The 102,147-nt window shown below is 41.4% G+C and overlaps 4 protein-coding genes and 1 long non-coding RNA gene across 7 annotated transcripts in view; all 5 read right to left on the bottom strand.

Moving 5' to 3' along the window:
* Positions 1-779: 779 nt before the first annotated feature.
* LOC146621016 (L-serine dehydratase/L-threonine deaminase-like) lies at positions 780-2,888 on the bottom strand. Its single transcript, XM_085368059.1, has 8 exons — positions 2,875-2,888; positions 2,600-2,756; positions 2,419-2,458; positions 2,193-2,332; positions 1,891-1,982; positions 1,275-1,502; positions 1,057-1,181; positions 780-973 (listed from the first exon to the last, which is right to left on the bottom strand). The coding sequence occupies exons 1-8, from the start codon at positions 2,886-2,888 to the stop codon at positions 780-782; spliced, it is 990 nt and encodes a 329-aa protein (XP_085224185.1).
* A 3,477-nt stretch (positions 2,889-6,365) lies between these two features.
* On the bottom strand, positions 6,366-44,151 carry hectd4 (HECT domain containing E3 ubiquitin protein ligase 4). 2 transcript variants are annotated; one of them, XM_085367175.1, is made up of 76 exons: positions 43,484-44,151; positions 39,865-40,418; positions 37,695-37,784; positions 37,481-37,608; positions 36,680-36,788; positions 35,449-35,587; positions 35,053-35,223; positions 34,755-34,953; positions 34,502-34,663; positions 34,012-34,125; positions 33,782-33,922; positions 33,463-33,698; positions 33,226-33,368; positions 33,051-33,121; positions 32,849-32,954; positions 32,640-32,760; positions 32,419-32,547; positions 31,945-32,069; positions 31,423-31,576; positions 31,221-31,324; positions 30,879-31,077; positions 30,632-30,751; positions 30,442-30,546; positions 30,172-30,335; positions 29,777-30,022; positions 29,351-29,543; positions 28,837-28,941; positions 28,615-28,707; positions 28,369-28,537; positions 27,529-27,664; positions 27,292-27,436; positions 27,010-27,176; positions 26,681-26,827; positions 26,405-26,589; positions 26,129-26,282; positions 24,888-25,168; positions 24,572-24,758; positions 24,392-24,473; positions 24,077-24,279; positions 23,784-23,919; positions 23,514-23,696; positions 23,218-23,382; positions 22,959-23,128; positions 22,610-22,725; positions 22,412-22,515; positions 22,158-22,319; positions 21,848-21,996; positions 21,629-21,708; positions 21,171-21,334; positions 20,818-21,055; positions 20,573-20,709; positions 20,360-20,486; positions 19,795-19,932; positions 19,205-19,341; positions 18,962-19,122; positions 18,698-18,879; positions 18,399-18,604; positions 18,171-18,301; positions 17,836-18,041; positions 17,549-17,728; positions 15,819-17,212; positions 15,518-15,725; positions 15,215-15,438; positions 14,654-14,799; positions 14,459-14,562; positions 13,590-13,713; positions 12,775-12,965; positions 12,523-12,669; positions 12,305-12,424; positions 10,517-10,672; positions 9,725-9,828; positions 9,312-9,533; positions 9,055-9,221; positions 8,702-8,897; positions 7,686-7,908; positions 6,366-7,428 (listed from the first exon to the last, which is right to left on the bottom strand). In XM_085367175.1, exons 1-76 carry the CDS (start codon positions 43,628-43,630, stop codon positions 7,292-7,294), a joined length of 13,359 nt encoding a protein of 4,452 aa, XP_085223301.1. In that variant the 5' UTR covers positions 43,631-44,151; the 3' UTR covers positions 6,366-7,291. The 2 variants fall into 2 exon arrangements, with proteins under 2 accessions (XP_085223301.1, XP_085223302.1); XM_085367176.1 differs by having other exon boundaries at positions 34,761-34,953.
* Positions 44,152-45,341: 1,190 nt separating this feature from the next.
* LOC146621014 (uncharacterized) lies at positions 45,342-58,356 on the bottom strand. The gene is made up of 7 exons (XM_085368058.1): positions 57,864-58,356; positions 50,559-50,691; positions 49,786-49,920; positions 48,470-49,425; positions 47,729-47,858; positions 45,771-45,890; positions 45,342-45,618 (listed from the first exon to the last, which is right to left on the bottom strand). Exons 1-7 carry the CDS (start codon positions 58,354-58,356, stop codon positions 45,441-45,443), a joined length of 2,145 nt encoding a protein of 714 aa, XP_085224184.1. The 3' UTR covers positions 45,342-45,440.
* A 2,655-nt stretch (positions 58,357-61,011) lies between these two features.
* LOC146621013 (rabphilin-3A-like) lies at positions 61,012-67,265 on the bottom strand. Of its 2 annotated transcripts, XM_085368056.1 has the most exons (18): positions 67,192-67,265; positions 67,061-67,072; positions 66,774-66,899; positions 66,536-66,665; positions 66,320-66,403; positions 66,060-66,228; positions 65,834-65,878; positions 65,033-65,215; positions 64,761-64,943; positions 63,283-63,362; positions 63,065-63,139; positions 62,733-62,842; positions 62,465-62,591; positions 62,318-62,374; positions 62,056-62,210; positions 61,895-61,976; positions 61,236-61,332; positions 61,012-61,142 (listed from the first exon to the last, which is right to left on the bottom strand). In XM_085368056.1, the coding sequence occupies exons 1-18, from the start codon at positions 67,263-67,265 to the stop codon at positions 61,012-61,014; spliced, it is 1,920 nt and encodes a 639-aa protein (XP_085224182.1). The 2 variants fall into 2 exon arrangements, with proteins under 2 accessions (XP_085224182.1, XP_085224183.1); XM_085368057.1 differs by lacking the exon at positions 65,834-65,878.
* A 13,006-nt stretch (positions 67,266-80,271) lies between these two features.
* Positions 80,272-102,147, bottom strand: part of LOC146621011 (uncharacterized) — a 38,925-nt gene continuing 17,049 nt past the window's right edge. Inside the window, exon 3 of the long non-coding RNA XR_014906612.1 lies at positions 80,272-80,560. This is a non-coding gene — a long non-coding RNA (uncharacterized LOC146621011). The remainder of the gene's footprint in view (positions 80,561-102,147) is intronic.

The raw sequence follows: 102,147 nt of genomic DNA, 5'->3' as shown, positions 1-102,147 counted from the left end.
AGTTCTTCTTTTTTAATCCTCTACTTGTTCAGCTTGCTTAAAATTTTTAAGGAAATGCTGCACACCATGCTGTGATGTTCCAGATTTTGGGCTAATAGCTCTTTGGGAATCAGCTTGTTGGTGCAAGAAAATATATATTTTATGCCAATCAAACTGTTGATTAACTCTCGAGAGCTATTGCTCAAGACAGTTTTTTAAATTACAATAAATAAATAAATAAATACAGTGGCTTTTTGCAAGTAAAATACAAAGAAATCAAAGGTGGCTCAAGACTTTTGGCCAATACGGTAAATTGAAGAACTTGTTAGTTTTAAGACAAAGAACAGAACTATAGTTTAAAATAAAGAATAGTCTGAAATTTGGTTATTTTTAAGGCCAATAACTAATAAATAATTAGACCTGGTTTTTTTTTTCCACATATTTTATGGTGAACAGTTACACACTGAGTGAACTGTTTTACGTCAAATGGAGTTTTGTGCCTCTTTACTAAATTTTCATGTTGGTGCCTAACATACAGTCAGTATACACCACATATATACCATATGTAACGGCCCTACAAACAAAACATACTAAATACAAATCAAATGCAGCTTAAATGTGGGTTAAATTATTGTTTTTCAGACAGACCTTATAAACAGAAACACAATTAATAAACATATCCCATCTTTATTAAGTGCTACATACAAGTACTTATAATATATTACAGAGAGTAAAATAGGGTTTAGGGTTTGTGAGCAGGTGGGGAAAAGGAAGAAAGGTCAGGAAAACTCAGGGTGAAGTTAAATAATGCCAAGCTGCTTTTTCAACTTGTTCAGTTGCTCCAAGCTGATGTTGTTGCCGCCACACACCACAATGATCACAGGGCCCAGGTGCTGCGGCAGCTTGCGCTCATCCCTCAGCCTTTTGATAATGCCACTGTACACCGCTGCCAGAGCAGCACCACAGGCAGGCTCCACCAGGATCTTCTCATCATCTGCAGAGGCAGAATATCAGGAGAGATCTGTGATCAGATCGGTCATTTCAAATCTGTTGTTTGTCTCTTCAGGTTGTACTCACCCACAAAGCGTTCAACAGCTTTCACAGCCTCCTGGTCTGTGACTACTTCTGACAGAATCGGGTGTTCTTGTGACAGTTTCATTGTCTGCGCTGAGACCTTTGCCACGCCCAGTGTGGTTGCAACACTGTAGAGTATAATACAAGGCCGCTGTTCACCACCAGTCCAAACATTTGTTGACACCCTTATTTTTTTTAGTTAATTAGCTAATCAGCAGTACCTTGTAATCGCAGGTAAAGTCACATGCTCTCCAGCCTCCATGGCTGCATGGAGGCTATGTGCACCCATAGTTTCCATGGCTACAACAGGGACGTCAGCCCAGTTGGCGCGACGCAGTCCCTCCACCACCCCATTCAGCAGGCCCCCGCCTCCCACTGACAGCACTATCGCTCCTGGCTTCTCCTTCAGGTCGTGCTCCAGCTCCTTCACCAGAGATGTGTGGCCTTCCCTTTGTACACAAACGCAAGCTGTCAGTTTCTAGAAACTCAGCACTGATTTTGCTTTAATGCACAGCAATATAGGAAATCTCTGCATGGTGCAGCCTGGTTTATAAAGCTTGGTTGTGGCATATGATTATCAAATGCCAATAATATACCAAGTAACCCATAATTTCAATAATTTATGGTTAAGCTTAACACTTTGAATGTGACATCTCAAACAAATTAGTTATCTGACAACCTCCCCCAGAATAGCTGTGATAACATACATCTTGCCACATCATCTCATTTACTCCTTGCAACTGCTCTGTTCATGCATGATAAGACAGGTGTCACAGTAACAGAAGGCTAATGTAAACACAGTCATAGCTCCGAGGATGCCAACTGAAGCCATCTTACCAGATGAGGGGATCATCAAAGGGAGGGATGTATATCCAGCCAGCGTTGTTTGCCACAAGCTCCTGTCCGTATGCAATGCCTTCATCTACATTCTGTGGAAAAGAAAACATACAAATGATCTGGTATATCTCTCCCCCCCCCAGTTCCCTTCAATCAATGAAAACCATTTAATAGTCATCTTGTATTCTAAATGTAACCTGTGGGTTAATAAAATGAAGCATATTCATTCAGAATCTACCACCCTCGTACATTCATTTGTTCTGGGAAAAAGTAAAAAAGTGACTGAGGAACATTTAACTAACCTTGCCATGAATGATCACAGTGGCTCCCTCATCCCTCATTTTCTCCACTGTTATGTTCGGTGTGACGTTTGGGACAATGATAGTTGCAGGAACCCCGAGCTTGCGGGCAGAATAAGCTGCTGCCATGCCGGCATTTCCTCCTATTGAAACAAACAAACAAACAAACAATTAAATTAGACACACTGAATGCATCAATATGGTAAAGTAGAGACTGTTGTATTCTCACCTGAACAGCAGACAAATCGCTCATATCCTCGCTCTGCCAGCTACAAGGAAACCCATAACAAACATGTCAACACAGAATTCATGAGCCAGTAAACTGACCCTTGCCGGTTCCTTTCACTCCCAACAAGATCCTCTTTCAAATGCAGGGGAAATCAAATCATTGCCAGATAGGAATTACTCACCGTTTTGCACAGGTGACCGAGGCCCCTGATCTTGAAGGATCCTGTCGGTTGCGACGAATCCAGCTTGAGGTAAATAGAGGTCCCGGCCAGTTTGGTCAGGGCAAGGCTCTCCCTCACTGGAGTGGCCACGTGAAGATCCTGCTGGGTCTTCATTTCACTTTGGACCAAAGGGCAAGCAAAAAGATCAAAAATTTAAAACATCAACCTAAAAAAATTACAAAATATCAATTCACAATGCGGTCATTTATACGAGAAGAACACAGGTTTCAGCTCACCTAGTTGTAGACATGTTTCCCTGAATATTACAGATCCTGTGGATCCTTATTCTTGTGTCTCTTTATCACTAAAATTTGTCAAATTTATGTAGCACTTGTCTGTGGACTTGACAAACCAAACCCATTTCTCAACCAATCAGCATTGCTCATTCAGACCAGACTCCTCCCAGTCATGATGAGGATGAGACAACCCAAAAGTGAATGACTTTCTGATTGCAAGCACAATTTTTGTGAAATGTGCTTATTATTATGTAATTATTATAACAATCTGAGAACCAAATCATAGAAAAAACACAACCTCCTGCTTAGTACTGATACAGTTGGGAAAGAATATTAAAAAAAAAAATGTCCACAAAGTAGATGTTATTAAAAACAGTTCCCCGTTATTAGATGCCTAGTTTCATCTTGTTCTTGTTTTATTTGAATCTACCCATGATGGATTTACTTTCTCTCTCCCATCTAAAGGAGTTGGACACAGTGCTGGCATCCCCAATCACCAACAAACAAAGGCAGGCACTGAGTGTGAGTCATTGTGTCACAACTGAATTTCCAAAAAACTGTCTGAAGACATGGTTACAAAACACAGTCATCATCACCCATTTTTCTTGACAGCCATCGAGGGGCCAATGGCGCGATATGGCAGCCTCGCTTCTGTCAGTCTGCCCCAGGGCAGCTGTGGCTACAACCGTAGCTTGCCTCCACCAGTGTGTGAATGAATAGTGGCATTGTAAAGCGCTTTGGGTGCCTTGAAAAGCGCTATATAAATCCAATCCATTATTATTAGTAATTGTCAGTCTCTCCACCTTTTCATTGTGAGCAGGAGTTTGGCTCAGTGAGATGAGTAGCTGCCTTGAGACCCAAAGGGCCAGGTTCGAATCCTGCTCATGGGGTTTTTTTTTGTTTTTGTTTTTTTAAAAAAACTTTTTCAGCTTTTTTCAGCAGAAATCTTCAGCGTTAAGGCATCCACACAGCATTTTCGCAGGAAATGCAAATTTTTCTAGTTAAGCAACTTAACACTCACCTACGAATCATTCAAGCACCTAACCAGTGTTGTGTGTTTACATAACAGACAGCTTAGCAAAAAAACTATTTTGAATTGTATGGTTAGGCACTTTGTTACTAGCAGCTGATTTTCCCCATTTGTAAGAAAAATGCCAAAGACAACACAGTTCGGCATAAAATAGCATTTTAAGGTTTAAGCTAATAACTTGGGATATCTGGGCATGGAGTGCAGTGTGCACACCATGCTACTGCACGTGTATACAGTGCATATTATATATGTATTATATTTGGTTTGTAAATTGCTTTGGTATAATATTTCAAAAACAGCATTTAAGCTAAGTTAATTTGGAGTTTAGCTACTTATTATGTTTCCATTACACCGCATTTACACTCTGGTCTCCTTAAGTGAGTAATAATTGAGTTCCTGGTGGTGTCAGAGAGCCCCTTTGACCGCATGTTGTCCATTCACAGCAAAATCTTCCAAATACAAGCACCACACTTCAAATCAACTCCAGGCCTTTGATCTGCTTAACTGATAACAACATGATAAAGGGATTGCCCACACCTGTCCAATAAAGAGCCTTTTAGTCGATTGTCCAGTTACTTCTGGTCCCCTTTAAAAAGGGTGGCACATGTTAAGGAGCTAAAACTCCTAAACCCTTTATCCAGTTTTACTGTAAATACTCTTAAATGACAGCTTAAAGTTTACATTTACACATTATGTCCATGTCCATTATATAACTATTACTGGAATATGTTTCAGTAAACATAAGTAAACAAGTAAAAAAATAAAAATAAACATGTGTCAGTGTTCAAATATATATAGACCTAACTGTATGTCTTAAATTTGACCTAGAAATTTCAGCAAAGCAGTATAAAAGCTCAGTAAGCACTGACAGCACACAAAGTCTTTTGGTCTCTTCCTCAATTACACACATTGCTCAAGACAGTTTTCTTTGAATAGAACACACAATGAAACAGAATCCAACTATTGAGTCAGTTTTACTGTTTTACTGGCAGTTACTTAACTGCCAGTAAAACATACAAAGCATGTTTTAAAATAGACAAACCATGACGTCATGATGAGAACTAATTGTCAAAAGAGACTGGTAACAGTCACATTCACCAAGTCACATCACCAGCACTGGCTGGTCAAGTATGAAAATGTGAGGGTTCCTGTGACCAATAACTTAAAGACCAATTAGTTAAAATGATAATTAGATCAAGAGCAAAAAAACAAAACAAAACAAAAACACAACAACAAAGAGTATTTGTACATGAAGACATTTCTTTATTGTGACACAAATCTCAAATGCCATCTGATTCTTTACATCTGTATAATCCATTTTTAGATATGTTAAGTTTCCGATGTGCAGAGGTAAGACAGTAAAAGTTAAGTTAATGCAACCATAAATAATTGTAATAAATATCAAGTAAATGTACAGCACACATTTTATCGTAACACCTCCTTGTATGGATATGTCCGTTTTATAACCTTTCCTACCCCTCCCAAGAAGGAGTAGTAGAAGAGAGAGCGTCCCTGTTAGCAGCGGTGTATCACCCTTCAAAAGGAACTGAACCAAAAACCAAAAAATTTGCAAGCAATCAACAACCCAATTAGTCAAATTGCAATTTTCGCTGTGTTTTTCAGTACTATCCAAGTAAAATGGCGATTTTACTCACACAAGAAAAACATGTTTCACCATGAGTAGAAGAAATTGAATCCATCTGAGTACAAGACAAAGGTGATAATAATATTATTGGTATTTCCAAAAAATTCATAAAAAATAACAACACAACAAACTGGATATCCAACAGACATCAGCTAGTTTGCTCATTTTAGAATCTTTTCTTGGAAGAGTAGTGCAAACCGAAAACCAAAAGTTATAAGGTGAAGTGAATTAGCAATTAATAAAAATTGCCAAACATAACTTTAGTCTATTTACATTTTTTTTCCCATCCTATTTATTTATTTTATTTTATTGTTTTTTAAACACAGCTAAACATTTGGTTATGGGTAATTTGACCAAAAGAAAAAGAAAAGAAAAAAGCAGAATGCTGTTCATTTCTCATTAAAGAAAACTATGAAAAGGCAGAACTCAATTTAACCCGCTGCCCCTTCCTCGGTGTACGTGTGAAGATCACGTATATTGGGAACAGGAAACAAGGACATTCACATTCAGTAGAAGTTATTACACAAACAATGTGGAAGAGCAGCAGCTCATGGGTTCCCTTCCTGCTTTCACAATGCAACATAGGTTTCACAATTTGTAATGCAACTTTATAAAAAAACCCCAAAAAAACCAAAAAAAACAGAGCAGGCTTCGATTACCATCGTCCAATCTACCTGACCCCTCGTTCTGCCACAGCTACTAAGGTATTAAAAAAAACAAAAAAAAAACAAAAGAGAAAAAATAAAATAAAAGTATCTATCTATTCATAAACTAATAGATTAATATGACTTTTTACATGACTTAAATACCCTCCCTTCAGAGACTTGGATAAAATGTAATCAGTTTATATAGGCATAAGTTAGTTTGTCCATTAGGAGTTCATTTTTATTTAAAACAGGCAGTAAACTACATAATATCCTGTACAGCACTTGTTCACACCTTCTGCCTGCTTATACTTGACAGGTTCCAAGACTAGACAGCAATACAAATTTCTTTTCTTTTTTTGGGGGGGGAGAGTCATTGTACCTTAAACTCAAAAGCCATGATCATCATCTGATTTTCACACACAGCATTACCCTCTTGAGAGAGGCTCCTACAGCAAAGGCATGTTTCTGAACATCACCCCCACAGAGGGGTGACAGAGGGAGGCAGCTAGGTTAAGCGTTAGGAGAGTAAATGTTTGTTTTGTGCCATAATGGCAATGCCAAATCCAGCGAGTCAGACCGAGATTACAGTGCTAAAATGTTAAGCAATCGTGAATTCAATTAAATTCAAAGTGCTGATCTCAAAGTTAGCCCGTAACGCTGCTAAATTCACAGAATTTGACTGAACCTTGTTAATCCTTCTGTTAAAGGAAAGGGGAGGAAAAGGTGAACAAAAAGTCTCACAGTTGGTTCACTTCAGCGTCGTCCTCAAACTCCGTGTCAGTGCCAATTCAGAATATCTTCCCTGAATTCCCTTGAAAAAAAAAATAAAATACAATAACAAGAAGAAAAAAAAAAGCAAAACAAATCAAAATAATGAAACGTACAATTTGTGTAAACTGCAATATAAAGCAGGGATAAACAAAGCATTGCCACTGAAAATGTAATAAAATTAACTTTGTGACTTGTCAATGCAGCAGAGCATAAGGTCTGTCTCAGAGGAAAGTCCAGGAACTTGGGGATGAAGGGAGAAAAGGGGTCACGGGTGAGGGCGAGGTTTGGGGCACATGGGGGGGAATATTCGGTTGTCAAGTCTTCTCAGCCGCTGAGTGGGTCCTCGCGGTAGTGGATGGCGTAGCGCAGTTTCTCCAGCATCACGTCCAAAGAAGTATACTGGGGCAGTTTCACCATGAACATACAGGTCTCCACCCGGATGTAGCGAGAGTCTGGCTGACCTAAAGGAGAAACAGGAGTTCATAACCCAGCACTTCTCTCCCAGTTATGCATGTTTGCCAGTTGTTAATGAACCAGAAGCCCAATGACGTGCTACGTAGCAGGTGCTATAATAAGCTGCCAGCTATGCAGGTGTACAGTAAATGACAGCAAGCCTGAGATTTTGAATGTGTGTCTGTAATTTAACATTTTAGAGTTTGCTCAAGTTTGCAAGAGAAGCTGAGATGATTCGGGGCCTTGCTTAACCCTCAGATCTTACCTGCTGCTCCATCAGGAGGGGCGATCTTCATGGGGTATGGGGGAACATGAGCGGTGTCAGGCCCCCCATCCTTGCAGGGGCACGTGAATGGGATGCGCTCCTGATTGCATGCAAACTTGATGAACTTGCAGAGCTCCTCCTGAGTGAACATCTCCAGGGCGGTCCAGAAGAACTCGATGTGCTGGTCAGTCTCCATCAGGCCCACCTGATACATTGTATGAGCCTACGAGGGAACCGAGCACATGCTGAAATTAAATACTAACCCGTGACAACACGAGGTGAGTGAAATCTCTCTGTATTTCATATATTTAGCATGAATCAATAGCAGAATAAAATAAATAAATAAACTGCCTAGCCCGACAAAGAAACTTTAATGACAAGTGACACAGACATATCACTTTCACACAAATATATGTTTCACCTCAGTGTTAATTTTAATAGCAAGCTTTGATTTAGTTTTAGGCATGTTTTAATGTTTTAATAATTTAGGCATCTAAATTCTTCTCATTTTAGTTGACTATGTATCAAAAGGTTCTTGTAGACTAAATTTGAGGTTGATTTATTTGACTAAAATATAAAGTGTATTTACCAGCTAGAGTTGCTCACACAGTTTACGGCGTAGTTTCATGTGTGCCAAATGTGTCCATGCGTCTACTCCTCCCTGTCTTCCAAGTGTTGACATTTTGCTCCTTGTTTCACATTTTTATGAGAAACAAGGAGCCGAACTCTCCTGCTTTCTTCAAGGCAGCAGATCAAATGTGCACCTCTAACCTTACTGCACAACTAGATTACTTCTGACTGGATCACTTCCAAACTGGCCCGCCTTTATACACAACTTTTTTAGTTCTGATTGGATCTTATTTCTCCAGAATTTTCTCATCTTGCTTTCATTTGTTAAGAAAATGTCAGTACATTTTATTTTAGTTATCATCTTCTTTGCGTGTCAGACAAGAAAAAAAAACGTTGACGTGAACTATGATGACAATTATTGGTCAACAAAATTAACACTGCTTTACCTTCAGGAACTCCAAGTTGATGTAAGGCAGGCCGCAGGTGCGCAGCTCAATCTCTATAGGGCTGAGCATGGTAAGCAGCTGCAGGGGAATGATGGATCCGAGCCCTGCACGCACCGCTGTCATGCACTCCACATTCTGCAGCTCCCTCAGACGAAGGCTCCGCACCGCCCGTGCATACACATCCTTGTTCTGCCAGCTTTGCAGACAGATACAAGTACACAGGATATCCAGAATGAAATCACACCCTAATGTTCTGTGGCATTTGGCTATAAAGACAACTTACGCCGAATTAAGATAACTGCAAACGGGAACGGGAACAACAACAAAAATGCGATCAGTGGGATGATTTGTACCTGACAATGAGGCTCCGCCCTCCCTGACAAAGCTCCACTTCTTCACCAGTCATAGTGACATAGGTAAAGGTGCAGCAGGGACGGCTGGGGGAGTCTGGGCTTTCTCCTGAGTGGTGCTGGGAGGAAATTTCAGCACACAGGGCCTCTAGCTCTGTCTCGTCAGTCACCTTCAGCATAGGAGGGAAAAGGTAAATTTGAGGTCACTAGAGTCATGTTGGTAGCATCTAAAGGTGCTACAAACACTAATATACACTTACATTTTCAAATTTCTTGACATAGTTGTAGGTAAGCACATCAGCTTCTTGCAGGTCCTGCTCTGAGTCGAGAGGCTCACCAACTAGGCCCTTCCAAAATGAGCCCAGTAAGTCCAAAGGAAGTGGCACATCTGCACGTATGGCTATGCCTAGTAGTTGGCCAAAAAAGTGCAGCAACTGTTCCTCTGCATAGCTGATAGGGCATGGAGTGAGGATATATTTCCCCTGAGAACAGCACAAATACAGATACGAATTATATTACTCCTAACACAGCAGTTTGCATCATGTGTGATAAAACACATTTCAGTTAGTATCTAGCACACAGTCGGATATGAATGAATTTTTGGGGAAAACAAATAGAGCAAAAAAGACAAAAAAAGCAGAAAACATGGTAGGTAATAGAAAATAAATATTACCTTATTACGATTGGCTGCAGCACTGGGACAGGGGAGCAGCAGGGAAAGTGCAGAACTCTGCAACTCCTTACACACCTGCCACAGGAAGTGTCTAAAAGAGCCACCTGCACACATTGATCACAGCCAGTTAGAACAGGAAGGGGGCAAATACTATTCACAGGGCTGTACATTGATTCAAAGTGCACATACAAACAAACTTTGAAAGAATTTTAGTTCAATACAAATAGACCCGGAATCTGTGCTGCAGGCTTCTGCTTATGTGATTAACTATTGCAGTATGAGAACTCCTTTTACACATGGTGCTTATTTACCCCTTCTTAAAGCCAGTTTTGTTGTTTTATTTTGGTAGAAATGTCCTTCCTTTTTTTAGGTTCCGGTATTATTTTTTTTATAACAAAAAATATTGTGAAATATAGTGAAACATGGAAACTTCTATCAAAACGAAACAGAAAACCTACATTGGCCTGTAATGTCTTGAAAGTGGTCAATTTATTTTATGGCCTGACAGTGTAATTAAGTAACTGCAAATGCCACATTTACATGATGTTAGTCTCTTTACTTCTTCCTGTATTACAGAAAAACAAAATGAGCAGAGCAGAATAAATCTAAGTATATCCAGTGCTTAGATTCTCAACCGATTAAAAGTTCATATATTTTGCCATTGATTTTGTATTTTGCTTTTAATACTGGTTAGTTAGTTGTACCAGTTATTTGGAAGTTTATGAATTAAAATAAATCTCAAGCGCAAGAATCAAAGGCAGTACAGAAGTATTGTGAGGGAGAAATTCTTACTCGTGCCATGAACTTCCTCTCCAGTGAAGCGGATGTTAAAGGCGTAGGTTGGGTCTCCTCCACTGGCGAGTTTCACACAAAGCTGGGATGACGGCACACACGACAGCTGGCGTGCTGCCTGGCAGAAGTACGTGTTCTCTGATGACCTGATCTCACCTGAGGCAGACGCACCCAATCAGAAAAAAAAGCACGTTTGACAAGATACCTTGAAAGTATGAAGAGTATTAGGGCCACATTAAGAAAAAAAATAATTATTGATCATTTTGAGAAAAAAACCCCCCAAAATGTGCAGATTACAAACTGATGCAGCCTCTGCAAGATGCTTTGTGTAGATGAGTTACTGAAACAAATTGATTAGCTGCTACATCCCACTAAACATTGGATGTTAGATAGATGCTCAGACCATGTCTATATTGGGTCTGTTGTTTTTGCAAGCAATCGACATCTATACGACGTCCAAACAAGGTCCACAATTTGGACGCCAAACCATGACCCACCTTGGAGGTTAATATAATGCTCAATATATGAACTTTGGACAGGATAATTACTTTGGGCGTCACGTGGACATCTGTGACAGGTGCCGGAAATTTACATGATTAAGAAATGTAGTATTTTTAATTACAAATTTAAACATTATTGTTATCAACATAAACAATATGTTTAAATAAAGATTATTTAAAAACATCCCTCATTACTTATGTGTTATTCTATTGATTTATTCAGTACATGTTGGTATTTTTTTTTAATGTTAAAATGCAAAATAATTATGGTTAAAGTATTTTTGAAAACTTTTGAAATTCCTTTTAAAAAGAGCACAATTGTATTTAAAAAGTTTAAAAGAGCATTTTCTTTATATATGCTCCATATTTACAAGTAATCCCGTTTTATTTGTGAAGAGGTTTGTAAGAGGAAGTGAGTGTGTTTGTATTCAGTAGCAAGACAAGAAGTTGCAACAGAAAGTATGAGAAGTTTATGCAATTGTGTATAAACTGGACTACTCTGCTCAACAGTATTTGTTTATTCGCACATTTTGCAAACTGTCTGTGAGAAGCTCGGGACATTTCTGCTCCAAATCCACCGTGCAGCTGCTCACTTTTGTTTTAGCTCAGGAGCCCACGCCATCTGAAGATGTCCACTAATCGCTCTGTATTCCTTCACACATAACTGTTTCTGTACAGAAAACATGCCCTCCACCATCTGGAAACATGGGACTATAGAGCCCATAGAAGCAGCCTAAAAACAGTCTAAAATGAGTCGAAGATGTCTTCAACAACCACATTTTAGACGTTCAGTAGACGTTGAAAAAACAAAAACAACATTGCCTGGCGTTACAAAACAACCCCTTCAGTGGATCAAACATATAAACATATGACATATAAAAGACAACAGTCCGATGTCACTTGCGCAGTGGGACTGTATCTTGTGATACAATATACACGCTCTTCAAAGTTTGTGGGTTTTTTTCCTTCTGACCAGATGTTGCTTTCTGCACCATCGTTTCAAGATCCTTATTACCACACTCTGTTTATGTGCTAAAAGAGAAATCGTTTTCTTGTAACTAAAACCGATTTTGAAATATAATGTCACTAACTTAGCTACACAAGCCATTATATGGAGGATATAGCAGCTGTGGCAATTTGCCTTGAAAATATTTTAATCTCCACATTTCTACATTTTTTTCTCAAAATGATCAATAATAATTTTTTCTTAATGTGGCCCTAATGCTCCGTTAAGTGATATAGAACTTTGAAAAACTAAAAAACGTGAACCAGTGAAAGGAATACCCACCTCCCACAATCTCTAGAGGGTCCAGTGTAATCTCTGGAGCGGCATGGTCAGCTGTCCGCTGCACTGTGGCATTCAGTACTCTGTTCATCACAGTGACCTTAGTGTCATAAAAGATTAGGCCTGCAAATAGAACAAGCGGTGAGTCATTTCAACAAAGCAAGCTTTCCAGATAGGTTACACAAACTACAACGCGAGATGTGTGCTCAGATCCCGCTCACCTTTGGCCTCACTCAACAGAGCTGCAATGCTGTTTTGATACGTATGTGTTTGTCTCAGTTCCACCAACGGCAGGAAGAAACTCTCCAGGCTGTTGTTGAGCGATTGCAGCAAAGCAAAGCGTAGGCGTAAACTCTCCACAGGCACATCTGAAAATATTGACATTTATACAAAAAGTTATGTATAGCTGACAAAACCCCCCCGAGGTTTCAAACTTTTCAGTGAAACTCCAAAAGTGCTGGCAGTTTACATACTGAGCAAGCAGGCCACACGAGGATCAGCAGCATCACTGGGGTCCAGGTAGACTTCATGGGGGTGCAACCGGGATGGTGTGATAGCCAGGTGACGGCACAGTCTGTTGATGTACTGTACCAATGCCACATCCATTTCTAAGCTCCACTTTCTACAAGCCTTCTGTGCATGGCGAGTGTCTATACAGGTGCACCTGGCAGAGGAGCACGGGAGTTCTTAAATAAAGAGCTCTGAGCTCATTAAAAACATTAAAGAGCAGAAACATTATCAGATAGAGACAAGACACTCAAAGAATCCTTAATACAAACTGATCCCTAAGAGCCAATCAACTGCCAAACCAGGGGGAAAAAAAAAAAAAAAAAAAAAGACATGAAACAACTCACACACTCGCCTTCTTAAAGGCAAGCAGAAACTCAGCAGCCATATAGAAATATCTGTGGGCAGTTATTTTTGATAGAAAGAAAAAAACAAAACAACCAAAAAACCTTCAGTTTAAATAATCACCAAAATGTTTACTACATCCGTAGAATCAGTCGACTCTGATAAAAATGGGACTTTGCCCCAAAATAAGGCTTATGAAGCTTTTTTCCCCCACTAGAAATTCTACATATATCATCATCTTTGCAGTTAGTAATAAGACATAATATATGCATTTATTATTGTTTTTATAAAGGTTAAAAACTTCTAATTAGGGCAGAATTACTTAAAACAAAAGAAAACTGACAACATGTTAAGTGTGTGTGTGTGTGTGTGTGTGTGTGTGTGTGTGTGTGTGTGTGTGTGTGTGTGTTTTCAAACAAGGCTGTTCAAATCTCACCTCTCAAAGTGAAGATCATAACCACAAGCCAAAATTGCCCTCCAGACACTGCGGATGTCCTGCTTGGCTCGGTCAACAGCAAATTTATGGAAGCCTTCTAGTGTCAAGTACTTCTCCTCTGGGACTAAAGAAACCATTCACAGCAGGTTGCATTTCATTTACAAATACATGGATCAGCTACTGATATGGAAAATTCTCACTTTTATGATAATGGACTGGCGGTGTGTCAACAGACAAAAGTGCCTTTAAATGCAATTGTGTGGATGTCTTAAATTCTCTGGTAACCTACTTACATTAATTTCAATGTTGTGCTGCTTCATCCTACTTTCCTACAATTCAGATACAAATATTATACTTTTTCTTCTCTACAGTTTCAGCTGTTAATTAGTTTTCAGATGAAACTTAATGAAAAGGTTTATTAAGATACTAACAAAACAAAACACCCGCGCAAAACATTGCTTTTAATGATTTTGACATATGACAAAGTGTCTCGTGTCTGGTTTTGGGTGCCCTCATGAAATGACGCAACTATGGAAAAAAAAAAAAAGAAGCAAAAATGAAACTGCTATCATTTTGATGTTCAATTTCCATCAGGTTCCCTAAAATTTATCTCATGACACAGCACAAATGTTTTCACTTTTTCGTGTCCTTTGTTTTTATTTCACTTTTACTTGCGAAGGAACATTTGAAACTCATGGATAAGCCTGGATAAGTTCACAGCTTAGGAATGTGAATATTTCTTCACCACACATTTAGTTCTGTGGTAGTTAGGTAGTTAATTCAAAGGTTGTTTTAATCCTTTGCAAATCTTTGTGTTAGCTAAAAATTCATAGATGTGTGGAGTCAAAGTGGGAGTGTTTATTACAAACCTTCGGTTTTCTTCGCAGGAGATTTTTCCACATCTTTTTCTTCAGGTCTGGATTTCTCAGGAGATTTCGGCTTTAGCACTGTTTTCTTCTCACTCAGTGCGGTTCTGAGAGATGAGCACATTTTAATTCAGTTATCATGGCAGTGTGTTTATGCCTCTATACATGTAGTTACCGTTCAAAAAGTGAGTGACGTACCTGACACTGTTAAGCACAGACTTTTCCTTAGTGGGAGGTTTGGTGATGGGCCTCTTGGTGCTTACTACCTTGCCTTGATGCTGCTCTTTTCCTGCCTTGCTGTACTTGTTCTTATTTGGCTTAGGAGTGCCATACTTTCTTAGAATCTAAAAAAATAAAACATTTTGTAAGTTGTTGTGTACAAAAGTTGAAAAGTTGTTTTAAAACAAAAAGGTCAATTAAATTAAATTACAGTTAAATTATTATTATTATTTTTTTTGAATTATAGTAATCCATCTATCCATTTTCTTCAATTTTTCGAATTCAGGTTAGGGGCATTTAACCTGGCCCCACTAATTCAATGTCTTTGAACTGTGGGAGGAATCAGAGAACCTGAAGAGAACCACGCTGACACGGGGAGAACATACAAACTCCACACAGAAAAGGTCCTGATTTAATTCAAACTCAGGGCCTTCTCTCTGTGAGGTGACAGTCCAAACTAAAACCGAGCCAGACTAACAAATTTTTGATTTAACTATATCAAAGAATTCACAAGTTTACTGTTGAGCACTTGTTTAATACCTGAGTAAGTTGGTCCTCAAGTACTTTCTTGGGAGGTCGAACATTGGTGAAGAAAGTATGCAGTAGGTTGCCTGGTGTCTGAGAGTTGATCTGCTCCTTGCTGAGGTAAATGTCAGACACTTTAACAGGCTTGGCTGGCGTGAGGCTGAGCATCTGCTCCGAGTGGACACAGCTCTTAAAAATATCTGTGAGGACATCTCGGGCTCCAGGTACAAGCTTGTCACCTTCAAACAGAAGAATTTTAATTTAGACAAAGTAAGAAAACTAAAAGCAGCAAATATGTGATTGTAGTTAAGTGACAACCTTTGATTGTTTTCTCCAAGAAGTAGTCTTCAAGGGCAGAGCTTCCCTGTGTGTCAAACAGGCTTTGGTTAACACTGGAAGCCGTGAGGATCTCCTCATTGGTCAGCTCCATTAGTTCTTCTTCACCTTCCAGGCTGGACAAGCCAATCAGGTCACTGCTGTTGAAAAGACTGGCACGAATTTTTTCCACTTTGGCTCGAGAACGCACCTATAGTCACCAAAAGAGAAATTTTCCTTACATTTTCAACATCTTAAGCACAAAATCAATCAGATGGAATAATAACGATTTGAATCAGCTCACCTCAATGACAGCGTAACCCTTGATGGGTCTGGCCATGACTGCATTGCTCTCTAATGAGGTGACTGTGTGCATAGAGCCCCCATCTGACGCGGATGGCGTTTCTGCACTGTCGACAGGTTCCCCTAAGCTGCCGAGACTCCCAAGACTCCCTGTGCTACACAGGGAGGTATCTAGACTCTCCTGACTAGAAACTGTCTGTGACTCTTGGAGTCCCTGCTGGGGGTATGTAATGGCAGAAGCTGCAGCCGCAGGAGTGAGAGGTGGGACAGCTAAAAGCTCCTGATCGACGGAAAGTTCACTGGCAGTGCGGGAGACCCCCTGAGAGGAGCTGCAGATAGAGGTCTGGCTGGTAGAAGCTGAAGCACTCACACTCATAGCTGGAGTTACACTACTGGAGCTGTCGGGACTCTCGGGACCTCCGTTGTTTGCAAAGGGGCGCTCAGGTTCAGGACACACTTTACCATCCTGAAGGCTTGCAACACCAGTCCCAGGTTTTTTCTTGGGGTCCTCCTCCTGGAGAGGAATGAAGACTTCATCTTTAAAGAGCCCCCCATGTGCGTTGCAAGCCCTTCGGATAGCATTACGGACAACAGCCTCCTCCAGGTGCGTGGGAATACCTGAGAGCACCAGCAGGCGACTGTGAGCAGTGGGTCCAACCAGAGCCTGGCAGGCGTCCGTTACTGCATCGCTGGTTACGCTTAAGCCCTGTGGGTCCTTGTTGGCAAGGTGTCGTAAGATCATCAGCAGAGTAAGGCAGCGGTGGAACCACAGCATGTCCTCAGGTTTACTACCTGCCATGTTCAGCAGGGCACTGTCACTCTCTGACAGCCTTGCACCTCCACTGCCCCGTTTACCAGACACTGCTGCCACTGCAGCTGCTGCTCTCTCACGCTTCATCTTCACCTTCTTACGCTTTGATAGCAAACTGGGGCTCTGCGGTGTCTGGCCTGGGGATGATGATGAGGATGAAGAAGAATCACTAAGGTTAGGGGCACTGGTGGAGGACAGCGCTCCCACTGAAGAGCCGCCAACATTGAGAGGAAGTGTCACCTCTGCAACAGCCAGACACACTTCCATCAGGGCATGAAAGTATGTGGAGAATCGACTCTGCTCCGCACCCAGGGCCAATGCAATGCCTCCGGATGAGGACCCCCCTGCTCCAGCCCCTCCAGCAGTCCATCCCTGAGTTTCCCGGTCATAGAGCTTTCGGAGTTCTGTCTGCAGGGCCATGAGCACTGCGAGGCAGGGGTTAAGCAAAAGAGCAATTGAACTTGATAGACCAGTAGGGCTCTTGCGCTGCTCCAATTGGTGGATCTTCCGCAAAAGTTCCGCTAACAAGTGAAAGATGAGTTCTTTGATGGAGGGAGCCAGATCAGTTGTCCAAACCAAACCACCTAAGAACAACGACCAAGAAAATAATCAAAATTGGGATCTTGGGAAATCTTTATGCACCTAAATGTCTCGTGACTTATAGCTTAGGTTCGTAAGCTTTGAGTTGTTACTTCTAACTAAAAGGACATTAAAATGAATAATAAAAATTTAAAACTAAATATCACAATTTAGGATTTTGAAATCTTTTTTTGAAATCTCACAATTTAGGATTTAATGGGTGAAATCTACATTTGTGTGTTTAATGTAATACTACAACTGCTATATGACAGGGATACAGAAATATGGCAATGAAATACAACATGCACATTAAATGGTGTCACAATGGATATTCCTCCTACCAAGTAGTTCTACCACTTGTAGCAGCACAGATGAGGGAACTGTGTCCAGCTCATCCTCTGATCGTTCACTGCTCTCTCCCAGCTTCCATGTTAGCAGCTGTTCAGCAAATGCCATGGCTAATGGAAACTCCAGTGGCAAGGAGTGCAACACCAGCACAGCACCAGGAGGGGGGGACACCCCTACAATTAAGACAAAGGGATACTTCATTACATTTAATGGGTACAGAGTTTATTCACAAAACAGCTAAAGCAGCGTATATAAATTCCCTTTGGAATTAGATACTAACCAAGCTTGATGTGCACTTTATCAGTAGGGATCATAACAGAAGGATATTGATTGGTGGTAGGTGGGGGAATAAGGCCTGTGTTGGTAGGTGAAGCATCCAGAGGATAACACACAGCCTCCATCAGATTCAGCTGGCCATTTCTCCGCACCTTGTGACCCAGGCCATACACCATGACTCGAGCCCAAGGGGCCTTGTACAGACTTGAGCTAATGGAGTAGAAAAGATTAAGATGTCATTTTTGCTATCAATTTGATTTTGTTTTTAAGTTTTCTCTCCTATGTTTTTTATTTATTTATTTTATTAAAGCTGTTATTTAATAAACCACTATAACTCACTCTTTACGACAGCCTAGCTGGCTTTCTTTGCAGGACACGATCACAAATGCAGCTCCTGGAAAGCTGACATCCATGCTTACTTTGGATTCTGACACTGGGAACTCCTCAGATGTAAACTGCTCTGGTGCATTCTGTCAAGAATCACCCCAATTGTAAGAGTTGTAACAGCTTGTAAACATGCACCCTGAGATACATGTATTAAATTAATAACAGATTGGCAGAACATACCTGTAGAAAGCAGCATATCTGCTTTGTAAGCTCAAGTAAGCTTTCTTCTCCTTGATGCAAGGCACGGGTGATGGCCACTGTCAACCACTCCCGGATTGGCTGAGCGTTGCCCTGGTAAAACAGGTCTGTGGGGGAGCAACTTTGGCCCTCAAGGTTGTGCAATACTGACTGAGCCAGCAGAACAGAACTTGAACTGATCGTGCCATCTGCAGGAAGAAAAAAATTGTCACATTTACCACTAATAGAATATGCACATGGTATTAAGGTGTTTCATTATAATATCGTATAGCCACACTCACCAGGGAGGGGTGGAGCCAGCAGCTGGTTAGATAGAAGCTGCAAGTGTTCCAAGGTGATGTCACGGATAGCAGGTATGTGGAAGAGACGAGTGAAGGTGTGCGGATTCTTGGGGGCAAAGATGTTGAGCAAGGCCATGCGACAGTATAATCTGGCCAGTGCACTCTCACAGCGAAGAAGTTCCCTAAAATAAAGCAGAGCTGCATGAATGATTCTGTGCAGCATGTAGACGTGTCATATTTATCCTCATTGGATTCACATGTTACCTGTGAATCTGAATGTTGCTACTGTCTAATGAGACCAAGCCATTAGCCGCAGTACGGCGAGATCCAGCAGGTGGGCGTTCCAGCATTTCAATTGGATACCAGTACCTGACAAGCACACCCTCACTACGCAGGTATGTCTCCACCTGTACCAGTTCATTCACCTTAACAAAGCAAACAGTTTGTTCATCAGCATCTTTGTTGTTAAGATAGAAAACGCTTATAATGGTAAATGAGTATACTTACAGAGTCCACATCCAGCACAACACCATGCAAACCAAAAGTTTTTAACATGCCCCTGATGGCAAATTTCGGCAGTGCTGTTCCCCCTGTTGTGCTGTTGGTATTGTTGCTGTCAGGACATCGGATGACCACAGTCAAGCCTGTGTTGAAACAGTACATCACCACGAGGATCATTTAAATGACATCACATCATATTACAGTGGTCCCTCACTATAATGCAGTTCACCTTTCCTGGCCTCGCTGTTTTGTGGATTTTTTTTGTGCAATTTTGCATGGTTTTTTTGTTTGTTTTTTTTAACAGCACATTGTGTTTGTGTCCTGATTGGCTGTAGACCACTGTCAATCAATCTCATGCCGTGTCTCCTGGGTACTTTGCAGACTTCACCTATCACGGGTTATTTTTAGAACGCAACTCCTGTGATAAACGAGGGACCACTGTATATACATTTGATTTTTTTTCCCCACTGGAAATTACAATAAGGTCATTCAAGCCTAGTGGCAGCAAGTGAAAAGTAACTATGTGCAATATTAGTACAGATGTCTAAAGACTTTGTTTTGTGTGCTTCATGAAATAATGTTATTTCCTTTCATACCTTTGCGGACTTTGTCGATAGTGAACTTGTTGGCCTCATCCTTGATATCCTCAATAGTTGGGAGGTAGAGATCTCGAGGAATGCCACCATTCTCTTCATACAGAAATTCCACTGTCTGCCTCGCAATGTCAACCATACCTGAAACCAGAAACAGCGTCTCAGCTCTACGTACAGGTAGACAGTCTGGTAAGTGATTAATTTTATAACTTCAGACATCTATTTAATGAGGGTTGATGACAAGAATCCCATCATCAAATCATGAAGCACATTAAAGCATGTAGTATTAAAACTGAGGTCTGATTTGATTTGATACTTAATTCCTTGGTCTATGAGTGAACCTAAATTATCAGCAATAAACCTTAAGGCGGTTAAATAAACATGTACAAAACGTTCTTCCTATTATGACATTATTTTGACTTTTAGACGCAATTAACGCTCCATTTAGTTTTCAAAAACATCTTAAGGGTCATAAAGTTAAAGCAGCACAGGTTAAGTGTTTATTGTCATGGAAAGCTGCAGTGGCACGCAAGATTTTTTTGGCCATGTTGTAATATAAGTTATTTACCCAGCTGCAGAGCTCCTTTGATTTGGTCCAGGCCCGATTTCCTCTCAGCCTCGTTACGGAACCGTCTACGAATTGTGGGGAACACTTTTGTCTCCCATGCCTTCACCAGAAGGGCATAGTGGTCCTCCTGAAGTCAAATCAAAATTCAGTCATGAAATACTTAAGCTTAAAACTTTTTCCAACACAATTTTGAGCATTGCAGACTTTTCTTACTCTTGGAACATCATCATCATCCTCATCATCACTCTCATCATCAGCAATAGGGGGAGGATGTGGGTCGGGTCCAGAGGTGACCAGATTCTCATAGCTCAGCTCCACCTTATAAAGGCAGGACTGGTCACTGTTGTACTCTGCAAAAGCCAAATATTCAAAGGTTACTAGGCTATGAGGCAAAAATACAAATCGACAAGGAAGAAAAAAAATTATTGAAAAGGAATGCGAGATGACAAGAGACATACGCTGCTGAGCAACTGCAACAGCTGCAATCCGACAAGGGGGTCCATGAGAACCAGAGTCCGAAGTAACACTAGCGCCTGCATCATTATCGCTGTCTGAGGCCATAGCAAAGGGCAGTGCTTCAAAATTTGCACTGATTTCTTCTGCAAGGTCTACACACAAGTCAGCAGCATTTCTGTGTGCTTGGCCTTCAGCAAATGCAAAAGGCCGGCTTCCAAAGTTGGCACGTATCTTTGAGTTCTGCAAAGGAATATAGAGAAAGTCAATATATAAATATATACATGCATATAAATAATCCAGTACATTTTCCTAGAGCAGTTCAAATATAAATGAGCCCTTTTTAGCAGAAACCCACCTTCTTTTGAATGTGTACCAGGGGCCACATTCCACCAGCTACATCGTCAAGAATGGGACTAAGCCGCTGACCACAATAGGTAAAATACACCCTGCCTTTAGGGGCCTGACCAGGTGGAGGTGGAGTGCCCTCAGAACGCTCCCATCCAATTCCAGCTACATCACCTGTGTTCATGCAGATGGAACATCCACATCTCAGTAATGGCTTGATGTGAACAGGTCATGACACATTTTAAAACATGCTAACATAGGAAACAGCTCAAGTTAGATTAAGTTAAGAAAGCAAGATATGCTTTTCAATCAGCTTTTTGAAAGAGCAGCCTGGTAAGCAACATTGCATGTAAAACGTTTATTTCAAATCCATAACAGACTGCCGTATGGATTTCCAAGCTGTGTAAATCAAACAAAAGAAATGATCGATTGAATATGGAAAGAAAGATATTTTGGCTACTGTCTCACCAGGAAGTAGAGCCACATCCAGCCTGACACTCTTCCATTGCAGCAGACTGGAGCCATTATAATGCACTGCCCTACCATTACTGACACACACAGACAGAGAGGAGACAAGCACACAGAGACAGCATGACAAAAAAAAAGAGTAAAGCAGTCAGCAATCAAGTAAGAGAAACAGAGCAGAGGAAATCCAAAGGGAGTATCTTCGCTTTAATAGCTACATACTTATGGAACAAACATGTGCCAACAGGGTTGGTCCATGCTCCATCCCTTTTCTCTGCTTCAGGTGCAAAACCAAAAGACACAATTGGCCCACTGTCCTCCTCTGAGTCTCCATAGGAGACAATTTCTATCTCCCAGTAAAACGATGGTGCCTGCAAGGACAAAGATAGAAAAGTTTAAACTATGGACAGGCTCCAAGTAAATAATTATAAATAAATAAATTATAAGTGAATAATTATATTTCATACTAATCGTTGATATTTGTTCAAACAAACTAAAATACTGCAGGAGTGGATTCCTCTGATGTGCCCACCTGAACTGGTACGGGAGAGGTTGCGTAGATGAAAGTGCCTCTGGGAAGCCCTCCTCCAGCACTTGGATCAGCCAAGAAGGTGACAGAGGTCAGACGGGATGAAAACATGCAGGCACGGACTGGAGGGAAAACTCTGGATGGACACCAAGTAATCTCCTTTGGCTGTTAAGACAAGCAGATCAAAGGTGAAAAGACAGAAGGAGCCCAAAATAACCTCTATGTATTTATTTGTCTATGTATTTAGGAGCCCCTACCTGACGTCTGTCCGTCTGCAGTGGTGGAGGTGGTGGACGAGCACAGTCCCGATACAGCATTCTTACTCTCTCACATTGAGCTTCAACCATGCCAAGGCGCTCTCCTGCACAAGATGACAGAAATGTGTCAGACACACAGTTGCTAAACTGGTATGGTGCTGAGAAGTACCAGCTGATGACATATCTGTATATGCTCACCAGGGCTGCACTCCTGGGCAACCAGGTTGAGAACCTCAACAGCAGCCGGACACTGCTGAATGAACTCTTCACAGAAGGAGCTGTCCTCTAGAAGTTGGGCCATCACCAGACACGCCCTGACAAAAAACAAACAAAAACAACAACATCATCACATCATATCACATAATGATGCTCCAGTCTGAAGGGGTTTACATTTTAAATATAAGATAGTTTCCCCTTATAATGCAAGTATGAGACTCAGACTAAAAAGTTCAAAAGTTGATTCCAAATTCAAACCCCAAGATATTTTGACACAGACCTGACCAATCAGACAAAATGCACAAGGTTACCTGCATTACTATTTACTCACCTAGTTCTGATTTCAGCCAGCAAGCGCACTGCAGCCATTACCGGGCTGGAGCCATCTCCGGTAGCTGGTAAAGAAGTGTGAATAGAGAGACTGCCCTCCTGTGGCAGAAGCATAGACTGCACAGCTTGTACCACCTTCTCTGTGATTGATAGCTTATAGAGAGGAAGAGCCTGTTGTGGGGAGAGCCAAAAGTGACAATCAGATTGCCACTTTTGGCCTATAATAAGAACTGTACATAACCTATTGTTGGAATTCTTACCTCAGATCTGGGAGTGCAGAGGCGTGATATTGGTACTGTCAGGATATCTGAAGCTTTGCAAGCTTTCCTATACTCGCAAGACGGAAACTTCACAGTAGCGATGCCCTCCTGCTCATTTATAGACATAACTATACCCACACTCCCCAGCACTCCTTTACCTACCACCTGCAGAGCAAAGGAAGCACGATAAAAAATGACAGTAGTTCATTTTTTCAGTGGTTTCAATGGATTGGATCACACCATCTTGATAAATATATGCAATAATAATGTGTGGTATCTTTGATATATGAACTAACCTGAACCTCAGAACCAATCTTGATAGTTTCTTTAAAGCCTCCAAGAGCACAGAGTGCAGCAACAGCCTGTCTGCCAATGGCCTGCAGTTTAGCCAGTTTTCTGCCACTGCTGCTGCCGTTCTCCAGAATACTCTCAGCATACTTGCCCAGCTGAGGGATAAACATTAGCGCCCGGGAGAGAACCTGCAAAACAGCCATGAGAAACACTATCAGCAAACAATATCAAGTATAATCATTGATATGGAGGTAAGAAACAGGATAATGCTTTACTTTCTCAGCAGTGCTTGTCCAGATCTGAGCAGTGTTGGACTCAGGAGCAGTGAGCAGACTATGAAGCAGGGCTATGACCTCTGCAGCCATGCTGTTGGCAACATGGCCACTGATAAATGGGCGTACCGGGTCTGACCTAATTAAGGCAGATTTTAAGAAGAAATGTTACAACCAAAGATCAGAATATGTATCTGCAACATACACCTACAACCTGGCAGTATCCACTTGCAAATATGACTGCAAATATTAAATGATTCATTTTGTATAAAATGTCTAAATCACAGAAACAGCACCTGGCCAACTCGGCATTCCTGTCTCTGCAAACAGCAGTCTGAGCAGTTTTCTTCTTGTCGCCAGCAGTAATGCCCCCAGCAGTCTCTTGGGCTAAAGTCTCCACAGGTGGACCAACGCTCACTATCAGACCAGACTGGGCCCACTTGTTGGCTTTCCTCAGGGCAGCAGATGCTTCTTCTGTAATCACCTCACAGCATCCACTCTAAATAACATTTAAAATAGGACAGAGATAAAGATGGCAGTTACAAAAAACAAAACAAAAAAAACAAAAAAACAGGCACTTTATGGTTCTGGTTTAGTTATTTTTAAGTTACCTTTGTCATGTCTCTGTCCATCTTTACAACTTTTTCCATGTTTGCTCCAGTGCCCAGTCGAAAGGGACGCCCCTCAGAGCTGCTACATTTTGGAAAGAGTGGAGAAACAGTAAAGTCAGAAACACCCAGAGTAAGCTTGCAAATGTAAACCCAAAACAAAGATATGAGGTGAAATCATACCTAAGGAGTGGTTGTAAAACCTCATGAGATGACTGGTCCTCTCTCTTGTGGATAAAAATCGAAAGCTTGCCATCAACTGCCTCTCCCTCCTCCCCAACATCATCAGACTTGAGAGCTCCTTTGGAACTGGCACGAGAGAGACTTGTGTCTGGCTCAGAGGAGCTGGGTGAGAGAAGAGTCTGACAGCCTGGCAAATAGAATATAGGAATAAGAAGGAGAAGACAATTTTATAACCATCCAGTATAGTTGCTTTACCATTTTTGCCTTTATTCAGATGGTGGACAGCATTTAGAGGTTCTAGGTAAGAGAGACAAACCTGGTACTACATAGTCTGCCAGCTTGGCTAGCAGCAAGGCAGCAATGCGCGAGGCTGGATCATTGGCATCTTGTTGCTCAGCATCTAGCGTGTTAATGGAGTAGCTCCACGAGGGCAGAGCCACATTACCGCAGTCCTCCACACTCATGAGCGGCAGGGCAGCACGACACAGCTGCAGGATGATAAGTACTAGCTTTGGTGAGGGCCTCTGGTCGAGCAGAAGAGACAAGAGCTTGGAGACACAAGCTGGCTGGCTCAGGATGGCTTTCCCTATGTGGCTCCTAAAACATAAACATACACTGTATGAATTGTCGGTGTTGCGATATACAAAAACAGGTGATAATTAATAACCAAAAAAAAGTGTTAGAAAAACAAAAACATGATAATACATGGCGCACAATCCAAGGCCAATATAGCTATAGAGTCAGTCTCAATACCAGTTTTTTATGCCTCTCCTCTCTTTCAGTAACTACTACATTTCAGCCTCAGATCATCTAAGGTAAGGTGACCATTATTACCAGCATTCATTTTTCTACTGTTGTAGCTACTTCTCTCACACACTTGGAGACTCACTTCGATAAACAAAACCACAAAGTGAACTGGAGTTTTTTTTCTCTCTGTCTCTCACATGCTCTTGTTTGGCTGTTATTACAGTATGCTGTAGAACTGCAAGAACTGCAGGGAGGCTGACTGTTGAGGACTTAATTCTTGGTATAGTTGCTGATTTGTTATTAACTCTTTCTGTGGCTTCTCAGCTTCTCTCTGCACCATGAGTTACCGCTAGCTGTTCCATTAGAGTGCACTACTCAATCATTGGCTTCGAGTCCCAGGTGTGTCTGGTATTGCAGCTGGCTTAATAAGTCACTGCAGATTGGTGCCCTAATATAGCAATGTGATATTTAGAGTTCTGTGTATATCAGTAATATTTATTCACTTTGCTTTTGTCCCTAAGAAAAAATAAATTACATTTTAATATCCTCAATATATATTATGAATTTTATTATATTTTATTAGATTTATTACAGTCTTTATCTCATTTTATATCCCAGTTATAATCACCATGATCCAGCAGATGTCCATGCTAAAAATCTTGATCCACCAAAAGCTAAGATAAATAAACTTAAGTTTTTCAGTGTTTCTACACATCATGGTTTCTCATCATTTCTTTTAGCTACTACATTATGACAGTGCTACCATGAACACCCAAAACACACAGAAAAATTACATGAGATAAACTTTACCTGGAAAGATCATTGAGCAGACTGAGCACATCCTGTAACGCATCATTGCCGGCTGCCTGATTCCCACAGCATTCTGTGGCTCTTGCCAGGTGATTGGTCAGCAGGCTGGATACCTGTCTTGCCAGACCTGAATGAACTGCATCTGTAGATCCACCTTTGAAGAGTAAAAGCAAAGACTGTTAATCCATCATCACAATAATCATAATATTTCATCTTACAGCATGAAAAAAAAAGCCTTTTAGGAATTTGATCAAAGTATCTACAAACTTTTCATACCTTCCACCTTCTCCCACTCAATACATCGGTTGGCCAGCACCTGAAAGGCTGCCCAAGCCATGGTGGCCACCTTCTGTTTTTTGGTCTGCTTTTCATTTGAACTGCATTCCCTCTGCCCACTTAAGCTGCACAGGCTATCCATAAGCTGAACCAGCCCACTGCGAACGAGGCACTGCTCCTCACTCCTATGATAACACAAGTAAAAAATTAGGGTAAGCAATCAAGGCCTTGGTTGCAGGAATATTAAACGAGATAAGTTAAAATAGGTTTGCTTGCCTGGTGTAAGGGATTGTGCAAAGTAAGCCAATACTGTTGGCACAAGCAATTGGGTAGCGTGCACATAGTGACACTACAGACGTCATGGTCTCCCCAAAGGCCTCCTGCACCTGCTCTACCATTCCCCCACAGGTCAGCTCCTCAATCCTGCACAGATGGCACACAAACAAAAAGTTAAAAAAAAAAAACACAATTCCAAATGTTTGTTTATAGTTTAACCTGACAGCTCAAAATCATAACTACAAGAATATATATATTCTTATATTTCATCAGTGTGCATAATCAGAGTACACTCAAATTTACATTTGCTGTTCCTCCTCTAGTCTTACCTTGGTCCACCTTGCAGTACCATAGTGACAGGTCCTACTAGGTGGGTGACTCCACCAACTCTAACAGCAGCAGTGAGCAACTCCCTCATATGAACAAGCGCCTGCTTTCGTGTGCTGCCTCGCCGCCAACGTGTCTGCGCAGCAGACAGGAAACTACTGCTTGAGACCTACAGACAAAAGAGCTACAAATTACCTTAATGCAAATCAGAATTCCATCCATTTATTTGAATGCATCTATGCCAAACAATAAATTTAAAGCACTGGCAAGAGTGAAAAACCTACAGCCTGATCAGGTGTAGTTCCAATAAAGGCAAAGAGTTGTCCCAGCAGCACACTGTATGTTGGCTTGTCTCGGCTGTCCTCTATGGCCAAAGACTGCAGCAGGGTAAATGAGCTGCTGCGATGACTAGTAGGGTGGTGTCGCCTTCTGAAGATAAAAAGGTTTGCAAATACAGTCAAACACTCCTTATTCCTATAAGTTACTTGCATTCTTTTTATCTAATACAGACAGAAGAATACCTTTGTGGCGCATGTGTAAACTCCAAGTCTTGGTTAGCAATCATCTCCAAGTCAGAAGGTGCAGACATGCTACGCAAGAAGACTGGCTGCTTCACCATGGGGATCACCGTCTTGGCATCAGACACAGACTGAGAGGCTGAGAAAAAACAGAAGAAGAACTGGGTGAAAATCAAACTTTAACAGTTACTGACATCTAATTACACAGAAACACAGATACCTATAAAAACTTTGCTTTTTTTTCTCCAATGGAGAAACATCCCAAGTCTGAGTTACATAACAGTAGCCATATGCTTAAATCTTAATATTTCAGGAGCGTAGATGATTTTAATCACAGGTCTAAAACATCTATTTAAAGCCGTGGTTTCCAAATAGTGGTCAGTGAGTTGCATAACCATATGTTATTACTGCATTATACTTCACAAACACTTCTGGGTGACTTATTAAATTTCAGGTGCAGTACTTTGAATGTACTTGTTTTCAAAGGATAATAAAAAGCCATCACACACTGGGTATGAACCAGCGGCAGCAAGACAGTTGGTTAGATTGTATGAAAAGCTTTGAAAAGGCAATACATGTAAGGCATATGCTAGTGCAGTCAACACTCATGCAAAAAAAAAATAAAATCTGATAAGATGCTTGACTCAAATAGCCTGAACGTGTCTTTGTCTGACAGTATAATCAAAAGTTATACTCTCGTTGATGTGCCTTGGGCACAACAAAAATTTGAAAACCACGAGTTCAAAGAAAGAAATCTTTAATTTCAGTCCTGCTAACCAGCAAAGCATCACTTGGAAACAACACCTGTAACAAAAGATGGCAGACAAACAGATACGCATTTACCTGGGCCTGGTGTGCCAGCAGGTGTGCTGGTTAGACTTCTGCAATGTGGAGCGATGGTGACATGGAGCAGTAGCTCAGTGCGGTTCATTAGACTTTTCACCAGAGTTTTAGTTTTAGCAAGAGGGCTGCTACTTCTGATGTGTTTACTGTTCACCTCCTGAAAGAACTTCTCCCTGTTATTGCAAATAAATACTGTTAGAAAACGAACTGACCTGTAAAAGTGTAAATGAGCTACATAATTAATACTTGCCTCAAAGCAAGGACAACATTTTCCAAATCACTAAAATCAAGTGGGACCTCCTTCAGTGAGCAGAGTAATTCCAATTCCTTCATTTTGTTCTGGTGATGTTAAAAAAAAGAAAAAAAACGAGAGACATAAAACCAAAAAGACACAAAAAGAACAGACTTAAATAACTGAGATCTTATCATTGGTTGATTACAGAAATTAGTGTATCTGTGGCAGTCTACCTCAAAGAAGTGGTAGTCGTGAAAAAATGGCGTGTTGTTCTCCAGTTTTCCTTGTTGGGCCTCCTCTACCTCATTCTGCCATTTCTGTTCCAATTCTGCTACACTCTGAAAGCAACACAGGAAATGATTAGACACAGTATTAGTCTTCCACTCTTTTTTGTCTTAAGGTCTGTCTGTTTATTTATTTATAGGTACTCTTTCTTTTTAGAAAGATTAGATATTCTTATTTCTTTTTTGTAGGTACTCTTTAACATTAACTTTATTTGAACTTAAACAATTGATTGATTGATTGATTGATTGACTGATTGATAATACTTTATTCATCCCGAGGAAAATTGGCTTAATAAATTAACCCAATAAATTAAACTACTCAAATAAAGAATTCTAATCTTAACCTCTTATTTAATAGCATGAACAAAAACTGAAAATACAACAATATCTTTCACTTGTTGCAAGCATAATTAATCGATAAAATACTGTTTTCAAAAAACCTTGATGGTCAGCATAAACTTACCTGCAGCTGCCGCTCCATAGCATTAATCTTCTTAAAGGTCTCAGCCATGATCTTACAGAGCAGGTCATATTCCTCTGTGTGATCCTCGCGGTATTGGTAGTTGACGAGTGACTGAAGCGCATCCACCAGGCTCAAATGTTTGATCACGCAAGATACTATTACCTCTTCCATAACATCTGGTCTTATCACCTCCCTTACAAAAAACAAAGAACAAGCTAAAAATTATTGTGAAGTGAATTAACATGAACAAAAACCTTGATATTAATATCAACTCTGTTGTGACTCTTGACTTTCCTTCAGAATATATAAAAACCAGAAGCCCTAAATTTGTGGGGTGTTTGTCTCAACCATTTAGGGAGAGTGACAAATCCATGTACAGTATATAGATGCCATACTCTGTCAAGACTGAAAGAATTAATTTCTTACTTTATGCTTGGGCGGAATTGTGGTCGAGCCCTTCCGGACACTTCTCGAAGCCTAGACATGATGCCCGGAGGAAGGCGAATTCGGGGCAAGTCAAAGTAGGTCCCTGGCATAAGGCCTGGAGGTGGGATGAGCACGTCAGCTGGGTAAGTGAACTCCCGATCCTCCTCAATAGTGAGTGGCAGAGGTGAAGGACTGGGCGTGAGGGCTGGAGAGATGGCACCATTTGCTTCCACCTGCCACTGACACCTAGAGGGAAATTTCTTTTTACTCATTTTAGGCTGCTAGCAGCTCAGCTGTGACTCAACTAGATACCGAAGAAGAATATGTAGTAATCCTTACATGTGCATCACATTTAGTTACTATTAATGGGACACATTTTATTTTAGCTCCGTTACCTTTGCAGCAGCTTTGAGCAGAGCAAATCATGGCAGGCCTCCTCCTCTTTTGTCACCTCTGGCCCATTATACAGAATGCGGAGCATTGAGCAGGCCAGCACTGACAGCCCCAGCGCAAGGTCTGCCAGAAAGGGGAGACCTCCAGAGACATCTTCTGATGACTCCTGTAAAAACAAAAAAAGATATACAGGATCTTCAGACTACTTCAAAAAGTAAAAATAAATAAATAAATTATATAGAGAGAGATGTTGACGACATTTGAATTGTTACCTGAGCTCTGACAGTGCAGGAGAACCCCCACATGGCTTTATCAGGGGTATTATGTTCACGTCCACTTCTCATCTCAAAAGAAAATGTCACTGTGTCTCCTTCAACCTAAAGCAGAACACAGAGCAAAATGTAGCTCTTCAAACTATCTATGAACATCTATCAATGAATAATTCATACTTGCTTTTATTACCTTCACAAGGTCTTTGGGCCATCCTGTTCCCAGGACACTGCGACTGCCATAACCCAGAGTGTTTCCTCCATACTCTGCTACTTTACGACTATTGGTGTTGGGACCGGCATAGATAACCAACTATAATAATAGAGAATGTATTTGTTTAAAAAAAATCCACAATACCATTCTTCAGAAACTGAACAAAAAGATGTCTAAAGGTGAAGTATGATTGTGTCTCCAGCTCGTACACAGGAAGAGTCATTACCTTGTCATAATCATACTGTGATGAGCAGCGAGAATCAAAGCGAAGGTACAGGCACCGGGCTCCTGGGATGTGTACGGTCTCCTTGAATTTGTAATTGTCCCTTACAGGATGCACAGTCTCTACTGTTTTCCCAGCAGCCCATGGAGCAGGGATCTTCAGTCCTGTCAGGAAGCCAGGCTCTTCACGTTCATCAAGAATTCTATGATACAAATAAGTTAGTCATTTTAAAAATTGAGCTTAAGACACAGCCGGTGCCATGAAGAAAATCACCTCTTCAAAATATTTATTATGCAGAATAACACTCCCTGGCTTAATTCTTATGGTGAAATCTAGAAAACTCACTTGTCATCAGCAGTGCATGTCTTTGCTCCCTGGCCCAGAGAGCCACCAGCAGGCAGAGACTCTTCAGTAAAAAGCGGAGACTGAGTCTTTAGTAACAAGGCAGTCTGAAAAACAGAGTGGAAAAAAGCAACTTAATAACAGCTGCTTTTTCTACTCAAGGAAATATACAAGAACCATCTCCTCCTTGACTGACAAAACTGACCTGGCTGGTATAGAGCACCAACTGCACCAACTGAGGCATGAGGGCATCAGCGAGGGTGAGGGTTTGCAGGTTTGGGTGCATCAGAGAGGTGAGCAACACCGGCAGCAGGTGCCCAAGCATAGTGGCCTTGGTAATCTGTTCCAAGCCTTTCAACCTTAACAAAATGAAGATAAAAAACAAGTGAAAATTTTAGTTTTGCTGTTAGCAGAAAAAAAAAAACAAGATGAGAAGAGGAAAGTCTGGCACAGTGATTCTAAGAACCTGCTTTAATAAATACCACCTCCCTCACTGTTCCATTTTGTTTTAACAAGATCAGCATTAATCAGGTTCAGTTAAATCTTCTTTCATGGTGATATAGTACACAAGACCCAACAAAGCGAATTTCATGTCTAGTTTAATTTCTGACAGGTACATTCTGGTCTTACAGTGATACAAACTGGCTTCAAATGTCTTCGTGCAATGTTCCAACATAAGTGGTAAAAAGATTTTAAAGGAATCAAGCAAACGTATTTAAAAGTTCACCTGGTTTCTCTGTCAGCTATGTCGCTGTTAATCAGAGCAGTGGTGACCTGCTGTAGGGTTTCCAATACTTCATCACATCCCACCAGGATTTTGGTTGCTAAGGACAGGATGCTGCTTTGCAGCTCCTGAGGATGACACAGAGTAGGCCCACACTTACGTAACACTGCTTCCAAGATTTTCAGTAATTACATTCACTCAATATGTAACTATTAATACATACTCCATGCCAACAGATTAAAAACAAACTCTAGATTGTTCTGTTTCATTGCTGTCATCAGTAACCTTGAGTATGAACACACCGTTTTTCAACAAATAATAAATGACATCACAAAAAACTGCACTGCGCACAAACTCTTCAGCATTACCCTTAAAGAACTTCAAAAGCCATTGCTTCATTTGGTGTGTTGGTCTCTCATTGACACACACACAGACTCCACTTTCAAAAAGGTAGGGGTATTTAAAGGGGATGTTTACCTGTACCTTCATTGTTTCCCCTTGTAGGGAATTGTCACTGTCATCACTATCATCCGGACGGATAAGAATGGTATTACTGAGGAGGTGGTTCTGAACAGCCATGAGGTAGCGCAGACTAGGTGAGACCACCTAGAGAGAAGGGAAACCATCTTAAATTGTATGAATGCAATCTTCCAGTCTGGATTGATAGCATTTAAGTGCTGCTGAATTGATATTCATACTGGCACAGTGGAGAGCAGTTTCTGGAAGTCATCTCGGGCGACAGTCTGACATTTGGTGATGAGGAGGCAGGATTCTCGGACTACAGTCTTGAGGATACAATGCAGCAGCTCATCATTCAATCTGTAAAAGAAGACAGATTTCCACAACTTTAAACAAACACAGATCTAAAGAGAAAAGATAGTATTGTTGCCACAAGGCTGCCACTTGCCTGTAGTGGTCATCCTCTTCACTTCCAAATCTATTCTTCTGCAACTGTTCTGCCAAATTTGTAAGGATGACATCCCGAAGTTGAGACAATCCACTGTTTCTTTCACCTGAATATTAAAGGTAAAAAACATACACCATGTGAGAAATAATGAGAATAAAATACAGGAGGTGTCACTTAAATTAAAGCCTGAGCTGTCAATCACCTTCGGTTAGAACCAGTTTCAGTAGTTTGTTGAGTTCAGCCTCCCCCTGATACAAAATATTGAGGCCTGAGCTACAGAGAAGAGGTAAAAAAAAAAAAAAAAAAAAGGTTCATTAAAATGAAATCATGATCACAAATCCAACTATTACTTCTGTCTTTGAGTAATTGTAACTTACCTAATAGCCAAGCAGACTTCTCTCTGAATTTCTGCTCCTATCTGGTCCACTGAAGCCATGAGCAGCTGCCACAGTAGGAGTCCTGCACGGCGCACACTCTCCCTATTCTGCTCTGACTGAGGATTGAAAAACCTAAACACTACCTGTAAATGGTAGAAAATATACACAACAACGTTAGAATCACACAGAAAATGCTAAAGGTTTTTTTGGCAAAATTCAGCTGCACCCAAAAATCACCTGAAACACAACTAAGATACAGTGGATGATGCAGGTGTCACCATTGACCATGGCCTTTTCCATAATGTCACAGATGCTGCTGAAGTGACGGGCCTCAATGGGGTGTTGTTTTCCCAGTAAGGCCCCCAAGGGCAAACTGTTGCTGCTGGCTGCCAGCAAGTTGAGCTGGTGGATACACATAGCACCTACATGATGAAGCAGCTGGTTGATCACCTCGCCAGTGGCCACAGTCTCCTCTGTTAAAGGACAAATTATGCAGATCTGTCACTTTTATGATTTAATCTTATAAAACAAGCCACTTGTTGTTTACATCACCTACCTTTGGGTTCTTTGATGACGTGGCTGACACCGAGTCTATGGCACACATGATGAAAGGCTTGGTTCCCGGGGTTGCACCACTGATCTATGTAATCACTGGAGCAGGTCCAGATCAAGTTGTTCAGTGCATCATAACACGCTCCTTCAAAGAATGCAGAAGTAAAAGTTATGTAGTGCGTGACTATTTGCCGCACGTAAGTAGAAGTAAAATGTGACAAGTTTTCAGCTCACCTAGCCCTGCCACCTGGGCTCCCCTGCCTAAAGAACTGCCAGGAGCATCAATGAGGTCTGCGCGACTGCTGAACTGACCATCAGCCAGGTTAAAGACCAGACTGGAGGCCAAAACTGAACGAAAAACATAAGAGCAATAGTTAATAAACTCATGACTTAAATTATGATACAAAGCAGTGGGGGGTGGGGCATTCCCAAAATTCTCATTAACCATTAACATTAACTCATTAACCCATCAAGATGTTACTATTTTAAATGCTGTGTATTCACCAGCAATTAGCCACTGTCATAAATGATGCTTAATACTTATTTGGAACATCAGATTTAATCAGATTTATACAGAATATCTACAGGCAGCTAGTAAGCTTAGTGTCAGACTTTCTAAAATTAAAAATAAAATAAATAAAAAGTAACCAAAAAACAAGTGACAAAAAACTCAACATAATCAGGATTTAGCAGTGAGCCTGTGCATGTGTTTGCATGCGCTTACTTTTAAGTGAGGAGAGGCTGCTGGTACCTCCAAACAAGGAGCGTGTGGCAGAGCTCCCAGATACACCAGGAGGTGAAACCAGCATTACCAGATAGGTGCCACAAACATACATCGGGGTCCTTCTCAGAGTCTTTAGAGGGAGTCCACAGCTAGTATTGACCGCTACAAAAGGATTCAACAAAATATTTTAAAAACCACATCATCCAAATGAATCACAGCATGTATGAACTTTGGATATTTATAGTTTCTCTACCATTACCAGACTGCTCCTCTTTGACAGTGTTGGTGATTGCAGAGCCTGTGAGAGCAGCCAATGTGGCAGAATGGGAGGCCCGGAAGCGTGACATTCGACTTAAGAGAAGTTCATTCAAGCACTTGGAGGACTCGCCTTCTTTGCGAGTAAGGATAACCCTCTCCTGCAAGATGTCTGCAACACACAACCCTGTCTGTGTCTGCACCATGTATAGGAGAGAGAAGACATCAAAGATTTAATGAAGACACAGACAAAATAAATACTGCTGAGACTATATTGCAGGGCACGAGATACTCACCGACAAGTGAAAGACATCCATGAAGACAGAGTGGCCTTTCTGTGTTTTCTCATTGAGGCTGGCTGGGGACCACACCCAGTACAGATAGGTTCCGTCTGAGCAGAGGTGCAGTGTGGTCATGCTGCTGCCCACGGGGAAGTGATGGGCTGGCATGGGCACAATCTGGCACACCTGAAGAGAAAAGAGTGAAAATTAGCCTTAGGTATTAGTTATACTTGAATTTTGAGATACCAAATTAAACAGTACCCCTCTGTGTCCTTTGTACCTGCGATGAATAAAGAAAAACATTCTCCCACTAAGAACTTCATGATCTGTTGAGATTATACATCCCATCTACAGAATTTACAGAATAAGTCCACATACATCTTAAAATAGAGTAATGAAAGTAGACAGTACCTGGAGGGTGAATGGATCAATGACCTGGCACAGCTGATGTGGCTTGGCATCAAAGGATGAGGGACGGTGGAGGAGGCGGCCGCTGCTGAACACCACCCAGCCGGGCTCCAACTCTTCATTTCGACAATACACAAATCCCCTATACAAACACATAGCACTGATTCCTTTGGTCTGCATTTGGAGTTTATTCCAAGTCATACTAAAGATGCTCAGGCAGCTCACTAAAACATTTTGTTGGTTTATTGTTTAATTTGTCACTCAACTGTGAGTTTTTGGTCAAATCCTGTAGCTACCACAAATTAAATCAAACCTTACAATCAATAAGAATCCAGAAATGTACGGTATGTGTTGATCGTATAAAAACTGACAGTGTGCCTTCCTTCTTTTTACGCAGTCACTTTGCTTTGTTGACCTTAATGAGAGTAGACTTTGACAAGTTATTGACAGCATATTGTCTAACTGTTGGGAAGCTACTTGTCATACTGAGTGTTGCTGTGAATAGCCACAGTAAGAAGAGAAAATGTGAGACGAGCAGCATGGGTTAATCAGCGTCAGTACAAATTCCCATCAGGACACAAGCAGCTTACTGCAACTCTGTCTCTTTTTGCAAGGCGGTACTCAAAGCATCTGTCTTTAACTCTAATTTAAATCAAATTCTCAAATGGGAATTTTAGCTTTTTAAGGTAATATTTCTGAGACCGATTAAAAACCCCCCCAAAAACAAATAACAAAAACCCCCAAAGATACTTAAAGCATGCAGTTAGCAATACCCTGGCCTGATGCGTGCTACTTCTTTCATACAAGCTGCTTTGCAAACAATAGCTAGAATTACAACCATTTACGTTGCAGTTGAAATCCAAATATCTGTTTTGTAAGGTCACAGTGTGCTTTGCCCTTCAGAAGCTGGCTGACCAATAATGCATGTATACCCTCATAATGTCTCTGGACAAATTCTGGGCTCAATCAGCTCTAAAAAACATTATTTGAGGATCTAGTTTTCAGCAAAGTATGCAATTCGTTACAATATCATTAAATTAAATAAACCAAATAAATCAGTAACATGAGAGAATATAACTATATACAATAGGAAATGTTTTTTAAATGTCTAGGAAATAATGCCTTTCAGTGCACAAGTATTTTTTGTGATTTTTTTTTTGCTTCATTCTTTCTTCCCTCTGTTCTCTGAATGCTGAAGAGAGAGGAATGGAGGCTAGAGGTAGTGTCACATTACCTCAATGTCCCATGTAAACCAGAGCCAAGCTTGCTGAGTCCTCTCCCAGAGGAGTTAGTGGTATATAGATATAGCCCATCTGTGGCTAGACAGCGTCCCAGGTCAGTATCTGCAAAACACAGGCACCAATGGAATTCAGTAGGAGGTAAATGAAAGAAACATCAAAGACAGCTGAATAACCTGTAGGGGCAGGGATCAACAAAAGAGTGGACAAAACCAGGCAAGAGAATTAGGATGCAAAAAAAGTGGACCAAGTCTTTGTTTTGCAGACTTTTGCAAATTCAGAAATAGTGATGTCTTCAGAGATCTGATAAAAAAAAAAAATTTAAAAAAAAAAGACTTAAAATGAACAGATCCATTTAGCTTGAAAAATAAATGCTCAGATTTACTTTATGGCTCAATAAAAATAGATGTACAGTATGCCCTGTTCAGCTTCCATCACACGTCAGATAGTCATCTGTGAGACAGAGAGACATCACTCCACTTCCTCTCTTTTATCCACTTAAGATCTTTAGTTTCAACTCAAGACAAAATGTTTTCTCTATATGTGACATCGAATGAAACCCAAAGAGGAACAATGGTCTTTCCACCCTTGATAATTGCTTGGATTTAAGATGCATTTCAAACAAGTTCAGTGAATAAATAAAACAGGAAGGAAGTATTATGATGGCAAGTGAGACAAGGAGCATCTTTTCCACAACTTACATTCCAGAGAACTAAAAACTTTCAACCATGGCTGCATATTATTTATATCTTTTCATTTTAAGTATCACAAAAACTTTTTCTGAAATTGTTTTCTACCTTTACTCTCTGCTCCTCCAGCAGAATTATCTGGTGTGGGCAGCATGTCCTCAAAACCCCAGGAAACACAGTGTTTTCCCCCCAAGAGGCAGGATGGAGACCCCGGGCCTCCTTCCAGGAGCAAAAGTCTTGAACAGGAGAAATATAATGTAGTTACATGTTGGGGAAGTTATTAGGCATTGTCTTTCAGTTAAATCAAAACAGTTTCCCTCACCTGTACAGTACGTCTGACACAGGGAGGTGGCCCAGATCAGTTTGTTTCTGCAGCAGGTGAACTGTGTGGATGAAGGTCTTCAGGGATCCCCTAGAAATGAGTTTGGCAGATTATTCAAGAGAGCTCAACGTGAAACACAAGTGAAAACTCATTGTTAATCTTTCCTGGAGCCGCAAGAGGAATAATAACTTGGCATGAATTATGGGCAGGATCTGATGTAAATTTAAAAAATTTAAAAGAGATTATGCCACATTGAGCAATCTTCTTAACTTTTACAGATTTTACTCAGTCAAGAATTAATTAACTTATGGACCACGTTCAGGTGTGTGTATTTTAATTCTAAAAACAGTCTACGAAATCAACTAAAACCCAATGCTTGTACCAGAGAAAGGGTTAAGCTATGAAATTATCACTCGTATGTTTATAATAACATTTAATAGTGCTACTGGGAGTATTAAAATCAACAACTAAGACCGAGAGACACCATCAATGCAAGCCTCATGAAAGTGAACCCCGCAATGCCATACTATGTAAACATCTAAACAGCTGATATCAACGTCCTGTGCAGTCCATTTGCTTACATAGCCCTCCTATACAGAGAATTTACTAACCAACTCCAGATGAGGTGGAGGGGGGGAGAGAGGGTGGTTAAAGCTGATAGCCCTTTAATTAGCTTCCACTGCTGGGTGAAAAAGCATCAGGGCTAGATAGTTCCCCACAACAAAGAGCTCTCTGCCTCAACAGAAGGTGAACAAAGAGTGGAGAGTTCTGGTTTTGACAAGTCAAGATCAGCTGTCACCAACAGAAGCTTGAGCTCAGGCACAAATACAAAAACTAAACAAACAAGGATATTCTGCTCATCTGTGCAGAAAAACTAAAAAACAAACAAACCAGATTAAAGATTAGCTTCTTCAGATATATTTTTGTGTGCTTGCTTCTGTTCTTTGCACGCAAGAATACATGAATATGTCTGACAAGTTGAAAGGGTAAGGGTAACGGCGCAATTTACAAGCATTGTTTGGGTCCACCTGTCCCCTGAAAGGAAAAGGTCACTTTAAATCATAATAAAGGTGCTCTGAGTTATCACATTTAGCCTATAATATAATATTTCTGTGTTTATGTGTGTTGAGGTGAGCAGTCTTTTCTAGGATAACAATGCCTCCACATCAATAGGGTACAAAGGAACACTGAATGAAAGTATGTAACTTATATGAGTCAGAAGTTTCACCAGATCTCAAATCAAATGAACACCTGTGGGAGATTATGAACCAGAATGTAAGACAGAGCTCCCCACTATCCAATCAAAACACCAAACAAGGTAAAGTCTTGATATATTTTCGAAGAGTTCTAGAGAATGAACAAGGCACAATGAAGAGCAAAACAGCTTCATTAAAGCTGTTTTCCTGAATGTTTCTAGACAATACCTGATGTGAGTACATGTAGAACTATCCATTTAAATGTCTTTTACATTTTATCTCCCTTGTACAAACTCTGTGTGAAGTTTACTGAAACCGATGTGGACATATGTGAAAATAGTGCAGGTAAAAACCTGGTAAATTTAAAGTCAATCGCCCTGTCCTGCTTTCTGCATGCTATTCTCAGGCAGAGCCCTCATCTAAACCAAACATCAGTATTTAGAAAGCAGCTGCCACGAATTATCTCCTACACACAAGGCCCCCCTGTGCTGCCTAATGAAGTTAATAACAATGACTGAAACTAAGAAGAAAAAAAGAAGTATTGTTTTCCAACAGCACTACTATCTTACTTCAACAGAGTGTAGTTCTGACTACAAGTTCATGGAGCCAAAAAGTCTGTTCATATCCATAAGCTTAAAATCATACCAAAATCTCAACTACTTCTTTATCTTACATTACAAATATCAAAGCAAGATTACCACAGTGCGTTGTGTGGTTCTTAAGAAAAAAAGTTAATAATTTAATGTTATTGCCTGATAACAAAAATTGCCACTTAAGAAGAGTATTGTTTTTTCTTGATAGCTTATTTTCACAGGTTTTGCACTTCAATGAGATCTTGTATGTAATCATTCAGTGAATACCATTAGTACAGCACACTGTCTACAAGACAAATGGTAAATGACAAGACAAGACAAAAACAGAATGATCCTAAGAAGGATGCAGGTAGAACAGCAAGGAGGAACGGATGGTCTCACCTGGCACAGGCAAGTGCCACGAGTGCAGCAGCAGCGTTTTCCCTCTGTCTGTGCGTTTGTAGGATCTGCGGCTGAGTGTGTCCATGCACTGGGCCTGACTCCTGGGCACCATCTTCTAGCCAGGAGCATAGCAGTCCCTCCAGGCCATTGAGGCAGTCAGCGGGCTCTTTGCTAAGGCTCAGCGGCTGGCAGTCCCGGAGGCAAGCTAGCAGTACCTCTGCTGTGACACCGCAGAGTGCTGGGTCACTGCGAGTTTGGGACTGTAAAAGGGGAAAGACCAGCAACAGGCCGACACGGGAAGTGAAGGGCGCCTGCTCGGGTTGCTGGAGCAGACCTTGTCTTTTGAGCAAGGCCAAGGTCTCCTCATCAGCCCCTCCAGTCCCTTCTCGCTCCTGCTGCTCCTCCAGGGCCAGCTGCCGCTGCGCCCCCCACAGGCCACGCAGGGCATTGAGACGATACTCCAGCAGACGGGCATATGCATTGCTCTGATTCCCACAGACAGCACGCAGACGCTCGGCAAGCTCTACCGGATTCTTGGTCTCAAATGTTAGAATCTATAGGGCAAAGGTAGTGGGAGAGAGGAAAAAAATCAGGTATTAAACTGTTCACTTTTTTCTTGACCATTTTAGAAAACAATAAACAGTGTATTATTTAGAGATGGGAGACAGTCTTTTGTTTCCTGGCAATGCTGGCTACAAACAAATGAAATCTTCCTTATCAGCAGAAACTTTTAATCAGAATACAGAAAAGACACTATGGAAGAAAAGAGGAGAGCAGTGAGGAATTTTATTCTTACTGACGTAAATTTAAATAACACAGCTGTGTTACACACAAGTGACATCCAAATTTTACTGGCGAAAAACTAAGAATTATTTGCAAAAACAGCAAGATGTTAAAATCTTTTTCAATTTGGCAATTTTAAAAAAAAAACAATACGAAAAATCTTGTTCTTATGTAAAACGCCGCCATTCAAAAGTGGGGTATATACATGACTTATGAAATACATTTGGTTTATGAAGATCTGGTCATAAAGCATTTCCCTAGTTAGCTACGAATCATTTCCACAGAAGGAGCTCTTGTTTTTCCAAGTCTTTGGACTACGCAGTAATGGTCAGAGATAGCAAAGCACATATCCTATCACAAGTGAAACAATGTGCCTCATGTGCACTTAGGCAGCATTTCAGATATTGATTACACATGAATCATGGACTAGAAAAAAAAAATCCATTATAGCATTTAGCAGGCACAATTTGTATTGATTCAATTTCAGAAACGCTGCTTATGTTACAGTAACACCCCATAGCTGGATGCTGGGCCTTCACCTTGCTCTGCAAAAACTGCTGCAAGCGGATAAAAATAGTCAGCATCACAACACCTACAATAACGGCACTGAATGACCGAGCCAGTCTTAAAACTGGACACATGCCTTAAATGTGGAGGATCTGAATGTTACCAAGAATAAATAAACAAACAAACTGAGAGCCTAACAGTGACGCAAGAATGTCTTCTTATTTTATGTTTTAGTACCATTTAGTGGGACTACCCACTATAAATACAAAGTTCGCATTACTACACATAGCTCATCTATTTTGGCTTTGCTTGATAAAACACACGTTTTAGCATTTTATGTTAAGGATGAATCACGCTATACATTATGTAACCATACTCTTTTTTTCAATATCAGTGCTAATTCATAATTAACATGGAAGTTGAAGAATTTATTACCATAAAATGTCCATCATAAGAAACCCTGCTGTAGGTCATTATGAATGGTTATTTTACAGTAAAGTAAAGTTTTGCTTTGAAGCTTTACCGAGTCCTCAGTTTAAGCATTCTACTCTTACAAACATTTTCCAAACTGGAATCCTGAGAACTCAGTAGTAAAGAAAGGCTCTGGAAATGTTGTGTTTCTAACACAGGCACCTCTAGTGTTAAGAACATGGTGTGTGGAATTGTGCTAATAAACTGCTTCTTCCACTATGCAGAGACTATTCTGTATTTGAAAAGTTTTGGTGCCTACCAAGGCCTACCCCAAAACCAGGTGATCAAGGATAAACTGGTAATGCAGCTATTTGGGACATAGTTTGAACTAACAGAAAACATAAAAGCTGCATGTACAGATTCATGAGTTTGATTTGGTGGCCTTTCTTCATATAAGCCTAGCCCATTGTGACTGTAATTAAACATTCACAAAAACAAACCTGTTTTGTGGCTATTAGTACAAGAGTAAAGATAACATCATATAAACAAATATTCAGTTTATTGATCTTTTTTTTTCAGATCCAAAAGATCTAAGCAAGGAATTTGGAAACATACATTTTAATTAAAATGTTATAGATAGATAGATAGATAGATAGATAGATAGATAGATAGATAGATAGATAGATAGATAGATAGATAGATAGATGTAAAACTGATATTTTGTAAGAATAGTGCAGATTGCAATAATAAATATGTACACTATAAAGCTAAGAAAAACAGCTGCATTAAGGTGTAACACAGAAATATGCTTTAAAGCATCTGTAAGTGAAAGCCTTGAAATGCAAGTATGAACTCTTGTAAAGGTTAAGTTCAGCACACAATTCATAACTATTCCCACTTTATCATGAAGTTTGCTTGTTTAAAGCCAGTAACCATCACTGTCTGTTAGTCTACTACTCATCAACAAGCAACTCCGAGCACAAATTAGACCCCAGCTCATGAACATGTGACATGAAGACTGCCGCAAATATTCTCCACGGTCTGGTGGATCCTGCTAGATTCAAAACAAGGCACAGTAGGGAAATATCGAGTATGTAAATATGCGGTGTTAGCTCGTTGTTTCCATCAGAATCACTGTAAAGTTTCTGGTCATCTAACAACATTGATTCTTCCGGTTATGGGATGAGACTTTCAAAATAAAAGTCGTTTTAAAAGCTTAAACATTTGGTAAACAATAGAGTCTGCAAAACATAGCTTGTTTTGTGCTTCGAGAACAAGATTCAGAGCAGGAGAGATGAGAACTGTTCTTCCCCTGCGTTTGACAATGACCATAAAAACACTTCTCAAGGAAAGAGCAGCTATGTCACCTTTACAAAGACTAAATCTGTTTACTATGCACTAAATAAGCCAAGATCTAGTCAGGAAAAATAAAGGCATACATGCATGTGTTTAAGTGAAAAAAAGTAGGAGCTGTGTAGCTTGATACCTGAAGTACACCTCTAATTGACATATTAGCTCAACACTGAGTACAATATTAAGTACCAAATCAATATGACTTCCACATTAATATACTAGAAGAAAGACACTACGTAACATTAGAGATTTTAGAAATGAAATTTACCATGTTTGTAATAGGTTATATTTTGAAGGAAGGGGCAGGAATTGAGTTGACACGGCTCTCGGTTACCTTGATGGTAAATTTAGCAGGACAGGAAACTTGCAAACGTCTGCACTGCCGTTATTACGGAGGGTGTGTTTCAGGTGACAGTCAAAACTAATTCTTACATTAAATAAACAAAAAGACACACTGATCTCATATATACACAAATGTTCCTGTATACAGCTCTTTATGTTTGTTTGCATGTGTGTGTGTGAGAGAGAAACTGAGCTGGAAAAAAGAGCGATGGCTTTTACCCACCTCTTGTTCGGTGTCCCCCTGCTCCGATACTCCAATTTCACTGGGCAGTTCGGCCAGATCTGTGACCCGAATGAGACCGTCGTGGAGAAAAATGGTCTCCTCCTTCACCGAAAGCCACTGGGACGAATCCACAGCCCCGGAGCCCATCGCTCTCCCCTCCGACAGCGTAGCCAAAGGGGTCGAACATTAAAAATTCAGTGACAGAATGACAGAAACGCCCTAGCTAGCCTGATAGCGACTCACAATAACATAACGGCCGTCAGCGCCGAGGTCTTATCTAATGGTAGTGTTTGACAAGGGAGACAAGCTAACTTGACGAGTGCCAGTCAGCGGGCGAGTTGTAGTGGCAGGTGTTCTTTACATTACATGGGTGCTCTGGTCATGCTAACAGCGGCTGCTAGCTGTCTGGCTCAGTTAGCTGAAGCGGAGCTAACTTACCGTACGGTATCGTTATAGCGTTACCGAGCAGAGTGGGCGTGACAGCCGTGCTAAATCCGTTATTGCGTCGCACCGTCTAAACGACAGTCTTTTCAAGACGCAAAGTGAACCTGTAGTACTCTCATTTCACGGCTACAACCCGACTGCAAGCAGCTCTACTAATGGCCCGGTATCTGTCAGTGCCTGGAGAAGATAATGAGAGTCACCAAGCTGTCAGTGCGACGCCATGTTTCCAAGGCCAACTAACCGCTCCCAGAATGCACCGCGTGCTAAAATAAAAGCTGTCTAAAGTCATTTATTTTGGTATCTAAAACCACATCTTATCACAGCTGTGAAATGACAAAGGCACATTTATTATTTAATTTAAAGATCTTTAAAAAAAATCAATGTATTATTATTATTATTATTATTATTATTATTATTATTATTATTATTATTATTATTATTATTATTATTATTAGTGCCATCTGCCTCTATCACACCCTAACCCTAACATCCTCCTCTGTCACAACAACCTTTTGAATGTGCTCTTTCACTACATCCATGAACTTTCTCTGTGGTCTTCCTGTTTTCCTCCTGCCTGGCTGGAGACAACAAATTTTGTCCAGTATAGCTGCTAGCCCTCCTCTACACATGTCCAAACCATGTCAGATTTGCCTCTTTGTCTCCAGACCTCCCAATCTAAGCTGTCCCTCTAAGACAGTCTTAACATTTCAGCTCAGCCTTCTTTCTTTTTGTCAGTGCCACTGTTTCCAAACCATACCTCATAGCAGGTCTCACTGCCATCTTGTAAACCTTCCCCTTTACTCTTGCTGCTATCCTTCTGTCACAAACCACCCCTGAACCAGCCTGAACCAGCTCCACTCTCTTCTTGACCCTAGGTATTTAAACTTGTCCACCTTCACTGGCTCCTCGTAGCTTCACTGTTATACCTGACTCCATCTCATTCATAGACATGCATTCTGTCTTGCTTCTACTGACTTTTATTCCTCTAAAGAAAGAGCCAGTGGCTGAATATTCAAGCACTTAAATTTTTTGATTTACAGCTGCTGCATGCGGGAAGGCAAATCAGCTGTTGTTCTTTCTAAGGAAGTTGTGAAGTTTTAATGTAGACATGACAATAATTAAAATGTTGAATTCTTCCTTTACTGACTCAATGCTTTTCCATGATTTGGTGGGTTTGTAGCTTTAATCTTTATCTCTTTATTCTAGTTTTTTCCCTCACTGAGTCATACAATATACAGTGCAGATGACAGAGTGAATTTAAAATCAATTCAAAATCAAACAGAAACAATAAAATGATTTAATTATGTTTTCATTCCACAATCCAATCATTTGCAAGTCCACATGCAAACGCTAACTTACATTTATAAGAATGTAATTACATTTATAAGACCATACTTTGCTAGTCGAGGGCCTTACTTCTTAAAATGCTGCAATTTTCCACCATCAGGGAGAAAGAGCAAAGCCTGCGTGAAATCTAAAGCTTATAACATTTATTGTTACTGCACATAGCAGCTTATTCTACAGTCATAATATCAGCTCCGCTTTCTAGCCTCAGGCATCGCTTATAAAGGCGAACAGGAATCCCTCTTTTTCTGTCAGTGCCTGAAATTCGCACCCCAGCAGAGTCTTTTTCCTCTATCTTCTTAAGCACTTGATGTAGGTCAGAGGCTTTAGTGAAGCCTCTAGAACAGCTAGGGAAAAAGACATAAAAATATCAGCAAGAGAACTCAGCACAGTAATCTGTTACAGGCAAACTGAGTGAACATATTAGACAAGGGGCTGGTACTGCTTTAACCGAAAAGTGTTAGAGATTAATGCGAATAAGCATATTGGAGCTTAAAACCTTTTTTTGCCGTGGCATTTTTCCTCGTTTGGCAGTGTAAAGCAATGCTGAGAGACGAAATGCAGCATGAGAGAATGCAGAATGCTTGGTCGCTTGAGGCTTTCAATCTGAACAGCCAAGCTGTAAAATTGACAAAAAGGACAAGTGACAAGTTAATTCTTGTATGTAAGGCAATAAGATCACTTGTAGGAAACCAGTTAGACATACAGTAGAGCAAGAAAATTTTCAGAAAGGGAATAATATCATTTATATCTCTCCACGTGTGATCTCAGAGATATAGGTTTAAAAAAAAACATTACATTTTTATAAATAGTTATGAAGAAAAATACTGTATTCCTACCATGTAGTAGGCAGCAAAGTCCATAATCCAATATAAACATATCAAATATCATATTAAAACCATGAATGTATGCACACTGTGCCTTATTCTAACAAGAAATGACATACCTCGATCCAGGCATGCTTTTATTGTATTGGCAATGTGTTTGGGATTATCGTCATGATGACAAATGAAACCATTACCAATCAGAGGGTACTGCATGGCGGATCAAATTCTGTCCATACATTTTGGTGTTTGTGATTTCATGAATTAACCTCCATGTGGAAATATGTTGAGATTTGGCGAAAAGTGCTTTGGTAATCACCTTGTTGGTGCGAAAATGCTTTTTTTAGTCCTGCTAAACTGGGTTATCTTTGAAGATTTTCATTAATAGAAATGGGAAAAATGTTACTCACAAGTGGTCTAAAGATACCACTTAAAATTGATTCTTTCTAAGTGTTCTGTTATATGTAGTCACAACACCTGCTCAAAAGTATTCTTCAAGACCATTTAAAAAAAATTAAAGTTTGATTCCTTGGCACAAAACAAAAAGAAATAAGTGGTGGCTCAAGACTGTTCCACGGTAAGTATTTTTTGGCTGCTCCCTTTCCACATGTCACCCACATTGGGTAGGATTCCCTTTCTGGTGTAAACCCAAAGGGAATCTTGCCTGCAACTGAAGTTAAACCATAATCTTTTAGTTTATAAATAAACAAATACTTGGTATTGGAAAATATGCATCTTACAGTGTGCCGTCCCTCCTGCCATCACAGAAAATGTGGACTCTGATGGAGACAGGGTTACAGCTATTTCCAGTATTGCAACAGCAACGCAGTACTTATTTTGGATGGTTTCCTATTTTAACCAATATTATAGTTCCACTGGTCTTTAATGATACCGCTGCTACAGTCATTAGATTATCGGGGTGATTTCGGTTGAATTAATTCACAGCTGTGTAAGGCTCGTATTTCCTTAACCTCATTTGACGGTGTCATAACGCTAATTCCAGGGATAAGATTACTGGTGTATTAAATAAAACAATCGTGAATGAAGTAATTCCCAAGCTGTGAAGCTAGGATTACTTTTTAATGTGTTGACATCGTAAATTTTTTTCATGATTATTTATCTGTTCTACAGCCATAAACAGCAGCAGAACAGGGGGCAATCTTATTAAGGGGCAATTTGGTTAAACTCAGTACCTCCTTACATTTCATGCCTTTATCACCTCCTGCTCCCGCCTGGACCACTGAAATGCTGTCCTAGCTCGTCTGCCTATTTGAGCCATGTTCAGAACTCCCACATCACCCCCACCCTCATGTGCCTCCATTGGCTCCCAGTCAAGTCCTACAGCTTGCAGAAGAAATACTGCTCCTCACCTACGTCCTGGTTTTTAACTTCTGTGTGTAAAATGACCTTCGGCCCAGTAGAAATCAGATTTATAATTATTATTATTTAATCATTAATAAACCTTTATTAAAAAACACATTGTCCAGTCTTTGATCGGGGCAGCTAACTTCCTTTGTAAAATAGGCCGCCTGAATACGCCTGAATGCTGCATAGGTGTATAACATACAATTATGTGAACATAGAACATGCAAAACATAATGCAACACTTATGTCATATAAATAAAATTGTTACCGGCTGGTGCAGTCACAGTGATAGGCGGTCTTCGACTCCATGTTCTGGAGGCCATATCTTTTTTTCAAAGGAGGGATTTTGAATTTACAGTAGTCCAGATGTTTGAGGCTTTCACACAGGAGCTGGCTATCTACAGGAGCAAAAATATGTGCATATATATTTATGAGTGTACTCAGATTTCTTTACAGAACTGGGTATATTTGCTGGTTACTGATGCTGCTATTTTCTAGTAAAGATTAGCCCTCTTTTTTTGGCATTTGTAATTTGTAGTCAGCAACAATGATGATTAGCATTCTGTCCCATCGGTAACGACAGCTAATAACACAGCTGAGCATCCTGGTAATTATTAATAGAATAATATCCTGAACTTCTTCTTTAAACACATACATTTCTCTGTTGAGCTACAATCAAACTGCTCATGTGGAAAACTAACTGATATACTAACAAATAAAAATAGCCTTGACAGTCATTCAACTCACTACCTTGCATACTTTCTAACCTCCCCTCTTGAGTATATTTTGTAATTAATAACTCAATCCCATTAATATTACAATTAAAATTAAATATAATAATTTGGATTGATCCAGAAGAACATGAATGTTTCCAACCAAAGTGAAAAATGACTAATTTTAAAAGCAACTAAAATATTAAATTGCATTTCAGATGCTCAAAATTAAAGAAAGAGGAAAATCAATGGCTTAACTTGCAGCTATAGCCCTGTCAGCAGCTGTACGCACTCACCTGTTATCTTATGCAACATTTTACTTTGTTTAAGGCTTCTCTCTGTATGGGTGCTTTGGGCTGTGGTGCTACCTGTGAGCCCCTGGTTTGAGTTATTCATTAGCAGATAGGAGTGCACCTGCTTTTGTGGCTCATCATCCTTATTAAGCGGGGCTGCTGTTTTTAGTTTTGCTGCAATGGGTGTTGCAAAAGTAGCCGTTATCAAAGTGTTTGATGTGAGTGTATTTGTTGTCTTTTCAACACCCAGTGTAGTCACTTTGATTGGTAATCTGTCCGTAGTCGTTTTCATATGAGATTTTGTTTCTCGTTCCAAACAGCTTTCACAGCCTGACTGAAAAGCATCACCCCTCACACGCTTCCTGTGTCCACAGCAGCCGTTTCTCTTGATAACGTCCTTGTGACTTTTGTTGGTTTTGGTCACTGCGGCTGTTGTTTGGTGCGGCTGAAGTTCTGGCATCTGTGTTAAAGGTGATGGTGCTGTAGATGAACTCTGCAGATCAGAATTTGAGCTGAGCTGTGGTGAATCTCGGCGTCTCAGTGTGGAGTAATCTGACAGGCCCACTTTGATATGCTGGCTTTTCTCGCTTTCTTTACTCTGTAAGCTACTTTTAGAAATCTTTAAAAGACCTGTTTCCACTGACGAAGCAGTGGCGTGTGCCTTTGATGTTGGAGGCAACTGTGAAGGTGCTGCTCCATGAGGTTTATGGCGTCTTCTGCATCCTCTTGCTTTTGTCCGTCTGCGGTGGAAAGTGTCTCCTCTGGGTGGGTCTCTGAATCTACACTGATGCTGAGTTTTAGATGACTTTCTGCGAGGGGGGCTTTGAGTTACATGCTGCTCCTTGTTACTTGGTAACTTGTTGGTGTCAGTGTCCGCATATTTTTGCTCAGCATCAGAGGTGTTGTAGGGGAGGGGGCTTTTGAAGACAGCATATGGAGCTTCTTTGGCTACTTTGCACCTATAGAGAGAGTACAAAGACTTGTTACAACAAAAGAACGTAAAGGAGAACCATTTTCAAAACGTTAAAAAAACATTCTGCTCAGCACATTTCTTATCATTTCTTATTTTCTTACTTTACTTAAATAGATCCTAGCTTTTGAGGAAGATAACGATAGTGACACAGTGGAAATTAAAGACCTACTGGCAGAGTTTAAGGCATGTTAATACAAGCTGCAGAAGTGCATCTGCCACTCAGGCTTCCAAAGCAACCATACCAACACTGTTCACAGAACAACCCCTTTTCTATGGTACTGAGCAACTGTTGTGTCTAATAATATGCAGTCAAAGTATCAAGCAACAGTGTCTGTGCCTCTCTTACATCCCCCACCAGTACATCTCAGTGCACCGCCTCTGCTGCTTGAGCTCAAAGCAGGGAATCCGGAGGATGTTGAAGAAGCTGTAGCCTACCATATTAGAAAAGCTATCATTCACGTCCAGAAGGCACTGTCGAAACCTAGTTAGAGGCAGAAAAAAGAACGAGGTGAGTCAAAGTTCAAAAAGCAGTCCAGTCAATAAACACACGAATGGCAAGTGTTTCGTCATGTTTGACTATTCCCAAACATTTTATAACCACATCCGTGTGCTTCTTTGGGATGAACACCAAAAAGTACACACAGACTTGTCAAGACTGGATGATTTTACAAAATAAAATCACAGCACATACATAATATGTATAAGGAATGGAATGCCCTCCAAATACTGCAGAGCAGCGTGTTCACTCTTGAAATCAGTTTATCTGGAGGGGTGAGCGCAGTGATGCATTTATTACCCCTTTATAAACAGTTATGTCACATGGCCCCGGGCTCGTCTACTTAAATCGGTTTGCGTTTACTGGCACCCTGCCAACATGACACGATAGGAACTTTCCTCCGAGTTTATTAGTCGGAAGTTTAAGAAGGCATTAATACTGATAAATTCAGCCTTTGAGCAAATCTGCCTTTACCTGACTTTCCATGCCAGCCAGGGCAGTATGTGGAGATGTCAGGGGGTGGAAAGTGAATTAGTGGTTGCAGGAGTTTCCCTTGAGGCGATGAATACTTGGAATCCTGCCTCTGTGTTAAAGATGCCCGGTGGGTGTGTTCTAACGCTCACCTTTGGTCACACTCACAGTGTGAGACGGTGAAGAGGTTGCGGTTGAACACTCCATAATTCACCGTAAAGGCCGGGATGATCTGCAGGCAGTGGTCGTGCTCACGGCAGCATCTGTCTGTACCCTCAAACATCCCTGTGTGCAGGATTTAATCACACATCAAAGGGCACTTTGCTTGGAAGCAAAGCTTTTTTTCAAGCAAAAGATCACATACCTGATTTGAAAGAAAAAGCTGCAGACTTCAAAGGCAGTTATTTGAAAATTAAAAATGTATGGGTCACAAGATTTTCAATTAAATTAAAAACAAAACAAAACCCTGAGCCACATCTTTTTGATGTGACTATCATATAAAAATATCAAGCACCTCTTAATTAGATGTTTGGAATCTAAGTATATGAGTGATTATTTTGGGGGGAGGGTAAAACAGCTATATCACATTTTATAGTTAAAAAACAAAAAGAAATCCATTATTCTTATATTGGCATCTAAGGGTGATAAACATGATAAACAAAGGGCACAATCTGGCCTGAGATTTGACTCAGTATAGGTTTACATAGCAAAGGTTATCGACTATGAGGCCATCTGATGTACTCCTATGTGGGAGTCATACCTGCATACGTGCTGATAAGAGTGTTTGATAAAAATAATGTCTATTTTGTTCTGTCCTATACCATCTCAGTTTACAGTTTTTCTCAGTTGCTTTGGTGCATTTCTCACAACAGAATTAAACTTTGCACAATAGTTAGTTCAACCTCCACAACATGTAGTCGTTTTGGCACAACCTTGTGGCGGTTTCATGCTCATTTCGTCCAAAGGCAAATGCCTTTGGACATGAAGCAGTTGAGTAAGTACAAATATCTAAAGAATGGTCACTTTTGACTTGCTATTCATCACTATCTCCTTGCTTTTATCATGAATGTCACAATTATTTATACTTGTACCGGCTGAATAGTCATTGTCCTTACAACTAATAGTCTTCATTTCATTGCTTGTGTCAGTGCACTCAAAATTGTTGAACATCTTGTCAAACAATTTGTACACCCATTTTGAAAACCCTATTTTTAAGGAGTTTCCATGAAAATCTCCATAAATTACTTTTCTCAGGTGAACCTTATCTCACACTAATGAAAATTGGTGTGTGTTACTCTTACTTGCAACCAATGAAAAGCCTCTTCTACCCAGTCACAGGTGAATCGCGTTACAGTATCCCCTACTCTACAAGTATATATATATAATGTAAACCAACAGACAGGATTGGCATGAGGTGCATACTGAAGCTACAAAACTGCAGAACATGGAACGTCAGCCTTGTGGAAGAGGGGTGAGGATCAGTGGAGGACAAAACCGGGTAAGAAGAGGCCAACCACATAGACACGTTCCTGACGAAATCAGGGCAACACTTGTGGATCATGTGATAAACCATGGCCTCACAATGGCCGAGGCTGGTCGAAGGGTGCAGCCAAATGTTGGGAGAACTACTGTAAGTTCTATTATTCAGACATTTTGTTGGGAAAACAGGTGAGCATACTGTAATGTAGTTATTCAGCACAAACTAATTTGCTCTGCACTTTCATAGTCATACAGGAGACTTGCATTAGGACATGACCTTATAGATCTTTACATATATACGTACTGTAACTGAAGCGCAGACTTGGCCCAGGTGTGGCATAGTGTGCTGTGGTACAATACAGTAATGCTGTAAAGAAAGGAGTTTTGAATGATAGTCCTGTAACAATTACTGTAAGCATGTTTGCGCTTACAGTTTTTCTCAGTCGATTTGGTGCGTTTCTCAGATCAGAATTGAAATTCTCATAACTATTAGTTCAACCTCCACAACACTCAGTCATTTGTGCACATCATAGTAGCAATTTCTCCTCCCTCTGAACAAACTGCAAATGATTTTGGACATGAATCAGTTGCTTCCATACATTTCCCTGCTGCTTTCTGACATTTCCATTTGCTTATGTCATGTCAGTCAAAAGTAATCATACCTATGGATGCTGAATAGTCGTTCCCAATAAAACTAATAGTCATACATCCATTGCTTGAGTCATCACACACAAAATTGTTGAACTAGTTATCACATGCCAAATATTGGCCATCTGTCAAGCAAATCCTATACCTTTCTGTATCATTTTTCCTGGAAATGTCTCCGAAATTGAACAATTGATCTCAGGTGAATTACAGCTGTCACTCATGAGGAGGCGTGTGAAAGTTTAGGTATGCAGGTATGCAAACAGTAATACACTGTACTGTACTGTGCCATCTCAGACACATCACATGTTACTGTACTGTATTTGCAATTTCACAAAAAGTTCACTCTGCACCACATAGGATTGTAAGACAACCTCGCGGAGGCGGAAGAGGGCCCCTTTTTACCCCACAGCAAGAAGCCGCCATTTGTGCAATGGTCATTGCAAACAATGCAATAAAGCTGAGAGAAATACAAAGCGCTGTCATAGAGAATTACACGGTATTTGGCAATATTGAATCTGTTTCAATTTCAACAATTGACAGAGTACTCAAGAAAAATGAAATCCACATGAAGCAATTGTATAAAGTGCCATTTGAACGAAACAGTGACAGGGTGAAGGAGATCCGTCACCAGTATGTGCAGGTAAAGCTGGTCTTCTATGTTCTGCACTGCAAACTGTTTTACAGTACTTCGTAGTTTCATGCAGTACACTTGCAATTCCACAGCACATACTCTACAATGTGTTTTACCAAATGCATGCATACTGTTTGTTACTGTACACAGGCATATTGTGACATTGCATTTCTGTCTCTGTCTCTGTCTCTGCACACATTCATATAACATATTATGTTGATGAGGCAGGTTTCAATCTGGCCAAAGGCAGAAGGCGTGGAAGGAATCGCATTGGACAGAGGGCAACCACTGAAGTCCCTGGTCAGCGCGGAGGGAATATTACCATGTGTGCAGCCATCTCAGACAACGGCGTCCTCACCTATATCCCCCTTCTTGGTCCATACAATACCCAACATCTCCTGACATTTTTAGACACTCTTTACAGGGACCTAGTCCCTGAGAATGAGAGAGGTGGAGGCCAACTCAGCAAGTATGTTGTTGTCTGGGATAATGTCTGTTTTCACCACTCCCATCAGGTCAGAGAGTGGTTTGCAGCACATGACAGAATTCTGGTTGAATATCTCCCTCCATATTCCCCATTCCTTAATCCAATTGAGGAGTTTTTCTCTGCCTGGAGGTGGAAAGTTTATGACCGGCATCCACATGAGCAAATGGCCCTGCTAGCAGCCATGGATGCAGCATGTGACGACATCACAGCAGGGTCCTGCAGAGGATGGATTCGCCACTCTAGGAGATACTTTCCTCGCTGCATTGCGAGGGATAACATCTGTTGTGATGTAGATGAAAATATGTGGCCAGACAGACAGGAACGTCTGGATGTGCCAGAATGATTTACTGTACTGTTACATGTGCTGTTTATTGTTCACATTAGTGCACAACTCTACCAAATGGGTGATTTTATGTTTACATGTATTCTACAGTGAACAAGTGACTGTAGCATATTTTTCTTTTGCACAATTCTGTAGGATTACAGTTTTTTACAGCCGCTAGGACACATTTTACAATACTTAGGTCACTTTTGTAAAACTCTTCACACAATTCTCCTAACTGACCTTCAGCTTGGCAAAGCAGTTCATTTCACATTCAAAATGCACTACAACTACCAAAACACTTTATTCAGGTCTCAAATAAACTCATTCTTCCAGAACACTAGCAAAGGTTGACAGCCAACAAACACACTTTGTCACCCACAAAACAATGACCTAAAAAACACTAACAACATATAGCATGACACAGTGTTTTCTTGTGTAAAACAAGGACACATCTCTGTTTAGAATTTCAATATATGTTACTGGAATGAATCAGACATCATGCAGAATTCGTTAATATTTGTTTATGTATTTTTATTTTTTTGCACTAAGTAATCCCAAAATACAAGAATTTGTATACACACCATCCACTGATACACATACAATAGTAATGCTATTCTACTCGGTCTTCTCCATTTGGCCACAGGTTCTCATCCACATCACATCTTATGCCATCTAGGGCAATACACCTAGGAAAGAATCTTCTGGCTGCCAGAATTGAAGGAGTTGAAAAATTGAAGGAGTAACACCTATGTAGATGTTCATCTACAATGAGAATAAGCTGTGGCTGGTTAAACTGCATTTTTAGATTTAAAATATGTTTCAATAAAATATTGCTGTTGAATTTTGCTGTCTTTTTAAGTTTTGCATTGTGTTATTGTTTTGGCCATAAGTTTAACAGTTTTGAAAACAGTATGTAAGTATATGCAAAATGTCCTGTACGTACAAAGATTTTTGGCAGTTGTTGTGTCTGAGTGAGAAAATAATTCATGAAATTTGAGAGATGTAGTCATTGAATGCATTTTGTGCCAAAACAATGATAACTGATCCTCAGTTTGGCCCACATAGACTTCTGTTGTGCTCACTGTGTGAGGAGTTTTGCAAAAGTGACCTAAGTATTGAGAAATGTGTCCTAGCGTCTGTAAAAAACTGTAATCAATCAATCAATCAATCAATCTTTATTTATAAAGCACTTTTCATACAGAAAAAATGTAGCACAAAGTGCTTTACATAGTTAAAAGCAGCCCACCCCACCCTCCAACTCACTCCCCACACTCTCAATACACATATATCCCCCCACCCCCACCCACACACATACACACACGCGCACACTTAAAGAGTAAAAATTGGGCTGGGCTCGCATGAGCCAAGTGAGGAAACATTATAACAGAGAGCGGTCTGCACCGGGAGCCGGTCACAGACCGCAGCCTCCGGGCTGGGCACACAGCAGGAGGGAGGCCAAGGAGCCCCCCAACCAGGCTGAGAGGACCCCAGAGACCCAGCAGCCACGGTCAATAACAGCCCCGGTGCAGAGAGCGCCCTCCGAGGAAACACTGGAGATATGACGCAATACGATATATACAGGGTAAAATGATAAAATAAATAAGAACAGGATACAATATAAATATAAATATAAATAGAGTAAGAAGATTAAAAAATGAATAAGAATAAAATCAAAAAATATTAGGTAAATCCTAAATTAATAATAGAATAACAGGATAGAATAAATAAGCATAAAAAATAAATAAACGCTAAGTAAAAGCTAAATTAAAAAGGTGGGTCTTGAGCCTGTTCTTAAAAACATGTACGTTCTCTGCGGCCCTGAGCTCCTCCGGCAGGCTGTTCCACAGACGAGGACCATACCACTGAAAAGCTGCCTCTCCGTGAGTATGTGTCCTGACTTTAGGGACAATCAAAAGGCCAGTACCAGAGGACCTCAGGGTCCGCGAGGGTTCATATGGTAAAAGCAGATCTGAGAGATAAGAAGGCCCAAGACCATTAAGACATTTAAAAACCAATAAAAGAACTTTAAAATCGATCCTGAAACACACGGGGAGCCAGTGCAGCGATTCTAAAACCGGTGTAATGTGGGCCCGCCCTCTGGTCTTCGTCAGCACACGAGCTGCCGAGTTTTGCAAGAGTTGTAAAGTTGAAATATTCTTCTTAGGAAGACCAGAGAGCAGGGCATTACAGTAATCAATGCGACTGGTAATAAAAGCATGCATCAGCATCTCCGTGTTTGCCCGAGAGAGAATAGGGCGGACTCTGGCTATATTTTTTAGATGATAAAATCCAATTTTGGTTACATATTTAACATGTGGGATAAAACCAAGCTCAGAGTCAAAAATAACACCCAGGTTTTTCACTTGTAGCGAAGGACATAGTGAAAATGCCTCTAATTTAGACAAGAGTTTCTCTCTCTGAGCCTCAGGACCGACAATTAAAACTTCAGTCTTGTCCTGGTTAAGCTGTAAAAGTAATTACAAACACTTCTACACAATGGAAATGTGAAACGTACGTATTCAGTGTCTCAGTTACTCCCAAGACTCCCATAACATCTACAGTGACTTTACTGCACATTTCAGATGGCTGTACAGGTAGGCCATAGTGCTGTCGTCAGCATTTTCAGATGTCACCAATTGTTTTTGCAATGGGAAACACTGAAATTATAAACTGTCATAGTGGAAACATGACAATGCCATTTGACTATCTTGTTCATAAAGATGGTGTCAAGACTTTTCATTTTGATGGCACTGACAGTTTCATTGACATGGATACTTGCTTTTGAGGTATGGATAATCAATTCTGTGCATGTGACGTGCTTTTGCAGGCTATCCACTAGGTTTTGCAGTTTGCACTAATTGTTTTGGGAAATGCACTAACTGCTGTGCAAATGTTAATGGTGTTCTGAGGAACGCACCAAAGCGACTGAGAAAAACTGTAATTTTCCTTTACAATTTATGGTTTTCAACATGCCATGCATGCTGTCCAGACTTGACATGTCATTGGGAAGCACCTACAAAGAAATCCGTCACAATGAGAACATGTTCAAACCATTTGATTTTGTGACCAAAGGTGCTGGTGTAATGACTTGTAATTGTGACAGCCCTGACACTTTGATATAAGTACTTGCTTTTGATGAATATATTATCTGTTTTGATTAAGGGACTTGCTTTTGAAGCATTGACTACTTATTTTGAGCTACTGACTTGCTTTTGAACAACTGACTTTTCTTTTTGATGAAGTGACTCACTTTTGCAAGTTATCCACCATGTTTTGCGGTTTGCACTAATTGTTTTGAGAAGAGCCTTAGTAGTGGTGCAGAGATCAATTCTGTTGTGAGAAATGCACCAAAGCAACTGAGAAAAACTGTAATGATCTCAGCCTAGCTAAAAGTTGCCAGGGTCCAGCACTGTGGAGCTGCCCTGCTGGACAAACTAGGAAATGCCATTATTTCTGAATTACTACAAGCATTTTTGACTGTATTGTGTTCTGCAAAAGAAATAGGTTTCCCCTTTTGAATAAGGGAGAAGCCAGAAGTAGCTTTAATTGGGACATAGTGGTCAGTAATATAAGCCGAAGTGAGTTTCATTTTATTCTCATTTCAATTTAAATCCTTATTGCTATCAGTGAGAACACTTTCTGGTATGTCTAGAAAATGACAGGGATATTAGTTCTTTTAATTGAGGTGATTTTAGCGACAAGCAGCTTGAGAGGTTTGGATTTTAAATGTTCTTTCACGAGGCTTTCTGTAAGCACTGCTGGAGATTACAAACACCAGGGAACTACAACTCACTTGTCTCCTCTTATCGCCAAAGTCCTCGAAAACCTCAAACAGGCCAAATATGTTTTAATCACAAAGTCAGAAAACCAGAATTCAGCAGTCTCACCTAATTCTTCATATCCGTCCGCCGTACTTCCACTGCCGCACCACAACGTGCCCGGGAAGATCCAGGCGCGTTTTCTCCGAGCTTTTCTCTCTGTCTCATCTGTTCTTGTGCGTATGGTGAGCTGTGACGCACTGGAAGCTTCGAGGTGAGCGCAGTCGGCTTTCTGCAGCGCCAATAATATGCTGCTGATATTAAACCCATAGCTTACCTCTTGACCACGTGTGTTGCTTGTCTTGCAGAGACTGTGATATCTTTCTGTCATCTGTGGACTGAGGTTTACTGTGCATGTTACCAGTCTCATATCTTGGGACCAGATGGTGAGGTACAAGGAGCGCACGCCGACTGTGTCTTCGTGCAGAAAGGAAATACGCGTCTGTACGTTACCACGAATCGATGTAAAACAGTAGAGACCCGGTCCGACCATATCTTGTGCTTTTGATAAAATGATTGCTGATAAGAAGTAAAAAAACTGAAGTACACATCTGCTTTTCATCTCAAAGTATTGGGTCTATAGTCGGTCCGGTTTAAGATACTGAAGTTAAAAATGATGACAGTGTATTTGTAGTCCAGTCAGCTTAAAGGCATCTGTCCCTGAAGAAACATTCGAGAAGTAAGGTTGAAGTTCATAGGGTCTTTATAATGCCCCTCCGATGCTGAGAAACTTGATACTCAATTTCGTGCTTGCGTTTGAGGGTGTGTACTTGTACACCTATCCTAGTGAAGACCAGATGAGGACACGTTGGTAAAATGATCCCTTCAAAGAGAAAGCGCTTAGAAGCAAGTTTATCATAGTTAAATAAAACTAGACGTGAAAAACCCCCCAAACATTTTAGTTAATTCAAATAAAAATTAAGATTTTTATGTGTTGACTCACAGTTTTCAGATTGATGCAAATGTAGTCACCAATGAACCCAAATGGATATCTCCAACAATACTTTTCCATCAATAAAGCACAGTTGAAGTGGTTATAAACTGTCCAATCGTCCACCTCAGTTTTTATCCTTTCAAATTTCATGTTTGTTCCATTTATTACCACCATATGATGAGAGCATCTTTCCTCCTAATATCAGAAAGGCTTTTCCACATCAAGAAGCTTGTTGTTTTTTTCCTTAGACTTTATTGATCTGTGTAAACTCTCTGCAAAATCTTTACATGCAAAGTTATTTGCAAACATACATCTTTCCGTTGCATGCACTATCTATGTACAAATACAGAGATTAAAGAAGAAACATTCCACTGAACTGGCTGAAACAAGAAGAAGACAGGTGTGGGTGTAGCTCAGGAGAAAGCCTGCTTTTGTTTTCTGCTCGTTTTGCTTTTTGAAACAGCAAAATGCCGATCATCATTTGACGATCACTGTGGCTGAAATAGCACAAATGCGGGACTGGAGGGCGTCTGAATAACTGCCACGAGGGGGCAGAGTGGTTTTACAGAGAAAACAAGACGCTGGAAAGATTTTATGTACAGGACCTCTCGTTCAAAGTATAAGATTAATGTCATAGTCTGCTACCGATAGAGTTGGACATGGTCATATTATGGTGTGCTCAGCTGATTATTAGTCTATCCTGTGGATGCTAACAAACCAGTTTATTCAGATTACACCATAGTCGTTATAGTCATGCAGAATATGCCCTGTTGTATATAAAGTATTAACAGGAATGTTGTGGGGGAGAAGTGTAAACATTGATGGAATTACAATAGCATTGATTTCTTACAAAGTACATATATATATGTATCTGTATCTTGAACAACAAGACATTTCATGCATAGAATCTTTTTGTTTTCGTCTTTGTTATGACATTGGAATAACTTGCAGACAGCTGTATAAATTGAGGTCGATCCACTTTGTAAGGTGTGTTTTCCTTGGTTTTTTGTAATCATTGAACAAACGCACACTAAAGCCTTGAATGATTGGGGTGTGGCAGACCGAGGAGGGTGGGGGAGGCTGTTTTGTGCAAAGGGTACATCGGGGTAAAAGTGGGCCATGACTGCCCCAGGCACACAAGAGTCACAAGCACAGTGCATGCAGGTAAAGCTGCACATACTAATGACATAACCTGTCCAGCCTTCTCTGCTTGTTAAGCGGAGCAGCCAAATTTGTTAGGGAAAGCTGTAAGAAACCTGACTCTGTGCATTCCATGTAAACACTGCAGTAGAAAACCTCTGAGGTGTCAGGGTGAACCGCTAGCTTCAGAGGAGTAGAGGTAGCAGGATGAAGTTCTTTTTGTTTGTTTGTTTGTTTCCTGCCAGTTCTCACCGCGACAAAGAAATCAACTGGAAAGTAAACATCACGGTTCATTTTTCAGTTTCTCTAAACACATAGTTAATACTTTCCACAAACTCAGAGTTCACAGTTTAAATTACCATACAGAAAAAAACCTCCTGGTTTAAACTAAGTGCTCTAATTTTAAATCACAAATTAACAGCAACTGATTGAAGATTGATCTAGCTCATGGTCCACTGACTTATGAATCATCTGTTGTAATCAGATGTCTATACTAACCTGAGCAATGTATCATTATGTAAACATTTCTTCATGGTAATATACAATATGCTGAGAAAGTTGAAGTATCTGAAGGTGCAGCTGCATGTAGTGTTGTGTGTGGCGTGACATGCTTATACAGGTCAAGTGTTACACTATAGCGTGATGTCATCACGTGAGAAAACAAAGATAATACCTTTACAGTCTAATAAATTTTAAGCGTGAGCTCCGTCGAGCCTTTTTTTAAGCTTGAGCAAAGGTTGTGACAGATGCCGTAGCATATTGCTTTTCTTGTTCTGTGCAAGTCAAACATCATTTTCCTTTGCGAAGAACGTGTCAAGTTCGGCACAACGTGTAACATCGCTGACAGGCGTGATGGCCTTGCTGATAGATGTCTCAGCTACATTAACAAAAATTTCTAATTCATTTGCGCCATGATTTGTACCAGAGGCAGATTAAGTATCAGTGTAGGCAGAGGAATCGTTTATAAGGAAATGGGACAGAACAGTATACTAACTCGGGGAAGAGGGCAAACGGGAGCAGTGAATACAGAAGATTAAGTAATAAACAAGAACATGGTTAAAAAAAAGTTGATCAGGAGATAAATGCAAGCCAGCTAGGAAGGATAGTATGAGCACATGCTGTATGGTGCGATGGGGCAAGTGGTTAATCACTAGCAACGTGATTCTCATTTAACAAGGTGTGCCAGCGCTCAATCTTCTTGTCTTTGTTCTTCAAACACTCATACCAGTGCTTCAGCCTCTCTCCCTTGGCAGTGATACCCAACTGACATCCACCTGTGAGAAGAGAAGTGGGAGGAGGTGTGAAAGGCAGGTGGAGAACCTGTGAGAATATCACGTTTATTGCATCAAAACAGATCAAATGTTTACCTATGTAGTCATTGGACTTCCCAATATCGTAATCCCACACTGATATATCTAGCGTCTTCTTGGCCAGTTCACTGTGTTTGATGTCGAAACTGAATTCCTGAAGTTTGATAGGGACAATGAGACAGCCTTTAGCCTTTTTCATTTCTGATAGACCTGATATAAAAGATGGATGTAGCCTCCAGGTTTGCCAGTGCAAAAGAGCTTTGAGCCTGGAGTCTTTCTAATGGCCAGCAGGCTTTCCACAGTTAGAAGGTGGTGTAAAAAGAAGAAAAGCTGAGAAAATGACCCTACTTTGTACCTATTACCAACCTCAGGTAAATTATGATCGTAATTAGAGTACAATGATTAAATGAGGCATAAAGCAGGATATGATGGAGGACGTAGTAACTTTGAGATTGACATGTTGCTATAGTTCAAATGAGCATTGTCCTTGGTTTCTGAGCCAGATGTATGCCTGGTAGCATGTGATGCTCAGAAACAAACCTGGATTTAGTTCTATCCGACTTCACAAACCAACGAGTGAAGTCATAGTGTCTACATCAATCTTTTATATACAGTCTATGGTTGCTCAGAGTAAGACCACAGTAATGTGTTGGTAACTTGTGGAGGAGCTCATTTATATTAACTGCAGAGTTTCCCCTTTGAGCTCTCTTACAAACCTCGTTAAACTCTGGGTTCAGAGTCCTCTTCTTGATTTGTGTTTTGCACTTTCCCTTCTTCCCCATGTCAGGCTTCAGACATCTGTAAATTGCACATGTGCAAAATTGAATCTAACGGCATGCATTAGCAGTGAAGTGTACTTATTGTTTGCTCTACCTACATTTTGACATATGGGTCCGAGTAACCATTCGCATCCATGGCCGCCAGATGGACGCAGCGCACAACGCCTATAATGAGGCGGTTCTGCTGGGTGCTGTACATCAGGGATATCAGAATCCGACCACGCTCTTCTACCTCTGTGCCGTCTTTCCCCGGCTATGACAGAGAGAGGAGGTAAATAGTTCAGTAGGATTCATGATAAAAATTTGCATAAACTTGTGGGGGAATCCATCATGTTTAGACATGTGTGGAAATAGCATTGCCTCATCCTCGTAGAGAGCGATCCCTCTGGCTGTGCCGGCTGTTGCGGTTTTCTTTGTCTGCGAGGGGGAGCGAGATTAGAGCAGGTCAAAAAGAGTCTGTGACAAATGGAACAAAGGCCTCTTTGACTATGTGTGAGTTTCACTCACAGGCACAACTCTCTCTAGACACACGTTGAAGTTTTTCTTCTGATTCATCTTCAGTTTCTTCAGTGCCACTCGGGTTTCCCCGATAAACTCATTATGCCCAAACTTGTCTTCGTCACAGACAGAGACCCTGAGAAAATTTTAAGTAACTCTTAATTATACAGACTGGTATGTCTTTAAATGCAAGGACAGATTCAGTTTGACATGTGACCACATGGCTGTTGATGCAAAGTAAAGCTTTAAGTGAAACAGTCTGAAATTTAGTGTTCACCTGAGGGTCTTACGCTGCATGTCCTCATCTGTCAGGCCATGGTAGGTGAGCGCCTCATTCCACACAGGGTTGCGGGTGTTTCTCAGTGTCTTTGTGCGCAGCTTGTTCGACTGTTGGATTCAAGGTGGATCAGGAAAGGAAATATAATTTTCTAGATACAGTTAAACCTCCAAGTCATACTTGTAAGACTAAACCACAAGATGTCAGGCTTGAGCTAGGAGAAAGGTTTCTCATCAAATCAAACGGCCTGAAATTGCCATCCTTCCTTTATTGCATAGCAGGAGATCTTTTAAAATAAGTGAAAGTTTAATGTAGGAAAGTACGCATTTTACCTTACTAGCCCCTGGCAGCAGATGAAGCTTGACATAAGGATCTGCCAGTCCATTTGAGTCCATGGGTTTCAGTCCCTGAGGAGAAACAGGGCAGGGTGTTCACCACATCACAAACGACAGACAGCAATTAAGCTATAGTGCCATTCAGGGCCTTTTTAACATGACCCACTTGATTGAAATTGCCTCTTTGTGTGGGAGAATGAGCTGAATAGTGGTACCTTTGCTTTGAGGATGGTACAGTGGAGGCTGTTGCTTTCCTGTTCATAGTGAAGACTGAACTCTAGAGAGCCCAGAGTGGCTGAAAGAGATCCCGGACCAATCATTACACGAAGGTACAGGGAGACAGCAAGTCTGCTCTTGAACAATTAAGAGTATAAATATAGAAAGATTGTCTTGTAATTAAACAACGCTCATCTTGTAAATTAAAATGAGAATTGGAAACCAGCCCAGAATGGACTGAAGGGATGGACAAAAGGACTTGACCTTCATCATGAAACATTCTCAGGCTTCTATTTACCTTATGTAAACAGCAGGACAATCTTATTAAAAACAGGGAAATATAATATAAAAGAAATCAAGTCTCAAAGGATAAGGGAGGGAAAAAATAAAGACCAGCATGCTGCCCACTCAGACTTTCTTTACATGAGTTTTATTGCCAAGCATAAGCAAAAGCATATGAATGTCTGGATGTAATTTTCAGTCCTTAAATGGTGCTAGTATGGTATTTTAGTCTGGACCAAGGTCAATATTCCTATATGATCGTATCACTTTTATAGATGAAAATAAGCACTACTGGATTATAATTTATTAAAAGATTAAATATGCATATTATTTATACTGGTAACAAATCACTAAAAATCAAAACATGCAGATATTAAGTTAAGATATGCCGAAATTGCTGTTACTTGTTAAGTAAAGAAGTCGTATCCAACTGGGCTACATCACATCCCCATAGAGAACAGACACATAAAATCACTGCTATTTCTGACATGTTCCCTGCTTACACTGGGGACTAAATCCCACACAAGGGATCTATAACATGTTCCGCCTCCTGTATCTTAAATTTTTTTTTGCACAGCTTAATTGTCCTGGACCTCAATAAAATAAATTAAAACCCAATTCCCCTGAGACAGAATGAGGGCTGTTTGACGCCGGAGGCCAAAATCATGACTGGCGGGTTATCATCCTCATCATTAAAATGGGATACATGAAAACAGTGACTAGATGCATCGCTACTTATGTAGCTCTACATGTTTCTCTGCTTTACTTCCTCTGATAACGATTTTTTTATATTCTGGTCACATACGGTGTTTATTTGTCATTTTTAACTCAGCTCGACAGGCACTGCCAGAATGATATTTACCGTTTGCTTGGACTACTGGGCAATTTATTAAATGAAGTGCACATGAATTATTTTAGTAGGAGCGAACTAAATTGCAGAAATGAAGCCAAAGATGTGATTCAGTATGCCCGAGGGAAACAGATTTTGCCAAATTAAGGGAATCAACCCCCAATACTGTACGCCTTACAGAAATAAGTTCTTCCTGATTTAAAGAAAACCCCAAAACCAAACCCTTATCTTTTGTTATTTTCTTGAAATCAGTGGAGAGAAATCAAACTGTACAGAAAGGGAATTTAAAACAATACACATCAGTCATGTCACTCCATGAGAAGGGTGAGCAGATGGTGTACTCACTGGCTTCATCCGAGTCATAGTCATTGACTTCCTCCTCCTCGTCAGCTGGGGGAGGTTGCTGTCGGGCAGGAGGGGCACCGTAGGCAGTCGGCTGCCTCCTGTCCTCTCTCACTGCAGGAGGCGCTCTCTGCTCTGGAGGAACTGCACCAGAAGAGTAAGCACCTCCATCTCCGACCATTGAACCTACAACCACATTCAGTTGTCTCAGACAGCAAGAAATGACACAACTGAGGATTTCTCTCTCTCTCTAAACACAAAGAGCTGTTTCTCACCCTGCTGCGTCACGTTGGTGGATGCACAAGGCTGTGGTCTGGTGCTCTGGACAGGCACCATCTTCTTCATCACCACTGGGCTGCCCTGCCCGGCCTCTTCTGGGCCAGCCCCGCCTGAGGCCATGCGCATAACTGGTTTAGGGGCCACAGGTGGGTAACCAGGACGGCCCTGTGGCTCAGGCCCTAAAAATAAGCATGAATCACATTATTCAGAACTTGCGTACTGCGCATAGGGGAAAAGTGCATAATAAGACCACTTCAGGCTGCTACTGCAGTGGATTCTGTAATACTCCGCGGTCTCTCCAGATACTTTTGATGTTGTAGCTTTTTTGTAGCACAGGCATTGACCTACATACGCTACAACAAGCTGTGGCAGCCAGCAACCATACATGCAGCAGCTATGCAGACTGCTTCTCTTGTACGGGGAACTCACACTGCACAGGTAATCACGCTGAAAGTGTGAAATGATGCTGTGCGACCCATCATGCCAGCACCACCTGGAGGCTCATTCCACGCCACAGCATGGGACTTCCGACAGTTTAATTGAGCTCTTCATGCCCCCCTCCTCTGTGACAGTGGGCGGCACAGCCAAATTTGGGTAGGAGATAAAAGGTTTGATGGCAGGGAAAAGAGCAATGAGAGGTGGGAATAGCCAGGGTGGTGACGAAGGGGAGGAAATGAACCACTAGCACATCATAAAAACAGAATACTTAACAGAACACTGTCAGATGCCAGGAAGCAAGAGGAAAGCGCATTCATGTAGCAGATCTATCTTAAAAGGGTTATAGATATTGAACTTGCCTGAAACCTGTTGTTCAGAGGCAAGAGCCTCATTTTGATTCTGACCTAAGACATAACATAGACCAACTGTTATAGATAGATAGATAGATAGATAGATAGATAGATAGATAGATAGATAGATAGATAGATAGATAGATAGATAGATAGATAGATAGATAGATAGATAGATAGATAGATAGATAGATAGATAGATAGATAGATTAAAGTTGAAGCTAGCTGTGTCTACCTGGTGCTTGTTGTTGGGTTACTGTCTCCCTCGGCCCAGAGGCTTTTGGCCTCTGGGGCTCTGCTGCCTCCTGGGCACCTGTCTCTTTTGCTTTAGATAATGGCATCGGTGATGGCAGGAAATGCTTCGGGAAACCTTTGAAAAACCAGGCACCAGATCTCTTCCACACCTGAGAAAAGAGGAAAAGCATATGTTTTATCGTCTTTTTCAATGGATTATTGTTTTAATTGTAATTTTATCTCTCGTTTTAAAGCGCTCACCTCTCGCTGCTCTCTGCAGATCTTGCACAGCCACACAGCGCGTGGCCGACTGCCACACTGTGTGCCACACTTGGTACACATGTTCTACACAACAGATTAGAATAAAGATTACCAGCTGCTTGCCATTTTCAATGTTATTACAAATATACGGCTGACCTATTGGATTTTCTTAACCTTTAGCCTGAATCGTAGCAGAAGAGCTGACTTATTACCAACCTTTTTGCAGTCCTCGCACACCACTGAGCTGACCCCAGGTGAGCCCAGCTGCTCTCCACACAGCAAACAGCGGGACACTCCATCCCCACACACAGTCTTTTTCATGTCGTCCAGGCGGTTTATCAAACGCCTGCAGCAGCACAGAGTGAAATCTCACTTAAAATGTCAACAATTATTATCCCAAGTCAAAATATATGTGTGCAATCAGTCTCAGAAGAGAAACTACTGCAGGTCTTACCCAATTCTCTCCTGCTCCATGGCCTCCATTTTCTCAGCACGGGCGATCACGCTGTTTATAATCTCCTTCTCTTCATCGGTGAGGTCTGGACCGGGACCGGGGCCTGGCTGCATGGTCCAGTTGCCCCTGTAAGCCAAGCATACTCTGCAGTTGAAGGTGCACTATATGATTTAACTATACCAATCACACATTTACATGCAGGCATTGAGCAATGAATGAATGAGCATGCATTTACTGCATCAGCACATTGCTGCCTAATGCAATAAGATAGGAGTTTATCTACTTACTGTTCTTTATCACTATGTCACAAATCACATATCAGACAGATGCAGGTGAAAAGAGGAAGGCACAGTTAGGTGTTGATGTGGCCATATGAAAGGTTTACTAGAAGAAAAATTGTTCTGAGCATCAGGCTTACCTAGCGTGCATGTTCCTCTGCCTGTCATTGGACACCCAGCGATCTGAGCTGCTGCTCATCACTGTGTCTGTCATGCTGCTCTGTTGCAGTCTGTGGGATAGACAGAGAGACAGAAGGCATGGATAAATTCAGCATGAGGTAGTCAAACAAGCTTTAACTGATGTCATAAAAACTCTCTAGCTATATCTCAGAGCCACACTTTTACCTTTCCTGCACCCTTATCTCGTGCTTATGCAGCACCAACTTAATTGCCACCGGATTGCTCTCTCATCAAAAAAGTCATTTCCTACAAATGTGTGAGCCAGGACAGAGCCAACATCAAATTGAAAAGTCACCAGCTACACTTCCTTTTAATGTCACAGCGCAGGGTTAATTAAAATGTCCATCAGAAGCCAAAAAAAAAAGTAGAATCTACAAAAATCAAATATCATTCCCAGAAAAGTAACTTTTAGCTTCTTCATCCACTTTGCTTCCAATGAATTTGCATAAGCATGAGAAATACACCAACTTTCAAAGAGGCTTGCATTGCCAGATTTACCGCCTAATCAGTATCGTGTCCTCTTGCCAAGCCTGTTTCAATATATAGTTCCAGGAAAATATTCAAGCAGTGAATGGATGCAAGAAAACATTTCAGAAACACCACAAACTGATCTGTAAAATACATGACAGAGCTACAGCGACATAAGCGTTTCCTGTAGGGGGAGAGACGCTTACTGGGCATACAACAATGGGAACGACGCTCATGACAAAACGAGCCTTCTTGTTCATGATGGTGCAGAGTGAAATGATGCAATATGAAGTGAAGTGAGTGGTCTAGTTTGTTTGAATTTAGATGCGCCTTCACTGTCAGGCCTGTGGAGATAAAGTTGTGCAAATTGGGGGTGGCAAGGTCAGTTATTTGAGCAGCTGTTAGTGAAGCCATAAGAATCGCTTCCCGTTTGTGAATCTGCACAAATCAAAGAAACAGATGGTTACGTGCAGCAGGAGTCGCTCAATTATGCAATGACACCACAGCTATGACTAAGAGTCTTTTTACAGCATTTCTGATTGGTCATAGTGTGTTAACGCCTTTTTTTTTAAATGCCATCAAGTTATCAACTCGTTTGGCCCCAGGGATGTTGGTGAAGCTGGGTATGGAGGTGGGTGCTATGGGGGCAGGGGAGACTAATGTTTATAAGACTATTTATAAGACTTCACTTGGAACTTATTGACGCTCCATGAAGAATCTGAACTGGACTGTTTACAGACAAGGAGAGAGTCACTGTTGCCGAGGAGGATGCTAAGGATGGCTGTGTCATCAGAGTATTTAAAGTAAATGTCAGCTTTTGCGGTCACTGCAGTACATGATGCAAAATAAACCCCATAACAAAACAAAACAAAAAAAATAGACAGAGAACAGAGTGAGTACTAATAATGACAGTGAGAAAGAGTGAGTGGTTCATCCATCCATATGATACACTAGCAATGTAATTTAATCTCAGACTGACATGGTAAAGATAATACGACACCGTCGACAGAATTCACTGAGGCAATTGCCTACGAGTAAGACTGCTTTCTGAGTGTGTGTGTATGTGTGTGTGTGTGTGTGTGTGTCTGTAGGCACTCCTGCGACTGACAGAGGGTTGTATCAATCCTCTGCCAGACAGTACATGGAGCGATTGGATCCACAGTGTATGTCATGAAGGAAAGTACCTGCATTCAGAGAAGACTGGCAGGTTCGAAACTGAAGCAACCAGACAAACTAAGAACCTTTCTTGTGCTTTAGATACCAGGAATTGTTATGGTGATCTGCTCTCTTCCACTGTGTGTCTTTTGTCTTGTCTTGCTTCACCCCCAACTGGTCAAGCAGATGGCTACCCATTTCTGAGCCTGGTTCTGCCAGAGGTTTCTTCCGGTAAAAGGACGTTTTTCGTTTTGCTCATAGGGAGTCGTTTGATTATTGAGGGTTTTTTGCCTGTATTATTTTAGGGTTTTGTCTTTACAATGTAAAGCCTTGAAGCTTTTGGGCTATTTAAATACATTTTCATTTAATTTTTCAAAACTGAGGTGGTGTATAACATAAAACCACCTGGTGGAAATCTGGCAACTAATTAGGTAAAATAAGAAGCATTATTGTTTAAGAAAGAGCGAGCAGGTCAAATGTTTCAGAATGAAAGATGTGGAGACCATTTGTAGGGGCTACATCTGTGATGGGAAAGGGGCGAATCGGTGGGCACAGCATGGGTAATTAGCCCATCTGGGAGTAGTCAGAGAAAAGCTTGCTCATTTAAGCAAAAGAATACCAAACCAAAGTGTGCATGCTTTCTAACAACATGTCATCTTAATAAGAGTGTAAGTGCTACACTGGCCTGCCTGCAGTCCTGCCCATTGAAAACAGTTGGTGCTTTATGAGATGTAAAACTTTCAAGCACCTAAGATTTATATCAGGGAAGACCTGAAAAGTACTCTGCTCTTAAAATTACAACGATCATTCATCATGGTTCCCAAGTTGTTGAGTGTTTTAAAGCATGAGGTGATGCAAAACAGTGTTGATGTTGCCTCTCTTTTTTTGCAGTGTTTTGCTGGTATATCAAAATCAAAATGTCCATATATTATTACAAAAATCATCATTTTTGTCACTTTGAAGCTTTGGTATGTTGTCTTTTAACTATAAAAACTTAAATAAAGCCTATTAAATGATTTGTAAATTGTTGCATTCTGTTTTTATCTATACTTTATGCATCATTGCCGCTCTTTGGATTATGAGGTTTAATATGTTGGGGGCGGGATTTAGCCAAAAATGCACAATGTTAATGACAAAAAAGGAAAAGTGAGAAGTCACTGTGGTACTTGTCTTCAGCATTTCAAAGCAGGAAAATCCAGCATTGTAGAAACTTGGAGAGAGTAAAAGCAGTAGCAAAAGGGAGGGGTGCACCACTCATTCAGCTGCTCATATTATACTCCGTAACGTCGGGCTCCATACCTTTTGAGGTCTAATCTGTTGTACGTCTGCCTGCAGGATTCAAGAAATTCGCTGTGCTATCAATAGGCACTCTGGGTGTGGGCTTTTCCTTCTGATGCAGCGCCTGCATCTAGCCAACACTAGCAGCACAGTCCTCAGGGAGCCTGGTCTTTTTCCACTTTTTCAGCAGCAGACTGACAGATCAGACATAACTCTGACCACACCGTGTATTTTATGCACTGACACTCTGAAGTGCGGCCCTCCTTCACTTGCCAAAATAAATTACGGCACTTTTGTCGAACATTATTGTCCTGCAGAGGTGGATGGAGAGAGACAGATGGGAGGCTACGTTAAGACTTGGGCAAGGTAACGACTGACTCAGACTAGCCCGAGCTCCCTGCTCGGGATAGATATTAATGCATCACAGTAGTGGGTTCTTTGCTGAAGTGACAAACCAATTAATATTCAGGAGATAGTCTGAAGGATCACATACACATAAAGAGCTGTCACTATAGGATGTTATGCTTTAGCTTTTGGAAAGTAGTGCTGGTTTCATTGGTTGTAGTTTAAATTCTCTCAAAAGGTTTTAAATGTACTGTAACTTTGAAAATTGTATCCAAGACCAATTATAATGAACTGTCTTGCCCAAAATGTCATACTGGGCCTTGTTTCTGACATAATTTTAACCCTCAGACTCCATCCTCTATACTTCTCAGCTTAACTGGTAAAAATGACTCAGTCAGGTGGTGGATTCCTCTCTGAGGAGAAGCACATATTCTCTGTTATTTATTAATTTGTTGTTTATTCTTCTGCAAAAATGTTATGAAACCTTTACAATGGGAACTGTGCAAATGGCCACACCATACCGCCAGGAGTAGCTAGTAACAGATCATGTGTGAGATGACAGCAGGAAAGACCAGAGGGAGAGCATCGACTCAAGACTGATCACCATAAGTCATGGATGCGGCGGGATCTCTCTATAGAGAGAATTTCATATGGGGGTGGAGAGGACCGATTTAGAAACCTGTGTCTCCTCCTCAGGGCCTGAGAGACTAGTCAATACAAATCTGCATCTGTGCATCTTCAGGGGTCTACGTACACACAACTCCCTGAGCACAGCCTGGATGTTTTGCATCAGCTTTTAGCAAACACAGCTATCCATTCTTCAGTTCAAGAAAATCATCAGCAAGAGTAACCCATTTCGAGTCCAGTCAGGCACTTTCACAGATTAATGTTGTTGTATATCTTTCAATAGTAGGAGTATGACTCATTACTGCAGAATATATGACTGGAAAACCAACAGACTGGGAAAAAGCACCTTTTTACAGTAATGTCTTGAGTTTTCAGTACTTGCGGAAGGGAGAGCTGAGGAAAGCAGGCAGTGACAACAAGTCAGTGGGGCTTCTTTGGAATGATTCACCATGGGCCACTGTAAGTGGGATGTAAGGATAGAGCGAAGCTACCTCCTGTACTGAAATCTGCAAACAAAAGCAAGGATTTACTCAAATAATATACAAGCACTTTGTGCTCTAACAATACTGCAATTTTTAAATTGGCATTGATCATTATTTATGAAAGAAACATGAACGGTTCGCAAATCTATTTTGATGAAGCAGACAAACTAAATAATCAAAATTACTGCCAAATGCTAAACGTATTATCTTATTCCGAATTTGATAGAGGACAACTGTCTGCAGCGTAACCAAGGGCTTTATCAATCGCCTGACACCCCGCTACATGTCCTACTTATAAATGTATTAAATATAATGACACTGAAACACTACAAGGTACTACACTTGAATTCCAGGGCAACAATTCCCTCGCCATCCTCCACAAAGGATATTTGTAAAATGGGTTAATGAGAATCAGAGATCAATGCAGATTTACACAATTGGTTTCCCTTTGATTTATATTTCATGTGTTCAAAAACTTTTGAATGCATAATGGAGGTTCTATTAACAATCTAACATACTCAACACGCAAAACCATCAAACAAAGAAACAAAGATTATTGTGAAAGGTGAACGGCAACGTCATCGCTAAAAAACATGGTGCAATGCAAAATACAACAAATCACTTTCAAGTTTTATGATAAAATCATAAAGAAAAAAGAAGGACTTAAAGGAGGGTTTAAGAAGTGACGAAACATATTTTACTTCATCCTGAGTAAGTCAGATTGTGTTATGTATTATGAAAGAGAACACAAACAGGTCTTGGTTGGCCTAAAGTTTTAGCTCAAGTCCTGTGGTGATCTGGAACATCATGCCTTCTTTTTTAATTCACTTCCTCACACACTGACTTTTTTGCCAAATGCTAATTAAATACAGCAAAGTAAAACATTCTGGGCAGACGGAAGGCGCAAGCGAGCAGCATTGCCGGCATATGGATGAACTACTATCACATCCTGAGAATTAACCACTACTCGATGAATTTGAGTACGAGATTAGAATGATGGAGAAAACAATTTAATGTTGAAAACGATCTACTTTTGGAAAATGATGGATGGTCTGTAAAAACAAGCCTATATGTGAGCTGTCTATAGACCACTCAAGTTCTCTTCAAAACACGAACTACTCAACAGCATTTTGACTCACTTGTAAGCTACATGTGATCAGAAAAGTACAACCAGCTGCTCCTTCGCAGTCAGCGGTGACGTGTGAGGTAGAAACTGAAGGTCTTTTTTTATAGGCTGTAAAATGTTCTGTGTTATATTTTTGATTAGGCTATAAACACAAGATTGGAGTACACTGTGCAGTAAGGGTCATGAATGGTAATTGACTTGCCACCTTTAGCAGTAAAAAAAGAAAAAAAAACTGAAACAGGAACGCCTGCAACCACAAAGTAAAAAGGAAGAGTCAAATGTGCTCCAGTCATTCGCATCATAAAATCACATCTCTGCATGTTGTAGTTTGGAAGACAGGATAACCACTTTAGCCCATATTTGTTCTCAACAACTATTAAATGTGTGGGGATAAACAAAAGCTCCTGATGTCAACAGGATGAGTCCAGTAATTTGATAACCAACTCATTTTTATTATTATTATTATTATTATTATTATTATTATTATTTTTATCTGCAGTTTAAGGAGCTGACTTATTACGGGAAATTTCCCAACATCTGTTCAATGGATTGCAAAGCTGACACATTATTTTGATTGCACGGTATTGCATGATTATATTGTGTAAGTGTATACTCTTTTACTTCAAAGCAAGCATCCCATTCATCTGTAATGTATATTTGGCAGTTCTTAACGCAATTAAAACATCTGATTTCTCAGATTTTATCAAAGGAAACATATCATGACTTGACATTAAATAAACAGCGACGCCAAATTTAAATAAATTAAATCTAAATCGCAGAATTTAATTTATGATCATTTGGATTTATAAACTAAGTAGCTTAACAGATCTTGATGTCAAATTCTCACAATGTCTCAGAGTGAGTGGGGAGAGGGTAGGAGCCACCAAAAGGTAGCCACCCACTCCCAGTAGCATGACAAAACTCCATCCATCCTCCATAGAGGACTGTGAGACGGCAGCATAGCAACACACTGAAAGTTGGACCTGGGCAACACTATAAAGCACTGCACCGTGAAATGTTCTGCTGCAAGAGGAACACATCACTCAGCATTTCTTAATTATTTACAGCTCCCACCCTCGTTGCCATTCACTCTGTGTAAACCCTCTCCTTAAGGCATTAGTGTACGCTTTATGCTCTGACCACTATCAAACAAGGATTTGGGGAGGAACAGATCACATCGGGTGGAACAGATTGAGAAACTCTGTTTAGGGCAACAGTGTGGATGTTAGTCTTTTAGGTCTGTCGCATTGACAAATTATCCATGCTTTCACTCAGACAATGGCGCTGACAGGGACCATCTGCAGAACCATCTGCGAGGACTCTTCACCTCTCAAATGTGAGAGCGTTGTACCATTTTAAATACACACAACTACATCCTCTCGGCAGGCATGGATCCAGGTCCCGCATCGTTGGAGAACAAACAGGAAAAACCATCCAGTGACCAAACAAGCTATCATGCTGATACCCTGCTATAATTGTTGGCTCCATCCAGTCAACCTAAATCTGGCTGGTGCAGATTTTTTTTTCTTTTATTCAGAAATCACAACAAGGCTGAATTTGCAGTCGACATCCAACAGATCCTAGCAATCCTCAGATTTAGCTGAAAACGCCATCTGACCAGCATATTGATTTACATATAATTCAGATTCAACTTTTAGACTCAAAGGGAGCTGAAGAGAAAGTCTGAAACCTTAACCATAAAAAAACAGAGAAAAAGAACAGTTGCTTAATCAACAACAAAACTCCACATGGCATAACATCTGCCATCAGTTAAAGTGCAATACTGCCACCCACTATGCTTAAGTGTCAACGTGATAGTTACTGGTGCTGCACTATTTTTTTGTGTGCATTATTAATATTCTTTAAATATTTCATATTTTAAATATCACAGTTATCACCAACTCTGTTACATCACAAGTCTCCTAATATAGCAGAGAATGCTTTTATCCGAGCCTCCTTTTAAAGCTAAGTCAGTCAACAGCTACAGGACGAGGGAACACTTGATTACCGGCACTCTAGCAAGAGCCTGCAGTGAGTTTCAGATTTGCTTGGCTGATGGTGATTCATCCTTGTATGCCCCAGAAGCAAGAGGTGGGACTGGCTGCTGATGCACCGGCTGATTACGTTCCCTCGGTTTCTTCAAATCTTATGTCAGAGGTAACAGATAGGGGTATTAAATGTCTGTTTGTAGTCTTATGAGACAAAACTACATGGTTCATAAGATGAAAGAAAACACGTCAGGTCTCTCTTAGTCTTACTGCCGTTACTCTCTCCCCTGTGAAGATGTGGTTCAGCTGTGGGATATCTGACTCTCCCTCTTGTCCCACTAGCAAACTAGCAGGTACAATGCCCCTGGGTGTTTTTAACAAATCTGTGTTGGCAAACTGTTCTGGCCTGGAAGCTGCAACACTAACAGCAAGCTTCTTTGCAACTTTTGAGAGAAAAACCTCTGTCGGGAGGCTTCCTGTAGGCGTTACTCTGAAGACCATCATTGCAGCTGCAACATATGTAAAGCGCTGATTAGAATGAGTGTAAAATAAGGGTCAGGGATTGGAAAGGGTAGTGGAAAGGTGGAAAAGGGGTTTTCGAGATAAACTAGTGTTAATTCTATTTTGGATGTTTAACTCCTCACTCTGCTGGGGGAACTTTGTTAAAAGGCCACATTCATTACTTCTGCTTTCTCCAATATGCCACACCATTTAGGCAGCTCGAATCACCACATTTGGATAAGTAAGTGAATCAATGCTTATCCACCGCTGATGAGAATAAGAAGATGAAGCCACTCCCCTCTGGAGCTTGGACACAAATGGCAGAATAAAATCTCCTCTAACAGAATTTAAACACAGAACACAAAATCTGCGTAGATTTACAGTAAAAACTGTGTGATTTAGGCCCGAAGCTGCATGCATAGATGGTGACGAGCACAGAAAAACATGGAGTCATGCACCTTTACCAACTGTGGCCATGGTAACAGCAAGATCAGAAGATGAGAATGAGAGTGATTAAACTCCATGTGTGTGTGTGTGTGTGTGTGTGTGTGTGTGTGTGTGTGTGCGCTAAATTTTCAGACCCATGCGGACCAGGTCATTGTTACAAATGTTGTAAAGTAACGTGGTTAAAGAAGAAGGGTATGGCTGCCTTGTATGCTTGTGTGTTAAATAATGCATGCAGCATGCAAAGCACTTCATTCCTCCATCTTTCACCCCCCCCCCCCCCCACCTTTTCTATAAATACCCATCATTCTTGCTCTTTTACTCTTGTTTTATGTGACCAGATGTGAAAACAACTGATCTCCTCCTATATCTTTTCTTAATTTCATTCCTTCTTTCGAAAACAACAATAGGCTAGCAGGCAGGGAGAAAAATACAAAGACAGGGGACATCAGGATGAAGGTGTCATTCAATCACTACTGGGGCTGCTTATGTGCAAGGATGCAACTGCAGATATCGCTCAGACCATTCATTCAGTCTTTTCTCCCTTCCCCCATTTAATCCACAGGCTTTCAGGTCTGTAGGAGGAGTTGGGAGATGGTGGAACTGGAAGGCAGAGCCCAGCTTCCTTTCTCTGTCCTCTTTCCATATTAATGTCAGAATAAGAATGAACTAGTCCAACCCATTACAGCGCGCGTGCGCGCGCGCACACACACGCACACACACACACACACACACACACACACACACACTGCTTGGACATTCCAGGTTTAATAATAATAAGAGCCCTAGGGTGCAGTAAAAGATAACATCACAATAAGTAGTCAACTGATTCACCTGCTCTGTGTCACAGCTGGAGTTGAGAAGCAGCCCTCCCCACATCAGTGATCAGCTTGATGTTTTTCCTCTATAGTCTGCAAGCCTCCAGCGTGCGCTCCTAAAAAACCCTGCAGCAACGCCCAGGGACTGCAACCACACAGTCTCCCACATGACTTACCAGGTCTGTTTTCTTACATCAGATCTACAACAACAAAGCACTTCATTTGCAGGAGGAGCCGGGCTCTAGTCTTGTTTTATTAAATCTTTTTTATAAAGGGAGATGGGGGGCTGAACCTACTGAGGTACACCTAGAGTGTAGCCATTCATGAATAAACTTAGTCCATAATCATAACACCAAAGTAGGTAGTAGTAAATCAGTGCAACACCAGCTCTGCATGAATGACAGCAAAAAATAAAATAAAATAAATAAATAAAATTCTGCAGCAGGATCACGTCTTCAGAATGATGTACCCCCCAAAACACAAAGGATTCACTGAAATGTTCATTGTTATAATTGAAAGCTATAGGTTAATTATCAGCACGCATACTGAGTGCACTGCACACTCCCTCACAATCCTCCCCTTCATTCAAACGACTCAGTAAATAACAGGCTAATAAAAACCCATGATATGTGTTCCAGCAAATTAATAAAAACAGGCAATAAAACGAGCTCCCTAGTAAGCGATTTCTATTCCCCGTGTCTTCTGAATGAAATGCTGCATCCATTCAACTTGCACAGGCTAAAGAGAAATTACAATGGGCTGTCCAAACGCAATAATCTCACAGAAATGTTTCGGGTGAGGATGTAATGTTTGAAAATCCTTCGAAGGAGATCGCACAGCCTACCTGTGAATCCAGCCCTGCCTCTCTCAGGGAGCTGTCAGGGAATGATGCGGACTAAATTTCTGTGCAGCGCTCGGATCCGACCACGGAGTTAGTCATTGCGCATGGTGCTCGTCACAAAAGCCTGTGGTTTTATTTATTTATTTTGCCTGGAAGAGTAATCTGTTGCTGAAATGCACAGTGGATCACCCCAGTGCGTGGGAACTGGTCTTATATCCTGTGCGGAGGATGGAAAGCCCTTGGTACCCTGGGCAGGAAACCCCTGGATGTGAAGTGATAACACTGATGCTCAAGTAGGCAGTCATCACCTGATCCAATTGTCTCCATAACACATTGTCTAAATTTGTCTCGTCATCCAGCAGTCTGTCTTTATGGCGCGTAAACGTGGATTATAGCTTTAAAGGTTGTTTTTTTAAGCCGTTTTTTATTTGAGTCACTTTTTAAAAATTATATTAAACAACCATGGGGTTTGTTTTTATTCTTCATATGTATGTGCCTACAAGAACCTTTGTTTTCTGTAAGATAAAATTAGCAGAAACTTTTATTTCCCCTGACGCATCTTCTTCTTTTTCTCCTTTTTAAAAGATAGTTTTAACTATGTAATTTTCAAGCAAAAAAACAGTAAAGTTCCAACATCAGTGACTCAATTACCGGAGTTTGCCGGCGATTGAATCCTACTGTGAAGATACTGCGCCATCTAATGGATCTAAAAATAATTGCGCGAGGAAAAGGATGAATGCATTTCTTTAGTTGAAGGTTTTGAATTAATCTAAAAGGATTCTTTTTTTTTTAATTATTCTAATAAGTTATTTGTAACGTGAATGAAATCAACAATCGTCACGGTCATAAATAACCGTTGGCACAGTGGTTATGGCCTGCACTTTATGGTTGTTACAGTGTAGAGTTGCCGCCAATGACTGTAGAAAACATGGACGACGCGACAGCGCCTCCTCCCATTGTGCAAAAATGAAGCCAAAATACCCCGCATATGGAGGCTGCCATCTTGCATTTTTGGAGCCAGAGTCTGCGCAGTAGTGACTTGAGGTGGAGCGACTGTGTCACGCTCCCGCCCACACACCCGCTGGACCTGACCTCAACCACGCCCCCCTACACTTTTTACGTAGCCCGTCTGCTCCAGTTTATTTGCTGATGGGTTTACCGCGACTGACTACTCGTTCGATTAAGGTAAATACAACCATGTCACTGTTATGAAAAAGACACACAGCTTAACATCTTATAGTTCTACAACATCTAAAATCACTCTGTTGTTAATTCGTTTGCTAGATTAGCCGCTAGCATACTCTAATACTCTGTATTATTGAAGGATTCAGCACTCCTTACGTTTTGTTATCCATTTTTAGAAAGCGATAAGATCAGCTATATACTCCACAGAGGCCCAGAGTTACTGTTAATATTAAAAATGTAATGCTGTCCTTTGTCTGTGAAGGTTCTCAGTCATCCAGGTCATCGTAGTCAAAGGAGCTTGCAAAGAAAAGCGTCTGGACTTCTTTAAGTTACTTGAAGACGTTTCACCTCTCATCCGAGAAGCTTCTTCAGTTCTAAGGTCAAATGGTGGAGAGTCCCAGATATAAACCTAGTGGGAGTTTCCCCCCACAGAGGGACAAAAGGATCCCCTGATGATCCTCTAATCGCCTGAGCCAAGGTGTGAAACTGGGTGTGGGTCCCAATCAGCCAGAGTTTCGGGTGAGTTCATTGTGAAACCTGGCCCCACCTTATCATGCGAATTCCTGAGATCAGATGGCCCAGGATGTGAGTGGGCGTTAAGGCGTCTGGGAAGGGATCTCAAAACTGGATTATAGATGGCAGAGAGTTGGTGTCGTAAACCACCGCCTCTGTTCAAAGAAGGTCGCTCACAGTGGACATAGATGGCTTCTTTCACTCCTCTTTCAAACCATCTGTCCTCTCTGTCCAAAATGTGAACATTGGCATCCTCGAAAGAGTGTCCTTTATCCTTAGGATGCAGATGGACTGCTGAGTCTTGTCCTGTGGAGGTGGCTCTTCTATGTTGTGCCATGCGCTTGGAGGACACTCTTTCGAGGATGCCAATGTTCACATTTTGGACAGAGAGGAGCCCCAGCTTGGACAGTCTCGGTCGTTGTGTCCTTGGGCAAAACCCTTCACCCATTGCCTACTGGTGGTGGTCAGAGGGCCCGGTGGCGCTAGTGTCCGGCAGCCTCGCCTTTGTCAGTGCGCCCCAGGGTGGCTGTGGCTACAATGTAGCTTGCCATCACCAGTGTGTGAATGGGTGGATGACTGGTTGTGTAAAGTGTTTTGGGGTCTTTAGGGACTAGTAAAGCGCTATACAAATACAGGCGATTTACAGAGAGTCCATATTATATCAACAGCTACATTCACCCTGGGGAGAAACTAGTGAGGGAGACCATGAGGACTAAGCTGGGTTTCTGGGGTCCAGAGGTTTGGAGAAACTTCTTCCCTTTCTTTCATCACAGCTGTCCTGTGCCAGAAGTTCTGTTGACCCACTGAGAGAGGCTTCATTTGAGAAACACCAGGAAGACTGATGCTCATCGCATTGATCAAGCAGGACTCATGATCTTCACAAGCAGCTCACTCACAGGGAAATCTTCAGCACTCCTCCGTAGGCCTGCCCCAGGACATGGATACACCCAGCATTTCATGAACACTGTGATGGAGACCTTTGGTTTGTGTAATGTTATAAATACTCAGTTACTCCCCAGAGGCTCCGGACTTTTACATAAAGATATTATATTCAGTCCTGTAGAAAGTTATATATTTAAAAATATATGATCCTCTCTGGTTACTATGGTATGAATAACTCTGAATTACTTTATAGTAAATAACACACTATCTTCAAAAAACTGTGAAAAATTCCAGATCACAAGTTTGATCACAAGTGACGACCTTTGACCTTCATCAGGTTTTATTTAATTGTGTCAGAGAAAATCAAATGTGCTCATCATGCAGCTGAGTACATCGAGTGTTTAAAACGGAAGATGTGCAGGTCTGAGATGAGCAGCTCTCTGAAACACCAAACTGAGGTCCTGTTAATGCTGATATATAGTGACACAGTTATAGGGGTGATTAATCCTTTTGACTTTTTGTCTTTAACTTTATCAATAAAAGAGCTGCAGCTTTCACTGACAGCACATGTGGTACTTTAACCTTTGTACTGTTTTCATCAGTTAATTTTGCAGTTAACATGTGAAGATGTTGGATGATCTGTCTGCTTCAGATCCTGGGTATGTGAGGACAGCTCCTGTAATCACAAAGAGAACACAATCATCACAAACTGAAATACAAAGTTTATACACACACACACACACACACACACACACACACACACATACATATATATATATATATATATATATATATATATATATATATATATATATATATATATATATACAGGGCTCTAGACTAACTTTTTGACATGGGCGCACCGGTACGCCTAACTTTAAAAATTTAGGCGTACCAGCACAAAAGTTAGGCGCACTCAAATTTTTCAACCGCATCGCTTAACACCGCAGTTTTACATGTGCACTTTCTTTGGGGGGGAAGTCCATACAGACAATATTAATTTCTAAATTATTAACTAACAAACTTGTGCTTAAAGTGCTTTGTCAATATTGTAGAAAATGTTAAAAACTTAATCATCATCTTGGCCTCCTCTGACGACCTGTTTGCTGCTGTCTGCTGCTGAAAGGCCGTGGGGAGAGGGGACACTTGGGCAGTGCATTTACTGCAGCATATAATGTGTTTTCTGGATACACTGTGCTTTTTCAGCATTCAAAGATTGATGGCACCGTGTCAGAGCACTGGCTATGAATTTCAGACAGATCAGGCCTTAACAAAAAAGTTATCAATAGTTCTTTTCATCTTTTCTTATTACCCACAGCTACAGTACATCCACTTCTCTCAGGCCTAGGCTGCTCACTAGGGCTGAGTATCATCACTGATTTCTATAATCCATTCAATTCCGGTTCTCAAAGTCCTGATTTGATTCAATTTAGCCTCAGACAGTCAGAAATATTATAATTCTGATCATTTATCAGTACTGATACACATGAGACTTCATCAGAATTGTGAAAATCACAGCAGATGCCTTTGTGTGAAAGTAACTGAGAATAAAACACAGGAAAACATGAAGGAGATTTTCCTGGTCTGGCTTTTTATAGCAGATAACCTTAAAAATATTCTGCAATTTTGCATAATTTTAAGAAATTTAAATTTCTTCAGTATTGAACAGCAGAAATTAGGCTTTCTTGTCCGAGGTCATTTAAGTGAAAAAAGAAAAAGCGCTGTAAACAACGCTAGACTGGTGGGTAATAAGCGAATGAATAATGCAGAAAACAGATTTGAGACGGGAAACTGTTCCTGAAGTACAGAGAGAGAGAGAGCTGTGCAGGAAGTGTGATTTTTATCGTGGTGGAAGCAAAACAGCAAAAGTCAGAGGGAATTCATGACGACATTGATCAAATGTGAAGCGCAGTTTGCTGCTTCTTTTGCTGCAGGCTCGGTGAATTTTGGTTGGAGAGAGGCAAAACCTGCAGCTCAGAATCAGCGCAAAAAGACGTAAACACAGCGCGGACCCGAAGAATCGCTAAGCTCCGACAGCGTGTAGTGTTCAGGCCGTCGGGTGAGAAAGCCGAGAAAGACGAAGCTGATTCTGATGTGTTGGGTCCGCTCCGTGTTTAGGTCTTTGTGTGGAATCCGTTAATGAATTGATATCGCTTTATTCAAGCTACTCACCTCTCTCTTCCACCTGCACTTTCAACTGGACCACGGCCAATCAGAGAGGTCCCGCCCCTGACTATCTCTGATTGGTTTAGTCCACGATAGGGGCATAATGTGTGTCTGTTGTTGACCACACGGAGAGTTACAGAGATTTTTTTTTTTTGTTACCGGAACAGTTGGTCGCACCTGTACGACCAAATATTTATTTTTAGTCGCACCACTGAAAAATTTGGTCGCATTTGCGACCAAATTGGTCGCACTCTAGAGCCCTGATATATATACACATATACATATTAGGGGTGCAACGATACTTGTATCGATATTGAACCGTTCGATACAGTGCTTTCGGTTCGGTACGCATATGTATGAACAATACAAAATTTGTAATTTATTTTATCAACTTTCCTTCTGACGATGCTGTCTGTGTTGAGCGCTCAGTGAATCTGCGTTCGACTACTCCGCCTAGGCTGCACTGTCGAGCGCAGATCCACTGAGCATTCAACACAGACAGCATTGTCAGAAGGAAGAGCGCAGGGCAAGCTAGCGAGACAGAAGTTAAGCTCTCCTTGCAACATGGCAAATTGAACCTCCCCCACCCTCATTCAGATCTGGCGTTTGGAATTATTTTGGTTTTCATGTGAGGTATGACCCTGAAGGTAAGCGCGTCATGGACTAAAGTAAAACAGTATGTTGGATGTGCCACGCAATGCTCAATTACATGGGTGGGAACTAGTGTGTTAGCACAGTTAGCTCGTTAACGTGTTGGCCGTCTAGCCCCACGCAGGGGTAGCTCGTTAACGGAGATTTGCCGTGTTGTGACGTTAACGTCATTTCAACGAGATTAACGCTGACAGCACTAGTGGGAACACAACGAATATGACTGCACATTTACGCCGACATCATCCTAGTGCAAAGACAAGTGGAAGCACAAAAAACAACAAGCATGCATGCTACAAACTTTACCCGAGTCATTTAGACAGCCGTTAGCACATGATTCTCCTTATGGGGACCTGATATGTTTAATATTGTGGCGAGCTCAGACAAGGAGGAGACGGAGGTATCGTTTGGTCTTGCTTCCCGTGAGCTAGCCAGGGAGCACAGCCGTTTATTGACATCTGCAGAAGAACACTGCCGCTAGCTAACTGCTCAGCGCAGCAACCGCACAGCAACAACAACACACAGGGCGCCCTCTGACCCCGGAAGGACACACCGTCGCAGCGAGAAGGCGTCACCCGTTACTATGGCAACATAAACAAAACATAACTGTACAAACAGAACCCCGAACAGCCCTGACCCGCTACACAGCCCCCACCTAAGGGGTCAGTCGTCCCCGACGACCCCATTGCCCCACACAAAGTCCTGCAAATGTCCAGGTGCCTTCTTTTGGCGCACCGGCCGGTCACGACCGGCGGGGGAAAAGTCACTCGGGTCAGAACATGGGGTGCCACCATCATCCCACTTCTGACACCAATGTGGCGAGCTCAGACAACGAGGAGACGGAGGTGTCGTTTGGTCTTGCTTCCCGTGAGCTAGCCAGGGAGCACAGCCGTTTATTGACATCTGCAGAAGAACACTGCCGCTAGCTAACTGCTCAGCGCGGCAACCGCACAGCAACAACAACAACAACACACAAGGCGCCCTCTGACCCCAGAAGGACACACCGTCGCAGCGAGAGGGCGTCACCCGTCACTATGGCAACATAAACAAAACATAACTGTACAAACAGAACCCCGAACAGCCCTGACCCGCTACAATATACTGCTGAGAATATAGCCCAGAAGAAGCGGATAGTATAGCTTTTATTTTGGAAAGAGACATTTCTCTGTAATAAACTCTCTTTTCCAAAGATGAGTGATTCCTCAATCAGATACAGGGCTTGCAAAATCGCTAGCCCGATGTCCCGGGGCTAGCGATTTTTCCAGTCGGGCTACCAAAATCTATCTCTGCCCTGCCCGTCGGGCTATTGTAGGAAGGAAAAATATATGTCAATGCTTTTGCATTCTTTCGGAAATGTAGCTGGGTAATTATGTCATTGGCATCGGTGAGCCACTGTCAATATGTGACATATTGAAATCGCATTTGAATTTGCGCTTGTTTTTTGCTTTCACTTTGCAATCGCGCGAACTGTGTATAGAGAGCGACAGCACTGATCTGTGAGTGATGATAATTTGTGCACCAATTCCTCTGACATCGTCTTATCAATCGTTAGCTTACTATGCAAACATGACAAGTGAAATCTCCCGCAGCAAGCTTAAACATATGAGAGGTTGATCGCGCAGAGAATCGCTGACCGTTATGTGTGTGTGTGTAAAAGCAGCAGGATATATATTTTAGTTCTGCTGAGCCAAATAAGACAAGTCAGGGTGAAGAAGTGACAGCCAAAGAAAAGCTTACCACAAAACGGAAAAGTTATGACAAATCAGACTATAAGGCAAAAAGAAAGTGCAGCTTTATGGTTTCATGGACAAAAGAATTTCTGTGGCTGCAATATGACGAGCTATATAACTGGGGCTGCACATAAGTGGTCTGCAGGTGCGCATTCGCTGTCAAAAAAAACCCCAAAAACGCGCACAAGATATGAAGTTGCAACGCGTGTTTGCATACATAAGATTTTCTGGAGGAGGACAGACATTTGTTTAAAACTCTTAAAGATGTCGAAGAAGCTCCTTTAAGCAATTACTTTGGTGTTCCTCCACCTCTAAAGAAATGTCAGAAGGAGTCCGAACCACAAAAGAAGCGGGTATTCTCGGAAAAGTGGTTGCAGGAGGTGAGCTGGCTTCAAACAAATGATGAATGCACAGAGATGTGGTGCAGAATGTGCCGTGAAAATCCCACTCTAGCGGACAAAAACAGTGCTTTTTATATGGACGCAAACGCGCGTTGCAACTTCTTATCTGGTGCGCGTCTTTTATTTTGACAGCGAATGCGCACATGCGGACCACTTATGTGCACCCGTGTAAATAACATAATGTTCTGCCGGGTGTGTTGTTGGTTTTCTCTCGATTTCTGAGTCGACAAGCGCCTTTGTTACTGGGACCAGTCATTTTAAGAAAGGCCCCCATTAGAAGCCATGAGAAATGCAAGAAATGCATTATTGCTCAGTCTGCAATATCTTTCCCAGAACAAACACCAATTGCAAATAACATACTAAAAATAAACCTGAAAAATCTGTTTATAACAGCGTACTATGTTGCAAAGAGTGAACTACCACTGGCAAAATTTAGCAGTCTTTGCAAACTTCAAAAAGCAAATGGCCTAGATCTTGGTTCCACTTGTTTCTTACCCGTGACTTCAGCGGAAATTTCAAATTCAGGATCTGACACAGACTGATTCATGTCCTACACAGTTCTTACAAGTTCATAGAAATTTCTGTTCAATTACAACCAAGTATTTGAGTTGATGATTGTAATTTTTATACAATGTTGTAATTTGTTTTTCAACAATGTTTTGATTAATGTTTTGTTCCCTTTACAATATTATACATTAAAGTATAATATTGTAAAGGAAACAAAACATCAATCAAAAAATTGCTCTCTTTTTTATTCGGGCTACTTACATTTATTTTGGGCTACCAAAAACTGAAGAGTCCCTGCCCGAAGGGCTACCAGGGATTTTGAAATTTTGAGAGCCCTGAGATATATTAATTTTTTTAATTACTTTTGTTTCAGCAACATTAAATTTAAAAACTGTACTTTTGAGTTAAAATATATATTTATAATTTTAATAAATGACAAATTAAAAAGGCATGAACATTTTTTTTGTATCGAAAAAATATTGAACCGTGACACCAAAGTATCGAACCGAACCGAACCGTGAATTTTGTGTATCGTTGCACCCCTAATATATATATATATATATATATATATATATATATATATATATATATATATATATATATATATATATATATATATATATATATATGTATGTATATATATATATATATATATATATATATATATATATATATATATATAACCTGCACGAGAATGTGGACATCTTTGCCGCCAGTGACAAAGACTGTACAGGGAGTGCAGAATTATTAGGCAAGTTCTATTTTTGAGGAATAATGTTATTATTGAACAACAACCATGTTCTCAGTGAACCCAAAAAGCTCAGTAATATCAAAGCTGAATGGTTTTGGAAGTAGTTTTTAGTTTGTTTTTAGTTTTAGCTATTTTAGGGGGATATCTGTGTGTGCAGGTGACTATTACTGTGCATAATTATTAGGCAACTTAACAAAAAACAAATATATACCCATTTCAATTATTTATTTTTACCAGTGAAACCAATATAACATCTCCACATTCACAAATATACATTTCTGACATTCAAAAACAAAACAAAAACAAATCAGCGACCAATATAGCCACCTTTCTTTGCAAGGACACTCAAAAGCCTGCCATCCATGGATTCTGTCAGTGTTTTGATCTGTTCACCATCAACATTGCGTGCAGCAGCAACCACAGCCTCCCAGACACTGTTCAGAGAGGTGTACTGTTTTCCCTCCTTGTAAATCTCACATTTGATGATGGACCACAGGTTCTCAATGGGGTTCAGATCCGCTGAACAAGGTGGCCATGTCATTAGTTTTTCTTCTTTTATACCCTTTCTTGCTAGCCACGCTGTGGAGTACTTGGACGCGTGTGATGGAGCATTGTCCTGCATGAAAATCATGTTTTTCTTAAAGGATGCAGACTTCTTCCTGTACCACTGCTTGAAGAAGGTGTCTTCCAGAAACTGGCAGTAGGACTGGGAGTTGAGCTTGACTCCATCCTCAACCCGAAAAGGCCCCACAAGCTCATCTTTGATGATACCAGCCCAAACCAGTACTCCACCTCCACCTTGCTGGCGTCTGAGTCGGACTGGAGCTCTCTGCCCTTTACCAATCCAGCCACGGGCCCATCCATCTGGCCCATCAAGACTCACACTCATCAGTCCATAAAACCTTAGAAAAATTAGTCTTGAGATATTTCTTTGCCCAGTCTTGACGTTTCAGCTTGTGTGTCTTGTTCAGTGGTGGTCGTCTTTCAGCCTTTCTTACCTTGGCCATGTCTCTGAGTATTGCACACCTTGTGCTTTTGGGCACTCCAGTGATGTTGCAGCTCTGAAATATAGCCAAACTGGTGGCAAGTGGCATCTTGGCAGCTGCACGCTTTACTTTTCTCAGTTCATGGGCAGTTATTTTGCTCCTTGGTTTTTCCACACGCTTCTTGCGACCCTGTTGACTATTTTGAATGAAACGCTTGATTGCTCGATGATCACGCTTCAGAAGCTTTGCAATTTTGAGACTGCTGCATCCCTCTGCACGATATCGCACTATTTCTGACTTTTCTGAGCCTGTCAAGTCCTTCTTTTGACCCATTTTGCCAAAGGAAAGGACGTTGCCTAATAATTATACACACCTGATATAGGGTGTTGATGTCATTAGACCACACCCCTTCTCATTACAGAGATGCACATCACCTAATATGCTTAATTGGTAGTAGGCTTTCCAGCCTATACAGCTTGGAGTAAGACAACATGCATGAAGAGGATGATATGGACAAAATACTCATTTGCCTAATAATTCTGCACTCCCTGTAGGCAGACGAGTCTGGTCCAGCACACCATCGACACCGGCTCTGCTCAGCCCATCCGTCTGCGCCCACACCGGCTGCCCCTCTCAAAACGGCAAGTAGCGGAAGAGAAGATCCGTGAGATGGCTGCGGCTGGGGTGATCGAGCCGTCCAATAGCCCATGGGCGGCACCCGTGGTTCTGGTGGGGAAGAAGGATGGCAGCCCGAGGTTCTGCGTGGACTTTCGCCGTCTCAATGCAGTCACCAAGAAGGACTCGTACCCGCTGCCGCAGATCGACGACGCCCTAGATTACGTTACCGGCTCTAGTTGGTTCAGCTCCCTCGACCTACGCAGCGGTTACTGGCAGGTGGAGCTAGCCCCTGACGCAAGACCTAAGACTGCATTCACCATTGGACAGGGGCTGTGGCAGTTCAGGGTCATGCCATTTGGGCTCTGCAATGCACCAGCGACGTTTGAGAGGCTGATGGAGAGGGTGCTCGTGGATATCCCTCGTAGCCGCTGCGTTGTGTACCTGGATGACCTGTTGGTGCACGGTGGCGACTTCGACAGTGCACTGTCTCATCTGAGCGAGGTCTTGAGTGCCATCCGACGAGCTGGGCTGCGGCTCAACCCCGCAAAATGCCGGCTGTTGGCGAGAGAGACCACGTTCTTGGGCCATGTGATCAGCGCTCGAGGTGTCGCCACTGACCCCGCAAAAGTGGCTGCGGTCCGGGACTGGCCGACTCCCTCGAACGTCCAAGAACTGCGGAGCTTCCTGGGCCTAGCCTCCTACTACCGTTGGTTCATCAAGGGGTTCGTGACGATGGCCAGCCCCCTCCACCGCCTGACTGACAAGGGACAGCTGTTTGGCTGGGGGGAGGCCTGTGCTGCTGCTTTTGCACAGCTGAAGGAGGCCCTCACCAGAGCCCCAGTCCTGGCCTACCCCGATGCCCGGCAACCTTTCATTGTAGACACTGATGCTAGCAATGTAGGAGTCAGGGCGGTCCTTTCCCAGCAGGACGAGGCTGGAGAACGGGTGGTGGCGTACTTCAGTCGTGCCTTGGGGTGAGCCGAGAGGAACTACTGCGTGACGCGGCGGGAGCTGCTGGCCGTAGTGCTAGCGGTGCGGCACTTCCAGCCATATCTGCACGGCTGCCGGTTCCTCCTGCGCACTGACCATGCATCTCTGACTTGGCTCCTGAACTTCAAACACCCAGAAGGGCAGGTGGCCCGCTGGCTGGAGTCCTATGACTTCGAGATCCAGCATCGGGCAGGTCGACAGCATGGCAATGCTGATGCCCTCTCCAGACGGCCCTGCGTAGTCGTTGAGTGCCGCTACTGCCTGCGACAGGAGGAGCGGGCCCATGGTGGTGTTGCACCGGGACAGGCTCTCACCATACCGATCGCTCGCTCCGGCAGACGCCGGGGCAGGGGATGGTGGTGGCACCCCATGTTCTGACCCGAGTGACTTTTCCCCCGCCGGTCGTGACCGGCCGGTGCGCCAACAGAAGGCACCTGGACATTTGCAGGACTTTGTGTGGGGTAATGGGGTCGTCGGGGACGACTGACCCCTTAGGTGGGGGCTATGTAGCGGGTCAGGGCTGTTTGGGGTTCTGTTTGTACAGTTATGTTTTGTTTATGTTGCTATAGTGACGGGTGACGCCCTCTCACTGCGACAGTGTGTCCTTCCGGGGTCAGAGGGCGCCCTGTGTGTTGTTGTTGTTGTTGCTGTGCTGTTGCCGCGCTGAGCAGTTAGCTAGCGGCAGTGTTCTTCTGCAGATGTCAATAAACGGCTGTGCTCCCTGGCTAGCTCACGGGAAGCAAGACCAAACGATACCTCCGTCTCCTCCTTGTCTGAGCTCGCCACAATATATATATTATATATATATATATATATATATATAAAAAAACACCCAGCACGCCCCTGCGGGCGGTTTATCCTTCAAGCTCGGGTCCTCTACCAGAGGCCTGGGAGCTTGAGGGTCCTGCGCAGTATCTTAGCTGTTCCCAGGACTGCGCTCTTCTGGACAGAGATCTCCGATGTTATTCCCGGGATCTGCTGGAGCCACTCGCCTAGCTTGGGAGTCACCGCACCTAGTGCTCCGATTACCACGGGGACCACCATTACCTTCACCCTCCACATCCTCTCGAGCTCTTCTCTGAGCCCTTGGTATTTCTCCAGCTTCTCGTGTTCCTTCTTCCTGATATTGCTGTCATTCGGAACCGCTACATCGATCACTACGGCCGTCTTCTTCTGTTTGTCTACCACCACTATGTCCGGTTGGTTAGCCACCACCATTTTGTCCGTCTGTATCTGGAAGTCCCACAGGATCTTAGCTCGGTCATTCTCCACCACCCTTGGGGGCATCTCCCATTTTGACCTCGGGACTTCCAGGTTATACTCGGCACAGATGTTCCTGTACACTATGCCGGCCACTTGGTTATGGCGTTTCATGTATGCCTTGCCTGCTAGCATCTTGCACCCTGCTGTTATGTGCTGGATTGTCTCTGGGGCATCTTTACACAGCCTGCACCTGGGGTCTTGCCTGGTGTGATAGACCCCAGCCTCTATGGATCTTGTACTCAGAGCTTGTTCTTGTGCTGCCATGATTAGTGCCTCTGTGCTGTCTTTCAGTCCAGCTTTGTCCAGCCACTGGTAGGATTTCTGGATATCAGCCACCTCCTCTATCTGCCGGTGGTACATACCGTGCAGGGGCCTGTCCTTCCATGATGGTTCCTCGTCTCCCTCCTCTTTCTTGGGTTTCTGCTGCCTGAGGTATTCACTGAGCACTCGGTCAGTTGGGGCCATCTTCCCAATGTATTCTTGGATGTACCTTGTCTCATCCTGGACTGTGGTGCTGACACTCACCAGTCCCCGGCCCCCTTCCTTCCGCTTAGCGTACAGCCTCAGGGTGCTGGACTTGGGGTGAAACCCTCCATGCATGGTAAGGAGCTTTCTTGTCTTTATGTCAGTGGCTTCTATCTCCTCCTTTGGCCAGCCTATTACCCCAGCAGGGTACCTGATCACGGGCAGGGCGTACGTGTTGATGGCCCGGATCTTGTTCTTACCATTCAGCTGACTCCTCAGGACTTGCCTGACCCTCTGCAGGTACTTGGTGGTTGCAGCCTTTCTAGCGGCCTCTTCATGGTTCCCATTTGCCTGCGGGATCCCCAGGTACTTGTAACTGTCCTCTATGTCTGCAATGTTGCCTTCTGGTAGTTCAATCCCCTCAGTTCTGACTACCTTCCCTCTCTTTGATACCATCCGACTACACTTCTCCAGTCCGAACGACATTCCAATGTCATTGCTGTATAGCCTGGTAGTGTGGATCAGTGAATCGATGTCTCGTTCACTCTTGGCATACAGCTTGATGTCATCCATGTACAGGAGGTGGCTGACAACTGCTCCGTTCCATAGTCGGTATCCGTAGCCAGTCTTGTTAATGATCTCACTGAGGGGGTTCAGGCCTATGCAGAACAGCAGTGGGGACAGAGCATCTCCTTGGTAGATCCCGCACTTGATGGTGACTTGTGCTATGGGCTTGGAGTTGGCCTCTAGTGTTGTACGCCACATCCCCATTGAGTTCCTGATGAAGGCTCTTAGGGTCCCATTGATCTTGTACAATTCTAGGCATTCCAGTATCCAGCTGTGGGGCATTGAGTCATAGGCCTTCTTGTAATCAATCCAGGCAGTGCACAGGTTTGTCAGTCTGGTCTTGCAGTCTCGGCTGATTGTTCTGTCTACCAGTAGCTGGTGTTTTGCGCCTCTGGTATTCTTGCCAATTCCTTTCTGTGTCCCGCTCATGTATTGGGTGTTTTTATATATATATATATATATATATATATAAGTATGATTTGTAGCAATCTTCCTTCCAACACAGTGTGTTTGTTGTGATTCATGGCCTGCTAAAATGGTGCTGCTCTCCCATAATGCATTGCGGCGTGACGTCAACTCTAATGCCCTAAAGGTTGTCATGTGACATTTGTGGTATCCCACATGTGGTCTCTTATTGGAATTTCTTTGTCAGTGACATTAACTGGAAAAGAGTATGGACAATTCCTAACAAGTATCTGGTAACGAATAAAGTGAAGGAAGTTTCATTTAAAATACTGCATAAATTGTATCCTGCTAATCATTACATGACAAAGTTCAAAAGGGACATAAATGTGAACTGTGGATTTTGTGGAAGCCATCCTGAGACTGTGCAACACCTCTTCTGGATCTGTTCATATGCTAGAACATTTTGGAAAGACTTCAGTAGATTCATTGCTGGACATCTATATAAAGACTTTACTGTGAAATGGGAAAATGTTGTATTTTGTTTCTTTCGAAGGCAAAAAAAAAAGAAGATGTTTACTTTATAATAAACTTGTTAGTTATCTTAGCTAAATTTTATTTTCACAAATGCAAATACAGTAACAAAAAACCTAATTTTAAACATTACTATAATGATGTTTTATGTTACATAAAATTGATTAGTGGATCACTTAACAAAAAGGCTATGAAAACTATTACTATTTGTAGTAATTACAAATTATTTGAATGTTTGTTATTCTTTGTATCACACCCCCTGGCATATGTTAATTTTGTACTAATTGTATACATGTTCTGTATACTGTTTCTTAATAAAGTTTAATATTTTAAAAAAAAAGGTGACATTTGTGGACGCTGGTATTTTTTTCCAGGGTGTACCCTGCCTCTCGCCCTATGACAGCTGGGATAGGCTCCAGCGCCCCCCGCGACCCTGAAAAGGATAAGCGGAAGCGAATGGATGGATGGATGGTATTTTTTTACTTGGAGAATTTATCAGTAAAGTTTCAATCTCTGTCACCCCCTCCTCCCCCCAAAAATAAAAGTACGTGTTATTGCCAATGACAGTAGAAAACTGTCATTGGTTGTCACACCTACTCGCAAAAAGAGTACAGGAGGACTAAAATAGTACCTTCTCTGCGCTTCCTTCATCGTATTAAAAAGCATACTTGAACGGAAAACTATGGGCTCAAAATGCGGTCATAAATATTTTGTACTTGTAAATCGGTTTTGTACTTGTAAAAAAGATTTGTGTGTGTAAAAAAGATTTGTGTGTGCGTAAAAAAGATTTGTGTGTGGACTTAGCCAAAAAAACCCTGCAAGTTACAACTACGAATTTTGACCCCATTTTTCTTCCTTTCATCTGATTGGTGAATGTCGTCAATCACAAATGTAACAATCCAATCAGAGAACAGATGGGTTTGGCTGTCGGAGGGGCGCTTTTTTTGAACTGCAGGTCTTTGAAGGGAATAAATGCCCTTTTACATGCCAACCCAGCGTTTTCCTTCATCACCACGAAGGAAAACAGTCTGTGGTCGTCCGAGTTTGGTGATTTTTGTGTCACAGGACTACGTGTTTAATACAGGGACTTCCGCAGCCTTTTCAACAGTGCTGCGGAGGCAGGGGGGGGGCAGTGTTTTGGAAATGACAGTCTTCATTACAAAGCTTTCTTCGTTATGAATTAGCATACATGTTTTTATTGAACATTTGAAGAACTAGCAAAAAAAACAGAAACTCTTGTAGTTCACATAAAGTCAGCGATAAAAACAACAAGGAGCAGGTGCATCTAGTACAGGTAGAGCTGCTGCAAAAACCCACAGAGCTCAGCAGCCAGCAACAAATTCTGGATCCTTTGCTTTTAGTTAGCAATTAGCATTAGCAGCACATCCTGCATCCGATGTGAAGGGACTTTTATGCTGCGCGCTGTGACTCACAGCAATGGTCCCGGGTCAGCCCTGACGTTGTGTTAAACTAATCCTAAAGTAATAATGGTATTTCTAACCACTGACATACCACAACTTTATCCTTTCAACAGCTGCTGAAAGTAAGGGGACCTAACTGCTATCGGATATTTATATAGGGCTTTGGAGCGTGATGTCACGGGGGTGGGCGTGGAAAGGATTTTGGCCCAATCCGCCATTTTGGGGGTCTAGCGCAAGTGAAAAGGGAGCGAAGGCACACACAACAGCCATGGTTCGTATTTGCTGTGTGGTCGGCTGCAATGTTCGATTGCACAACACCGGCAAGAGAATAAGCTTGAAAAGGGTTTATCTTTTCATTCTTTCCCAACCTGGAAGCAACATGAGGCAGCTCGTGTATCGATGTTACCAAACGAAGGCGTCTAGCCTGGATAGCAGCTGTGAGACGAGCTGACGTGCAGTTCTCTTCCATCTCCAAATATCTGTTGGTGCTCCAGACATTTTCATTCCGGTAAGTTCTAAATATGTTCATATCACTCTTTATAGCCTATTAGTTTCATTTTCAATGCACTCTGAGGTCATAGCAAATTAGAACAAACATCCTACTGAGTGATTTTGCAGAACTACCTTCTATTTATAGAGTTGCTAATTATTTGGCATTATTGCAGCAAACCAGCCGATGAAATGGATGAAACATCATGACTGGGTCCCAGCGCTACACAAGGGACCTGCTTCAAACATCACCATGCCAATCAGATTACTTCTCCCATGTGAGGGTGAAGAGTTGACCCTCCTGGATAAGATGGTGAAGGTTTGCTGCGTTTGGTGAACAGTGTGATAATAAAACCAGGGAAGAATGAAACCTGCTTCTGATAAATGTTCTTAAGTCTTGTGCTGTTATTTTTTCAAAAGATACAGTAAATAAAGTAATGTTAGTAGTGGGTGATATCATGTAAACACTCATGGTTTTGTGTAAACATTTTGTCATTTGTAAACTATAAATGACATGGATTTTACACTGTTACTGATGTGATGTTCTATAAAGTGGTTTTAATAAAATAAAAAAAGAGGCAAAAATTAGTTTGTTTCTTTATTCAACATTTGAACAGTGTGACTCAGTCAGTACATATTCAGTAAATGCAAATTATTTACACGGCAGTGCACTTCAGGCATAAATCTAGACCCCTAGATAAAACATTATGGCATTATAGCAGTGACAACTCCTCCACAGTAGCAGGTGGGAGTTTTCTTTTTTGAGGACGGCTCCTTTTACCTGTCACTACAGATGGTCTGTTTATGTTTTGATCAAGAGCCTTTTTTTAGGCAGCTGAAGAGGAGAAGTCCATCTTATGGCTAACCTCTGGCTGTATCTTGGTCACATTACCCAGCAAAACCCAGTATGCAGGTTCATCTGTAACAGTCCTTGTGCCACAGATCAACACTGCTGCTTCTACATTAAACAGAAGAGCAGCGACATGGCTGCAGGTCTCTGCGACTCCGGCCATACAGGTGCAGTGGGCGGCTTCAACCTTCCCTGTGATGCTCACAGTGACCCATGGCTGCAATGCTGGTTCATTCAGTCTTTGAGAGTGCAGGACCTGAGCACACACAAAGTTCATTTAAAGACAAGAACTATGAGCCAAGGCCGACGTAAATGTGTTTAATCTACTTTATCATAAATGTAACAAAGTGTTTAGAAAGTTAGCACATACAGTGGGGCAAAAAAGTATTTAGTCAGCCACCGATTGTCCAAGTTCCCCCACCTAAAATGATGACAGAGGTCAGTAATTTGCACCAGAGGTACACTTCAACTGTGAGAGACAGAATGTGAAAAAAAAATCCATGAATCCACATGGTAGGATTTGTAAAGAATTTATTCGTACATTAGGGTGGAAAATAAGTATTTGGTCACCTCAAACAAGGAAAATCTCTGGCTCTCACAGACCTGTAACGTCTTCTGTAAGAAGCTTTTCTGTCCCCCACTCGTTACCTGTATGAATGGCACCTGTTTGAACTCATCATCTGTATAAAAGACACCTGTCCACAGCCTCAAACAGTCAGACTCCAAACGCCGCCATGGCAAGACCAAAGAGCTTTCGAAGGACACCAGGAAAAGTATTGTAGACCTGCACCAGACTGGGAAGAGTGAATCTACAATAGGCAAGCAGCTTGGTGTGAAAAAATCAACTGTGGGAGCAATCATCAGAAAATGGAAGACATACAAGACCACTGATAATCTCCCTCGATCTGGGGCTCCACGCAAGATCTCATCCCGTGGGGTCAAAATGATCATGAGAACGGTGAGCAAAGATCCCAGAACCACACGGGGGGACCTGGTGAATGACCTGCAGAGAGCTGGGACCAAAGTAACAAAGGTCACCATCAGTAACACACTACAACGGCAGGGAATCAAATCCCGCAGTGCCAGACGTGTTCCGCTGCTGAAGCCAGTGCATGTCCAGGCCCGTCTGAAGTTTGCCAGAGAGCACATGGATGATACAGCAGAGGATTGGGAGAATGTCATGTGGTCAGATGAAGCCAAAGTAGAACTTTTTGGTATAAACTCAACTCGTTGTGTTTGGAGGAAGAAGAATACTGAGTTGCATCCCAAGAACACCATACCTACTGTGAAGCATGGGGGTGGAAACATCATGCTATGGGGCTGTTTTTCTGCCAAGGGGACAGGACGACTGATCCGTGTTAAGGACAGAATGAATGGGGCCATGTATCGTGAGATTTTGAGCCAAAACCTCCTTCCATCAGTGGGAACTTTGAAGATGAAACGAGGCTGGTTCTTCCAACATGACAATGATCCAAAACACACCGCCCGGGCAACAAAGGAGTGGCTCCGTAAGAAGCATTTGAAAGTCCTGGAGTGGCCTAGCCAGTCTCCAGACCTCAACCCCATAGAAAATCTGTGGCGGGAGTTGAAAGTCTGTGTTGCTCGGCGACAGCCCCAAAACATCACTGCTCTCGAGAAGATCTGCATGGAGGAATGGGCCAAAATACCAGCTACTGTGTGTGCAAACCTGGTAAAGACCTATAGTAAACGTTTGACCGCTGTTATTGCCAACAAAGGTTATGTTACAAAGTATTGAGTTGTATTTTTGTTATTGACCAAATACTTATTTTCCACCCTGATTTACGAATAAATTCTTTACAAATCCTACCATGTGGATTCATGGATTTTTCTTTCACATTCTGTCTCTCACAGTTGAAGTGTACCTCTGGTGCAAATTACTGACCTCTGTCATCATTTTAAGTGGGGGAACTTGCACAATCGGTGGCTGACTAAATACTTTTTTGCCCCACTGTACATGTCATTTTTCATTTCTTTATGTGTCCATCTATAGAACGCTGCATGTTATAGTGTAAATCTGCCTGTTCTCTTTCAGAAACCTGCCTGCAGAAAATGAACCTAAAGTATGTAATGCAAGGATGTCATCACTTTAGAGATGGAGAAAGCATAAAGTGACAATTATGAATCACTTAATATGATAAGGATATTCTGTATGGAACGCCAGGACTGCCATAATGAATTAATTAAATACACCATTAAATAATTAATTAAATGTGGCAATAATTAATTAAAATTGGAATTAATTAATTAAATAAATAGTTATGACACATGTAATTAATTAATTATTGACACATTTAATTAATTATTTATGTATTTCACATTTTAATTAATTATTGACACATTTAATTAATTAATTATTGACACATTTAATTAATTATTTATGTATTTCACATTTTAATTAATTATTGACACATTTCATTAATTATTGACACATTTAATTAATTATTTAATGATATATTTATTTATTTCATTTTGGCAGTCCTGACGCCTGGCTCTCATCATGAAATAATTTTATCTGTCAGCCTCACCCATCAAACTCAGGGGGCGGGGTTAACGCTGATCGAGTCAAAACCATTGCTTTGGCCTGGTGGCCATTGTTTCTAGCACACAACAACCGGCATGTGGAAGCTAACAGAACTGAGCTTTGAAAAACCCTGTTTGTGTGTTACCAAATACCGTTTTAATATTTTTTTAGCCGAGAATGTAGTGGTTTAATCTTCATGTGTCTGGTCGGTTTGTCAAGATACAGCCTCTTTGCAAAAGTGTTTCGATGATTTCGGAGATGTCTGCCCAGTCTCACGGCAAAGCGTGGGATAGACCCGCTCGCCTCGCAAGCAATCCCACCGACAAAGCGCAGGCCCCGGTACACAGCTGTAGTAACCCCCGCTGACTTCTTTTACTGAGGTTATATTTATCGATGTTTTATTTCCTGATGTTCTTATGTGTCCTACGTGTTTCAGTCGCCAATTCTGAATTATAACTAACATTAAAAACATGTTTAAGGAGGAGAGAGAGCAAATAAATCTGTTTAACATCTGATCTTTGGGTTTTTGTTCAGTAATCAGCGTGACCTGTGTATAAACACATAAAAGAGATAACGTTGGTGTTTCCGTCATGTAGTAACTGCTGGCTTTAACTGTACAAAGGTTGTTCGACACTATGAAACACATACAGACTTCATGATGTTCGGCTAATATTTTTATTGTGAATATTAATCATGCTGACCTCGCTCTGTACACCACGCAGCGAGGTCAGCATATCCACGATATCCTCAGCTCCATGAGTTAACACAAAGTTTCCCAGCTGACTATCTAACTGCCAACTATTCCAGAGACGTGAAAATATACAGCATAAAGAAAAGTGTAAGAGACCCAGCAGCAGATTAGAATAACAGTTATACATTTAATAAATCACCAAATGAATCCAAGAAACGAGCAAACCTGTTCCGACAATTTGAATTTGTATTCCCTCAGCTGCAGACTCGCTGCTGTTTAAATGTTTGAACAGGAAGATTAGATATAAAAAACGTCAAACATAGACTCAGTCTGCCTTCACATTTGATATGAGGCCAGCACGTATAGTGGCCTCAGCAGGCTATTACTGAAATACACGTGCTATATCATAAACTATGATATAAACAGGGAGGTCCTATTAACATGTTTAGTTTTAAAGGACACCTTCCTGCCTTTAGTCTCATTCATGAGCAGTATTAGTTTTCTTCTAACATCCAGAAGTCTGCACAATGTGTTTCATAGTTTGTAACAAGCCTTTGACAGGTAAACATAACATGACCGAAAAAGCAAAAAAAAAAAAAAGAGAGAGAGAGAGAGTGTTGACATAAGAAGAGAAAATTCTCTCAATTATGGAGACAGACAAATGGTTCATTTATGTTTGATGTGTGTTTATTCCTCCCTAAATATCGTCGGTGAAGTTCGCCATGCATGTCAGATTTTCCTGCGCATTTTTATACCTCTGCCAACAGAGAGAGAAAAAAAATCACATTCTAACAGACAGCTGGTGCTTAGAACACAGTTGAATAACTATTAAAAAACAGATGATATTTAGATGATAGTTCAGTCTAACACATGTGCCAGTGAACCATTAAACGTCTGTGAAACTATGCAGTTATGAAACGTAACTTTAACCTCAGCCAAACCGATTTGCTCAGTTGTAAATAAAACAGCGAAGTAAACGTGACCCGACAGACAGAACCTGAGTGAATGAAGTCCAGCGTTTAACCACTGAGAGCTAAAACTCAGCTGAGGTTTGAAAGCTGTGTGCCGGTGATTGGACATCAGCCGCTGATAAAGCTGTTCGCCTATAAAGTGCTCTGTAAGGAAACGAGCTCCAGCAGCTCTGCGCTCGGGGAAAACACTATATTTACTTATCTTGTGCAGAAAAATGCGCTGACATTGCGTTATATCGAGCACCGGCTGCCCAGTTAAACTGTGACTATCACCAGGTAACTAGGCGTGTTTCTTGAATTAGCAGCAGGTGTTAAACAGCTGACAGATGAGGAGGAGGATGCATGCAGGTAAACTGAGGGTCTGCTGAGCTGATCGCTGGTTTCGTGAGAAAAATGTCAGCTCGTTCTTTATGTTACAGAAGCACAGAGACACAAGACCAGGCGGAAAGAGACGATCGTTCGGTGAAAATGAGAATCTGCGAATGCAACATGTGGAACACGGAGAGTGGAATATGTAAACAAACCGGTTAACGTAACCCCCTCGGTGCACTCTGCATGCTAACTGTTAGCAGAGCTAGTGAAATCTCTGAAAACATCTGAGCACTTTTGCAAACATGTTCTATGTTGACAACCTGACCAGACATACGTCGCGACATTCGCGGCTAAAACACTGTTAAAAGTGTAGCTGGTGACAGAAAAACGGGGTATTTTAAAACTACACCACCACCATTGCTGCTTGTGATTTGATCTGCATTCTGGGATAACTGGCTGCCCCAAGTCTACACAAGCAATCGATTTTCTAGGATCGACCTGTTTTGACTTACTTTGCACGGCAACCAATCAAATGTTAGAGAAGCTGCATGGGCAGCGTTAACCCCGCCCCCTGAGTTTGATGGGTGAGGCTGACAGATAAAATTATTTCATGACGAGAGCCAGGCGTCAGGACTGCCAAAATGAAATAAATAAATATATCATTAAATAATTAATTAAATGTGTCAATAATTAATTAAATGTGTCAATAATTAATTAAAATGTGAAATACATAAATAATTAATTAAATGTGTCAATAATTAATTAATTACATGTGTCAATAATTAATTAAAATGTGAAATACATAAATAATTAATTAAATGTGTCAATAATTAATTAATTACATGTGTCATAACTATTTATTTAATTAATTAATTCCAATTTTAATTAATTATTGCCACATTTAATTAATTATTTAATGGTGTATTTAATTAATTCATTATGGCAGTCCTGGCGTTCCATAATTCTGCAGGTCATTAATCAATGTATAAAACTAAAATAAAATGTATTTTTAGTGACACAGGATACAAACATGGAAGCAAGATGTGTAATTAGGATTATTTATAATAAATATGAATAAATTAGTGCAATTTCTTTAACCATAAAGAATAACTAAATCCTTCAGGACAATGTCACATCAATGCACTGAACTCACTATGTTATCCACCTAACAGCCTCCACATGTTCTCACTGTAATTTCCCCTCATGAATGAATTTATGCTGCACTAATCTGAATGTTTGGAGGGAAATCAAACGCATTTCACTCGCTGTACTCGAGCTGACTTACCTTTGTTTGAATGACGACTTGTACGGCGCTGACTCCACAGACAAGGTACGAAAATATGTCAGGCTACGTCAATAGCGCTAGGTGTTCGGGGTTTCTACTCCACGGCCATATGTCATACGGGTCCACATTTCCAATGCACGCTATTTTCTGCAAGTACCGCTGCTTCGCCTCTTTACGCAATCGGTCTCTATACAGTTCATTCTCTTTTGAGCTGCTTTTAAGCATCTTTCTTGTAGTCGTCGTTCCAACACAGTGTGTTTGTTTTGATTCATAGACCCCGAAAATGGCGCTGCGCTCCCACAATGCATTGCGGCGTGACGTCAACTCCAAAGCCCTATCCGGTTGTTCAGTCTGACGTCACTAGCCGCGTCTGGGTCTAAACTCCGCTGCAGCTCCATATATCAAACGATCACTGTGGCATTACTGAGAGTTGAAAAACTGTCTAAAGTCTTTTATCTTTAATAAAATGATCAGCGTTCTGCTCTACCAGGTGTAACAATTGAGTTTAACATCCAGGCATCCATGAAAACGGAATTTATGACATTTAATGACAGTTAGAAGTTAGCAGGGAGTTAGCTCGCTAGCTTCTATCTAAATACAATATAGCATGTCCTGACTGCGGGGTTTTGGAAACAAATTAAAACGTACAGCTCTGTTATCACTTCCAGCATAAATGAAGACAGAAAACTAAACAGCAGTGACGTTTGTAGGGTTACTGAAGTTGGGCTAGCTGGTATATAATGATGTGCTACGTGACCGCTAGCGACACAGCTATGTTAGCATAATATAAACAAGGCAACTTTTTTTCCACTCGATAAAAGTTAACGTGAGTGTTCTCAGTGGTCAGAAACAAATGTAATCGCATGGCAGGATGCTGTAAAAGGACCAAACTTCAGCCAGGAGAACAACTGAGATAATCCATCCACAATACGAGGTTAGTCATTCATATACTGCTGCATGGGCTGGGCTGTAGTTACATCCTAAGGTTTTAAAAACTGAGCTTAAATAAATGATTAGCGGTAATAAAAGCCGAGGGAGGTCAACCTGGATCACTGACTGTTTTAGGAGCTTTTTGAGATCAAATAGAAGAAAATACATAACATTAAACATGTTAACAACACAAAAGCCATATTAAACGCAGACTACTTTAGGCCCGGAAGTAGGATTCGTCGCGTCATCACTGAACAACCGGATAGAGATTACCCTTCAAGGACCTGCAGTTCAAAAAAGTGCCCCTCCGATAGCCAAACCCATCTGTTCTCTGATTGGATTGTTTAATTTGTGATTGACATGACATTGACCAATCAGTTTAAAGGAAGAAAAATAGGGTCAAAATTCGTATTTGTAACTTGCAGGGGTTTTTTGGGCTAAGTCCACACTCAAATCTTTTTTACACACGCACAAATCTTTTTTACACATACAAATCTTTTTTACGCACGCACAAATCTTTTTTACACATACAAATCTTTTTTACGCACGCACAAATCTTTTTTACACATACAAATCTTTTTTGCGCATGCACAAATTTTTTTTACACATACAAATCTTTTTTACAAGTACAAAACCGATTTACAAGTACAAAATATTTATGACCACATTTTGAGCCCATAGAAAACGTTTCCGATGTTATTCTGTGGATGTCTGCGCTTAATAAGTATAATTTAAACGACGCTG

The sequence above is a fragment of the Diplotaxodon limnothrissa genome, linkage group LG12 (assembly GCF_057381915.1).
Source record: "Diplotaxodon limnothrissa isolate DT_005_m linkage group LG12, D_limnothrissa_male_GT1.1, whole genome shotgun sequence".
Classification (NCBI taxonomy): domain Eukaryota; kingdom Metazoa; phylum Chordata; class Actinopteri; order Cichliformes; family Cichlidae; genus Diplotaxodon; species Diplotaxodon limnothrissa.
Note: the sequence above shows the minus strand (reverse complement) of the source record. Positions and strands in the feature narration are given on the sequence as shown.

Bases quoted from the DNA above. Each gene is read 5' to 3' on its own strand.
- LOC146621016 (XM_085368059.1), bottom strand. The intron at 2,459-2,599 runs GTGAGTAATTCC...GTTTCCTTGTAG, and splicing joins TCGGTCACCTGTGCAAAACG to CTGGCAGAGCGAGGATATGA. The intron at 1,182-1,274 runs GTACTGCTGATT...TATACTCTACAG, and splicing joins ACTTTACCTGCGATTACAAG to TGTTGCAACCACACTGGGCG.
- hectd4 (XM_085367175.1), bottom strand. From the start codon at position 43,630: ATGGGCTCCGGGGCTGTGGATTCGTCCCAGTGGCTTTCGGTGAAGGAG. The intron at 26,590-26,680 runs GCAAGCAAACCT...GTGTTATCATAG, and splicing joins TGCACAATCCCTTACACCAG to GAGTGAGGAGCAGTGCCTCG. The intron at 21,709-21,847 runs GTATGTAGCTAT...TGTGTGTGTCAG, and splicing joins GGCACATGTTTGTTCCATAA to TAATGGTAGGGCAGTGCATT.
- LOC146621014 (XM_085368058.1), bottom strand. From the start codon at position 58,356: ATGAAAAGCAGATGTGTACTTCAGTTTTTTTACTTCTTATCAGCAATC. The intron at 47,859-48,469 runs GTGAGTGCGTAC...TTGCTCCTGTAG, and splicing joins AATGTTGCATAAGATAACAG to ATAGCCAGCTCCTGTGTGAA. The intron at 45,619-45,770 runs GTTTTAAGCTCC...CTTTTTCCCTAG, and splicing joins AAATGCCACGGCAAAAAAAG to CTGTTCTAGAGGCTTCACTA.
- LOC146621013 (XM_085368056.1), bottom strand. From the start codon at position 67,265: ATGACAGACACAGTGATGAGCAGCAGCTCAGATCGCTGGGTGTCCAAT. The intron at 62,375-62,464 runs GTGAGTGAAACT...TCCCCCTCGCAG, and splicing joins GTCTAGAGAGAGTTGTGCCT to ACAAAGAAAACCGCAACAGC. The intron at 61,333-61,894 runs GTTTGTAAGAGA...ATCAAACTTCAG, and splicing joins TGAACCCAGAGTTTAACGAG to GAATTCAGTTTCGACATCAA.